At 39.9% G+C, this 144,179-nt stretch overlaps 3 protein-coding genes across 4 annotated transcripts in view; 2 read left to right on the forward strand and 1 right to left on the reverse strand.

Annotated features, from left to right (window-relative positions):
• Positions 1 to 1,196: 1,196 nt before the first annotated feature.
• Positions 1,197 to 106,826, reverse strand: ASCC1 (activating signal cointegrator 1 complex subunit 1). Its single transcript, XM_053450068.1, has 10 exons — positions 106,720 to 106,826; positions 99,444 to 99,569; positions 93,649 to 93,748; positions 93,097 to 93,194; positions 81,547 to 81,725; positions 59,125 to 59,261; positions 55,865 to 55,984; positions 53,850 to 53,974; positions 51,975 to 52,054; positions 1,197 to 1,404 (listed from the first exon to the last, which is right to left on the reverse strand). The coding sequence occupies exons 2-10, from the start codon at positions 99,556 to 99,558 to the stop codon at positions 1,288 to 1,290; spliced, it is 1,071 nt and encodes a 356-aa protein (XP_053306043.1). The 5' UTR covers positions 99,559 to 99,569; positions 106,720 to 106,826; the 3' UTR covers positions 1,197 to 1,287.
• A 338-nt stretch (positions 106,827 to 107,164) lies between these two features.
• Positions 107,165 to 116,468, forward strand: ANAPC16 (anaphase promoting complex subunit 16). Of its 2 annotated transcripts, none has more exons than XM_053450072.1 (4): positions 107,165 to 107,264; positions 108,974 to 109,129; positions 114,449 to 114,523; positions 115,830 to 116,468. In XM_053450072.1, exons 2-4 carry the CDS (start codon positions 108,988 to 108,990, stop codon positions 115,964 to 115,966), a joined length of 354 nt encoding a protein of 117 aa, XP_053306047.1. In that variant the 5' UTR covers positions 107,165 to 107,264; positions 108,974 to 108,987; the 3' UTR covers positions 115,967 to 116,468. The 2 variants fall into 2 exon arrangements, with proteins under 2 accessions (XP_053306047.1, XP_053306048.1); XM_053450073.1 differs by having other exon boundaries at positions 115,845 to 116,468.
• A 25,721-nt stretch (positions 116,469 to 142,189) lies between these two features.
• Positions 142,190 to 144,179, forward strand: part of DDIT4 (DNA damage inducible transcript 4) — a 2,086-nt gene continuing 96 nt past the window's right edge. Inside the window, exons 1-3 of the mRNA XM_053450070.1 lie at positions 142,190 to 142,299; positions 142,688 to 142,886; positions 143,133 to 144,179. The exon at positions 143,133 to 144,179 is cut by the window's right edge and continues 96 nt beyond it. Coding sequence (XP_053306045.1) covers positions 142,709 to 142,886; positions 143,133 to 143,632 — 678 coding nt within the window. The 5' untranslated portion in view covers positions 142,190 to 142,299; positions 142,688 to 142,708 and the 3' untranslated portion in view covers positions 143,633 to 144,179. The remainder of the gene's footprint in view (positions 142,300 to 142,687; positions 142,887 to 143,132) is intronic.

The following is a 144,179-nucleotide window of genomic DNA, read 5'->3' on the forward strand; positions in this document are numbered from 1 at the left end:
GCTGCCTGCACAGCTGCCGACAAAGAAATCTTTTTCTTTCTCTCTAGGTACAGAGGTAGGTGGTGCTTCAGTCGTCTTCATTTTCAGGATTTGCAGCATCCCCTCCCAACATCCATTACTTTCATCTACTAGGGAATTACTCCTCTGTGTTTCTAATCCATCAATATTACAGCTGCTGGTAGCTGTACATAGAATTGTTTAGATATGCAGAAATGTAGGCGTAAATGTATAACTTTGCTGTGCATACATTGGTCAATTGTTTTATGAGTAACCCCTATATGTGCCTTCAACCATCCAAGCAAGATACAGAGTGATTGGAAAGTGTGTGGGGAGGGAGCAGCTGCCAAATTGAAGATTTAGCAGCTGCTACTCAGTTTAACTGGTTTAGCTAAAAGTAACTATAGTGCAGCTCTCCTTTTCTTTACCAATGTACTTATACTATTTGTATCTTATCCATGTCTTTTTGACTACTACTATTCTTATCAAACTAGTGCACTTTTTGTACTGTAAACCGCGAGGAGCTAAGTGCATCTGTTAGCATGGTATATATACAAATAAACATCCATAAGCAGTTTAAGTGCAGAGGTAGACAGTAGTATATAGCAGTAATTGCCAAGCAGATCTATACATGGAATGGGCCAGGGGAAATTTGGAGATCCTGTTAATTTAGGAACTGCTGAAAAATATTCCTGCATGGAATACTCACATTGTAGAAAGCCTATAAGTATGAATATGAGGCTCGTTTTTTGTGTAAAGAGAGAGGACATGCACATCTGCACTGGTAACCAGGAAGTGTTTGAGAAAGGGAAAGTGCAAATGCATTCTTATCTGCCTGATTCTGATGCTTTATAAAGACTTAATTTGAGGGATGAAACTATGCAGTTTATGACCTGGGTACAGTACGCAGTAGTAGAAGAAAGCTCCAGCTGGCATGTTCTTACATGTGACTAAAAACTGTTATCATAATATCACACAACCCACAGGTACATAACAAACCCTTCAATAAACACCAGATCCAACTTGCAATACAAGCTTTTCAATGCATATATAAATTGAAATCCTACCTCTACAGCCCCTTTAACATCTTGTATTTGTTAACAGGGGTATCCAACAGTAACCAGCAGGTGTTACAGGTTTATACCTTACACAACCGTCAGCTAGCAAATCTATAATAAAAAAAAACTCTTAGACCATAATTGTTGTTTTTAGTATCTTGTATTTCCATGCTTTGACAATTTCATTAAAAAAAAGGAGGGTAACTTTCAGAGCTACTGAGATGCTGTGTCCTTAGGAGATGGTGACCTGGCCAGCTGAGGCGTAGTAACCAGAGGAATCCACAGAGAATCGTTGGGAAAGATGAATTGTATTCAAGTTGAGTTCTCCAAAGTAGAAGCTGTCAAAATGCTGCAAAACAAAATGTAAAAATGAACTGATCATTAAGTAGCAATGCAAAAAAAAACACATTTTTCATTAATACAATTATAAAGTTAATACTACACATGCTTAGCTACCTCAATTTTTTTCATCTGCGGCTACACTGCCTCAAAGAATATGTAGCTCCCTTCTTCCATCCCTTAAAAGTGAGCCACTTCCAAGGGATGTCAGCAGGGGAAGGATGACACATTTTGGCAACAGTAACTCATACACACTGGCACACATATTTACACATGCTCTCACATTTCCACAATATTACTCATTACTAACACACCCACGCTAACATATACCTATTTTATATAAGCGTATATGCACATACACACTCATGCTCACACACACTTACACACTCATGCTCACACACACACACACTTACACATACATGCTCACACACACACACTTACACATACATGCTCACACACACTTTCGCATACACATTCATGTTTACACACAAACACGCTGCAGTCATGCAACACAAGGTCACATACAGATTCATGCTAACACACACGTTCATGCTCACATACAATCACTTACATATACACATTTATATATACACTAGGTCACCCCTGTATTTGGGAGTCTTCAGACACACGTTCAGTGTGTGCAGTCCTGTGAATAATTCTCTATCAAGGAAGTGGCTGCCACAACACGCATAAAAAAAAAAGGAAGTTGGAGGCATCATGGCCCAAGCCGATGACTGGTATTATAAAAATTAACCATCACCGACCAGCTGTCGGCTGGCCAGCAAAAGGTACAAATTAAGGGTTTGTGTGCTGATTGGTTCAATCAACCTGTGTGTGCTCAGGTCTACCATGGTGCCAAGTGGACCTAACCTAGGGACTCCATAAAGACAACTCGGGCTTCCATGCACCCTCAGTCTTAAGGCCAGAGGATCAAGCTTTCCTTTTCTCAGAGTTACTCACTTGATCTTATTTAAAAGACTGAGACATTTTTAGGGTCAAAGAAGAAGGTGAAAAAGTGCAAATGTGTCCATTTAAGGGACCAGGCACCAGACCACCCAATATTTATTTTCTATGGTGGCACTACCCAACGGGATAATACAACAGAAGGACATTTAAATTCCAAACTGCAATTCAGCTATACGGTTCCCTATGAGAGCATCCAAAGGAACTGCCTTAGGGCCCTTTACGTTCATGCAGGTGTATCTGGAATCTGTACATAAATTATCAATATACGTCAGATGAACAAAAGCACAAAAGGCGGTGTATCCTGTATTTTTGCTTTTTCTAATACTGGTTTTAATTGTGAGCATGTAGAGAACTCTGGGAATTGCTTTCCTGTGGGAAAATTTAGATTCTTTAAATACTAATTGGCTATTTGCATGTTAATCACCATGGTGCTTCTAGCTTCCAGTCTCTGATGTTTTCGGGATGTGTTCAGATTAAAATATGAACCATTAGTATTTGCACTGTGCATATATGCATAATTAAAACAGTTCAGTCATTTGAATTTTCAAACATGCACATACAGCGCAGAGATGATGTGATCTCACAAAAATATAATTATTTCCTGAAATAACATAATACTGTATTACAAGGAAGACAAATAGAGGAAAGCATAAATCACAGTGTCAACTGCCATTAGGGTTTGAGTAAGCAAGGAAGTGAATGAAGATGAAGGTGTAGTTCACCTACAGTGCTGGAAACCCTATAGAACACACTTTTTCTTCAGATGCTGAATGCATTAAACAAACTACCTATGCACAATCTAGATGTCAAACACTGTGCATTAATGTATATAGTCAACAACAGACCTTGCCTTGGAACAAAAATCCATCCATAGTAATGGCCCTTAAGAACTAGAATGTTCCCACTAAGGCATCCTTGGCAATGCTATAGAAATACGCAGTGTTAAGCTGGTAATAGATAATAAAGCCCTGACATGTAAAACAGAACAAGGTAGCAAATATATAGGAGTGAAACGTGTCTGTGCCAGAATTAATGTTCATTGTAGCTCAAGCATTTATTTATATATGCAAATATTATTTAAATATAAAGTGTTTGTAAGCTGGTTTTCTTCCCATCATCAAATAGGCATTAAAGCCTATAATATCATAAATAAACAATGGAAATATTATGTTATGCTGATTACAGCATGCATGTTAATAATCAGGATGACACCATACACACGAGTTAAGCCAGCATGCATTGTGTAGGACATTTGAGAGCCAGGAGACAATATCTGTAGAAAAGTTGGAGAACAGTGAACATAACAGATGCACACTGCACCAAATATAATTATTAAAGACTAGTGATATACATCTCTATTGTGTGTACATTGCAACCCTAATGGGTCAGTAGGTACACTATATGACCAAAAGTATGCGGACCACCCTCCTTATTAATGAGTTTATATATTTCACACATCCATTGCTAGCAGGCGATTAAAGTCAAGCACACAGGCATGTCATATGCATAGGTAAGCACTGGTAATAAAATGTGTCTTTAAATGTGGCACTGTCATAGGATGCCACCTTTGCTACAAGTCACTTAAAGAAATGTCTGCCCTGTTAGATGTGCCCAGGGTCCACTGTAAATGCTATTATTGTGAAGGGGAGGTATCTAGGAGTAACAAAAGCTTAGCAACTAAGCGTTAGACCACACAGAGCGGAGCTGCTGAGTGCTAATGCGTCCAGTGAGTAAAAATCGCCTGTCCCCTGAGTCTGTAGCATCACTCACTACAGAGTTACAATCTGCCTCTGGAATCAACATTAGCACAAGCACTGTGCGTCATGAGCATCTTTGGGATGAATTCACAGTCAGTGACTATGTAATGTAAGAACAGATAAAACAGTAAGTAGGGGAACCACTAAGAGGCAAGATTTTAAAATAAATCCTGAAGCACACAGGCAGCCAGGGAAGATACTGACAGAGGGGAGAGGTGTTAGTAAAGCTATGAGAGTGGAAAATAAGTCTGGCATCAGCATTAATGTTGGATTGTAGAGAGGGGAGACGTGTATGAGGGAGAGTAACTAAGACAGAGTTACAATAATCGAGGCGGGAGATAATGAGGGCATGCACAAGAGCCTTAGTAGCACCTTGTGTTAGGAAGGGACTCATGTGGCAATATTTTTAAGATAAAGGCGGCGGTTTTTTGAGACAGACTGAATGTGGGGAGTGAATGATAGCTTGAGGCAATGAAGAGGTCATTGCACCACTGATATTGTGGAAAACTTATAAGGGAATGTTAGCATTGGAGGGAGGAAAGATGAGGACACAGTCTAAGGAGATCAGGGGGGTAGGCAGATCTGGGTGTCTTCAGCATACAGGTGGTATTGAAATCCAAAAGATGAGATTAGTTTGTCAAGTGAGGTAGTGTAAAGAGAGAACAGAAGGGGTCCTAGAACAGAGCCTTGGGATACCCAAGGTACCCAAGAAGGGAAGGGGAAGTGTTGTGAACAGGATAGAGCAGTGTCACGGAGGCCAAGATTGTGAAGAGTTTGAAGGAGATGAGGGTGGTCCATGGTATCAAAAGCAGCAGAAAGGCCAAGTAGAAATGGCATTGAGTAGTGGCCCTTCAATTTAGCAGTTAGTAGGCCATTATTAACTTTAGTAAGAGTGGTCTCTGTAGAAGGTTGAGAATTGAATAAAGATTAAAGAGGGTCGAGTAAGGAGTTGGAATCAAGAATAGTAGTTATAGTAGGATGCTTGAAGGAGGATGGGACAGATCCAGTAGAGATGGAGAGGTTGATGATTTGACCTTGTGTAGGGATCAAGATAGATGAGAGAGACTAGGTAAGGTTAGAAGGGATCGGATCAAGGGGACATGTGGTCGGACTAGAGGAACGAAGAAGAGCATGAAACTCATCTTCTGTGACAGGAGAGAACTGGTTAATGTGGAGAAGGAAAATGAGTTCAGTGAATAGGAGAGTGAGGAGTCAAAGGAAGGGGACAGGCAGGTGGTGTCACGGTCAGGACTACTTGCCAAGCCGTGACTGTGTGGAGGGCGTGGGCATGAAGGGGTTAATAGCACCAGGCCTCTGGATTTACTAACTAGACCCCTTAACAAGGCATAAGTTATACCAAATTAACCCCCAAATCCTGCCTGTATCCCCCCAGGTAGTCTGCCACCACTCACGATTTTGATACCGGATTCGTGAGAAATCCGAATTAGAACCTTTATCTCTCTCTATATATATATCAACCCACCCTGGGCAAACAACATATATATATATATATCCTGTAGAACTTAATAACAATATGGTAACGTGTTATCCTCTCTTAGGGTTCGTGGATATCGATACTAGAGCCCAAAGACAGACTTGGATTATGAATATTTTAATAACAAAAAGACAAAGATTACACAGTGCCAGAATTACAAAAAAACAAGACATACAAAAGAAAAATAAAACAGCAAACAGTTCTTAAAAGCAATAGGACTTAAACACAGGACCCTCACTCACGAGTTTCTCCAATAAGCAGGCCTGTGGGAACTCCTTAAGTCCAGACGGTTCTTACGATGTTGTTCCAATCAGAGTATATCATGGAGTTCTGCTTTGAGGTCTCTGCATTGTCCCTAAATCAGACTTTTGCAAGCAAACGCCCCTCTGACCACATGACCGATTATATGACACCATCCCCAAGAATTGGGTCCCTTGTTTGATGTGCCAATAAGTTATGGTGGGGTAAAGGTGATGGAAACCCCTCCACTTAAGATAGGAATGGAATTCCTATAACTAAGGATCCTTATCAGTTAGGCCATGAATCACCACAGGGGTCCTTTGGGAAGATGACACCTCTAGCCAGAACAGATACAGAGGGCATTCACAAAGAAACACATTAAATCAACCTCAGATTAACTCATTGAATGCTCAAACAAAGAAACTAACCACCTCTGCTGGGTTACCCTTCCATGCATCCACTACATTATATGAGTTAATCATGACACCTCCCCCTTTAAGATGGTGGACAGAGGAGGTCAGCACACGCTGATCTACTATGTCTGCCTAAAATCTAGTCTCTTATTGTCGAGATAAGCCATCAGCATTCCCATGTAAACTGCCTTTCTTGTGCTGCACAGTGAAATTATACTGCTGGAGTAAAAGACTCCACCTGAGCAGTTTGCTGTTGTTTCCTGCTACCCTATCTAGCCAATGCAGAGGATTATGATCCGTTATGACAGTGAAATCACGTCCATACAAATAGGGCTGTAGCTTCTGCAAGGCCCATACCACTGCCAGACATTCCTTCTCCACCACAGCATAGGCTACTTCCCTGGGTAACAGTTTTCTGCTAAGGTACAGAATGGGGTGCTCCTCACCTTTGGTATTAACCTGGCTGAGCACAGCCCCCAGCCCATAGTTAGAAGCATCCGTCTGTACCACAAACCTTCTGCTAAAGTCAGGGGCCTGAAGCACAGGGGAACTAGCTAAGGCCGCCTTGAGTTTGGTAAAAGCCTGATCGCATTGTGCAGTCCAGTCTACTTGCTTAGGAAGCTTTTTCTTGGTCAGGTCTGTGAGAGGTTTAGCTATGGTACTATAATCTGGGACAAATTTTCTATAGTACCCTGCAGTCCCCAAAAAGGATATAACCTGCTTCTTGGTCTTGGGAGTTGGCCAGGTATTGATTGCCTCTATCTTATCTGGCTCAGGGCGTATGTTTCCCCCTCCCACTCTATGCCCCAAATACTGGACTTCCCTCATCCCTATTTGACACTTCTCAGGTTTGATGGTGAGCCCCGCATTGGCAATGCGACCCAGAACCTCGTTCAAATGGACCAAGTGTTCCTCCCAGGTATTACTAAATACCGCAATGTCATCAAGGTAGGCCACTGCAAACTCCCCTTGACCTTCCAGCAACTGATTCACTAGCCTTTGGAAGGTGGCAGGTGCATTTTTCATCCCAAAGGGCATTACACAGAATTCATATAAACCAAAGGGAGTAATGAATGCGGAGCGTTCCTGGGCCTCAGGGGTCATAGGGATTTGCCAATACCCCCTGCTCAAATCCATAATGGTGAGATATTGGGCCCCTGCTAGCTGGTCTAGTAGCTCATCAATCCTAGGCATGGGGTAGGCATCAAAGGTGGTGGTTGCGTTTAACCATCTGTAATCTACACAGAAGCGAGTCGTCTTATCCTTTTTGGGTACTAGTACAACAGGGGAGGCCCAAGGACTTTTAGAGTGTTTAATTACCCCCAACCTCATCATGTCCTCTATCTCTTGTTGGATATGCACTTTCACCTCAGGGGACACTCGATATGCCATCTGCCTTAGAGGGGGTTGGGACCCTGTGTCAACATGGTGGAAAGCCAATGTGGTTTTCCCTGGCACCCCAGTAAATATAGTTTCATAGCGAGTTATCACTTGACGGAGCTGCCATTTCTGCTCCGCAGAGAGCTGGGAATTGATCTCTGCCTTCTCTATGGACCCCTGGCTCTTAGCTTCTCCCACCAGATCCACTAGGGGATCACTAGGGGATCACTATCTGATCCCTCCTCTGGTAAGCTGCACACGCTTAGGACTGAAGTCTCTGGGTCATGATATGCCTTCAACATATTGATGTGATACCTTCTTTGCCTCCGCCCTGTCTCATCTAGGGCCACTACATAAGTTGTGGGGTCCAAACGCTGTAGAATAGGATGAGGGCCTTCCCAGGCAGCCTGCAGTTTATTCTGCCTGGTTGGGGTCAAAACCATAACTCTCTGCCCCACTTCATAGACCCTCTCCCTGGCATTGCGGTCATACCACCTCTTCTGCCGAGACTGTGCTGCCTTAAGATTATTATGCACTAACCCTGTCAAGGTCTGCATCTTGTCCCTAAACTTCAGCACATACTCCACTACTGAAGTCTCTGACGTGGGGAGTTTTCCTTCCCATTCCTCTGTAACTAAATCAAGGGGACCCCTTACCCTGCGCCCATACAGCAATTCAAATGGCGAAAAGCCAGTAGATTCCTGGGGTACCTCCCGATATGCAAACAACAAATGGGGTAAGTACTTCTCCCAATCTTTGCCCTGGGAATCCACAAATGTTCTAAGCATTTGTTTCAGAGTCCCGTTAAACCGCTCACAGAGGCCATTAGTTTGAGGGTGATATGGGCTTGCTACCAGATGTTGCACATTTACCTTTTTGCACAGACTTTGCATCAAGTTGGACATAAATTGCGGACCTTGGTCTGTAAGCATTTCCTTAGGGAACCCCACCCTGCAAAATATACCTAGGAGTGCATCAGCAACTTTATCTGTTCGAATGGAGGATAAGGCAACGGCTTCAGGATAACGAGTAGCAAAATCCACTACGGCGAGGATATACTGTTTCCCTGAGCTGCTAGGTATAGCTAAGGGCCCCACCAGGTCTACTGCCACCCTTTCAAATGGCTCAGCTATGATAGGTAAGGGCACTAGAGGGGCACGGGCAACATCCCCAGCCTTCCCCACTCTCTGACACACTGGACAGGAACGACAAAAGTTTGCTACGTCGGTGCCCATGCCGGGCCAGTAAAAGTTGTGAGCCAGCCTGGATTTTGTTTTATGCACTCCAAGATGCCCTGCCAAGGGTGTTTCATGGGCCAGCTTAAGCAAATCTTTCTGGAATTGCATAGGGACTACAAGCTGTCTTTCTACTTCCCAGGGTCTTTGTGGATCTCGAGCAAGGAGTTCCCGATATAAGATCCCCTTTTCCCAGTACACCCTCTGTACATCACTTTCAGTTACAGGCCTTTCTGCACGCTGTCTCATGCTTTCCAAGGAGGGGTCAGTGCGCAGAGCAGCCAGGTAAGCCTTATTACCTCCCTCCACCCCAGATACACTTGAAATTAAAGCCTTCTCTGGAAGAACTTCCAAGGGAGTGGTATTTGACATGGCTCCCTGTAGGGGAGTTAATCCATTCTCCGCTGATGGAGGGGTTAAGTTAGGGTCATTTTCATAATTTCTTACCCCTCCACACTCCCTTGCTGCTTCCTGGGCAGCCTGTAAACGGGTCACTACACCTATGGTGGGGGTACGGCCGGCTGCAACACTTTTACCTTCTAGGGTACCAGACTGCTTGGGGGTATTATCCGATAAATCCACTCCCCCATCCCCATGGGCAGACATTTCCGGTGTTGATACATTCAGGAGATTATGTAACCCCTTTACCCCCACAAAGCCACTACATTTCCCCGTATTCCCCAAAGTTTCACACAGTACCTCCGTTTCTTCAGGATTCCTTGGTACCCCTTCTGGGTCACAGGCATTGTCCTCTGGGACATAACGACAAAGCATTCGGCCCAAATCACTACCCAACAATACATTTACAGGAATATCCTCAGAGATTCCCACCTCCCGCAAACCTTTCCCCGCACCCCAATCGAGGTACACCCGGGCCATAGGCACTGCGGGGCACACTCCACCAATTCCTTTAATAGTCATAGTTTTCCCGGGGATAATATCCTCTTTGTTCACAACTTCTGGACGTACCAAAGTGCAGGAAGCTCCAGTGTCCAGAAGTCCCATTGTCACACGGTCCCCAACTGTTACACACTGCAAGTTGTCTCCTTGTGCCTCCTTTGGTCTAGCCACAAATAAAACAGGTGCAGCTCCCCCAGCTGTACCTCCATTTCCATTTGTCCGTGGAGATGGTCTCTTAGAAGGGCAGGTGACACTCAGGTGCCCAATCTGGTTACACCGATAACACCGGCGGGTATCCCCCTGGCCCGATGTGGCTCCTGCCCTGTTGGCTAGAAAAGGTGTGGGTGATGGTCTCCCTGCTGGCTTAGGAGTTGGTGGCTGGTAGGCTGCTCCTTTCCAGGTGGATGGTCCTTGCGATGCTTGTACCCGCTTTGTTGTTGGAGTACGGTTGTTGGCATAATCGTTAGCCAGATCTGCCGCCTCTGCCGTGGTCTTAGGTTTTCTGTCCAGAATCCACTCTCGGGCCTCCGGACTTCGTGTCCTCAGGAACTGCTCCAAAATCATCAGATCCTCCAGGGCCTCATATGTAGTAACTTGTAGGCCTCCAGTCCATTGCCGGAAAATAGTTCGAAGCTGTCCCGCATATTCGGTGCAACTGTCCGATGTAGCTTGCTGCATCTCTCGAAACTTTTTTCTGTAGAATTCAGGGGTGAGGTTAAAACTTTTTAACAAGGCAGATTTTATGGCCTCATAGTCCTGATCAACTTCCATTGGTAAGGAAGCAAACACATCCAGTGCTTTCCCCTTCAGACGTGGGGTTAAATACTTTCCCCACTCTTCCTTGGGCAGCTGGTACTGCCGGCACACTTTCTCAAATCCTCTCAAAAACACATCCAAGTCAGTGTCCTTTTCCAGCATTGGAAAGTGTTCCAGGCGAGGTCGGTTAGCATATCCATCCCCGTTAACAATGCTTTGGGGAGACGGACTATATTGCTTTAACCGTAGAAGTTCCAGCTGATACCTCCGCTCAGCTTCTCGTTCAGCAGCTGCCCGCTCCGCAGCTCTCTCAGCAGCCTCCATCTCTCTCTCTTTCTCTCTTTCCGCAGCCTCCCTCTCTCTCTCCTTGTACTGCAGAATCAGGTTGAACTTTAGCTGAGGATCCACGCTCCCCAGATCCTTTAGTAACACTTGTAACTCAGAGTCCATTACACTCAAGGCGTTAACTTTATCAGGAAAACATCCTTGATCCACAGGCTCTTCCAAAATCACATTTGCTCTAATGGCCTGCTCTGCACAGAGTTTATCATGTTCCAGGAGATCCAAAATCAGCTGCTCTTTACTTTTGCCAAAAATTTGTATATTCCTTTCTTGACAAACCAGCTCCAGAGATTCTTTTGGCTGTCGTCGATATGCCTCCATAATGCAGTATGGTAGAGAAAACAAAAAAGGAGAGGAACGAACTGTTTTGCACTGTATGTCTGTAATTAGGCACTGAGTAATGTCTTTGGGAAATTACACAAAACCCATGTAATTTCTTCTAGTACTAAAATCACCAAACCGGGCAATACAAATAGCACTAAAAAACTCTAGATATCCCACCGCTGCCACCAAGTTTGTCACGGTCAGGACTACTTGCCAAGCCGTGACTGTGTGGAGGGCGTGGGCATGAAGGGGTTAATAGCACCAGGCCTCTGGATTTACTAACTAGACCCCTTAACAAGGCATAAGTTATACCAAATTAACCCCCAAATCCTGCCTGTATCCCCCCAGGTAGTCTGCCACCACTCACGATTTTGATACCGGATTCGTGAGAAATCCGAATTAGAACCTTTATCTCTCTATATATATATATCAACCCACCCCGGGCAAACAACATATATATATATATATATCCTGTAGAACTTAATAACAATATGGTAACGTGTTATCCTCTCTTAGGGTTCGTGGATATCGATACTAGAGCCCAAAGACAGACTTGGATTATGAATATTTTAATAACAAAAAGACAAAGATTACACAGTGCCAGAATTACAAAAAAACAAGACACACAAAAGAAAAATAAAACAGCAAACAGTTCTTAAAAGCAATAGGACTTAAACACAGGACCCTCACTCACGAGTTTCTCCAATAAGCAGGCCTGTGGGAACTCCTTAAGTCCAGACGGTTCTTACGATGTTGTTCCAATCAGAGTATATCATGGAGTTCTGCTTTGAGGTCTCTGCATTGTCCCTAAATCAGACTTTTGCAAGCAAACGCCCCTCTGACCACATGACCGATTATATGACACCATCCCCAAGAATTGGGTCCCTTGTTTGATGTGCCAATAAGTTATGGTGGGGTAAAGGTGATGGAAACCCCTCCACTTAAGATAGGAATGGAATTCCTATAACTAAGGATCCTTATCAGTTAGGCCATGAATCACCACAGGGGTCCTTTGGGAAGATGACACCTCTAGCCAGAACAGATACAGAGGGCATTCACAAAGAAACACATTAAATCAACCTCAGATTAACTCATTGAATGCTCAAACAAAGAAACTAACCACCTCTGCTGGGTTACCCTTCCATGCATCCACTACATTATATGAGTTAATCATGACAGGTGGGGCACAGTGAGAGCAGAATAGTAGGAGTGTAGCATACATTTGTAATGCATGAAGTCAGACTTACAATTTATTCATTTATGGGGATTAAAACATGACCATATATTTACCTGAGGATCATTAATCTCCTATATATATATATATAGTTGCCACCCCGACTCGCCGCTCCCGACTGCTGGTCTCTCAGAGGCACGGCCACACTGCCACGAGGCAGGCCGCATCCCCAACCTTGTGAGCGCGCCTCCGATGAGGAGGGGGTGTGGCTTAGTCTCTGTGAGTATGTCAGCAGGGAGGGGAGGTGGAGTCTTCTGACTTCACCTCCTATCAGGTGTACAGGAGGGAGGAGGCCCCAGGATAGGGGAGGGGTTCCTAATACCTACCCCTATAAAAACCCTCCAGACACCTCACACAGGGCTTACTCGTTAAGCTGTGTACCTGTGTGTTACCTGCTCTTACTACCTGAAGTCTACCTGTATTTTGACCCTTGCTCTGTGATTGTTTGCCGCCTGCCTTGACCCTTGGATTGTGACCCTGAAGCCGATTGTTTGCCGTCTGCCTCGACTCTTGGATTGTGACCCCGATACCGATTGTTTGCTGCCTGCCTCGACCCCTGGATTGTGACCCCGACTGCTCTTTCTGGATAGGCCCCTTGTGTTTCTGGACTTTTGTTTTGGTTCCTGCGCTACGCTCCACATCCCGGCCAAACATATATTAATTTAATGGTTTTATATATTTATGTATTTAATCATGATTTTATTGATGAATTTCTGTTTTTATAATTGTATATACAGATATGTATTTATTTATAGGGATTGAATCATGACCATATACTGTTTAAAAATTCCTATATATATTCATTTTTTTCGGATATAACTGTGATTGCGATTTTCATTAATGGATTTATATATTTACCAATATGATTTTATTGATGAATTTATGGATCTATATTTATTTATCAGGACTTAACAATAACGATATACTTATTTGAATACAATCTTAAAGACAATCAACATCATATAATTGATTCAGATATGGACAACGTTTAATTAACCCCGCTACTATGTTGGGTATCAGTGTACGGTGTTAGTGTGAGTGTGTGTGGGGGGTTCGGTTATACAGAAATAGATTTGGTGGAGTGTCCACAAACAGTGTGTTAGTATATTGTTTGGGGTCATTGTATGGTGTTAGACCGAGTATGCATATTTGCATATAGTGTTAGAGTCTATAAACCAGGGAGGCGGTGTACAGCATAACATGCAGAGGGCAGAAGTCATTACACACCTGCCATCATTTAAAGTGACTCTGATTAATCACAAATAAAGTTCAGCTATTCTAGTAACTTCTACCTGACATTTGTTTAGTTGTCCGAAAAAGAGACGCATGAAGTCCAAAAAGCTTGTGTGTCTCAATGTTGGCCCAGTAAAAGATATAATCCTCAACTAAATTTATTCTTTGTTAACAAAGGGTGGCAGCTAATTTGGCCTTCCCTTTTCATTCTGTGGCCCTGGGAGACATCATGGCCAAATTTTAGTGGTTAAATTACATTGAATAATGCTGACATTTGACACTTTGGAAATCATCCACTGATTTAAGGCTGTAATTTGCATGCATTTAAATCTATTTTAGTTTATTAGGTACATTTTTTATTTTTAATGATAGGAAAACATTTTTGCTTTTTATTGTGTCAATGCAATCTCTCAATTTGGTATGTGTTCTTTAATTTATAACTATTTTATATTAATTGATATTAATTTCGATGTGATAATCCTCTTTATAGTTGACTACAATTTGGTTTAAATGTGGCTCATACGCTTGACTGTGTACTGTCACACTCCATGTCTCCCTACCTTCTCCGCCGACCGCTTCTGTGTCCCTGTCTCCTGTCCTGCAGCTGTGCTTCTCTTTTTGCCTCTTCATGGTCTTTTTTCTTCTGCCTTCTCTCTTTGTTTGCCTCTCCCTGGTATCAGCTCCACTGACCAGGCCTTCTAGAGCATGTCCTCAATAGGGTGGATCCTCCGCACACACCCTTCCCACCAACTGGAGGAACAGGGAAGATGCTGTACATGTACTGCGTGCCGTGGCTCCGCCCTTTTGCCAATCTACTCCAAGAAGTCAGAATATTGCAGATGGATTTGCAGTGAAATAGAAGGTTCCTGTACATCTCTTTCTCTGCAAATCTGTCTGCATTATCCTGGCTAGAGTACTTCCGCAAAAGGGAAGAGCCCCTGTGCGCACCACATGGAAAGCCTCTCTCCCGTTCCTCCAATCAAAGACAAAGACAGAAGACAGAAGAAAAAGAGGCAAGAGAAGAAGCAGAGTTGCAGGAGTCATTGGAAGCGTAAGAGTGTGAGAGCATGAGTAAGTGTGAGAGTAAGTGTGAAAGTGTAAGTAAGAGTGTAAGAGAGCAAGAGTGTGGGTGAGTGTGAGCATAAGGAAGAGTGAGTGTAGGAGAGCATGAGATTATGAGAGTAAAAAAAAAAAGTCACAAAACGAAAACGTTGTTTTTGGTTAAATAAAAATGTTTACGAATCCAAATGCACAAATCTAACATGGACTAAAAAAATACTATGTGTGTTTCTAATAATTTGAAACAAAGGGAATATTCTTCTGTGAATGAACCAACACATTTCCATTACTCACTAGACCGCAGTAATTGCTATCAGTAAATAGCCTTGTTAAATATCTGGTACATATATGTGTACTTTGAAACTAATAACTATTAACCATTTCTATTTTTCCTTTTTTGTTTTGCTATATTCACTTTTCTAACTCATACACATCCTCTTTCAATGTCTCCCTACTTTCTTTGCCGATCCCTTCCGTGTCCCTATCTTTCCGGGAGCTTTGCTTCTGATCTTGCATCTTTTTGTTCTTCAGTCTTCTTTTTTCTGTCATCCTCAGAGACGATGAAATACCAGAAACCAGCAATTACAACCAACGTATAAAGACAAAAGCCTTACCACACCTGCATCTCAACAAATCCCAACTCTCAAATGACTGCACCATTCCACTCCTTTACTAGACCTATAAAAAGGTAGCTATCTTTCTAAATACTTATTTATTATTATTTCAGAGGACTCTGCCCCACCCTTGTTCTTCTTGCTGAGGTTTATATTATCGAACAGCAAATCAATCAGTATCTTGGCGTATTCCTTACTAATGATTTAGTAATATATTAGTGACATTTACCCTCAAACTTCCCACAAAGCTATCTGGCAGCCTGTCGCGATCGCGGTCCCGGTCGCGGTCCCTGGTCCGGTTGTGGTGCCTGGGTCGGTCGCGGGGTCCCGTGTGCGGCGATCCGCTCGCGGGTCACGGAGACCCGAGCTGGAGAGCTCGGGCTCCGTCTCCGGCGGGCGGATGTCCGCACGTAAGTGCGGTGGGGCCCGGGGTTCCCGATCTCCCTGCACTGGCGATCTGCAACCCGGTCGCCGGTGCAGGAAGCAGGGTGGCAGGTCTGGGGATTCGGCAGCGATCAGTATGAAAACTGCTCGCTGCCTTAGGAATCCCCAGAGAGGTTTACTTACCGGTTCGCCGGTCTCCACTGGGGGCGCAGCCAATTCTCACGGCTGGAGCCGTGAGTCAGAGGGACGTCTTAGGGCACGCCCCTGATGCTCTGTTGGGGGCGTGGCTTTAAGTGGCGCCAGATTCAAAAACCCTGCAGATCTGTTCACTGGCACCCTGTTGTGGTCTTATCTCTGACTCTGTGTTTGAGTTTATGCTGTTACTTTTGGTTGACCTTTGGCTATCCTGACTACCCTCCTGCCTGCTGATTTTGTACCTCTGCCAGAGATTCTTGTTACCGACCCCTGGCTCGCCTGACTACCCGCTTCGTGTACCGGACCCCTGGCTCGCTTGACTACCCGCTTCGTGTACCGGACCCCTGGCTCGCTTGACTACGCGCTTCGTGTACCGGACCCCTGGCTCGCTTGACTACCCGCTTCGTGTACCAGACCCCTGGCTCTCCTGACTACCCGCATTGTGTTCCCATCATCTGCTGCGTGCTGCACCTGCTGCTTCAGCTCAGTATCCACCTTTATCTGCTATCACTGCGGCTTCCTCACGGTTGGGATCATCCCGAATACCTGCTGGTTCCCTGTTCTGAAGATCTCCTGTGGTGAGTGCCTACTGGTGCTAGCATACGTGACACAGCCACTAATGCCCCCTTCCCCACAATTGTATCCAACAGCGACCCACAACCATGCAACACACTGTCAAATAGACACTCAGCCCACTGATCTATCCTGGGCTAGGCCTGGGGCGGCAAGTCTAGAGGGGCAGAAGTCCTCCTGGTACAAAACCAAGTGCAGAGATCACCCTCTTGTGTCCTGTTGCTCAATAAGCCAGTTACACTATGGAAGCTGTGTGGCTTTAATTGTACAATGGGCGCTGACAATGGATAAGAGAAGCGAAAGGGGAACTTACCTAGGTTGTGCCTAGGAAGGCCTCAAAGTTAAATACATTACTGCTCACCCCCACACAACAGATGCTCACACTCGGTGCAACACATTATCCAGAGTAGTAATCTTTAATTGCTTGTATTTCTTTCTCCCTCCTCAGTTTTTTTCTGCATGTGGAGATAAAGCAGCTACACATTGTCTCCTTTCTCTAATTTGCAGCAGTAGCATTGCTTTGTCATATTGTCAGCATCCAGTAGCCCCCTCCCTTTCTATTGAAGATGTGTGTCAGGAGTGTTGGGGTTGGAGCACAGCGCAGAGAGACACCAGATAAAATAGCAGATGCAGGATAGAGTGCAACAACAAAGGTTTCATTCACTGAGCAGTAATAAAGGGCAAAAACAGTACCGTACAGTACCGAATCAGCAAAGTCCGTTAAGCAAGCCAAGGTCAAAGTCCGTAGAATCCAAAAAACAAGTATCCAGCAAACAGGTATGGGGGTATAGTAGGGAACCTGAACAATCAAGCAATGGTGGTACAGGGCTTAGGTTTAAATAGCCCGCCATTAATGGCTGTCCATCACCGCTTTACCCTGCCCCCAGTCTGCCCACCTGTGTCATTGTACCGCAGGACACGCCTCCCTGCTGTCACTCTCCTCCTGACACCTACCCTGCGCGGCGTGTGCTACAACAGAGGCTGGGGATGCGGCCTGTAGTGCGTAGACGCGGTCCACGGACGAAGACGCAGGTGCTCGGTGGAGTCTCCACTGGGTGAAGATACTCACGGACGGCGGGGAGGAGAGACTCCCTAATTTCAAGTGTGCCAGTGCTAATCTGTCAAGGATGCGGCGCTTTTAAACTTAATTTAGTGGAGTTCCTGTAATCTGTCGGTGCAATTTATTTGTTCTTTGCAAGATATGTTAAATTTGCCGGCACTTACTCTGTACTGCAGGAAGCCCCCCTGGGATTGTGCTCTCTAGCTCATCATTATTTTATCGATGCAAGTATTTTTTGTTTATTATTTAACTTTTTTTTTTTTTTAAATGATCACATCTGGTCACAATTTATGCAAACTTTTCCAAGTCAAACGTTCTATCTGCATTTAACAATTTTCACAGGTTCACTAATGCTCCTATCAATATCAGAGCCATCTCAGTATAGGAATTGTTGATGCAGCCAAGTGCAACACTGTACAAAAAACAGTACCAATAGGCCTATGACTGAATATTCTCTTTAAGCCCCATGACAAACAATTTCCATAGTGACAAGACTGATGCACTACTTGTTATGTCACGCCATACTGGTTGTAAAGAGCTGCAGTATATGATGGTGCCATATAAATAAATACAAAAATTCTACATTGTTAATCTAGCCCTTTACTGTCTATATTCATATGGTCGCTGAATTGTTTTATATACTAAGAAGCACCCAAATTCAATCGGTGTCACAAAATCAAATCTCACTCGATATTTAGAGAATCCAGTTCTTGCAGGTTTAATAAATTTGTGACACCTCTCTCTATTCATAATTCTAATGTGAAAAAAGTCAGTTTCTTCAGGCTTGTTGGATTTCATTTATAAACAGAGTTGCTTAAGTTTTAAGAAAAGAAAAGTGTATTGTTTGAGTTCTGGGAACACAAAAAACCTTTCTGTGTCATTGATTTTGCTTTCACTTGCCATTTATGTATAATGTAGGGCCATGTTTTAGATCAAAGTGATGTTGTAATGTCTTTTTTAAAAGAAGAGAGTGTTTTGCTCTTAAAAATAGATTATGGTGGCTATAAGATGAGTTTCAGGGTTTCATACCCTAAAATATACAGTATTTTAATTGGTCAAAGAGGATCACTTTTGTTTTATGGAGGTTTGCCCAATTTGCTCAATTCTTTGAAACGCACATGAAATAGAACAGAAACATAGTCCTTCCTGGACCAAGATTCACTGGAATAAAAGATAAAACAAACCATATTTCTCACAGTAGATGGTAACAATTGTCCAGTGCCGTCATCTTGGTTAGATAATATATCTGAATATCTGATCTTCTTAATGATTAACCGTAACAGAGAAAATAACAGAATGATCTTCTCATAGGAATTACCCACTTTGGTGAGATTAATTAGGCATTTCTTGCATTGTTCAGACTGATCACTGACTACTGAAAATGATCAATACTATTGAAAGATTTCCTTGAAATAATTCGGTATAGGAATACGTTTTTTTTCTTAAGGCACTCTTCCACTTCCAAAACAATAATTGCACTCTCTAGCATGTTAAGCGAATAAACCTTACAAGAAAACCTGAAAACTCTCTTGGTCAGAACTGGGTGAAGCCCTACTTCACAGGTCAATCTGTTCTTTCCCCTGGCGGGGGAGCTGCATTTAGCCACATCGACTTCCAACCCACTCTCCACCCACTAAAGGCTTCCAGGTCTAGTCCCTCTGCTACCCTACAAGAGGGGGAGTATCTGGAAGCCCACCCTGGGAAGTTCCCAGGTATGCTTATCAGATCTGTCTTTTTATTCCGTCCTGTGAAAATTCAATTACATAATAACAATAGAGAAACTATAATGAAGCCTTTTCAGTTTCTATGGGAACAACCTATGAAAGCTTACTTCTGTGTCACTATGAAATATTTCTCCTAGTATAAAAAAGCAAAAAAAACTGCTAATTCTAGGAAAGGTGTTTGGATACTAATAAATATTAGGTGTTTATAATAAAGAATTTGGTTATATTATATTTAGCATCTTTTAGACACATGTATGGGTTTACAAATAACTAAGTACTAAGTCCTGAAACAAGAATACAATTGTTAAATATATGTTATATACTTGATGGTATAATCTAGTTATTGGATTATTTTCTCAATAGTAGAAATAAACCTTTTCATTCAGTTTATGGAGTGTTAAAATACATTAATTCTGGTTAATTTAGTTGAAATACTAACACAAAGATGTAGTTCATGCAGTTAAAAAACAGCTATTTTATATTATATAACTGACACGAACAATACAGCATTGTAATGTTAGGATTTTTCCTCAAAAAGTGTGAACATGTTTAGAGGATTCTAAAGGAAATCATATGATGAGAGCAGAATATAGCAAGGGGATTGTATTGGATTTCTATACTGTAAAAACACTGGGGGAAAAACAACAGATATTGTAACATTTTCTACACTGGAATCCATATTTCCCAAGCTGCAACCACACTATGTATATATGGAATAGGATGCCAGTGATTATTACGATAATTTGATCTATTATATCTATTAGCCTTTAGCAAACTGATTGTAGGCTTTAAGGGAACATATTACCTGCTCGCTCAATGTCTTCCTGATTATTCTCTGCCTGAAGCAGTTTCCTGGCTATAAACACTTTGTCAGTGGCTGATCAGGCTAATCATTTTTGTAGCCGATATGATAGAGTGAAAAACAATGATTTCCAACAAAAAGAAAATAGTGCAAAAGGATGCATTATTCATAGTTCACTGCTCATGCCTGGGTAAAGGGATCTGAGCTAAATGGAAAACAAAAAAATCTGGGAATCTCATTTTCAACAAATGGGAAAAGATGAATGTGATGGTTAAGAGCCATATTCCAGGCAGCCATTTTTCGTAAGGCAGTACCGTGGGATATTTTAAAGATGCTGTGGAATCTGCCGGCGCATGCTATTATTCTGGATTATTTCAGATGTTTTGCCATGTAATAAATCAGAATGACTATGGCTTTTCATATTTAAAAATGACAAGAATTTTAATAGCACAGATGCAGCTCAAAATTATTTCAGTGCTCATATTGCCTGCTACATGTATATGACAAAGGCCACTGCATCAGGTAACCACATGCATGCAGTGGGTGCTTTAATTCAATGCGAATGTTGCATTTGGCCTATCAAGTCATTTGATATTTTATATTTAATAGAGGAATACATGGAGCTCTATGTTTATCTTGTATTATGAAACATTTATTTCCCTACTATCCATCCTGATGCTCACAATGTTGACAGAGTAGCTACAAGATAAATTACCATAATCTTAGTGCACTGCCGTTTAGTACAGATGCAAGAATAAGAAACAATGTAAGAAAAAAAAAGGCAATAACAAGAAAATTAATCCTGTATTGTTAGGGAAGCAATCATTTGAAGTATACATTACTGACAATTTGCGGCGTCATTGTAATTCCCGACTTGATAAGAGACCCTGGCTCCATTGACTGGATATTGTGCATATGATTTTCTTAAACAGAACCCTGGCACTGCCAGAATATGGACTAAATAATGATTTTCTTATGACAAATAATGTGAATGTTACACCTTTAGAGAACAGATCCCTTGTAGATATGTCACACGTAATTGGTTTCAAACAAACAGAAATTAAAGTAAAACCAATGCTTAGTAAATATGATTCAACTGACTAAAAAGGGCTACCATGGATCCTGGGATATTGAACAGACATGGCATAATTTGTACATATCAAGTCTTGCATCAAGGAACCTGGATGGGCTGTCAGAGAACTGAATTAAATCAGAACATCTTCTCATCTGAGATTGTCTCAAACTCTTATTATAGAGGACAGTGTGTACAAATAAAACTAGTTGCAGTATAGCACTGCTTATCTAGAGTAACTTTTTTCTGTTCATACACTTTCTAATAAGTTCTTTCTGTCATCCCTTGGTAATTCATTCATGTTTGTTTGAGATGTCAACACCATAGCACAGAGCCAGGAAGAATTAAGCCATCACACAGTGACAGACAAAATGTCAAATTTACGGCATGGACAAAAATTGTGTCAAAATGAGCTCCTGTCAAAACATGACACATAAAACAGATCCAAGGCAGACATGAAATATCGGCCTGCTATACTGCATCTACAACAACCAAATACCGCGGAATGTGTTGCCCTAGATAGCACGTGCTCCAACAACTTCCTTGATATCAAGCATGATCGACGCTAACTAGGTGCCGTATGAGCCAGAGTGTGACTCGCAGTTGGCAGAGCCTTGCCAGTGCTCTGCAGAGAGTTGTTTAAAAACAGCTTTGCAGAAGTTATGACCTAGGTTGCAACCTGTCAGCCAATCAACTTGGTGCTTCCCATATCTAAAATAGCCAACTAACCCTTGATTGTGATCGGTCCTTTTCCCTGTAAATCTGAATTGATTTCTTAGTAGGTTTCTGAGTACCCTTAGGCTCAACCTCAAGGGAAAATAGGGGCTGTCATGGGTGAATGTCCTACTGCCAGTGCTAGGAACTGAGATTGCTGATCTATGCACACTAAAGGATAGTTTGCTGAGGAGTTTGAAGTTAACTCCTAGACTCATTATGAAAGACCAACGCAACCAAGTTTATCCCTCAGGAAGGGCTGAGCTTTAGCCGTATAAAGTATAATACAGTATGTCGTATGCATATCCTTAAGATAAAAAATAAAGACTGTGGCAGAAGAAAAAAAGCCTGCAACATGCATGTAACCTAATCTAAAGAACAGATTAAAAAACAAAGCCATTGACACCAGTCTGGAGCCATTATCTAAAATTTGGAACAGTGGTGAACCTTCCCAGGTCAGTGTAAGAAAGAGACTGTGCAAAAAGAGGATATTCCCAAAGCACTGGTCCCACCTGGACAGGCCCACTCCAGGTCAGACCAGCCCTTTGTAATTTTGGCCCAATCTGAAGGGCAAATGCCCCCATGGGCCAGCCAGCCCCTGAGCACAACAAAGGATAATACATGTTCCGTTATATGTTTATGATGGATGGCTGAATGGATTAACAAAAGCCTGCTTGTACTGTTAGTAATATGGGTGGGGTCAGATATATTTGACAAACATTTTATAAAATAACAAAACTGACATGGCCCTTAATAGGTGAATCTTAAAATGTAGAGGGTATGTTTTACTTCATGTATGCTGACTTAGCAATACTCATAGGAAAATGTTACTACAAATATTGCTACACAGCAATGTTATGTCATTTCAGAAATGACTTTGTAAAATAGAAGGAGGTTAAATAAAAGCATAACCTTAATTGAAGGTTGTGTCTGGTGAGCTATTATATCAGAAAAGTGCGGAATCAGCTATTAGCAATAATTAGGTGTAGTAACTCAACAACAATTATAAGTAGCTATACACTCTATGATTATAAGAGGGACTGACATTTGCAAATAAGCGCTCGGGAAGAAAGTGTTTATCTAAAGTACCAGAAAACACTTTTTATAAGCCAATATTACTCTGTGTAGTTGATGTTAATGCATATCAGCACACATGTGTTTTTTATTTAATAAGACTGACAACAATAGATTCCCATTGCATAGTACCCATTGTCCCCAAATGTACTGACCTCTTTTATAAATGATCCTGCATTTCATGAGTGTGGTACAACAAAATTGAATATTTTGATGTCTCTCTTCCTTTATCTATATATATCTATATATCTTAAGATCCTTTAACCTGTCCTGTAATCCATGAACCATTTTCGTAGCCCTTCTCTGAACTTTCTCCAACATATCTATATCCTTCTGGAGATACGGTCTCTAGTACTGTACACAATACTCCAAGTGAGGTCTCACCAGTGATCTGTACCACAGCATGAGCACTTCCCTCTTTTCTTGCTAATACCTCTCTCTATACAACCTCTTTTGAAAATGCACTCACATATGTTAGTCATAAACAACCGGCAATAGTATGTGTGTGTATATATATATATATATATATATATATATATATATATATATATATATATATATATATATATAATGAGACTTCAATCTCCACCATTAACGAAGTTTCCGCCAAAGAATCCAAGGTAGTGTGTCAACAAGCGAGCGACAGAACATGTGGGCAGCTCCAGGAACATGTAACTATAACTACGGAATTTTTAGATGATACGTACCCTTTAACATCTGACAATAATATGACCATGGACTGTTTTGATGATACAGTCACATTAACATTTGATCACCTTAGTATTCAGCTACAGACATTATTCACTGCAAAGTGATTGCACAGTATGTCCAACAAATGTACTATAACTTATTTATGTTACTGAGAATTATGCTGAGCACTATTGATTTTTGCGGTGAAGTAGCTGATGCACTTTAAAAGTGTTAGAGGTTTTTCTTCTTTTTTTGTACAGGCAAATAGCTACACCTAGGAAACAAGAATACACAGCGCCCTGGAAAAACACATAATTTCAAGTTTTATATTTAAATCTGCTGCACAAATTAAGATAAAGAGTTGAGGCCAATAGAAATGCCAAGGCTTTTGATTCAACTTTATTGATTGTCATGAACAGTAGCTTTTATAAAACAGCATTTTGCTATGAGTGCGTTGTATCACATCCTTCAAACCACACTGCATTCGGTTTCCTAAATTTGACATCTTACTCATGATCACTGCTGACTCCATATTAAACAATTAGTTTTCATTTAGTAATAGATTTTCATGCCCCCCAACTGTCCCGATTAAAGCTTTGCAAGGGTGAGGCGAGATCTGTACTCACCTCAGGTGCAGTTGCGGGGGGCGCACAGCCGCCCGATCAGCAGCTGCAGCCTGCAAACTTGCTGGGAGATCTCCCTAATCACTACCCGCCGGCAAATAATGCCAAGCGTGGCGATATGACGTCATTCCTGCGCTCTGCAGCAATAGCCGGCGCGTAGTGATGAGGGAGTAGTAAAGCGAGGTCGAAGTGACAGACCTTGCGCTCCCACCGCAGGATACAGGATACAAGATGGAGGCAGAAGGAAGAAGGCTGAAGGATGGTGGAAGAGGTAAGAGATGGGGAGAAAGGAGTGTAAGGGCAGTGTATGTGTATGTATATGTTTGTAAGCTTGTGTGTGTATGGGCCAGTGTGTGTAAGAGCAGTATAGGTATTTGTTAGCTGGTGTGAAAGGGCGGTGTATATGGGTGTGTTTGTAAGGGCAGTGTACATGTATATGTGTGTGTAAGGGCAGTGCATGTGTGTGTGTATGTGTATGTGTGTGTGTGTGTAAGGGAAGTAAAACTGTATATGTGTGTGTGTAAGGGCAGTGTACGTGTATATGTGTCTGTATAAGGGCAGTGTACATGTATATGTGTGTGTAAGGGCAGTGTATGTATATATGTGTGTGTAAGGGAAGTGTACGTGTATACATGTGTGTAAGGGCAGTGTACGTGTATATGTGTCTGTATAAGGGCAGTGTACATGTATATGCATGTGTAAGGGCAGTGTCTGTGTATATGTGTGTAAGGGCAGTGTACGTGTATGTGTGTGTGTAAGGGCAGTGGTTGTGTATGTGTGTGTGTGTAAGGGCAGTGTACGTGTATATGTGTGTGTCTTATAATCGAGCAAATACGGTAATTTAAAAAAATCTCTGCTGCTGTGGACTACTCTTCCAATGATGCTCAGCCAATATTATGGTGGATACCTGGTTGGTTGAGAATCTTGGGAATTTTAGTTCACAGCTAGCATCTGCAGCTTTACTGTTGCTGCACTTCTAATGATGCTCAGTCTGCATCATGGAAGTAGTATGTCTGGCTGAGCCTCATGGGAATTCAGTTCAATGTATTGGTTATTTTTATTATGCATGACTGTGCTGACAAAAATGAAGCACAGCGCGACATTGTAAAGTGCAATTGCTTTTATCGGTGAGTTCTGCGAGTGTCCCTCTTTCACATTTTAAAAATGTTGGGAGGTATGGATTTTATTGGCAAAAATAATAAAGAATTCAAATTAATGTATATAGATAAACAGATGCTGAACCCCCATTTTATAAAAATAATTTGGACTGTAATTGTACATTGACTTACATGGGTTAAATTTTTTATATTTTGTACACTCACCCTATGTTTATTCAGACTCACTGTCTAGTCTAAGTTTAAGTGTTACTTCCCAAATCCCCCCATCTCTGTTGTATATTCGCAATTGCTAAATGTGCGAGGAGATAAGTCTGTTGCCAATGTTGTCTACATAATTCCTTGCTATTATGTTATGTGTTAATCCTTTCCTATCACTGCCTTTCGTAACACAATGTAATAATACATGATTTTAAAAAAAGAAATAATTTACATAGGCTTATGGAAAACGTGAAGGTAACAGCCTTAAAAATAAAACACGGAAGTAAACAATTTTCACCGAGTACAATGTTTAAGAGAAAGTATAATGGCAGTGTTAGTAAAAATAAATAATTAAAAGAACAATAGAATAATCTTCATGTAGATATAAATATTTAACCATAAATATGAGAAGATATTCCCAAATAAAACCAATGGCATCCTGACAATATTCAAAAATGAATCATCATAACAGATTTTATACCGCCTAAGCTCATTTATTAAAACTACTCATAGCTTGCGATGTTTTTTTACTTCTGATATTTCATTTTAAATATTTTAGCTGAGATCTGTGATAAAGGAGGAATAACGCCTGACTCCAACAACAAGGAGAAACATAACAGAAGAGGAGATTCTGGTAACAGGAAGTTATGCCATAAAACTATAAAGGGACAAAATGTACCAGAATATATTGGTGTTAACTTTTTAAATATTACCATAATCCTTTACTTAGCATTTTCATTAAAGGTACTCAGCAGACTCTTCTAAACCTGAACAAAATATCCAAATAGTCTGAGCGAAAAGCCCTTACAGATCAAAAAGTACAATACTGACCCAAACGATTACAACATTGAAGCTCGATGGAGAAATGAACACGCAATTAGCCTGTGGTCTATCAACCCTGCAGAAAACAGCACACATACAAACATTTCTTAAGCAGTTTTCTGCATTGCTCCTATTTAGCTGCCAGAGTTGGTTGAGGCATGTGAAACATACGGATAGTGGAACTAATTAAAAACACAGTTCTGAACAAGAACATTTTCAATGTCAAACATCTTAGCACAGTCTACAGAAAATGATGTTCTGTGATGTACACTGCCTGTGTATTTCAATTACTTGAACTTCCCCAATCTGTAAACATTGCACCACTTAATTATTATTATATTTATACAGATTCTGTAGAGCTGTATATGGGTCGTGTTTAATTATTGTAACAGTTGTCAAAACCAGAAACTGCATACTGGTCAAAGAAGTAGGGCTAGGCATTCTAAACCAAAGTATCCAGTCATACCTTAGACACAGAAGGCGCCTGGCTTTCACTGATCATATGGAGGGGAAAAGGGACAAACCCATTTTTAAGGATTTACAAAGAATCAAAACTCTTTTTATTTGTAGTTGCACTACATTGTAAAATTTGTTAGGTCCACCTAAGTAAGGGTAGAACTAAAACACAGCAGAGGCACCACAAAGGTTGAAGCATGGCGAGTTTCCAAAGCAAGAGGTTACCACATGTAATTTATGGTTCATTTTTTTCTCAGAAATCTGACCATGCAACATGCAAGGCCAAATCAGAACTTCTTTGCAGAGCAGCAATATTTTAACGTTATCTACGTTTCAGATGAATCTTAAAAATAAAGCCCTATGAGGGGTTATGTTCAGAAATGGTTGGTTATAAAAAGACGAAAGAGTTTCTTCTAAAATGTCATATCTCTACCAAGTTCCACCATTTTCTCACAAAAGAAAGATTTTGATTGAAGCTTTTTTAAGGTTGCATAGCATCAACATCAATGAGAAAATCAATGGAAAATAGATTGTTTAAACTAGGTTGGCAGAAATCTCAAGAGCTGTTTTAAGTAGTGAGCTTTCTTCCATACTCACAGAAGAGTTCCAGTAACAGAGATGGTTTTAAACTCCAAAGTATTACACCTATTATTTAGGAAAGTATAACATTTGTAATGTTCCAGTTCAGTTCAGTACAGTGGTAGAGCCAGAGCCTGATCTTGAGAGGGGCACTCACACTAACACACCCAGACACCCAGACACACAAGCTAACACTAACCTATCCATACACACATATACCCAGATACTAACACACACGAACTAACACAAAAACCCAGATGCTTACATGAACACATCCACCTATGCTAACATACCTAGACACACACACATACTCACATATCCAGACACACAAACTCACACAACCAGACACAAAGATAACACTGATAACACACAAATATATGCTAACATACCTAGAAATGCACACAGGGTATGATACCCAGACACGCACAAACACATACTAACATACCCAGACATACACACTAGTAACAAAGAATATATAAATAAAAATATATATACATATATACATACATATACACACACAACTCACTTACTCGTGAAGCCTAAACTCGCACAAAGTGCAAGCTTTCATGTTATTACTGCAGGCAACATGACCTTACTGAAGCCCTACTGGAAAATTACAGACATAAAGAGGTATATCCAGGATTTACCCCTTTATTCCAGGAATGCCCCATTGGATCCACCCATTGCTCAGTTATGTGCCAGTACCGATAGAATAGTATCTAGCCTGGTATATGATTTTCTGACTGGAATAGTATCTCTGTATAATCCAGTCTCTACCAAACAGCCAACAGCTCCAAATAACTGATAACGAGACTTTCCAAGCATGCTTCCAGTCGTGAAGACTTTCGTCCGTTCAGATCAACACCCAGAGTGGGGCCCTCCAGGACAGACCTCTGGAAATGACTTAACTTTAGTCACCACCGAAGAACAACTCTGACGTAGATAGGCAGAGAAACCTTTTGGAAGACAGAGGACCTAGAATCGTCCCATTGCCTGGGTAGACTTCTGAAAGTTCACCAACCAGCCGAGTTGTTTGGAGAACCTAAATCAAATGGGTGATTTGAAACAGTAGTGGAGGATTGGGCTACAAGCAACCAGTCGCCCTGACAGGGGACCACGTTTACTCCCAGTCTCCTCAGGTGGGCTACAACCACAGCCAGCATCTTTGTAAATACCTGTAAAATAAGGGGCTGATAACTGAAGATGAACAAGAGGAGGCCGAGAGAACTCTTTGGCATAGTCCTGTTGAAAAAAGTTTAATACTCTGCGATCTGTAGTAATGAACATCCATGCTGGACTAAAGAGAAGAAGCCGCCCCTAAAGGAGGCTTGGCATAAGGATTTATAGAGAGCTGATTGATCCTGCCTTGCTTTATTGATAGGGACGTGGCCTCTGTGTGCATAAGGCTTGTCACTGTAGTATCTGGGCGCCTGCACATTTCCTAGTTTTTGGGAGGAGGAAAGGACCTAGACTTGAATCTGGGGGGATTCTTATGCTGAGGCAGCCATTATTTATCTCCTGAAAGCACTCCAATAAGATTTTTACAAATAATCCCTTTCCTAGTAATGAAATATCACATAGCTTTTTCTTGGGCGCAGAGTAAGCTACCATACTTCAGCAAGAGGGCCCTCCAAGCCACCACTGAAAAGCATAGGTATTGGCCATCATACGAATAGAGCCTATAGCGAAGTCCACAGGAGCAGAAATATCAGCCAGCAACTTACCAATATCCTCCTTGCAGCCATAGCTTGACTGAATGGACTACAGCCACGGGTCACAGCCTACCTCCCATTTTCCATGGAGGAAGGAAAAGGAAGAGGTCTTCAGACGAGGAAAAGTCCACCCAAGGACTTTCCCCTCTTAGCGGAAACAGCAAAAGACCAGAGGTGAGTAACTCATTTGACTCTGGGACATACCACATACCACCAGGGTATGTCCTAGAGGCAAAGGGGTTTCCTACCTCAATTTCTCTACCGAGGAGATGCAAGGAGCAAGGAAACGGGTCCTTCCATGACCTTAAAACACAAAAAAGGGACAAAAGCGATGGAACTCCTGCCTGGGGTAGGGCAGCAAAAAACACTAAAGGGGCAATTGGGAGGGGTAGGTTTATTGGTTTCCTGTCCAACCTGAAGGAGGCACTACATCTCATTTTGCATGCTGCATGGGATTTTTTTAAAGAAAATTTTCATGAAAATAATCGACGGGGATATAAAAGCTTTTTTTCCCAACTTAATACTAGATGATATTACAGATTGCTTTAACCTGTACATTTCCTTCACACAGACCTGTGTAAAAGGAACAGTCTCCTTCCTGACACATATTTCCTTTCTGTTCATTACCCAGAAATATCACACATATGGTAACAGAGCCTGGGGTTCATTTACATTCAGAGAGTTGTTAGTCATAGGGTACAAAAGCAATTTCAACTTCAAATCAGATCACATTTCAGCTGTAAATACGTGCAGTCTCAACATCTGATGTGGCACAAATCAGGGCTGCTGTAACAACGATTACTTAAGGCAAGTGATATGAAACAAGACAAAATAATGAGGTTTTACAATATAATAGTTAAGCAGTACATCTGGGCTTCTCTTAATAATTTATTGATACTACAAAAAACCAAAAGATCAGAATGTCATATCTGAATATTCACTAACCAGGGAGTTTACAGGAAAGTTACACTCTGCCTACACTACATAATATAAAGGGCCAAACAAAGCGAGCTTTGCCTAGCAAGAAAGCTAGACAAATAATACATAGCAATATCAGGGAGTTAATATTTAGCTCTCTACACTTGTGTTAGTGAACAAATGCTACTGCAGAGACGTTTACACCTCCATTCACTATTAGTATACAAAAAAATTTGACAAGTTCCTGTAAAAGCTGCAAAAAGGACAAAGAATGGCACAAAAACGTGTAACAAGAAACGTGACTTATACAACACATTAATGCACCATGCGGTGGGGGGATCTAATATTAAACTGAAACAATGGCAGTCACTCCCTGCTTGCAGATCCAGGCTGTCTGCCAGAGATAATCCCCTCAGCAAGTGATGAGATGATATACTGCTGGGGGTAGCCACATAAGTCTTTACAAAGCCAGGGCCCATAGTCAGTAGGGAGGAGGCTGGCTGTCAGGCCTCTCTAGTGGCCCAAGTGATGGAGGATTCCGTCTGAAGTGACGACTTCTACACAGTGTTACCGTCACCATCTTTGTCTGTACATTGATTAAGGGGCTTTTCAAGTCCTGAGTGGGCAGAGTTACATTGAACGTTTTGAGTAAAACTGAAGTGACGACTTCTACACAGTGTTACCATCACCATCTTTGTCTGTATATTGATTAAGGGGCTTTTCAAGTCCTGAAAGTGGCCACTTCTTTACAGAATACAGAGGATTTCTTTTTGCTCCATATCTTTTCTAAACAGAGCCTCATTTGTCTGTAGTGTTTTTATTATTTGAGTAATATAATAAGTAATATAAGTCATATATTCTTCTAGTGAAGAAGGGACAATAAGAATTCTCTGTGGATTTTGCACTTAATATCATAGTGCACTTTGTAATTATACTTAAATTATTGACATTAAGACATTTCTAATTTTAATGCTATGTTTTTGAATTGGACTTGATTGCATAAAGGTTGGACATATACTCTGTTTTGATTATTTATTGATTTAGAGATTATTCATGTATTTATATACTGTATTTATTCACTTATTTCTTTACATATATTTATTGATTCAGTTATTTATATCACTTATCACTGCACTAATATTGGTTCCTTTAATTAATATGAGCAAAGAATGCTGGGAAGAATTGTCTGTTTTACCCTTTGATCTTTGCTTCAAGAAAATACACAAGATATTTGCTCTCATGGTATCAAACAATTGCAAACACAACACAGGTTTATAAAAATAAATTATATGGCACAATTATTGGCATCTCAAGAAAAAATCAAAGGGTTAAACAAGAAAGACAAATTTTCACAGCATTCTTTTTACCAAGATTCCCTATATTAGTGGAGGGCACTGTATGTTTGTTATTATATTTAGATGGATGAATTAGTATATCTTATTGAATAATTCATTAATTTACATATTATATATTTAATCATTTCACTTATACGGTATTTAGCGCAGGACACTTTTCCTTCCCCACCAGACCTGCCACAGGTAGTTGAAAGTGGAAAAGCTCCCTAAAGATTATGTGAAAAAACCTTCAGAAGAAACACTACAATGACAGAAATGCTATGGTTTATTTGCTTAACATACTGGAGAGTAATGTTTCATTTAAGTGGGAAAAAAGCACCTGATAATTAATCTTTCCTGGGAAACCAGCCTGATTTTGGATGCTCCTTTAGCTGTATGGAACTGTAACATCATTATTCATGTCTGTAAGCCATTGGTAAAAGGTCATATTCAACTCAGAAAATATCACATCAGTGGAAAATGACTTTATGGACAACTTTTTTTTTCATTAAATTTCACTGGTTCAATAGAAACAGATCAATACTGTTAACTTGGGATAAACTATGTCCATACTAAAATGACATAACAGGGATGCTACATTAGCTTGATTTTCTCAGATCTACAGCTTTGCAAATAAAAACACTGTAAGAATATATTTTTGTAATTAATTGTTTAAGCAGATCTGTTTTTTTGGCTTGGCGATGTTAGGCAGCTGTACTCAACCTATGCACAGCTTGATTTTATGATCTTAATTGGATGGGACAAGCAGAAATACATTGAATTTGGATTCCACATAATCATTATGGAACTATTAAATATATTACTATTCATTTAAGATTCATTTGACAATCTCCAGGTTGTAGCAGACTAATGCCTCTAAAAGCAGAAAACAATCACTGGTGACTGAAATGATGCCATGTTTTAAGTAAGTGTTAGTAGGGACATTTTATCCCAGATAAAACCAGCACAATCATGTTTTACCTTGGTTACATTAGTTCTGAGTACATTTGATCCTTCCTACGAAATTTGTAATTTCCCATCTCAAAATGCATCAAAAAGCTTGTAAATATGACCACACATTTTATGCTACACATGAATCAATACCGCTAGAAACTGTTGGAAGAATGTCTTGAGATAATGGTTAACATCCAAGTTTGCTGAAGATTTTAAATCTAAAATCTAGATTCCAGAAATATTAAGCACACAGGTAAACAAGATTTTTCTTTTTATCAACGTAGTTTAAATGTGATCATTTACAACCCAAACAATTAGGTAACAACTATGCCATCCTGAGTGCCAGCTTCCTATTCTTCAGACATCTTAGTTAAAAGCATTTGAAAGCATCAAGTTGTGGATCTAAAATCCTCATTCATGTACCCCTCTTCTACTCTTAAACTTGCCCAGGTAGTCAGTGACATATTCTGGTCTAGGCAGATGGGGCTTAGAGAAGCAGGTCCGGGGGGGGGGCAGGTCGCCTTCTTGGGCGATCAGGTGCCCCAGTATCCCCCTGCTCAATGGTCCAGTTACAGGGGAGATCTTTGTACTTTATGGGGACACTTAAAAACTAAACCGATTTCACATTACACATAGAGTTTACTACTACAGTTAGATAATGCGCCTGAGGCATGTAAATTTCAGTGGTCATAGTCAGTCACTTCATCTAAACAAAACAATAAAACACAAAATTAAAATATAAGTATGGCATTTGATAAATGCAAGTTAGTATCTTAAACAAATGTACTTAGTATTGCCAAGAATTTGGAAACTGCAATTCTATATCAAATATTTATTAAGCCTAGCTTTTTTCTATTTGCAGACATTTCTCTATTTTCAGATACATTTTAGTTTTATAATGTTCATACTGCCAGATGGTGGCAACTCCAAGATGCTGAATAAAGTAAATAGGAAACGAAAACAAGTTAAATGAACAGCAATGTCACGGAAGCCTCAGTGCCCTGGGCTCCTGAAGAGTACTGGTACTGCTTAAAGGCTCTCTGCACTTTTTAAAAGCAGGAAGATGAGGGGATTGAGATAACTTCAGTAAACTAATTTCCAATATAACAAAAATCACACCAGCTTGATTGCTAAGAGAATCTAATAAAAATTATTATTGTGTAATTATGATTAGTTATGATCTGAGGACCGAAGCATGTACTCATCTTGTACTCAACTTTCGCTATAAAGAAGATGGCAACAATGGCCAATTATGTTGCAGATAAAGTGAGAAAAACATTAGAGCATAGTGCCTCGTAGAAAAGGGTCTGATAATGTCAACACTGCATTAAAGTAGCCCCTTCATGAGCACGGACACCAGGATTGGAAAAATATGGATACCCAACTTAAATTTACACTCACAGGAGGACATTGACAGATCTGCTGCAAATCCCTTTAAGATCTGTCACTCCCAGGCACCTTATGATATAGGCTACTTTCTTGTTTCATGGTAAAATACCTGGTGGGCTGTGATGGCTGCAGAGTTTTGAGTGGCACAAGATCTCTGGACTGGTCTCACCTATATGATGACTATATGACTTCCCCTTTCATATCATGTAGCTATGAAGTAAAAGAACAATCCCTTAACACGTTTCGCACTTGTGTGCTTAGTCAACAGCGTGTGTGTATATATATACTGATCACTCTCAGCAGCAAATCAGGTAATTAATTGTGCGGACGCTAGGTGGATATGAGCGGCTGCACGCTGCTAGAGTGTGAAAGAGTCACAAGTGGCCCCACATATCCAGCCAACTGTTGTGAGACAGATCTATTCAAAGCTAGCAGAAAGTGGCTGCCAATATTTTAACCCTTTGACGGTAAGTGTACAAAGTAATGCATTAACCTAATGAGTTGCTGCAAAACATACAGCTGTTCGTTCGACATGCAAAAGTCAACGCATGTCAAGAATCATATGGTAATGTTGTTATTGCATTTCTGATATAGCACGTGGGATGTGAGTTGTGTAAAATAATTCAATGTGAAATGGTCTCAATTTATTTCTGATTGATTGCACCTTAATGATGTGATATGACTGTAGCTCAGACACGAAACACTTAAACTACTTAGCTAATCTACCATATCCATATGTTGGGCATGTTCCATCTGTACAATCTTTGACATAATATATTAATTAGTTCACATATTAAGGAATAAGCATTTTGGAAAATATGTCTACCAACGTGCTGACTTTATGGCTAGAATGGAGTTGAAAATATTTTTTGTGTAAAAAAGTAAACAGAAGAATTGAGTCACCTGTCCACATTTAAGGAACATCATTTTATCAGTAGTATATAGTGTACAATGTAGGTTTTTTGTGTTTGGCTTACCTGATCTGGTTTGGAGCTAACCAGTTTCCCATTGGTTGAGAGTCGCAACCAAGTAAGTCCCTGATGAGTCATGTGATCACTGTAATTACCGTATTTGCTCGATTATAAGACGAGGTTTTTTCCAGAGCAAATGCTCTGAAAAATACCCCTCGTCTTATAATCAGGGTCGTCTTATAATCAGACCTCAAATAGGTCTGATTATGAGACTAAGATCCAGATCCCCTGCAGTGATGCAGAGGACCTGGATCCTCCTGTGTTAACCCCCCCCAACTTACCGGTGCTTCTGAGTCCCCGGTGCTTAGTCCGGGCTGCGTGTAGAGCTCTACGCGATACAATCGCGTAGAGCTCTACACGCTTCCCAGACTAAGCACTGGGGACCCAGATGCAGGGGACCTGGATCCTCCTGTGTTAACCTCCGACCCAATTTACCGGTGCATCTGAGCCCCCGGTGCTTAGTCCGGGCTGTGTGTAGAGCTCTACGCGATACAATCGCGTAGAGCTCTACACGATACAATCGCGTAGAGCTCTACACGATACAATCGCGTAGAGCTCTACACGCTGCCCGGACTAAGCACCGGGGACTCAGATGCACCGGTAAGTTGGAGGGGGGCATAACACAGGAGGATGCAGGAGACCTGCATCCTCCTCTGTTATGCCCCCCCTCCTCCAATTTACCGGTGCTTCTGAGTCCCCGGTGCTTAGTCCGGGCTGCGTGTAGAGCTCTACGCGATACAATCGCGTAGAGCTCTACACGCTTCCCGGACTAAGCACTGGGGACCCAGATGCAGGGGACCTGGATCCTCCTGTGTTAACCCCCGACCCAACTTACCGGTGCATCTGAGTCCCCGGTGCTTAGTGCGCCCTGCGTGTAGAGCTCTACACGATACAATCGCGTAGAGCTCTACACGATACAATCGCGTAGAGCTCTACACGCTGCCCGGACTAAGCACCGGGGACTCAGAAGCACCGGTAAGTTGGAGGGGGGGCATAACACAGGAGGATGCAGGGGACCTGCATCCTCCTGTGTTATGCCCCCCCCCCTCCAACTTACCGGTGCTTCTGAGTCTCTACATGCTGCCCGGACTAAGCACCGGGGGCTCAGATGCAGGGGACCTGGACCCTCCTGTGTTATGCGCCCCCCCCAACTCAGAAGCACCGGTAAGTTTGGAGGAGGGAGGGGGAAAGTTAAAGGGGGGGGAGGCATTTCTGGGGGCAGAGTGCTCTGTGAAATGCCTTTTAACCCCTTTAATGCCACTCTGCCTCCTGAAATGCCTTAAACCTCCCTATATGCCACCCTTCCCCATAATATGCCTTTTAACCCTCTAAGTGCCAGAGTGGCATATAGGGTTAAAAGGCATATCATGGGGCACAGTGGCATATAGGGTTAAAAGGCATATCATGGGGCACAGTGGCATTTAGAGGGTTAAAAGGCATATCATGGGGCACAGTGGCATATAGGGGGTATAAGGCACTTCTGGGGCAGATGTGCATAACTGGGGGGCAGGTTGTAAAATAGAAGGAAATAAAACCAAAATATTTTTCTCAAGCATAGCTTTTATTAATTTTTTTTTAAATGAATTAACATTTACTGGTAAAACTTTTTTCCTATAGGGTCGTCTTATATTCAGGCTTTTTCTTTTTTTCCTAAATTAATATTAAGATTTGGGGGGTCGTCTTATAATCGAGCAAATACGGTACTCACCTGCATTGGCTGTCTCTTTGTTCTACCTCTCACTTCCTTTATTTTCTGCAGAAGCACAGAACATTGTGCTACATAGTTGCTGCAATCACTCCACGCATTGCAACCCTGCATTTAACTCTTTGATTGCCCTCTAATCCACTTGAGCTCTCTAACTCACTCCATGAACCTCCAGCAAGCTTCTGAAATAAGACGCACTGATCCTGGTGAAGTTTGGTTACCCCGACCATGGTGGCCTCAGGAAGCCCACTCCTGCCATCACATATAACATTAAGGGTAATGTTTTGTAAGAGTTTTTTTTTTTACTGATATACTTTTTGTTTTTAAATATAATTTTGAAAACAAATTCTACCATCTGCTCTGGAACCCCACTGATCTGATAGAGATCAAAATATTTTGGGCACTAACCCTTTTTATGGGCATTATAAAAAAAAATGAAAAAAAAGAATGCAATCTTACTAGAGTAAACATCTAGTTTTAGCAACCCCCCCTTTTTCGCTGACATTATGAACAGGGTATGCTCTGAAAGCCTTTGTAGGTTTTTACATTTCAACAACAATGCCTCCCTAGAAGTGATGCCAATTATGACAGGTTGTATAAAATTAGATCCCTCATAACCTTTCAGTCCAAAAGGTTCTTAGAGATATACAACCACTGCAAAACATCTGTACCGATGAATCACTGATGGCATTTAAAGGGAGACTTAGCTTCAAGCACTATATCCCATCAAAAATGTGGTGAAGAAAAAGGTCATCTATTTGGCCCAAATTGCTGTCTTCACTGGAAAGAGATATTTTTTCTGAATTTGAAATTATTTCTCATTCTCTTTTTTGATTCCCAGATTACCCTCAGAATATACTATTGTAAAATGCCCTGAGGCTTGTTGGCAGGTATTTTCCTAGCAGGATTTCCCCCATTGCCTTCAAAAGGAATCCACAGAAGCACTGTGTGCACAAAAAATGTGTCAGGAATGATTCAAGTTACTACTACCCTTCGTGCCCCTCTCTGCCGGGATTGTGGAATGGGGTTCATGCTAATTGGTAGATTTGGGGATATTTACAATTGGCACATAACCTGCACAAAAATCCTAAACAAATATAGGGCATGTTTTGATTTGTGCCATGTAATGTCCAAATGCCATAAAAAACTATGCCTATAGAGTAATTCCATAATCAGGAGATGAAGCTGAATATGCTTTGGTGTAATTGCTTTTGGGAGAAATTTGTGGCAAAATTATTGCATGGCAAGTGTCCAATGCTACTTGTTGTCTGCTTTCCAGAAATGTATACTTTTTGTTGGGTTAACGTGAACTGGTGGGGTGCTAAACCTTCTCAAATGTGACCTAGGCACAGCAAAAAAAATGAAAATTTTAAATTTGTAATAGGCATGTTGTGATTTGTGACCTATATAGTCCAAATATCACACAAAATGCTTATAGGTTATTTTGGTAATCTGGTGTTGCACATTTTGGTTTATTTCTTCGCTCTTGTAGTTCGCTTGTGCCTGAAATCCAAAAGGAGCAAGTATTTATAAAAAAAATGTTTTTTGCAAGTTATAACGCAATAAGTACAAGTAGCATATTGCAAAACCATTTTTTCAAATCTAGGTATACTGCCCCCATGTCCTGTGGGGATACCTTTGAAGCCAGTCAGTTTAACTTACCCTCATCAAACCATATATGTTTGAAAACTACGCTTTCTACACTTGTTTAACCCCATGACGTGACAGAATCGTCAATTGTCGTTAAGCTGATGCATTTCCTTGACGTGTCTGGCACGTCAATGGTCAGCAAGAGGTTAAAGGTATTCGCTTGGGATGTGCTAAGTTATTGCTCTGTTTTGTGTATTTATTGCTCATTATTATTATTGTAGCAGCAACCCAGGTGTGCTCTACTAATTTGTATATTTTCTGTGCTGACAATATTATTTATGCTTTAGTCAAAGAATTATACAATATAGGAATTCAGAAAAGTGTCAGATCCATTTGAATATGGCATCTTACTTGGATGATTATAATTACCCATCTGACTTTGGTGTTCTCACCCTGCTTCCACTAAATTATGCATCAGATTTTGGGGAGTTTTCCCTGTTCTTTGACTCTTTGTCTTCGGTACCTGTTCCCTAGCGCAGACCAACCATCTGAGAGATGTCCAGTGGCCCGGTGGCCAGTAGGGCTGCATACTTAGAGATATTGCCACTACAATGGCAGATTGGTTCCTGCAGCTTGTACAGGCCATCTAACCAATATCCTTTGCTATCTTACCCTCTATGAGAGATGTTTATATATATTATATTATATTACATACTTATATAACAAAAAAAACTGGGTGAGCATTATTAAAAGCACACAACCACAAGCATATTTCTCTAGTATTGCATGATTCAAGCTGTTCTAATACATATATAATGAGAATATCCAAAAACAAAATGTATTCCTTAGTTAATGTGTAAAAATGCAGTTATCAGCAATCCAAATGAAATGGAAGTTGTTCATGTCACTGTGTGGGTTTGTTTTATTCATGCTACAGTTGGATAAGGGTTTTATCCACATGGATTTTGCAAACGAGGAACACATAAGTACCTGTACACACTGCCGAAGATAGCTACGGGGGCAATCCAACACTGTTTAATGCGCATTTCACTTTCCGAACTAATGCAAATGGAACGACAACTAGTATATTGATGATTTTGTTTGTTCTGTCTGCCTTCTGAATTATTGAAGTATAAATTTTCCTTTATTGCTGGCATAACCTTGAAAAAATGTGTCTCCTCTGAAATCTTTGTAAAACGTAATAATTACATTATAGTTATTTATAAAGCGCCAGCAGACTCCATAGCTGTTACAATCAGTGGGATGAATTAAAGTGACACATGATAACAGACTGGTAGAAAAGCAGAAGAGGTCCCCGCTCTTGCGAGTTTATCTAGTCGGTGGATGAGGGTGAAGTAAAACAAGAGGACGGCTAGGATGGGTATGAGTTGATCGAGTCTGGATGATCTGTTAAAGTTGTTGATTGTTCAATAATCTTTTATTATTAAACCCGCAGTTTCTTGTCAGATGTACATGACATTACTCTGACCATCCTTAACTGGTGAAAGTAGCACTTAATGTGGGAAAGTGTGTGCATCTTTCTGATGGAGAGTAATGCATATGTACATAAATGTTTATTCACTAAAGAGAGAGTTGATAAGAGAATTTGCAGTAGAGTTGTCAAGATTTCAACTCATTAATTTCACTTGAGATTATGAAGGTCCAACCCCAGTCAGCTTCTGCTACAGGAGGAGCTTGGCTGGCCCGGTATAATTCATAGTTAAATCAGTATGAGTTCTCCAAAGTCTTCTCATTCATTTAAATATACATAATACCAGATCAGCTTAGCACTTCTTCCTGGAGAAACCAGCTAGTGTTTTCCACATAATACATAGTCAAGGGAGTGAGTTGTAACCACATCTTTCCTTCCAATTATTGCAGTAATAAATAAACCCCACATGCATTTATTTATGCGCCAATAGGCAAGAAAATAAATGTGAAATCCTAGTAACTCAAGGCTTAACATTATGAGCTAATGAGGTGAATACCCTACAACCAATACAGGTCTTCAAAACAAATCATTATAACTGTGTTAACCATTAGAGCCATATTCCAATATGTTGATCAAGCTCCAACAACCCATTCAACCCCTATTTTACTTCCAGACATGGCACTCCTAAAAAGTTTCGTTACTTATGCAAAAAATATATAGATATAGAATTAATGGATATTCCTAAATGTAATTAGGGGGAAAAGGTTTATTTCCATGAAAACAAAATTAAATTATTTATTACACACATATGTTGAGCTGTTCAAGTTGCTTATCAGCCTTTGAGTCAAACCTACTGAACATGTCTTATTTGTAAATATTAACACTTGCAAAAGAGAACTGAGAAATATGCAAATGTACTGAAATGCATATTTGAATAATCCTTTGGAAATTAAAGCTTTATGTCTAGCGACCTACAATGGTAGTGGAAGTTTATATAAAACACTAAATACTTACATGGCGCCCATATACCTTTTACCTACCGTCGACTATGAATGTACACTATATGGACAAAAGTATTGGGACACCTGACCATTTCACCAACAGGGACTTTTATGATACTGCACTCTAAATACATAGACATAGTAAGTAGTTGCCCCCCCCCTTGCAACAATCACAACTTTCTCTTCTCTAGGAAGGCTTTCCAAAAGATTTTGGAGTGTTTATGTGGTAAAGTTTGTCCATTCATCCAGTAGAGCATTTGTGAGGTTAGGCACTGATATTGGATGAAAAGGCCTGGCGTTCGGTGGGGTTGAGGTTAGGGCTCTGAGAGGGCCAGCCAAGTTCTTCCACACCAAACTCATCCTGCCATGTCTTTCTGAACATTGCTTTTGGCACTGGAGCACAGTTATGCTGGAATAGAAAAGGGCCTTTCCCAAATTCCCACAAAGTTGGAAACATAGCATTGTCCAAAATGCATTGGTATGCTGAAGCATTAAGATTCTCCTTGACTGTAAGTAAACAGCCTAGCTCAACCTTTGAAAAACCGCCCAATACCATTTTCCCTCCTCCATAAAACTTTACATTTGGCACAATACAGTCAGGCAAGTAACGTTCTCCTGGTATCTGTCAAACCCAAATTCGCCAGTCAAACTGCCAAACAGAGAAGCGTGATTCGTCACTCTACAGAGCACATTTCCACTGCTCCAGAGTCCAGTGGCGGTGTGCTTTACACACTTGATCCTACGCTTGGCATTGTTCTTGGTGATATGAGGCTTGCATGCGGCTGCTCAGTAATGGAAACTCATTCCATGAAGCTTCCACCACACAGTTTTTGTGCTGATGTTAATGCCAAGGGATGCTTGGAACTCTTCAGCTATGGAATCAGCAGAATCTGAGATTTTACATGGTCTTCTGCTTCGTGGCTGAGTTGCTGCTGTTCCCAAAGGCTTCCACTTTCCAATACCACTTACAGACATCACTGCAGAATATCTGGCAGCGATGAAGTATCACGAACTGACTTTCTGTAAAGGTGGCATCCTATTACAGTAACACACTTGATATCAGAACAATCCATGTTTTTCACAAATGCTGGAAATGCAGACTGCATGGCTAGTTGCTTGATTTTATACACCCGTGGCAGCGGGTCTGATTGTGACATCTGAAGAGCCAACTAGATGATAGTACTCAATTTATAGCATGGCAGACAGACATTACAACAGCTTAAATTACCAAATTGTGCTCTAAAGGTGCGCATGGATTGGCTGCATAGTATGAGATTTTTGGAGCCCCTATGGAGAACGCTGGGATTTCACCCAATCTTCCATCGACGTAATGGCAATTAAGGCAGCAGGAAAACCTGTTGCAAGGCTTTAAAAGAAGTCCTTGTCAGTTGATTCAAAACAAATGTCAAATCCCAAGGGGGAACCCTAGACTGCAAGTGGGGACAGAATCAGATGACCTCTCTGAGGAGCCTATTTATAAGAGACTTCTCTGACAACATTTTATCGAAGAAAGCATTCTGGGCTGCAACATGAAATGTAATAGTTGTAGGGCATAGTCCTTTCGCAAACACATCAAACTAGGAAGTAGACAATGCAATAAAAGATTACACTTCTCTCAAAACATCAGGCAATATATTGACTCTAATCTTCTCATATCAAAGAGAAGTAACCTTTTACAATATGACCAACATTAGAAGCAAAAGTCTACTGAAAAGACGTACATAAAACCTCATTCGACAAAGAAATACTCCTGCAGGGAAGAAAGTTTCCCATCTGTTAACTACCGTATTTGCTCGATTATAAGACAACCCTGATTATAAGACGACCTCCCAAAATCTAAATATTAATTTAGGAAAAAAATAAAAGGCCTGAATATAAGACCACCCTATAGGAAAAAAGTAAATATTAGTAAATATTAATTAATCTAAACATTTTTTTCATATTTAATAAAAGCTATGATTGAGAAAAATATTTTTTGTTTTTATTTCCTTTTATTTGCCAACCTGCCCCCCCAGTTATGCACATCTGCCCCCAGGCTTGCCCCCAGAAAGGCCTTATACCCCCCTATTTGCCCTCTGCCCCATGATGTGCCTTTTAACCCTCTATATGCCACTCTGCCTCCAGAAATGTCTTATACCCTCCTATTATACCCTCCTATATATATAACTGCTAACAGCAATCATACTCCTATCAAGCCCAGGCAGCCAGTACATGCTGGAACCTGGGGATGATAGGAGTGTGATTACAGCCTCCCTATGCCATGCTACCACCACCCCCCCTTACACATCCATGCTATCACACACACTCATTCACAAACATTTAAATACTCATTCATTCCACTAATCACACATACTTGCTCATAAACCCTCCCCCACCCCCTTACCTGAACTGTGCGAGCAACTTCTATGGCCCCGCCCCAGAGGAAGAAGGAGGAGGCGGAGTCATATGATGACTCTGCTGGCTTCCTGTTCTCCTGCTGCTAGTACAAGAGACTTTGCTTGCGACCAAAGCACCGGTAAGCAGCCTGGCCCCAGCGGACATTTGTTTGAGGTCTGATTAGAAGACGAGAGGTATTTTTCAGAGCATTTGCCCGGAAAAAAACCTCATCTTATAATCGAGCGAATACGGTATATAACCAGCCACCGTGGCTCTCAATGGTCCCTGGGGGCCGCAGAGAGACCATTTCTGTCCATAACTGGACAACTATGTGATAAAAACTTTGGCCTACCACGGAGGGACCAAAAAGACCTACCACCAGAGGATGGTGGGGAGTGGGAGGTTTTATAGTTTTTCTGCCATTCCAGAGTCAGTAGGAAGTCTCCAAGTCTTTTCGACAGGAAAAGAAGTGGAATGAATATGTATAAATAGACAGAAGACATTTCAAATGGGCTGATGAGGGGCCAAGAGGAATCTAAGGGCCTGGATAAACTGAGTTACTAAATGAATTGCCAATAATATATTTTATTTCCTCTTTACATGCTCCTACCTCCTTGTTAAACACCAGATGCAGATAGAACTGCCACATCCATAAACATGAGCTGTGCCCCACAATAAACTGACTGTTTACACAGTAACATTTAAAGCAACAAAGAACAATTCAGAGCCATCCTAAACACACTGGTACGCTGTCTAGATCCATAGATGCAACCAGTGCTTAAAATGCAAATTAAGTAAATAAAATAAAGAGCGTTTTGGTATTTTTAAAATTATCTGGTTCCGCTTTAGAAAAAAAACAAAAACAGATTTGGCAGTAATATTAGCTATCGAACAAGCCTCCGACAGGAATGCAGTACCTTAATCACCAACTACAACACACTTCCTACTTATTACGCACACAATGGAAACTAAAGCCATTTTAACTACTGTATGGTTCATTATTATTACTATAATTGTAATGCCGTCCAATCAATGTTAATTAGCACAGGCCACAGGATAGATGAATTATTGGGCAATTCCTTAAACAATAAAAATATATGAAACTAAATATAAATCTAATCTCATTATCGATCACACAGTTTATTCCTGACATGCTCAGTGGCAGGCACGTGAAGGGCTTTATTTGAGTCCCTGGCAACTGAGTCATCTTCCATTAAGATTCTTGTGAGCGTCTGGGACCCTCTGCATTTTGTTTATTTTCATTAGCTAATTTCTTTCATGAACAGGGACTTGCAGAGCAATTTACTTTTAGTGTGCTTCTGGCTTCAATGTTGTAGCTTATTGTGTCTGTTTTCTGTAATTAAACAGAACTAATTGGTTATGAAAAAAAAATAATATGCATGAAAAATGCATGTCTGGTACGTGGAATCGTTAACTACTCCGGCTGTGTGAGAGTCACTGGGAAATGTAGACTTCCAATTCGTTCATCATCTTGGAAAATGTGCCCTGTGGGAAATGGCATCAGTAGTTCCTAATAGCAAATATAATTTTTTCTCTCTCTCTGCTACAGGCTATACATCTGATGGAGTTGGGTGATGGTGACTTAAAACAATGCCCTATTAAAACCGTCTTGACACTTCACACAACACACCATAATTTGGGCCAACTCCAAAAGCTTTTCAGAACCTCAGCAGTCTTGTCCTACCAAAAGCATGATACACAATAAGTCGGGTTTAGGCACAGATGCAGGGGAGTAACTAAAAACCACGGGTGAAAATTGCCCCGCCCCCCCCTCATCAACTGGTCTGTGCCATCATTACCCCCAAACAACCTGTGTTTTGTTTGCCCCCCTTCCCCTCCCGTGAACAAGGGGAAACAGGGGTCGCCCCAGCCCCCTAGATGCACAGGGCCCGCATTGTAGCTAGGGCCACTGGAAACCCTGTGCACAGATGTCTAACTGTGCATCCACACTTTTCAACTTCCATGGTCCCCTGTTGGGATAGTCAAGTGTATGTGATGTCACATGTCGGTCAACCTATGCTACATTGGCAGTATCACGATAGAATAAGATGTTCAGCAAAATAAGCAGCATTTAGGCATAGATGTCTCACTGTGCATCCACACTTTTCAACTTCCATGGTCCCATGTCATGTGACATCAACTGCATGTGATGTCACATGTGAGCTCATCTACGCCACATTGGCAAAAAGTTCAGAATTGTTGGAAGCAATGTGTAAATAAAATACATTTTGTTTTGCTAATAATAGAGGAACAGTAAAGCAAACCAATGGCAATAAGTTCAAAATACGGTACTACTTTATTTAACAAAACAATTTTTAAATACATTTTGCTTACAGATATGTAAAAAGATGACAGACATGAGGACATCTTTAAACAGCAGGGATTAGAGCAGACTGGCACACTAGCAGCTGAGTAGGACATATAAGCGAGGTACTAATGTATAAATGTTTTCAGTTGGTTATCAGCTTTACATATTTGTGACCCTATTGCTCATACACATTTTTTAAATTATCTTGGACGGTGTATTAAATGTTTTCCTCCTGATTTGGTTTGATTATATTCACCCCGACAAAGAGCATGGATATACCCAGGTTACCATTGTCACTTCTCAGTTGGTGTGAGAAGCTGGATCTTATGGTGCAATCAACACTGTTTGAGGCTGTATTTAAGCTGTCTTGGTGAAATAAATCACTTAAAAATGTTTGTTGTAGTGTATTGTATTATATCCTTCTCACCATGAATTAGTAGGTCCTAGGCAAGAAGACATCATGGCAGAAAAGAGAGACAATATAATATGGATTAAAAAGTCTAAAATATATCCTTCATGAGGTCAAACACTCTTAAATCAAGCAGTCTCACACAATGTCACTGACAAACTATCAAGTGCATTTCTAAACTAATTAAAAGCACCTTAGACTCATGCTGAAAATACTGTTTTCTATTCATACAAGGTAGATTTACAGCTCATGGCTTAGCGTGTCAGTATCATTATAAAAGGTAACAGCGCCCGATCCCCTAAAGACACGTTTCCAAAAGAAATGATCTAACTTGAAGTGTCACAAAATAGTAGGTACCTGCACTACAGAAGCATATCAAAGTCAGTGAAAATTGTGACATTTGAATCAATGCTCACGAGAATAGTACCACTAGACTGTGAATAATTTTGTAAGGCTTAAGGCAGAGAAAGTAAAAAAAAAAAAAAAAAAAAAAGTAAATATAGAAAAATGACGTTAAGATGATTTTCTTTTATTCATGAGAGTTAAAATTATAGGCCATTGATGGGTAACCAGTTGTTGAAAAAAAATCCCATCATCAGGGACTGGGAATTATAGGGGATGTAGACACAGGACAAAATCAAAACTAAAATCTGAAGGAGGACTAGGCAACTACAAAAATGGCTAGTTATGCATTAAAAGTGCAGATATTCAACTGGATGAGTTTTATTTCTCTGGATCTCTGATATATAATCATTCTTTTTTAAAAGAAGGGTTACTGGGATAGGAAAGGGAGCACAATGGATATAAATTCAACAAGGCAACCAGAAGGACATATGGTATTATATGGTGTGTCTGCAGCCCAAACATGGATGTAATGGGATGTTAATGGTATGACTCCCCAACGATGAAATGGGAAATAGGGAAATGCTTTCTTCCTATGTTAAAACTAATATGTTAAGACCATTTCCGTAACTATATAAAAATGTTATGTTTAGTGTAATTACCAGTTTTTACCCAACAAAATAACATTCTGGATATGGGATGATTGCATTTCCAGTTTCAACAGCCTAGATAATAAATTAATGTCAGAATAAAATAAACCACTGCTTACCCAAAACTTTTTTTTTTTAATAACTAGTATCACGAAAAAAAAGTTTTCAAAATGTATTTTATGTTTTAAAACAATTATATTTTTTACATAATATTTTAAAGTGCATTCTGTAAGGGCAAACCAGTGCTCTCTAGCATCTTGTAGAGATTATATTTAATCTTTTTTCCTGGAGCGGACCGTGCTTTGTCTGCAGATGATGCATTATAATTATTATTACAATTAAAACATGTTATTATATTTCATTGTTTAGTAAAAATGAATATCATTGTTAGACTTTAAATGCAATGCTTTCATACCATTGTGAAGTAAATCCGGTAGATATTTTGGTTGAAGCATATAATTTTAAAGGACCTCTAATTCTCAAAACCTCTTACTGTTTCCTTCAAAGGGAAACTCTCCAATATATTCAGGTGGGATGCTCCACAGCAACAAGATAGATTCATTATTGCCGTCATTATCCATGTTGGTAACCTTGACAGACAGGTCCCAAAATGCAGATCCTTGTTATCACCAAGTAGTACGGTAATACTTCTGAATGCTTGCTTTTGAGAGATTAATTGCTTCAGATTATTTTTTTATTGTCTTGCTCCATCTGCAGTTTTTTGAAGCAGTTTAATAATATTGTACAATGAGTTTTGATTAACTTCTACCTAGACAAGCTGTATTGTTTAACTGTCTTCATCCTGACGCATTATACACTCACTATGCAGTCTCATTTGAAATTCTTTTCATGCTTGATGTTTAACCCTATCATTATTAAATGAAACTTGCACATCACTGGAAAACATGTCTCATGGCTTTAGGAGGGAGAAAACTATTCCTATTTTCTTTTATTAATTCTTAAATTCATTTAGGTTATGCTGTGAAACTATGCTGTGAAGAAATATAAAAGGTGTTTTGTGAGTGTTTTAATCTGGCAGTATACTTTCTATTTTACAGAAGAAGACATTCTGATTAATATATTTTAAGGATAGTAGAAGTGATAAAAAAAATGATAAAAAAATTAAGTCCCAAATGGGTTAAGTGTAGACATCTCAAGTAAGTCTTTAGTCCACTAAATCTAGTAGCATTGTCTTGTTTAAACTAGTTATTTGTAGAAATTATGTTTTCTTCAATGCAGGAATAGTATTTTTGTAATATAATTGAACCGATGGATTGGGTATAGAATTAAGCAATATGCGAGATCATAACATTAGTTGCTATGGTGACTGAACCTTTACCACTGGAATTGCTCTTTATACATAACCCCCACTGTTTAATACATTTTGCTTTGCAGAACAACAGTACCCCAGAGATGAGTGCTAAAGCGTCAGTATAGATATAGATATATATATATATAGAGATAGATCTATAGATACACACACACTAACTTGAGAATTAAGGGAAAGACTGATTTTTGCCTTTAAAGATGTGTGAATGATTAGTTTGTCGAAACCCCTTTTTCTTAGCAACATGCTCTTTTAGCTGCAATAGTAACTAAACTGACCGGTTTGAAATAGGCTTACATCTTTAGCAACTAATTTAAATAATCCCACTCAGGCTTCAGGTTGTTGGACATTAGCCATCTGATATAAAAGAGGCAAACTCAAAATCATTATTAAGAATATGTAAAAGGGACACTACAACCATCATATGCACTTTAATGCATACGATAGCTCAGAAGTCTCTCTAAATTTAGGTTATGTCCCTTTTGCAAATGCATGGGGGGATTCTGCAGAACCCTCCCATATGCATTTGTCCATTCCCCACCCGCCCAGGTATTTTCCATGCAGGAAATGTGTTTTCCATGGAGGAGGAGATATGCAACTGTAGATTTCCAGCTTCTATCTCAGGTAAGTACCTCTATATATATACTCAAATGCCCTTGATATAGTAATCATCAGCAATTTCCAAACTATTTAAAGTCCATCATTCCAAAGTGAGAAAGATTATTCAAAAGTATAAAACATTCCAGACAGTTGCCACCCCAAGGTCAGATGGGGCAATGCTCCGACTCTACAGGCCTCATTTAGCATGTTAAATGTTCATGACAGTACAAAAGACTGAATAAGTGAATAAGTATGGGTTGTTTGGAAGGGTTGCCAGAAGAAAGCATCTTCTCTCTAAAATGAACATGGCAGCACGGATAAGGTTTGCATCTGAACAAACCACACGACTTATGGTAATACGCCCCTTGGACACACAAGAACAAAGTAGAGATGTTTGGCCATAATGCACAGCACCACAATTGGCGAAAACCAAACACAGCATATCAGCACAAACACTTCATACCAACTGTCAAACATATGTGAGGCCATTGGTCAGACAGCTAGAGCTTGAGCGAATTTGGGTCAAGCAACACGACAACGATCCCCAGCATGCCAGCATATCTACAACAGAATGGCTGAAAAAGAATCAAGGTGTTTCTATGGCCCAGTCAAAGTCCAGAGTGGAGGGACCTTAAGAGAGCTATGCAAAAAACAAATGCCTGCAAACCACAATAAACTGTAGCATTGTTGTAAAGAACGGTGGCCACAATTCCTCCACAACAATGAGAGAGTCTGATAAGTCATAAAGTAAACAATTACTTCAAGTTTTTGCTGCTAAACGTCGTTCTAAAAGCTATTGAATCATAAGGTGTACTTTTCACACGTGGCTTCTTAATTTTCGCTTTACTTTTGTTGAATAAATCATGACACGGTGTAAAAAGTCATGTGTTGTTCTTCATCTAAGGTTGTATTTACCTATTTTTAGACCTGCTAAGGAACAGATGGTTGTTGTTATGTCCTGATATGTAAAATCATAGAATTCTTTTTCACACAACTGTACATATGTATAGATTTTAGCAGTGTATCTTTCTGTGCAATTAAAACTGATACATTTTGTTTAACACAAAGCACTATTACAGGGGCGTCCAACATGCGGCCCGTCGGACCTTGAAGTGCGGCCCGTCTGACCTTGAGGTGCGGCGCCCCTGACCTTGATGTGCGGCGCGCATGAGATCCGCAGACAGGGCAACCGGGATCGCAGAATCGCAAGGGCCATGCTGCTTTTCTGTGGGTTGCTCGCACAGCAGTGTCTTTTGTACCACACAGAGGAAGCGGAACCCAGCGGAGTCATGTGCTCGCGAGCTACACAATGGGAAGCAGCAGCCCCTGCATAAGTATGCATGTGAGAGATCTGCAGTGCAGGTAAGAGGGTGGGGTTGTACACGTGATTGAGGGAATTAATCTGTGAATGAATGAGTATATGAATGAGTGTATGTGTGATAGCATGGATGTGTAAGTATGACACAGGGAGTCTGTAATTGACCCCATACTGCTGGCAGCGTCAATACACAAGGGGGCAGCTAGCCAGGTTTCAGCCTGTATTGGCTGACTTGGAATGATAGGACTGTGATTGCTAACAGCAATCACAGTCCTATCATGTCCAGGTTCCTGCATTTACTTGTTGCCTGGGCATGATAGGAGTGTGATTGCTGTTAACAATCACACTCCTATCATGCCGAATCAGCCAGTACATGCTGGAACCTTGGTATGCCTGGGCATGATAGGAGTGTGATTGCTACAAATTTGGTGTGTTAGTTTTATTAAGTGTGGTTTTTTTTTGTGTGTTTTTTTTTTTTTAAAGATGGGGGGGGTCATTTTCTGTTTCGATACAGAATTTTCATTTTGGTGCATCCCTAGAATAAATAGAACTATTCAATTTTTACGTATCCAGAGATAAAATGCCCTCCTGAATTTGTAGTCACGTCAGAGGACAGAACCTTCTAGGCCCAAAAATCAGTGAGAGACATTGTAAAGTATTTTGTGTCATTTACTTAATTTCAATCTGCATTAATCTGTTTTATTAAAGAAATGAGTGCAGCCCCCAAACATATACATTTCTGATGAAGTGGCCCGCTGCAGGAAAAACTTGGACACCCCTGCGCTATAAGTAACCAGTATATTTGTCTTGTAGATTGGGCTGACATAACATAACTACAAAGCATTTACATGATAAGTATGCAGCTGTCTTAACCCTTTCTGTACCCAAGGTTTTTTAGTACCCTATGTACCATGTTTTTTGGCATTTTTACCATATGTTAGTTTAATTTTCATTCCCATTTTCCTTGTTTGATGTAGACAATTTTTAACCCCGGGTACTTCCTAAAAAAACAGAATTCCCAAAGCATATGCTATCCTCGCTCTGTGATCTAAAAACACACCCAGTGTTACTACAGTTTTCCAGCCAAATGCCTCTGCATAGGATATGCTTAGTTCCTACCAAATATTGTTAACATATCTGATTATGAAATAAAGTATTCTGAGTCTAGCAGAGTTCTACAAAGAGAACATACCAGTGAACTTTCCTAACCAACTTGAAGCCTGCACAGTGAATATATCACTAATTCCACAGATTTTGAAAATATTGAACATTCTAAACAATGTGGCATACATATATACAACACAATCCTACATTATTCTGTATACTATGTTATGTTATTGTTCTGTATGCTATGTTATATAAAACTAACTTCAACAGTGCAGAAATGGAGGGTTTGATCTTGAAAACTCTCAGTGTAATGATTATTTTAAACATCAAATGCCATATTGACTTTTTCATTTAAAATATGACTTTTCATAAAATGTAAACTATTGATTTAATGTGCGTATGTGCTATTTGTAAATCTCAAAGTTATTCAACAGAGCAAAACTGTCCACTGTTCCAGAAAAAAAAACTACTGTAAAATGGAAAGCTAGATGAAACTGATACACTTTTTCATCTAACTCTCCTGTTTACAGTATTGCTAATGACCATTAACTTCATTACCAATAAAATTGATTCATAGAGCCATTGAGACTGTACATGTTCATATTACTTATTGCTGTATATAGTACCAACATATTCAGAACCACTGTAAAATGAGGATGTATGAGGTGCTCTTCCACCTACTAAGCTGAATTTAACGCTTTATGGTGAAATACAGCATTAGAAACAACAGTCCTAGTACTACAAAATGTCAAACCAGAGATGTTTCTTTAATAATCTAAATTTGTGTCTTGTTATTTATTTTATATATTTTTTTGAGTGCATAATTGTCATGTTGCCACCACAAAAAAATGTGATTAAGCCTTCAGAAGAAATAAAGAAGAAAAAGCACCTTTAATATTTGAGTTGGAAACTCTATGGATATGGAAAGGAACCTTGAAATTTCATGCCCCTCCCTAAACATCTCAAAAGTACTGATGTAACCTGATTGTCCTTATCTCTTACTATACTTGTTGACACTAATGAATCCTGGCAGAACAATTATTCAGCATATGTAGTCATTTGAGTTTAAATGTACTTCACTGACCTTCAATACGTTTCTGGCATCAAATGACTCCCTCTCTCTTTGGCTGGGTTTTCCAGAGGGTATGCTATTTCTCTCTTCAGCTGTAAAAATGTATAAAAAACATAAAATTAAACATATAATTGTATTTAAATCAAGAAGTTGGCTGTAATGAATGGCACTAAAATATTTTGTACAGGTAGTGACACTCTTAGAATTAAGGTATATCATACAAGGAGGAGAAAAAACACAAACAATGAAAAACAAAAGTTACACATGAATTTTAGACCAGTTAATTACCTGAGCTCCAGTGAGCTTCTCACTAAAAGGATTTTTGTTCAGAAACAATCCAACCATTAGACCATCAAACCGATAAAAACAGAGCCAACAACAAAAACAGACTTTTTATTGTTGTGATTATGTGGGTGATTATTTAACAAAGTGTTATATGTATTTCTTGTTTCAATAGCAACAATGCAGCAATTTTCCTAAACAGTGCTTTATTTTCATCTGTATCATAACATAATATGTTAGACAGAACCTTTTTTCTACCACCACAAGCGAAACATCATCTATCTTATAAAGAAAGCATAATTAACTGTATGCTTCCAAATAATTTAATACAACTGAAATGATTATTCAGGAGTTGAAATATTGAAATACTTATTAAATTTATTATTTCAGTTATTCTCTATTGGTCGCTCGTACAGACCTTTAACTCCTGGAGCAGGGAGACCAATGGTCTCCCCAGGCGCAGTTTTTCCGTCAGGAGGCAAAGGTTCGTACAAGCGACTCTATTGGTCACCGGCAGGGAGCTCCTGTGGCGTCAACCAATGAAGCAGCTGCCTTGGACCCGGAAGAGCAGTGGTCTCCCCAGGCCTAGTTTCGGCCTAAAGAGTTTCGGCTCCAGGATTCTAAAAGTCTGTATGAGCGACTCTATTGGTCGCCAGCAGGGGGCTCGTCTGACATCAACCAATGAAGAGCAGCTGCACTAGAGTTGCTTGTATGGACCTTTAAAATCCTGGTGCCAAAGCTGCTGCGTACCGGGTTACCCCGTATTAACCCCTTCTAAAAAAAAAAAAGAAGAAGAAAAAAAAAACGAACACGAAAAATGTACACAAATATTCGTCCAAACACAGTAACGGGCGAATATTAGTGGAATACGAAGATTTTTTCCCCACGAAGACATACACGACGAGTTGGCCGGCCCCCAAGTCTAAATATAACTTTTAGATTCTTATTAGAACTTTTTTTCTTCCTACAGGTTATTTTCTTTCCAGTTTAATATGCATTATCAATTGAAGGGGTAATATGGAGCACTCATCTATTCCTTTAAATCAAGATTGAAGCTGCTCTGCTCATAATCCATTTTTTAAATATATCATAAGCAAGGTGTTGTAGAGGTAGCAAATCATAACAGAAACAGACACTGATCTTTTTTTAATTAAAATACTGCAATAATATTCATGAAACATTATCATAAATATGGACACTTATATGATGAACATAATGGGGGCTTATGTAAATAAGCAATCACATAACCATAATGATCAATGGCATAGTCCAATCAGCAGAAACACTCCACTGGTTACTATGGTGATAAAAGTGCATTGGCAAATACACCAAGAGAGACTTCTTTTTTATACATAACCCTCAAAGTATTTTTTAATTCACAGGTCAACTTTAATTTGTTCATCCACCTTTTCCCACATTAGGCTAAAGTTGACCTCTGTAATTCTACTGAAAACACAGTTCTTTACCATTAAGACTTATTACTGCATAGTAATAGAGAATACAATTAAAAACTTGATCCTATGGGGACATATAAAGAAATGTAAGGAAAGAAAATAATATGGATTCATTCAGATTGTACTTTACATTGGGATCTAGAATACTTGCCTAAAGGGTCTTTCCGGAACAAAGTGTTCATTACAGTGGCATGCAGTTTTATTCTGTCCCATTCTTTCAACATTAACCCAGATCTTACAAATCTCTGCATAAGGCGGTCGGCTACGAGCTGTAATCTGAACAGGAGACAGGAAACACAATGATTCTTAATGTCTTCTCATTCTGCCACGAACATGAAAGTGCAAACAATAATCCAGATAGCTCAATTAAAGCAGTACAGCCACCACAGTGGGTGGTCACCATCATTGGGGTCCAAATCCTTCTGTTCCTCTTTTGTACTTTAATCCCCTATATTTCAGCAGCTCAGAACTTTTGGATTGTATGAGTCTATAACAGGGTACCACAGAAAAAAATATTTGTTTCATTATAGTGAATAGTACTACTAAAAACCCATCATTAGGGCCAAGATAACCCCCTGAAATTACTAGCCCTTCCACCAACGGCTCCCAAAAGAAAGACATCCTTTTTTTTGGACATCTGAAATGTTGGAAGGTCCGAGAGTGCATTTTGTGTATGTAGGACATCTAGAACAAGCAAGCACCTGTCATAAAACTTTTCTGTCACTTTAAATCAGAAGCTAACCATGCATTATATGAATTTATATGAATTTATATGAATTTATTTATTACTATTCTGTACCAAAGAGAGAAAAAAAAAAAGATGTTCCTTATCAATAAAACAGTTATTAATACCTGGATTATTAATAATATAACTAATTCCTCACTAAACAATTTTCCAATCCTGGCATTTCATTTAGTCCTGATAACATGTTTTGAAAAACAAATTCAACGGAGAAAGCGCTTGGCTCTACACACCAATGTTTACCTTGCCAACTGCAGTGCAGCTATTTAATTCAAATGACTCGGTGCTTTAAATGTGAGGCCTGAACCATAACAAAATCACAGCCTGTACCGGCATTACTTCCAGCTTTTCTAAATGACTTTAAATCATAATTGATTAGTGTTTTCATACCGTCTTACATTGAAGGCGTGTGTAATAATGATGTGCGTGACCATAAATACTAATGGAAAGTGAAAGACAGCATTTTTTCCCCCACAAAAGGGATACAGTATAAGGAAAATAAACATATCGGCATTTAGTTTACTAATGAAGGGTGTCAACCAGCAGCTGTGGGACTTCAACTCTCATTACCCATAGCCTTTCCAAGGCTTCTGGCTGACAAATGTAGCAATAGCTGGGATATGCAGATTGCCTCTGTGCTTTAGTGAATAATTCCCAGTGTGGTGCACACTGCTGCTGACGTTTGCAAAATACGTACCTTTGGTGGCATTTGTTTCATTATATTTTACAAATGTTCAATCTGCACACATTTTTCTTGGATAACACTACTTTCCTCTCATTTTGCAACAGGCACAGGCTAGTGTATGTTTCCATAATCCTGCTGGTTTTGCATCAGTAGGGTTTTTAAAATTACCATAGATTAAAGGGTCAGAGAGGAAAAAAATTGTAATTACATTATTGCAGTATTAACAGTGACAGATTAAGTGGGAATTGCATTGTATTACATTATAAACCTTAATTGAGAAATTAAAACAAACTAGTTTCAACTAGGATACGGTGCTGCTGCTGAAAATAAGAATGAAACATTACAGTGAGGAATGGAGACATAAGTGGCTTGTAATTGTGGGCTGTTATATTTATTTCTAGAAGAACAAGTCTTGATCCCAAATGCAAAATAAACAGCATCAAGCCAAATGTATTCAATTAAAGCCTTGGTAAGTACAATACGACCATTCTTTCATCGTATTGTGACCTTCTTCCTTCTAAAATGATATTGAATAATACTGATCTTTAATTAAGTATTACTTTTAGCCAATAACACTAACATTCTGCTATAGGGAGGCATATGAGGCTTTTTTTTGCTTTTATGCTCCTTTCTCTTTCCAATTTGTTCCACTAAAAAGAAATAATCATTTTATACCTCCTCCACATAAAGGAAACAGTACAAAATACATTTGAGGTAACTAGCTATTTACACAGCTTACCTTTCTGACCCGTCCATCATTTGCACTTTTGCATACAAGATGTCTACCATTGCTGGATCATCGTTCATGTACTCGATCCCCACGACTTTACCCTGCATGGGCTTCCCAGCAGCAATTTTGCTGAAACCAGATACTAGGATTAGATGGGCTACAACCAACAGTCTGAGACAGTCTGAGACACAGAGGACTGGCCACATGCTTGTGACCTTAGACGAGACCAGATAAAATCACAAGATGTAAAATGGCCTGAAAAAATGTCTGCCTGAACAGATGTCTTTAAAAAGCAGCTGACAAATCATTAGCATTCTAGATTTACAATATGTAATATCAATGAGATTGGAATTTTCGGTGACATGATTACTATACCCTTAAGCATCAGTGGTTTCATGCAATAGGTTTACAATAAAATAAAATTTGCCACAGCACAGCTTCAACAAACTAACTCACAATGTAGCAATACACAGGAACGCAGTAAACATAGGAGTATAGAAATGCATAGCTAAGGGATAAGAATCAAGATTGCATATTTTCATCTCCCCCATTCCTGGAGGATCTATGAGCTTACTACCGTATTGGCCCGTTTATAGGCCGCACTTTTTTCCTCCACTTGAAGTCTTTAAAATGGTGGGGTAGTCTATAATCAGGGTCTAGCGCAGGGATGCGCAGTTGGTGTCGCCCGACACCTGGGACATGCAGTTCCGGGCGACGGGATGTCAGGTGTTTTTTTTTCTTTTTCATTTAACTCTGGTGCGGACAAGTAGCAGGGTTAGGATCCAGATCCCTCGCAGCGAGGTAGGGCACCTGGATCCTCCTTTCTAGCACGATGCAGACAACCCAAGCTACCGTTGGCACTTCCGCTGGGGCTTCTGTAACACAGCGCCAGCGTGACATGACCTTCCGATGCCCCACCATAGAAGCCCCACCCAGAGCCGGCCTTAGGTGTTCTGGCGCCCTGTGCGGACTACTCCTCTGGCGCCCCCCCATCCCAAAAAAAGAAAGGAATAAAACTTGTAACAAAACTTGTAACAAAACCCCAATCACTATATACTACGCCAAACATTGATGTGGTGTAGGCCTACCACTTCATTGTCTGGCTTAGTAGTAGGGATGCACCGAAACGAATTCTGGACTGTAACCGAAAGTGCAGCATTTACCTGGCCAAAACCGAATATGCCCCCCCTCCCACACCATAAAAAAATCTAACACTTTTATTTAAAGTAAGTAACACACCAAAATAGGACAACACAATTAAATAACATTATATATATATATATATATATATATATATATATATATATATATATATGATTAACAGCAATCACATTCCTATCATGCCCAGGCATACCCAGATTCCAGGATGTACTCGCAGACTTGGCATGATAGGAGTATGATTGCCCTATCTACCCCTTCTCACTTCCTTTTGCCCTATCTACCCCTTCTCACTCCCTTCTCCCTATCTACCCCCTTTCCCCTGTCTCACTCCCTTCTCCCTATCTACCCCCTCCTAACTATCTACCCTTTCCCTCTTTGAAGTTCACTTACCTTTCAGGAGTCCTGCGGTGGGGGTGCAAGGCCTCTGCCTCCCACCTCTGCCACTGTATGGAACAGTATAGAGTGATGGGAGTTATGATGTACTTTTAGAGCATGAAAAAGACATTGGAAATGGTACAGCATAACACCCATCACTCTCACACACTTACCAATCCACACGCATACACCAATCCACACGTATACACCAATCCACACATATATACCAATCCACACATATACCAATCCACACGCACACCAATCCACACATATACCAATTCACACATATATACCAATCCACACATATATACTAATCCACACATATATACCAATCCACACATATATACTAATCCACAAACATACACCAATCCACACACATATATACTAATCCACACATATATATACCAATCCACTCTCACTGAATGTTTTCCTACCTTTCCTCTTGTCTCCTTACAGCTCCTCTTCCTTCTCTTCGCTCCTCTTCTTCAGTTCTTCTGTCTTCTTCCGGGTCAGAGGGCACGGACAAAAGACATTGGGAATGGTACAGCATAACACCCATCACTCTCACACACTTACCAATCCACACATATACTAATCCACACGTATACCAATCCACATGTATACCAATCCACACGTATACACTAATCCACACGTATACACCAATCCACTAATCCACACATATATACCAATCCACACACATACCAATCCACACATACTAATCCACACACATACCAATCCACACACACACCAATCCACACACACACCAATCCACACACACATCAATCCACACACACACCAATCCACACACACACTAATCCACACATATACCAATCCACACATATACACTTATCCACACATATACACTTATCCACACATATACGCAATCATGCGGTTCAAGGAGATCCTTGAACCGTCTTAAAATCACTCAAGGGAGCCGGAGGTCTGTTAAAGACCTCCGATACAGCTCCCTTGCGAGCCTGCTCCTCCAGCGGCGGACATTACTGTCCGTCTCTGGAGGGGTGCTGGGTGCCCCCCTGATGAGCGGCACCCGGTGCGGACCGCCCCCCCCGCTAGGTACGCTACACCCGGCAGCGTACCCCGCGGCGGCGGCGCCCCCTGGAGTGTGGCGCCCTGTGCGGTCGCACACCCCAAAGGCCGGCCCTGGCCCCACCAGAAGAACTGGCCAGTAGTAGCGGAGGTTGTCTGCGCGCATCACGCAGATGTTCACTGGTTGGCACAGAGGAGGATCCCCACAGCGCTGCAGGAGATCTGGATCCTCCTCCCTGGTAGCCGGTGAACATCTCTGCGATACGCACAGATAACCTCCACTGCTGCCAGAATTTCTGCCGGGGCTTCTATGACGGAGCACCAGCATGACGTGACCTTCCGGTGCTCCGTCATGGAAGCCCCAGCGGAGCTGCTGGACAGCAGACATCTACCGGCTGCCCTCACTAGACAGCAGGGAGTCTAGAGCACCGAGGAAAGCCTGAGGGATGCATTGGTAAGTCAGGGGGGGCAGAGTGGCATATCTGGGGGAAGAATGGCATATTTAGGAGTCATAGTGACAAATTGGGGGGAAAAGTGGCATATCAGGGGGGCAGAGTGACATATCTATAAGTAAGGTGGACCTTAACATGTCTATTCGAGTCAATACGGTATATATTTTTTCCACTACTAGTACATGACTGGGTACATTTGTCCCCTACTACATTCTTATAAGTGGTTCTACCTACTCCAGGAATTCCTCTTTGCAGCTGTGAAGGAGGTCACATGCCTGTTGGACTTCTTTCTCATTTAGCAGAACTAGGGTTCCAATGGTCAGATGAAGTTTGGCTGGGTTCTGAAATATGGTGCTTTCTATCCCACGATCCTGTTGTAATGTAAGAGCATTAGCATGGAATTACTGAAAGTGACAAAAAAAACCTGCATAATGTTGATGATACATGTAATGATCATTTGACATTTTTACGATAAGGCAAGATGTTGCGAAGGCTTGAACCTTGATGTTTGTGTTTAGAGCGACTGTTATGTCAAATGTATTTTCAGGCTTGCATGTTCATTAAAATAGTACTTTATGCTGCTTTATGTCAAGGAAAAAAAGTTACCACACATTTTGTGACACATTTATAAACGATAATTTATCAGTTTGTGTAAATGTATGGCTTAATGGTACTTAATCTCTGCAAATCTAAGGTTCTGGCATCCTCTGGACAGTCCCAATTTGAAGACAAACCAGAGATGGTTCGGGTCAGACAAAAGATAGAATAAGGAGGTCTTGATGGGATGTCAGGTGTTTGAAAGCTCAAAAAAAAAAAAAAGGGAACAGAAGACATTAACAGTACTGTATGTCCTTCCTGGAGGGCAGTGGGATCATCTAACATTGTAAGTCTCCTGTGGCTTAGATAGCAATATAAAATCATAAGAGCTTATTTATTAATTGATAGTATACCATACATCTGATAGGTCACAGTTGTGGTCTGCCTGTCCAGTCTGCTCCTGTTCCTCAAAGAATTCAAAGATGTGGCTATATGTGGCAAGAGCACGTCAGGGAAAGTTTTATAATGTAAGAGTGGGAAGCATTCAGGTTGCAGCCTCTTTTTCTCTTTTTTCCCTGCAAAATGAATGTAGGCTCTTCTTCAATCTCTTACCCTTCTTCACTAGAAGAAAATGGAAAAAGTAGGCGCTTCTCTGATTTTTAACTTTTAATAGCATGGACTTGTAGGTATCCCTCATTGGTTGCTGTGGAAATAGGCACTTCTCACATTGGCCTCTTTATCCCACCCAGGGCCAGGGGCCATAGGGGTACTTTTGCAGCAGTTGCAAGTGTATACATGTTTATTGGTTGGTTTGTTTTGTTATCTAATGTTTTGTTATTTTGTTTTGTTATCTAATGTATCTCATTGTTCATGTGTACAGGCTAAAAACCATGTGGATATGGGCTGACAATATATAAGAAAGTTCATCTCACGGCAAAGAGCTAAATAAGTTTGATATGCTATTGTATGGATCAATACAGATTGGAGTAGATAAAAACGTTGAACGAAGGAGATCCTGAAAAATATCCATCGTGTTTTTTTCTTATTTTCAGAAGGCTGCAGACTTGTAGTCATGTTTACTACATTGTCAAACAATAATGTACAGGATAACTGCTAAAATATTGCATCTCCAATTCATTCTTGATACTCTGCTGCCACACCCTGACATTAAACTGTGAAAACTTGGATTCCCTATGTTTGTGCCTTGATCAGATACCATTAGTATGTCATCAGCAGTTTAACTCACCTGTGGGTCATATCCTGCAAAATATGCACTGGTATCCAGCTTCATCTCAATATTCTGACAATATTCTGAATATTCTGATATTTTACAGGTACAGAAGATGCACCAATAACATGAATTTATTTGACTATTGTCACAGTTTCACCCTTCTTGCCAGGACTATGTCTGTAGTATTAGAGGTTACATCCCTTGCATTATTATTTATTGTTTTATATAGCGCCATCAAATTCCATAGCGCTGTACAATGGGTAGAGAGGACATAACAAGTAGTTGAGTAACAGAGACAAAAGGTGAGTAGGGCCCTGCTCAAACAAGCTTACAGTCTATTCTCTAGAACCCATCCTTCTGAGCGTGAGAACCTGCACTAAGTAATATGTCAGCTGATCCTGATGACCTGAATGGACCCCTGCCCTTAAATGTGTGCTCTGCCCTCCAGTATAGGCCTTTGCATTGAGGTGCACGCATCTCTGCTCTGGCTCTGTGTTTGGTTCCTGCATCCTGTTAGCATCTAACATGTTGTGGCCTGGCTTGGTTCCTGATTTGGCCTGCTGCTTGTTATCTTCTGATACCGACCCAGCTTGGTCGCCTACACCTTCTTCTGCCCTGGAGGGCTCCATACTGTGAGTCCAGTGTCCTGTCCACTGACTTTCCAAGCCTTAGGTCAATTATACGAAGTTTGTATGCCATCTGTTCCAAGGTCTGTTATCTGAAGTCCGTATCCCTTCTCTTCTAAGGTCCATTATCCGAAGTCTGTAATCAAATAACGGATCTTGGAATAGACAGGATAGGGACTTCAAATAACAGGCCTTGAAACAGACCAAAGTCCATATGCTGCTGTGGTGTATCTGCCTTTGTGTCTGTACCTTTATCACACTTGTTAACACCTTGTCTTTTGATTCTCTTATCCTGTCTGTATCTACCTATCCATTGTTATTCATTGTGGGGGTACAAAATAGAGCCACTGGTATCCCCAGCACCTTGCTTCCTCTTTGACCTCCCTTTCCCTGGCCATGACAGTTATAAGATTAAACAATCCTGCAGCATGTTACACCTGATATAGTTTGGCACTGAAGACTTGAGCCAGGTAACATTGACTGCTGCCTCTTTAAAACAGACAATAATTAAACCGTACATTGGGAGGGTAATCTGCATCCCCACAATATATAAAATGTTTACCACGGTATAGTTTTTGTTATCTCTCTATGATTGGGTTTTCCATCTACAACATTCAACGCAGATGAAAGCAGCACTGTGGTCTAGGAGTATCTTTTATCTTCTATTAATATGGAAATTGAAGTAGTATATTGATTCCATGCGACTATATGACAGCAAAATGGATTTCCAAAAAGATGCAGACAGAAGGACTTATGTAAATTAAAGCTTGTTGAGCGTTGATTTCTTACTGCATATAACCTGCAACTGAAATTGAAAATTTAAAAAGAAAACAATTTAGATAGTTAGCATATTCTTTTATTCTTCTATTTCTTCTTAAATATTTGTTTACAATAATGTTATATTTATCTTTGTGTATATCCATACCCGGGGCCGGCCTTTGGGGTGTGCGACCTGTGCGACCGCACAGGGCGCCACACTCCAGGGGGCGCCGCCGCGTGGTCCGCCGCCGCGCGGTCCGCTGCCGCCAGTAGCGTACCTAGCGGGGGGGAGCGGTCTCCACTGGGTGCCGCTCATCAGGGGGCACCCAGCACCCCTCCAGAGACTGACAGTAATGTCCGCCGCTGGAGGAGCAGGCTCGCAAGGGAGCGGTATCGGAGGTCTTTAACAGACCTCCGGCTCCCTTGAGTGATTTTAAGACGGTTCAAGGATCTCCTTGAACCGCATGATTGCGTATATGTGTGGATAAGTGTATATGTGTGGATAAGTGTATATGTGTGGATTGGTATATGTGTGGATTAGTGTGTGTGTGGATTGGTGTGTGTGTGGATTGATGTGTGTGTGGATTGGTGTGTGTGTGGATTGGTGTGTGTGTGGATTGGTGTGTGTGTGGATTAGTATGTGTGGATTGGTATGTGTGTGGATTGGTATATATGTGTGGATTAGTGGATTGGTGTATACGTGTGGATTAGTGTATACGTGTGGATTGGTATACATGTGGATTGGTATACGTGTGGATTAGTATATGTGTGGATTGGTAAGTGTGTGAGAGTGATGGGTGTTATGCTGTACCATTCCCAATGTCTTTTTCATGATCTAATTATGCTCTAAAAGTACATCATAACTCCCATCACTCTATACTGTTCCATACAGTGGCAGAGCTGGGAGGCAGAGGCCTTGCACCCCCACCGCAGGACTCCTGAAAGGTAAGTGAACTTCAAAGAGGGAAAGGGTAGATAGTTAGGAGGGGGTAGATAGGGAGAAGGGAGTGAGACAGGGGAAAGGGGGTAGATAGGGAGAAGGGTGTGAGAAGGGGTAGATAGGGCAGAAGGGAGTGAGAAGGGGTAGATAGGGCAATCATGCTCCTATCATGCCAAGTCTGCGAGTACATCCTGGAATCTGGGTATGCCCGGGCATGATAGGAACGTGATTGCTGTTAATCAATATTGTTATTTAATTGTTTTGTCCTATTTTGGTGTGTTACTTACTTTAAATAAAAGTGTTAGATTTTTTTATGGTGTGGGGGGGTCATATTCGGTTTTGGGCAGGTAAATGCTGCACTTTTGTTTTCAGTCCAGAATTCGTTTCGGTGCATCCCTACTACTAAGCCAGACAATGAAGTGGTAGGCCTACACCACATCAATGTTTGGCGTAGTATATAGTGATTGGGGTTTTGTTACAAGTTTTTATTCCTTTCTTTTTTTGGGATGGGGGGGCGCCAGAGGAGTAGTCCGCACAGGGCGCCAGAACACCTAAGGCCGGCTCTGTCCATACCAGGCTCTGTGTTAGACTGGATTGGAGAAGCATGTGCTTTCATTTACAGTTCCTTGGGTGAAATATTTGGTTTAAATGGGAATTAAATTAATGAACACCAAAGTATAATCTTAATACAGGAATCACATTAACTTTAATGGAGGCAGGACTATGATACACAAAATCAACATCTCATGGAAGAAGACATAACAGGAAATCATATTGTATTTCTGCCATATTGTATACACTTTTGAACACTTTTATAGCAAAGCATAAACACCAAGTGTCACATGGCAAATGCAATGTTAAAAATTAAAAAAGATGAATCCACCTGGGTGCATTTTCTTAGCTACTCTAGTTTCAAAATTATCATGTGCAAAATCTTTATATTTTATTTATAATAAATGTGGATATGGCCTTAAAAGAAACCCCTAACTGTCCTAAGAAAACATAATTTGTGTGTGTGTGTGTGAACTACATGAAGAAAAAAGGAAAACGGTGCCTAAACAAACACAGTAAACATGGTAAAACTGGCCTTGTCCTTTGCTGTAAAGGCTTTTTTGTAACTATGTCTCATGCGTATCTCTATGAACACAGTAAATGTTTGAGTACAGGGATCCCAGTGATTGCCTCTCACAGAGATCCTAAAAACCTTTTCCGTCTGTGGACATAATAAAAATCATCTGTTCCTTAGCGGGTCCAAAAATTAGGTAAATACAATCTCAGATGAACAACACATCATATTACACCGTGTCATGATGTAGTGAACATTTTGTTCTTATGACTTAATCTGTCTCTCACAGTTTTGGCCCACTCTTTCTTACAACGTTGCTTCAGTTAATTGAAGTTTGCAGGCATTTGTTTATGCACAGCTCTCTTAAGGTCCTGCCACAGGATACCAGTCCTGTAGAGATCTGAACTTGGACTGGCCCGTTGCTACACCTTGATTCTTTTCATTTTTAGCTATTCTGTTGTAGATTTGCTGGTGTATTTGGGATAATTGTACTGTTGCCTGACCCAATTTCGGTCAAGCTTTAGCTGTCAGACAGATTTCAGATTTACATTTGACTCTAGAATGCATTGGAATTCCCAGGTCCTGTGGCTGCAAAACAAGCCCCTCCACCACCAGGCTTGACAGTTGATATAGAGGTGTTTGGCTTTTGCCAAACATAGCCCTGTGCATTATGGCAAAACATCTCTGTATTACTCTTGTCTGTCCAAAGGACTGTTTCAGAAGTATTGTGGTTTGTTCAGATGCAACGTTGCAAACCTAAGCTGTGCTGCCGTGTTCTTTTTATAGAGAAGCAACCCTCCCAATTTCTCTGAACATTGCATGGTCTGACCTTAGGTGAGTTTGCTGGGATGTCCATTCCTTGGCAACTGTCTTGAATGTTTTCCACGTTTGAATAATCTTTCTCACTGGAAATGGTCTTATATTCCAGCGCTGCAGAATCTGCCGCTTTATAAATAAATTGAATGTAATGTAATAACCCTTCTTGGGTTGATGGGCAGGAACAATTGCTTCACTAAGATCACTGCAGATGTCTTTCCTCCTTGGCATTGTGTTAACACACACTGAATGTTCCAGCAAACTGCTAAAACTTTGGCTTTCCTAGTGGTGGTCACACTGATGATCAATTAATCGAGGGCATTTGATTAGTAGCACCTGTCTGCTACTTAGTGTCTTAATTCCTACGGAAGCAGTAAGGGTGTACTTAGTTTTACAAACATGGCTTCTCCATTTTGGCTTTATTTTCATTAAATAAATCATGACATGGTATAATAAGTCATGTGTTGTTGTTCATCTGAGGTTGTATTTACCTAATTTTTGGGCCTAAAGAACAGATGATTGTTATGTCCTCTTATGTAAAACCATAGAATTCAAAAAGGGTCTACTTTCTTTTTCACACAACTGTACCTCACCACCCAAAAGAAGCTTTCTAGAAAACGTGAAATATAATTATGCAAAATGTAACGTTCACAACAGCATTTTACTAACTTAGTTCACTCAAGAATCAAAAGTTTTTGCATCATTTTTTAACATTGAAAGCCATTTTCCCTTCCTAGCTGTGATTGCCACATAAATTATAAATCCTGTTGGTTCTCTACAGTGTTTAAGTTTTGTGGGACTTCTCTTGAGAATCAAGTTTTGGAAAGTGACTGACCATTCAGAGATTTGAAGCAAAGTGAAAAATCTCGTGCTATTGCATTAACTGAGACCTAAGGGCCAACTTGATCCTTGTTTCATGAGAAACATGTCAGGGTGCCACTTATATTTTAGTTTAGTTCCCCAAACTAACTAATGAAAGCTCAGTGGGGATCAGCAAACCTATCCTTGTTTAGTATTTCAGGAATCACCTCTACTGGGACTGGGAAACTGCAAGTTACATCATGCTTAAATGGGGAATGGATAGTTGGTCTCTTGGATTTATTCAGGAGAAAGCTGACAGGAGAGTTTGGAGACTTTATCAATTTACTATTCATTATGAAGGGCCAACATTGTCATGCTTCTTCAGCAAGAATTATTGAGTTGGTATTACATAAGGAATATTTAAAAATGTGAGGAGGCTTTGAAGAAATCTTACTGATTAACTGTTGTCACGGAAGCCTCCATGCCCTGGGAAGGGGTTCTGTTTTTTGGGGAGGTTACCTCTGGAGTACTTATTCCCCCTGGTACAGGGTGCCACGTTTCCTTAATTAGCAGAGACTGTGGAGCTCAGACACAGATTTGGGGCAAAAACATTTAGGGAGGGAGTTTTATGTGTGGTGTGTTACACTCTCCATCAGGTGAAGGCTTACAGGACAGAGACCTCCAGGGCCAGTATTTGCACCAAGATCTGATATCCAGCAGGTTTTAGCCAAAAGCAAAGGAACTGTCTGTGTTTACCATCCTCCCTACAGACTACAATAGCGACCACCTACTGGACAAGTGCACATGCTCAATCGATTTCTTCACCCATATGGTATTGCTGTAATGCCTCAATGTCTAGGCATTAAGCAAGACCAGGACTGGCGGCAGCAGGGGACCCCATGTGGCCCCTCTCCCAGACGTCAACCCCCACCATATATTGTATGGTGGTGGACTCCTGGTTTAAAAGAGTTTAGGAGGCAATCGTCTTCTGTGCTGTTTAACCCAACACAGGGCACTCTCAAGCCTAAAATTAAAAATAAATTTCTAAGTATAGACAAATCCACTTAATTAAATAACAAAAATAATAAAAAATAAATAATAATTCAACTTCATGAGTAGAGTTCCAGATTTTTTTATTCTTCAAGCCTACCAGTCTGTGAACTAAATAAAAGTCAGAAACAAAATATTCTGCAACGTGACATCTACATGAGAATAAGACCACGTGATCACTGAAACACAATTTAAGCATGCTAACATATGTCTACCAAACAAATATATTTAGGAATACCTTAATAAGAAAAACAAAACCCATAGATCTCAAAGCCTATGGAATTTAACATATTAATTCCATTTATAAAAATTATAAGTATTTTTTGTCTTCTTTCCTTTTATTCGCTCAGTATTGCAAGAAACCATGTTCATCATGTATTCCACCTATTGGTCTGGCATGAATCCATACATGGAAACATGTTTTTAGCAGAATTCACTGCAGTTTATACCAGGTCATCTTAGCCCTTCACACTGTAGAAAACTGTCAGTGTGTGCTCTTCATAATACATAGTGAAGCTAATAGGATAATGTCTTATTTTATTAATATATATAAATACATATATTGGACAAATGTAATGATGGTTTACAGTATTAATGCATAGGCTCTTGATCAGATATATATAATATCTCTTAATAACAAAGATGATGTTCTAAGTCTATTGGTGTATGTATGAAAATACTCAGGCTAATGTGCCTTTAACTGATCCATTTATGCCATTTTATCCATCTGTATATTTTCAGGTTTGTTTGTCTAGGTCATGCTCTTTCCATTTACCATTTGTAAGTAATTTGAGACTGAATCATATTCTATTTTATAGTGTTATTTGATTTCAAGTTTCTTGCTATTGTAATCAAAATGCTTGTTATTATATGGATTATTATCTGACAGTATTCTTAGGACATCTTGGGACATTATTAGTAATAATACAGATGAGAGAGATTCCTCTAAAGTTATCCGCGTATATTTTATTTTGTACAAAAGAACGTTTTCATAATAAATAATTATAATTTTATTACAACGCCACCAGAAGTTCCAACCTCTGTAAGACAACACCCATCGGTTCTCCAAATTCTGTGTATACATGTTTGCCATTTTATTTGGTACATTTTATAGTATGTCTTCATCCAGGGGTTAAATGGGAGAAGGTTTAATTGCACCTCCCCCAACACATTAATAAGGTTTTGGTAGCAGTATAAACTGCTTTGTGTGCCCACTATGTAGGAGGTGAGAGTAGGTTATCACCCTATTGAGAGTGTGCCTTGACGTGGCGGGTGAGCTTAATTATGCTTTGGCCAATTCATATAACCAAAACCTGTCAATTATATTATGTTTATATATTTGTTGCCAACTTTATTAGGGTGAGATGCGCAGACAGTATTTTGTTTTTTAAAGAATTAATGGGGCTGACCCCTTCATACTCAACTCTGATTTAAAAATATCTTACTGGTGCTTTACTTGGTGCTTTTAACACGGTACTTCACAGGTGAAATGTCTATGTGAATACAGATAATATATTTCCCTTCTGGCAAGTAAGGGTTTTCATAAAGACCAGTGAAAAACTATTTACCTGCCTCATTTGCAAAATCACTACAATATACAATAATATTTGAGATGAGCTAATAAAAGCTCATTTATAATGTTACCAGATGAACAACAACACATGACTTATAATACCATGTCATGATTTTTTGCCTTCTTTTGGATCAACAAACAAATTAACAAATATAGGAAAGGCTGAACTTGATGGACACATGTCTTTTTCAGCCTATGTAACTATGTAACTATGATTTAACAAAAATAAAGCCAAAATGGAGAAGCCATGTTTGTAAAACTAAGTACACCCTTACTGCTTCCATAGGAATTAAGGTGGCCATCATATTACACAGCACTGTACAACGGGTAAACAGGGCATAAAAGCTTGTGCATTGCAAAGCAATTTGCACTTGTCGAAAAAACAAATGTGAAGTATGTGATTTTTAAGTAAGCAAAATTAACTGACATAAGATGTATTCTTTCAGTTGACGATTGCTTAGTAAATATACAATGGATAGGCATTTTCTAAATGTTTCTAGCTTTTCTGCTAACTAATACATAGCTGTCACCACACATAAGGTAATACTAAATCAGGGCTGAAAAAAAGATTAATTGCAGTAAACTTGTGCGGAGCGTTACTTAGCAAGAGCAATTACGTCTATTGACTCATAGCCAGTCTGCAGTCGCATCCATCTTGATGGTCATGTCATTTCCTGATTGATTGTACATGGATGCATTAGAGAGACGCACATACACATAAATAAGTAAGAATGGAATTTGATGATAAGAACCCTTCAGCCCATTTGTCCCTGCTATGAAAACCTTCAACCTTCTTTGGTCCTTGGTCTTGCATTCTGGATAGCTTTATGCCATCTCATGAATGCATACACCATATTAACCTCTATCACTTCTGCTGGGAGGCTGTTTCACTTACATACCAAGACTATGACCTCTTGCCCTAACATTTCATCTTTTGAATTATGTGTTCATTCTGTACTTTCTTCAATCCCTCTATGTATTCAAAGGGACCAATTAATGTTCCTGAAACACCCACTTTAACATAGAAATCTGATGACAGATAAGAACCATATAGTCCATCCAGTCTCACCATTTTCCTGATGTAGATTGGTTGTGGGATAGGGTCATAAAAGAATGTGTAAAATCATTGCAAGTTATCTAAAGGCTGAGTCTGGCCAGTAAATAGTTTTTTTTCTTTTCCTCTTCTCAGTAAAATGGTGAGATCAACATCCTGTTCTCGTATAGTTGAAATTATCTTAACATATACAGACCTTGTTCCATTTACTTTAACTTTTAAATAGCAAATGGTTTATTATTTTTATATAGTGTATATTTATACACTGCATGTCATGTTCCCAGCGTAACAAAGTCATTTTCTATTTGTAAAACTACTCCACTGGAAAAATCTAGGAGAGGTGCAGTGTAAACCAGGTCTCCAATCAGTTGCACTCCCCATAGGTGATATGCAGCCCCTTCCTTCCCTCGCAAACCAAAATCAAGGGAGGGCCAGGTCTTTTAGGGTCTCAGTACCCAGTAGTGATGTCCGGATCATGAACGAATCGTTCATTTGATCCGGTTCTTTTTAGTGATCCGGATGAGTCGGTTCACTAGACTGAACGATTCGTTTGTAGCGGTTCAGTCTGTGAATCATCATGCAGCTGTAACCTGATCCTAGAGCTGTGAGTCATCTGCAGAGCACTCTGGGGTCAGGTTACAGCTCATTAATTCTCACAGGAACGATGACTCATAGAGTCAGAGAGTCGTTCAAAGAGTCGAATGATCCGAAGAGTCGAATGAACCGAAGAGTCGAATGAACCGAAGAGTCGAATGAACCGAAGAGTCGAATGATTCGAATCTTACAGGGATCCGGATCTTACAAGGATCCGAATCTTACAGAGATTCGAATCATTCAGAGAATATCACTGATACCATACTTTTATAAATAAATACATTAATAATGTTCACACTGCCCCCAGGATTTAGATTCCCCTGAGTTTGCCCCCCTTTACCTATAACTGCACCTACAGTTAACTTTATTAAATTAATTAAATTAACCCTCAGTCATCAGCATAAAATTAACCCTTATACCCCATCAACCATAACTGCCCCTGAAATTAACCGTAAAGATCCCATTAACCATAACGGCCCCTGAAATTAACCCTAAAGACCCCATTAACCATAACGGCCCCTGAAATTAACCCTAAATACTCCATTAACCATAACTGCCCCTAAATTAATTGCATGTACTCCAGATAAATTACCTAATAAATTGGTATGGTTGATGGGGTCTTTAGTGTTAATTTGGGGGCAGTTATGCTTAATGGGGTGTTTAAGGATAATTTAGGGGCAGTTATGCTTAATGGAGTCTTTAGTGTTAATTTAGGGGCAGTTATGCTTAATGAAGTGTTTAGGGTTAATTTGGGGGCAGTTATGCTTAATGGGTCTTTAGTGTTAATTTAGGGGCAGTTATGCTTAATGAGGTGTTTAGGGTTAATTTGGGCGCAGTTATGCTTAATGGGGTCTTTAGTGTTAATTTAGGGGCATTTATGCTTAATGAGGTGTTTAGGGTTAATTTGGGGCAGTTCTGCTTAATGGGGTGTTTAGGGTTAATTTGGGGGCAGTTATGCTTAATGGGGTCTTTAGTGTTAATTTAGGGGCAGTTATGCTTAATGGGGTCTTTAGTGTTAATTTGGGGGCAGTTATGCTTAATGGGGTCTTTAGTGTTAATTTGTGGGCAGTTTTGCTTAATGGGGTGTTTAGGGTTAATTTGGGGGCAGTTATGCTTAACGAGGTGTTTAGGGTTAATTTAGGGGCAGTTATGCTTAATGGGGTGTTTAGGGTTAATTTGGGGGCAGTTATGGTTGATGGGGTGTTAAGGGTTAATTTTAGGGCAGTCATGGTTGATGGGGTGTTTAGGGTTAATTTAATGGTGAGGGTTAATTTAATTAATTTAATAAAGTTAGCTTAAGGTGCAGTTGGAGGTAAAGGGGAATGTAAATCCTGGGGGCAGTGATTATTAATGAATTTATTTATAACAGTATGGTGACATTCTCTTAATGATTAGAATGCCAATGAAGGCAGAGAGTCGTTCAAAGATCCGGATCTTACAATGATCCGGATCTTACAATGATCCGGATCTTACAATGATCCGGATCTTACAGTGATCCGGATCACTGTAAGATTCGGATCCCTGTAAGATCCGAATCTTTGAACGACTCTCTGCCTTCATTGACATCACTGGAGGCAGGGGGGAGGATTCATAATGAAAGGGGCGGGGCCAATCGTTAGTGTGCCTGCACGGAGTTACTGGAAAACAGTAACTCCGTGCAGACACACTGAGTGATCCGAAGATCCGGATCATGAATCGGATCATTTCAGTGAACGAATCGAAATGATCCGATTCACTTTAATGATCCGAACTTCCCATCACTAGTACCCAGTTAAGTCTTCAATGAGGGGTGGTGCCAGAAAGGCACAACCCACTCCCACTCCAAAATCCTAAGCATGTCAATGACCTGGCCTCACTAAGCCATTTTCAGTCCATAAACCGCATAAAAAATAAATAAACCACCCATGCACAAAACAATAAAATGTGAAAACAGAACTTGATAAAATGGATTTGATAAAACAAGTAACAGCTTTTTTGGAGCTTAATGATAATAATGAAACTTCAGATCTAAATCTATGGTGCACCTTAAAATGTGTTCTTAGGGGTTTCCTAATAAAAAAAGGTGCCTGGATAAAAAAACAGAGAGGTAAAGAACTTGCTGATTTGTATATTGAATTGGCAAAACTTGAAAGAACAAATAAACAGTACCCATCCAGGGATTATTCAAAACAAATAGAGACTATAAAGAATTTAATAATTACCAAACTTGAAATTAAAACTGAAACTATAATGCAAAGATTGAAAGTTATTTGGCACTATGGAAACAATAGAGTAGGGAAAAATCTTACTAACAAATTGAAGGCACATAATCAATTAACGAGAATAAAAAAAATTATATATAATGGAATAACCTGTATTTCACCAACACAGATAGGTAATGCCTTTAAACAATACTATGAATCTTTGTATAATTTACCTGACCCCAAGATTGCTACTACTGATATAGCACAATTCTTAGAGACCTTGCATCTCCCAAAACTTTCAGCAGAAAAATTAGCTCAATTAAATCAACCATTTACAATTCAGGAGACTGCTACTGCAATCCTCGATTTAAAAAGAGGGAAAGCTCCGGGCCCGGATGGCTTTTCAGCCATATTTTTTCAAACTTTGAATCCAGTAATCTCCCCTGTCTTAACAAAATCTTTTAACTCAATTATTATGGGAAGAAATTTTCCAAAGGAGATGCTTGAGGCGAGCATATCGCCAATCCCGAAACCAGGAAAAGATCCCTCAATGGTCACTAATTACAGGCCAATATCTCTTATTAATGTAGATATAAAGATATACTCTAAGATATTGGCCTTTAGATTGGCCCAAGTAATTCGAGATTTGATCCATCCAGACCAAGCAGGATTTATTCCTGGTAGGGCGGGTGAGGAAAACACGCGTAAAATCTTTAATATCATGGAACACATACATAGATATAAAATTCCTTCAGTTATAGTAGCTCTTGACGCCCAAAAGGCGTTTGATAGGGTTAACTGGAAGTTCTTAGCTCAAACACTTCAAGTATTTGGTTTAACAGGTCCTTTCTATGACCTAACTATGGCTTTATATACATCTCCTGCCGCTAAGATTAAAGGCCCCTTCTTAGATTCAGACATGTTCTATATTTATAACGGTACAAGACAGGGATGCCCGTTAGCTCCCTTGTTATATGCCCTAACAATTGAACCCTTTGCTGCTTATGTCAGAAATTCCTCTGATATCCAGGGGATAAATATTGATAAATATGAATATAGCATTACTCTATATGCAGACGATGTTTTATTAACATTGTCTACACCTGCATTATCTATCCCTGCTCTTTTAAAAGGAGTAGAAAAATTTGGAAATTATTCTAATTATAAACTCAATTTATCAAAGACCCAGATGATCCCATTTTATCTTTCTGAGTCTCAAGTATCGGTAATTCATAGATACATTCAAAATAATGATCATATATATTACATTGATTATCTAGGGATTATAATTGGACCTGTATTGGAGGATATTTCTACTTTAAATCACAAGAAACTTTTTTTGGAAATAAAATCTTCTCTAGCAAATTGGGTGAAATTAGAAATCTCTTGGATGGGCCGTATTAATATCCTCAAAGCTTATATAATCCCTAAAATTCTGTATCTTTTTCGTCTAATCCCCTTTTGTGTCTCAAATGATATTATTTTTAAGTGGGAAAATTTATTTTCTCAGTTTGTCTGGGCAGCAAAAATAGTAAGACTACCCTCAAAGCTTCTTAAAAAATCTATTGAGTATGGAGGTCTAGGCTATCCGGACATAAAAGAACTCTATGAAGCCTCTCAAATAGCCTTTATGATGGCCTGGGGTACTAAAAAAGAGAAAAATACTTTGGGTTGGTATAATATAGAGAAATACAATCTTAAAAATCTCGATCCTTTTCTACTTTTTTGGTTACCTCAAACCCAATTTAAGAAAAGAAATTTCTCTAGTTTAATAATTACAGATATTCTATCTTCCTTTTATAGAATTAAAAAAAAAAATTTGGACACAAATATTTTATTTACAAAAAATTGTCCTTTAGAGGTTCTATCATTTTTTATACTCGACCTTCCTCTGGAAACTTGGAGAATCTTAGGAATTGATAAGATAGGCGACCTATATCTAGAAGGACAATTAGTTTCTTTTTCTTTCCTGACTAATAAATACACACTATCGTCAGGAGAAATCTTTAAATACATTAGACTCAAGTACTTTCTAACATCAAATCCACCACCTGATTATAACCCATGGCTGAAATTTATTACTTCTTGTACTGTTAGTGGAATATTGTCTAAGATTTTGAAATTTTTTAAAGATAATAAGCCTTTAGATAAATCTAAAGCACACAAACAATGGGAAAAAGAACTGGAAATTTCTATTCCTCTTCAATCATGGAATAAAATATGGCAATTTACCAAAAAAGCAACCCATTGTATAAATCTTCAAGAAATCTTTTATAAACTTATAAACAGATGGTATATGGTCCCGACACGTACAGTGAAATTTCAACCAAATAATGGTGATAGATGTTGGAGGTGTCAAACTGGAATAGGATCGCACAAACATATTTGGTGGGAGTGCCAAAGATTAACTCAACTTAAGATAAAAATATCTGAGTTATATTTAAAATTGTTTGGGTCTCATTTGGAACTCTCCCCGCAAAGATTTTTGTTTCACTTAGACTTTCCAGATATCGATAGAAATGATCAGATCCTATGGGTTAACATACTTTTGGCGTGTAAAATCTGTCTTGCTAGACATTGGAGAAGTCAGGATATACCTAGCTGGCAAGAAATTAAAACGCAAATAAATCTACAAAGTAATGTAGAGAAATTTTTTTTTATTAAAGAAGCGATTGCAAGAGAGAGGTATGATTTAATTTGGCAGAAATGGCTTCAGTTAACTGATTAATAACTCCCTGTGCATAAATATAATCAAAGCACTGCTTCGATGGCCTTTTATTAGATCTACTTTGGCCTCGTGAATTACAATCTTCCCCCTTTCTCCAAGGAAACACTGGGTATGAATATTTAAAATTTTTAATATTATGTAACCTAATGACATATATTAAATATTCATGTATGAATGTGTATGTACTATTTGTATGTCATCACTTCAATGTATTATATGTAATTTTCTGTTTTTTGTCTTGTTGTCAGTTTTGTAAAAACTTAATAAAGAATAATATTTAAAAAAAAAAAAAAATGTGCTAGAGAGGCATGTGAATTCGAGTGGTATAGTGCCCAGAGCCAATAGCTGGAATTCATACCTGGGAAATTCTTAGCTAAGGCTGCCCGGAGCCTGCCCTTGCAGGACGCGACCAGGACTGCCCACTAACGTCAGGGGGTGCTCCCACTGGCATTGGTGGGCAGTCCCATTGATGCCAGTGGGCATTCGCGCTGACATCATGGGAAACAACCCCATTTAAAGGGAAATGGGCGGGGAGCAGGCGTGTCAAAGCCCCACTCCTGCGACCCGGAGGAATCGGGCGTTGACACGGAGAACCGAAGAACCAGTGCTTCACCCAGAGATCTCCGGGTCAAACCCGGAGAGTTCCTAGGTATGCTGGTATTATAAAAATATATCACTCCACCATCATCCATAGGCTAGGGCATATTTAATTGAGGGAGACAAATCAAAAATGCACAGGTTTGAAGCGTCCAAGTGCATTCAGTGCACTTACCAAATAAAATCATGAGAAGTAAAATTGCAAATACACGTGACAAGTGTCCTGGTGGACCGTGCCTGGGGCCTCTAAAATTTATAAAGGGCTTTGTGAAATCTGCTTGCCCTTAAGGCAAAAGGACCAAGGTTTCCGTTTCTCACAGGTACTCAATTGATCTTAGTCAAAAGCCAGAGAAGAGCGATTTAGTGGCGTAGGCAGGTACTTACGGGGGCCTCTCTTTGCCTTTGACACAGGGAAACTTTCCTCCTCTCACCCATCTAGGCTTCAGGGGGTTTGAAATGTATATTTCCTGTACATGTTGTAGGGTTCATGAAAATCCCAGACTGAATAGTCAAAATACAGCATCGATTTTTCACTGTTAAAGTGGAGCATTGGCCAACTCCGCTCTCAGTTTGCTCCACATAAAGGGCCCATATACATGAATTGAGCAGCACCTGTGCACAAAATCCAAACAAATCTCCTCTCTGGGGCAGTACAGTGTTACAATATCTTTGTACATCAGTGTACTTTGCACAAATGCATGTAATGCTTCAATATTCAGAGTTTCATAATTATAAGTGATTTTCACGTCTTACTCAGACTATGTCCAGTACACACATTTTACAAATCCTCCACAAGAACATGAACATTTTATATATCACAGAAATTTGTACATATCTGCTATCCAATTTTTATGATCAGGTCCAACAGAGCTTAGAATGTAATTTCCAAGAAATAAGGTAGTTTGATCAAGAAGCAATCCCTTCGAGACGATGAATAAAAATTGGAAAAATTACATGGAGCTTGTTTCATAAAAGCTCATTGCGCATTATCAATGCTAATGTTTTCATGGATAAGTAATACTGATGGCACTTAACAAATGATCAGTTTGAATATAATGGAGATGTTATCCCTAGGCCTCTCTTTCTGTAGGTACATGGCACATATTCTATCAGTGCAGCAGCTGTGGAACCCTAACCTCTCAGCAGGGAGATGCTGATCACTGGTTACCTCTGCTTACACCGACACCAGACTCCATACAAGAAGGCAATTTTAAACAGAGAGAATGAATTAGCCTGCAGAAAATTAAACCCACTACAGCTGCCAAGGGCCTACTGCACAGAACAAACACAGCAAAAGGTTTTCAGTGCTCTCTTTTATTTCTACATCCCAATGTAGGAATTAAAATGGCTGGTCAGAGGCTGGGGCCTAAATATTACATAAGCATTTAGGGTGGATAATCCTTTCTTGAAAAGTGCGCGGGACACAAGCATTCCTTAATTTGAGAGTTGCATCTGGGTGGCATTTCACAACCAGATCAGCTTCTGTCATATGTATACAGAGCAGCATTATTTTTCTCATTAGGGAAACTCCATGTTTCATCACTACCTTGTAGTCGTTCCCTGGTATGAAGCATTTTACTGAAGACGTGTAAGCACTCTGCATTTCTTTTCCTCATGTACAGTCCTCCTTAAAATATGAACTAAATTTTCCATTAAAGAAATACATGGAAACCCTCAGTTTCCTCTCACATGCCACTAAACTCAGCTGAGACCTGGCACAATGAATGGGATTGGGATGTTGCCATAGCAGGATACGTTATACAGACAGGATAGAAATGGCAGAAAAAGGAGCAAGGGTTGCCTTTATGTAAGAAATAGCGTAACTGTTAATCTTGTACAAAGTAAGAAGGAAAACCTAGAGGCAGTTTGGCATATAGGGGGTTAAAAGGCATATCATGGGGCAGAGTGGCATATAGGGGGTTAAAAGGCATTTCTGGAGGTATATATATATATATATATATATATATATATAAAAAACTGCTAACAGCAATCACACTCCTATCAAGCCAAGGCAGTCAGTACATGCTGGAACCTGGGGATGATAGAAGTGTGAGTACAGCCTCCCTATGCCATGCTACCACCACCACCCACCTTACACATCCATGCTATCATACACACACACTCATTCACAAACATTTAAATACTCATTCATTCTACAATCACACATACTTGCTCAAAAACCCTCCCCCACCCCCTTACCTGAACTGCAGATCTCTCACTCGAAATCTTCTGCAGGGGCCCGGCTGTGCGAGCAACTTCTCTGGCCCCGCTCCCAGAGGAAGGAGGGGGAGGCAGAGTTATGTGACACTCTACTAGGTTCCTGTTCTCCTGCTGCTAGAAGAGAAGATGCTCGCGACCAAAGCACCGGTAAGCAGCCTGGCAACCTAATCGAGGTCTGATTACAAGACGACCTCAATTATAAGACGAGGGGTATTTTTCAGAGCATTTGCTCTGAAAAAAACCTCGTCTTATAATCGAGCAAATACGGTAATTGTGTGGATGAATTGTGTGAATGAGTGAGAGCATAAATAATGTGTGGATAAAATGTGTGAATGGGAGAGAATGAATGAATTGTGTGAATGAATTAGAGAATGAATGAATTAATGTGTGGGTAAACGGTGAGAATGAATTGTGAGAATGCATTAATGAATATGTGTAAATGATTTGTATGAATGAGTGAGAGAATGAATAATTGTTTGAATGAATTGAATGAGTGACTGTGTAAGTGTTTTGTGTGTATCATAGATATATAAGTGATTTTGGGAAAGGCAAAGATGGCACAAGTAGGGTGTTTGAGCTTTGGGGACCAAGATGGCACGGGCAGTGTGTTTATGGGACAAAGATGGCACAGGGTGGGCTGTTTGAGGACAAAGATGTCTTATGCTGGGCTGTTTGGGGACAAAGATGTCTTACGCTGGGCTGTTCGGGGACAAAGATGGCTCAGACTGGGCTGTAATTTGTGTGTGTAATCTGGGTATTGGTCAAGTTCTATGTGGACACCATGGCTGGCTTTGGGGTGTGCAACCTGTGATCTATGCCTGTAATTAAGGGTTTACCTTTAATGCTGAGTTTATATGTGATTTCCAGTTGAGCTATACCTGCAAAGCTGGATAGTGTGTTATTCTGTTGATCTATATCTGATATGCTTCCATACATTATTTATGTATACCTGGGTTTGTAAATCTTTTTTAGTTGACCTATACCTGGAGTGCTGTTTCCATGTGTTGTTTATTTGATCTATATGTTCAGTGCTGAGTTTACATGTGATCCCCAGTTGATCTATACGTGCAAAGCTGGGTTTGTGTGTTATTCTGTTGGACTATACTTGAAATGCTATAAACGCAAGTGTTGTTTACATGTGTTGTTAGTTTGATCTATACCTGAACTACAGGGAGGAAGGAAAATAGAGGTGTGGCATAGTGAATGAGGGGACAAAGGGACTCTGGGGATGATTACGGGGGAGAGGACCTTTCAAGGTCACGGTAGAGTCTGAAAGAGGGAAGACTGCACTGACTCTCATAGTCTTCCCCTAGTCTGCAGTCAGCGTGGCAAATATTTGTTTTTGGTCTGGGAGTAGGAGTGTTTGCATGCTAGGGTCATTTTTCCCCATAAGCTTTAGCTGGGTGCAAGTTTTTTTACATGCGAAACTATGAAAAACAGTACTAAATATTTAAATTTCTTGGAAATTGTTATATTATTCATACAAAATAATGTCTTCCATTTATGAATATGGTTCAAAATAAAGCCCTACATTTTCTGGAAAAAAAAAATATAATTTGTGCATTAATTGAGTAAGAGGGACATTACAGGTGAACAGAGACATGGTAAAAACATGAGAATTGCTCCTGATGTGTAAAAAAAAAGCCCTGGTCTGCGGTTAACCGGATACCGTGACACTGTTATCTTTGAAAGAGAAAACTGTAATCCAATTACTGTAAAATTACTGATGGTAAAGCTCAATAAATCAACTTGGAAGAGGTATGTTGTCTGCTTTCTTGGAGACTGAGTTACGTGCTATCTTCCCACATCTCAAGGCTATCCGTGAAGCAGCTATTTTGTAGGTATGCTCCACAAAAGCTGACCACTCTCCTAGATTGTGACAACCCTGCAGAATTAGCTATGGACGACTGCATAATGATCTCTGAGCTAAAAAAAAAAACATTTAAGAATGTGTTACGTAACAAACCTTCCAAAGTTTTTAGGCCAATTTAGAATAGAACATATTCTGACGTAGCCACGCTAATAGCATAGATTTACTGAAAACTCATGTGGTTTCATATACAGAAGACAAGTTGTTGGCACATTAGCAAAGTGGGTGTAAATTATTTAACACATGCTTAATAAACAAACTATAACACCCTGCTGTTTTGTGTAAACTACTTTGGTTTGTTTTAATGATGCCACATTCTTACCCATGAGCTGTATGTTTAGGAGGTTCTCTGCATTTCACAAGGTTTTTATAAAATACATGTTGCCATTTGAACTAAAGAAACAATTGGTTGCCTGTAAAAATGTCAGGTTTGGTGTTATTTAAGAAACTGTTGGTAAAAAATGAAACATTACCCAGTGGAGTCACGAGAATGTACATTTGACACACGCCAACAGTGTAGGGTGATAACACACTTTGGGGGCTCCAATGACTAAACAGGTGAAGTCTGATAAAACATGAACTGAAACCATACAGGTTTGAGTGCTAACTTAAGCAAAATACTGGAAATAGTAGTAAGTTAAGGTTAGTTTTTACAAAAACTTCAAAATTAACTTGAACAACACCTCTTAACAGTCTGGGGAGAGGAGTGCTTGGTGAGTCAACCATTTACAGATGGAACTAGAAGGAAACTACCGGTTGTTGTGAGATCCCTTTGAAAAAAGTTCAACATCTTTTTGTAGCACCCACCAGGGTTTTAGGTAGCGAAGGGTCGTACTAGGTTTCTGTGTAAGGAGGTCCAAGTTTGCCATTAAAATTTACTTGTGAATATTACCAGATAAAAAGAACGATCTATTCCAAGGTCAATTCAGCTCTTAGTAAATAGACTTTAAAGCTTCCAATAAGGAAAACAGATCGTTTAAGGAAAACAATCTCTTTTAATTTTGCAGCTAAGGCAATGTAACACAAGTAGCTAAAAGTTCAAGCAGGGTTATGGTGTGTGTCAAAGCAGGAGAAATGCTAAAACAAAGAGGCATAGTCGAAAACTGGAGCAGTCACCCACCAGAAGCGGTACAGCTTAACACAGTAGTTCATTTTAACATACATGGGACAGATATAAGGCAATGCAGAGCATAAGAGGACCAACAAGCAAAAGAGGTTTGCAGGTTTTGACAGCACAAAAAAATGTGTGCAGACTAGATCGGTTGAATTGTTCTTATGTACTTTGATGTTCTAAACATTAATATTAATGTTTTAAATGGAGAAAAATGCAGACAGATCTCCCCACCAACAGTTTATTTATTCAGATTATTAACTTATATTACAAACTGCATTCAACTCTTTTCACAAATGTGTAAATATCATATACAACCGATAACAAAAGGACTCATTTTTTTCTCTTTTTATTTTCTCTTTATATCAAATTACTATCCCAAGAATGAGCTGGCTTTATCCTGATTTTATGACGCATGCCTGTGCATCTGCTGCCAATGTAAATTGATGGAGATTACATTTTTGATCTGTGCTTTTTTTTTGCAAATTGCTCTGCCTTGCAATCTATTCCTATATATCCATATGCTACCTACCGCCACAAAAGCAGAATCAGAGACATATGGGTTTGTGAATAAATATCTCTTGAATCTGTTTTTGTTGGTGTATTATTCTCAATGCATTATTTTCACCAGTGTTCAGAATAATAACGTTTTAAATTCCATACACATATTCCAGCCGATACATGGCTCATTCCAGATCATTTTTGCTTTTCTGGATTAAGACATAGGAACAATTAGGAAGAATAAAGGAGAGGGTGTTCAACATAAAGGGTTATATGTTTTCACTAGCATTACCTATACTCTCAATGAGAACGCAATTATTTATAAACATATTCTTAATTTGTAATATAACTTGTGGATGGGGCACAGTTAGATGCCATATAATAAATGGGGTTCTTTACCTTGGAACATTTTGACAGGACCTCCTCTTTAAACTGTGAAAATCTCTCTTGGATATCCGGCATGTTGAGAGCAAAGGACAGGAAGTGGGTAAATGGCTGCTTCTTGCGAAAAGTCTCTGCGAGCAGCTCGATTCGAGTCCGTGCTGAAATGACACCATTGCGGTGCTGCCCAGTAATTACTGCAAGAAAAAGTAAAGGTTTTGGGTTTTTTTTTGTTTGTCATTGAAAAACAACCCGTTTAATCTTGCTTGATGTATCGTAATAAGGACATCTAGATTGAATACTTATGCAATTCTGTATTCTTGAATGAATACCTCCATTTTCTAGAAAGCAATGTATTCTCCTCCTATTAATCTATCTCCTTGCTCGTAGTGTTCTCATGTGTCCTTGAGAAACCAACGCCAAAACATTGTCTTGTCATACTAGAGTGAGGTGATAGTAGAGAAATATAAAGTTGGTCTTTATTCCCATGGTCATTGATAAGCATACCTGGGAACTTCTTGGCTCCGGCTACCTGGAGCCTTCCCTTGGGGACGCGGCCAGGACTGCACACTGCCGGCAGCAGGAAACACCCCCATTTAAAGGGGAAATGGGCGGGGAGTGGGGCGTGTCAAGACCCCGCTCCCGCGACCCAGAGGATTTGGGTCTTGACCCGGAGAACCGGAGGAGCAGCTCTCACCCGGCAATCTCGAGGTCAAACTCGGAGAGTTCCCAGGTATGTTGATAAGATGATAAAGAACTGAGGGTGCATTAGTTTCATTTGAAGAGTGTTCCTGTTTCAATTGGTGGGCGGCTTATTTTGTTCTTAGGTAGGTAGCAAGGAAAAAAATAATTTAAGTTCTTATTTTAAAACGGCTAAATTGTATACAGCCAAGCAGGCCTACACTGTCATAATCTGGCTCTGATGACTGACTGCCTCAGACATTGATCCCAAATATGACACTTCTAACATGACTTCTAGTAAAGAGGGCAGCACACCGCAGGATGATAAGCTCTGGGTGACTGTCAACATAACCTTATCCCCCCCACTTTACAGTAATAAGTAGCCAATTTGACACAAATGCAGTTTGAGGGCCAAAAAAAAAAAATTCAGCCCCTCCTTCGCCAGAGATTGGTGAACAACTGGTTGCATGATAAGTTGTCTACTTTCCAAAAATATTTACTTTTGTGGGTGTAGTTTGAGCTGTGAGCTGCTAAACATTCCTAAATGAGACATAGACCTCTCAAAATAAAATTTGAAAACGGCGAAAGTGCCGGCACCGGAAGTTGAATACCTGGTATGTGTAGATGTCCCCCGCCGGCCCCGCAAGACCCCGTGGAGTCTGCACCGGTAAGTCTGGTGGGGGGGCATCTTGGGGACAGAGTGGCAGCATATCTCGGGGGGGGGTAGAGTGGCAGCATATCTCGGGGGGGTAGAGTGGCAGCATATCTCGGGGGGGTAGAGTGGCAGCATATCTCGGGGGGGATAGAGTGGCAGCATATCTCGGGGGGGTACATCTTCGGGACAGAGTGGCAGCATATCTCGGGGGGGGGCAGAAACTTTTTTCATTAAAAAAGCAGCTTACTTTTAGGGTGCGGCCTATATTCGGGTGCGGCCTATATTCGGGTGCGGCCTATATCCGAGCCAATACGGTATATTTTTGTGATATTTTCAACAATTAAACTAGTTTGGGGACTATTTTCATAGTAAAAATATTAGAAACAAAATGTGTTTTTTTCTAATATTTCCACTATTTTAATGTAATATTCATACTAAATATTGGTATACATCTATCTGTCCGTGAAAAAACAATATACCGTATTTGCTCGATTATAAGACGAGGTTTTTTCCAGAGCAAATGCTCTGAAAAATACCCCTCGTCTTATAATCGGGGTCGTCTTCTAATCAGACCCCAAAAAAATGGCTGGGGCCATGCTGCTTACCGGTCGCGAGCAGCGTCTCTTCCGTTAGAAGCAGGAGGACAGGAAGCTTGTAGCTTCCTCACAGAACTCTATCTCCCCCTCCCTCCTCTGGGGGCGGGGCCAGAGAAGTTGCTGGTACAGCCGGTCCCCTGCAGAAGTCTTCGAGTGAGAGATCTGCAGTTCAGGTAAGGGGGTGGGGGAGGGTTTTTGGGTAAGTATGTGTGATTAATGTGTGAAGTATGTGTGATTAATGGAATGAATGAGTATTTAAATGTTTGTGAATGTGTGTTTGTGTGTGATAGCATGGATGTGTAAGGGGGGTGGGGGTTGTAGCATGGCATAGGGAGGCTGTAATCCCACTACTATCATCCCCAGGTTCCAGCATGTACTGGCTGCCTTGGCTTGATAGGAGTGTGATTGCTGTTAGCAGCAATCACACTCCTATCAAGCCAAGGCAGCCAGTACATGCTGGGTTAAAAGGCATATCATGGGGCTGAGTGGCATATAGGGGGTTAAAATGCATTTCTGGACCTCCAGAAATGCATTTTAACCCCCTATATGCCACTCAGCCCCATGATATGCATATATACCTCCAGAAATGCATTTTAACCCCCTATATGCCACTCAGCCCCATGATATGCCTTTTAACCCCCTATATGCCAGAGTGGAATATAGGGGTATAAGGCATATCATGGGGCAGAGTGGCAAATAGGGGGGGTATAAAGCATTTCTGGGGGCAGAGTGGCATAACTGGGGGGGGGCAGGTTGGCAAATAAAAGGAAATTTAAAAAACAGTAATTTTACTCACCGTAAATTCTCTTTTCCCAAGTATAGTGGCAGTACCGTTGGGTTTGCTCTCTTCCCCGGGACAAACACTAAAAAAGATAGAAGGGGTTAAGCTCCACCCCCCCCCTTACCCTATAACTGCACATACCGGCGACCAGCAGTCAGTTAATAACAAGAGGACCAAAGGATGGAAAAACATTATCTTATAACGAAATTAGGGAGGGAAACCTGTACTGCCACTATACTTGGGAAAAGAGAATTTACGGTGAGTAAAATTACTGTTTTTCCCGGCGTATAGTGGCAGTACCGTTGGGATATAGCAAGATCCCCCCCCAAAAAGGGAGGGAGTTAGATCTGAACAGCGTGCAGGACTTGACGTCCAAACTCAGCTGCCGAAGCAGAGGAAATGTCCAGTCTGCAATGTTTAATGAAAGTGTTCCATGAGGATCACGCTGCTGCTTCACAAATCTTCTCCGGAGAGACTGAAGACCTGGAGGCCCAAGAGACAGAAGGATCGTGTGGAGTGAGCCTTAATCGGAGGAGGAATAGTCGCACCACAGGAGTCATATGCCAGCCGGATGGCATGGAAGCCATCTGGCCAGGGTAGATTTAGATACAGCTTGACCTGAAGATCTTACATGGAACTAAAGGAACAGATGGGCAGATGAGCGAAATGGAAGCGGTACGCCCCAAGTATATGGTAAGAGCTCTCTTAACATCTAGACAGTGCCAGTCACTTTCTTCTGGTGTCATCGGGTTTGGAGAAAACGTTGGCAGGACTACAGGTTGGCTAATAGTAGCTTGAGATAAGACTTTAGGCAGGAATGACGGCCTAGGATACATAAGTACGTCGTCCTGATGAAAGATGAGAAAAAACCTTTTGAGGCTGAGAGAGCCTGGAGTTCCTCAATCCGTCGTACCGATGTGACAGCTACTAAAAATGCTGTCTTCAGGGAGAGGAATATAAGTGAAACCTTTTGGAGAAGCTCAAACGGAGTCGAGCATAGAGCCTTGAGTAGAACGGTAAGATCTCACGGTGGAAAAAGCGATGTAACAGGAGGTCTCTAATCGTGATGGCCTTAAAAACAAAAAATCTCCGAATGAAATGATCCGACGCCAGATTGAGTAGCAGAAAATGACGAACAGCAGACATCTGCCCTTTTAAATGATGCAACCTTGAGGCCCGCTTTAAATCCCACATGTAAAACACGCAGAATGACCGGAATGGGTGGAGGAGAAGACTGCAGGCCTTGAGACTGACACCATTCAAGAAATTTCCTCCAGGTTCTTAGATAAAATCTTGATGTAGAGAGATTTACTGACCCCAAGAGGAGAGTAGTCATAACTGGGTCTATACCTTGATATTTCATGATCAGCCTTGCAGCAACCAAGCCGTCAATCTGAACATTTGAAGGATGTGGAGTGGAATTCCCTTTGTCTCCAAAACGTCTGCGGACAACGGAAGGTCCCCATATGTTACCGAAAGCTGGCAAAGGTGGGAAAACCAGCTCCGGTTTGGCCAGAACGGGATAACTGCCAGTACTCTTTTCTTGTCCATCTTGACTTTGAGCAAGACTCGAGGAATCATAGACACCGGAGGAAAGATGTATGCCAGGTTGAATCGCCACTTGATCTCCAGACCATCCCAAAAAAAAGGAGGGAAAACCATTCTGTATAGAGAGGCAAAAAGAGGGACTTTCCGATTCAGTCTTGTCGCCATGAGATCCACTTCCGGCAGGTCTACTATTGCCACCAACCCTTGAAAAATAGGCGGATGAAGGGACCAATCTGCTTGAGAACATCTGTTTCTGCCAGTACATTGTTCTGACTTCTGATGTGGACCGCCGAGATAGCTTCTAGATTTTCATGTGCCCATAGCATGATTTTTGTGCATAAACTTTGGAGACTGGTTACTCTCATACCTCCTTGTCTGTTAATATAGGCTAGCGTTGTGGCGTTGTCGGATTGAATCTTCACTGGGATGCTCAATATCCACGGTTTGAAGAGTACTTAAGCCTTGAAGACGGCATTTAGTTCCCTGAAGTTTGTCGATTGACTCGCTTCCTGCACTGACCACTTCCCTTGTGCTGTGTGAAATTGGAAATGAGCTCCCCAACCAGTCTGGGATGCGTCCATGGTAACTATCAGCCACTGCTTAGGCTGGAAGGACAGTCCGCTTGTCAAATTTCGTTTGACCTTCCACCACACTAGTCGTTGAAGTACAACCTGAGATATCAGAATGTACTTGTCTAGATCCTCGTCGGTCCCGGACCAGTGTGACAGAACGTGCCATAGCAGAGGCCTCATTCTTGCCTGTGCCCAGGCTATCGCCGGCATGGTGGAAGTCATAACTCCCAAGCTGCTCATTACCCTTCTGATAGAGCAGAGAGGATACGCTTGTAGCTCGGCGACACTTAGCCGAATGCGTATGGCCTTGACTATTGGAAGATAGAGGCGTAGAGATCTTGAGTTTACCTGAAACCCCAGAAACTTGATCTCTGTGGTCGGGTTAAGCGTGAATTGGCTACATTCAGAAGCCAGCCGTGTTCATTGAGAAGAGTGATCATCACTTGAAGAGCTGTTAAAAGTTGTGCAGCGGATGAAGCTTTTATCAGCCAGTCGTCCAGATATGGAACCACAGCTATTCCCCTCAATCTCAGTTCTGCCGCCAACGGAGTGAGAATCTTGGTGAAGACTCTTGGAGCAATTGATAGGCCGAAGGGTAGCGCCTTGAACCGAAAATGATGGAAACCTTTGCTTGTCTTCACTGCAAATCTCAGAAATCTCCTTGACTCTACTGCTATTGGAACCTGCAGGTAAGCGTCCTGTAGGTCTATGGAAGCCCCATAATCTTCTCTCTGAATCATTTGAGTAACCGAAGAGATGGTTTCCACACGGAAGTGTTGATATGGAATATATTTGTTGATGGACTTCAGATCCGGTACAGGATGAAGAGTGCCCCGGCTATGGGACCAGGAACCTGTATCTTTGAAACGTTTTCTATAACTCCCTGCTCGAGGAGTGTAGATGCTGCTATAATAAACGCTGCATACTTGTTCAACGCTGGGTAAGAGGATACTAGGAAACAATTGCATGGAGACCTGCAAAATTTTATGGTGTAGCCTTCTGATATAATCTGACGGATCCATGGCTGGTAGTCTGAAGGCGACCTCCCACTTTGACAGAACCGTCTTGCCCTATCTTGTCTAGCTGTTAAGGGAAAAATCTGGAATCTTTATGTTTCTGAAAGAAAGATCTATCCTACGGAGAGGATCACGCTGCCGTGGAATATCTCTGCCTATAATAGGGATACCTGCGGTTCCATGTAGGCTAGACATCAAGAATTCATTACAAAGCTTCAAATTCTCCAAAAGTTGTGAAAAAGATCCTTATCTGCATCCTCCAGAATGTGGCTTTCAATTTCTGGAGCCATAAGCCTTGAGCTCTCGCTACTGCTGCTCCAGCTGATGTTGCTTTGCTTTGATGACCTTGGAAGATTCTGCTATTAGCGGTCTCTGCTCCTATGTCCATGGTATCTTTTAGGCCGGAAACCTCTCCGATCGGCAACGTAGTTTTCTTAAGACAACTGAGCAATCTGGACATCACCCTTAGGAAGCTCTCCCCACATGATGTCATCTTAAAGCTTGAAAATATGTTTAAAAGTGTCTAGAAACAAGCACACATCACTTGAATGTTTCCCCTCACGCTGTGCAAATTCCATTAGGTGAGGCAAAATTGGAAAACCCTTTTTCTTAGCTTCTGGATTCAACCATATCTGGTTTACTCCTGTAACAAATTTCCCCAGTTTTTGCGAAGGAAAACCGGATTCCGACTCTGAACCTTCAGAACTGGACACATCCATAGATGAACGCGAACATTCCCCAGACGACAACTCTGATGTGGATGAACTTCGATTGTCGTGCACCCTTGGTTTGGCAGCCTCCTTAAATGCTTGAAATGTTTGAGAAATTATCCTGGAACCAGGATAGAAAGGACAGCATATCCTTCTGTTTCTCTTTTGCCCGGATATCTGCTAAACACTGCCGGCACATCTCCTCCTGTAGCCGTTTGGGAGAGTAGGTACATTCAAGGCAAGCCAACTGTTTAGACATGCATGAAGCCTTTCAGGGAGGAGCCGAAGGCACTTTATCCTTCTCTGGAGATGAAGGTTAACATATTTTTTGGCGTATCAAAAAGATCACCAAAAACCGTGTGGGGGGTTCAGACAACACGGAAACCTGTCCTGACACACACTCTTGTGGTCAGACAGGTTTGCACAGCATAAAATAGGCAGCCAATTTTGAATTTGGCACCAAAATCGGATGATCCGAGCCACGCATGCGCTGTAGCACGGCCGGATCATCAGTGGAACGCATAGCCACCCGGGCGTGCGTTCCACCGTACTGCGCATGCTCCTCCCCTGCTTGAAACAAATCACCGCTACAGATTCACTCTGTAACGCGGTGCTGCAAAGATCAGCCGAGCTCCCACCCGGGGAGCGAACGGACTTGCAGGAACCCCCTTTCACCGGACACAACCCGTGTGCCGGCCGATCTGGATCCAAGCTGCTGAGGCAGAAGAATGGAGCAGAATCCCCAGTGCTCGTCCCTGCGGGACAAAAAAGAACTGACTGCTGGTCGCCGGTATGTGCAGTTATAGGGTAAGGGGGGGGTGGAGCTTAACCCCTTCTATCTTTTTTAGTGTTTGTCCCGGGGAAGAGAGCAAACCCAACGGTACTGCCACTATACGCCGGGAAAAATATATTTACATGAATTAATATTTACTGGTAAAACTTTTTTTCCTATAGGGTCGTCTTATATTCAGGCTTTTTGTTTTTTTCCTAAATTAATATTTTGATTTTGGGGGGTCGTCTTATAATCGGGGTCGTCTTATAATCGAGCAAATACGGTATAATTTGTGCGGGTGCATGAAAAATTAAAAAGGACAACCATGGTTAAGCAAAAGTCTTAGGTTTTTGGGCACAAAAAAATGCTCAGTAAAGAAGGGGTAAGGCTCGAAGGAGGAGATCAAATATTTATTTGTGCGCTATGTATAATTATGGATAACACTGTGTCAACAAATATTGTTAAATGCGGACTACAGTTTTCAGAATAATTGGATGAGCAGCTCAGGAATTGCTTTGTTCCAGAAATGCAAAGAAGTGTTAGCAAACTGTCCCTGCTTATTGTTTTAACAATTCACTGACTTGTCAGCTACACAGAACAAATTATAGCATCTTCTGTCACTAAAGGGGTTACTTGGAGGAATATTTCCGTAGAACAGTTAATGTGAAACCTACAATGAAATTTAATTGATGCCTAATTAAGCTGAGAAGTTATGACAGCAGGAAGATGACGGTAATTATGCATTTGGTGCTGACTTCATAAAATGTTTCTTTGAAATATGAAAATATATATATATATTTTTTTAATTGTGATTAGAATTTCACATCTCTTCTACAGTCTATATAAAAACCAATTGAAAACCAAAGGGAAAAACTAAAGCCGTTTTAACTGGACTGATCTTCTATGAACTACAATGGGTACAATAATAAAATCCCATGAATGATTTATCCAAAACAATGTGACTTATTTGACTGGTGGGAGAATATCTCAACTAGATTGGTTTTTGCTCTATAATTAAATATGCATATTTTGCATCCCAAAATATCTTTTTAACTGAAATATTTTTAAAATAAAAACATGGTCTAATAGAAAGGAATAGAACCCAATGACAATCAACTCAAGATGATTTTCTTAATAAAAAATGAATTTATGTGTTAACTTAGGGGCTAACCGTCCATTTTTACAACAGGAAACATTGGGTAAACAAGATGGGGCAAATGGTTTTTATCTGTTGTCAAATTCTAGGTTTCTATTTTCTTTAAAATGGTCATACCTAAAGAACGGTTAAAGGGGCATTAGCTAGTTACCCAAGCCACCCATAGCTAGTTACCCAAGCCACCCATAGAGGCGCTGTCAGTTGTGGGGAGGATAATCACCATTACGGGATCAAGCTACATGACATGATACCGCTTTGAGAATGGGAATGACATCTGAAAAGATGGCAGGTACAGGGGCGCTGGCTAGGGATATTTAGGATGTTGATAAGAGCCCCCGAGCAGGGCTTCCTTCATGTTAACAATGCAATTGATCTAGCAATTTAATACAGTGGTCATTGTAGGACTGTGACTGGGCACAGATCTAAAAAGGACTGAATATGGCTAAATAAGACTCCATACCTGCATTTCAATGTTGACACTTTGACCTGTCAGGCAGATTCAAGAATTGCCAAGCCTACTAAGATATAATACTGTTTGTATGGCGTTATTTTATTATTATAATTATCTTGTATTCATATCTTGCCAACAATTTAAGCAGCGCTTCTTCCAATACATATATTCAAGGGGTATGACAAAACTAGAATTCACAGACTAAGACAAATACTTACATTAGGTAAATAGGGCCCTCCTTACAAGTGTACACTGTATGTATGGTTTATTATTAATACTTCCATATTTTATATGAGGGGCAAATTACTCACTCCTTGGGAATTAAATCCCTGAAAAATAAAAAATAAAAAAAGCATAGCAAATATATTCTTACATTAAAACTTAATGTTTACTTAAATTAACCGATAAGAATGTGGATGACTGATCCCTGTTTGCTGCTATTTGCTTAGTTACTGTAATGGTTATAATACAGACCAAGTTCTTACAACAAGCGATACCAGCTTCTAAGTGCTGGAACTCTCCGCATCCAAGGCCTGAGCTAAAAGATGAAAAAACTGTCTAGACCCCAATCCTGGGTGTCAGCAGTAATAGATCAGGGGGCTAAAAAAGCATAATCCAGGTGCGCGTTTCACTAATTCACGTTATTTTCGTCAGCTAGTTAATTAAGTAGGCTTTCACTGACTAGCTGAAATAATATAAATGTATTTTAAGGAGACATGGGCAAATGGGTCAAAAAGGATTCAAACAAATTTCTCGGTTTATTTTTGACAACAAATTCCATTTCCTGTCTGTAAGTCTCAGACAAAAATCGGCGGGGAAGGGGGGGAGGGCATTTTATTTTTGGGAACAAAATCTATTGTCTGAAATCCACATTTACTCTCACACTCTCATTTTTGTTCACTCTCTCTCATGTTCTCTGAGTATCTCCCTACCTTCTCTGCCGACCACTTTCACTTCTCTGACTCACAGCTCTGCTTCCATCTCTCCCATCTGCTTGTTCCTGTTTTCCCTCTCTTCTAAATTCTCTCCTTTCTTCATCTGCACCTCCGTGGACATAACCTCCCGGCGAACAAAAAGGCGGAGCTTCCGGTGACGACTTCTCCCTGATTCTCCAATTGGGGGAGAGGAGATCACCAGAAGCTCTGCCATTTTGGTGGAAGTTCACACAAGGTTATCTTTGGGCAAAATGGCAGAGCTTCTGGTCACGTCCTATACCCCATGCCTCCAATTGGGGAAGAGGACGTCACAGGGAGCTCCAGTATTTTGGCAGAGGTTCCCAGGAAAGTTATGTCTGCAGACGAAGAAAGAAGAGAGGAGTAAGAAGATGCAAGACACAGAAGCGGAGCTGCGAGACACCGAAGCGGAGGCGGAAATAGTCTGTAAAGACGGTACGGAGAGTGGGGGTGAAAAAATGTTGCTTTGTTTTTGTCCGTTTCGTGGAGGTCAGGCCTCGTTTTCAGAGATCTGTACGCATTGCAATTCATATGAATCTGAAACAGTATTTTGTAATGACAAACTTTCAAGTCTGATGAAAAAAATGTTTCCGCTTCAAATACTGTGTACACTGTGTTCAAATAATGTAGCGTAGCACTAAAGAGAACAGGTTTGTTTCATATTGTTTTAAGGGATGTTGTTTATCTGCAGATGTGGAGGGTTATCTGGCAGCCATATGATAGTTTGGTTATATTCCAAACTAAAAAAACAAGTCTCGTTAATATGGCTTATTCTTTATGAAGATGATAATGAAGCCCTGCCTCTGCTAATGAAGTCTCTTTCCCATAGACTTTGCCTTAACCATGGGTCCCTATGGGCAATTAAGATTAATGTATTCAATGCAGTATAATAAAGACTTCAGCTTTTCTAGAAAGATAAAACTTAACAGACAATTCTGCCCACCTAGTCCTGTGGTAAAAGCTTTAAACATTTTTCAGTCCTTAATGTCTTATAATGATGATATTATTATGACTTTCCTTTATATGTTTAAACTAGTAGATTGGGCAAAGATAATAGACATATGCACACAGAAAAAGCCACTATACAGCTGTTACAAACATTTTTTTGTTGTTTAATTGATGCTAGTATTAAAAAAGAAGAAGAATATTTGGAGATTTACCCTTTACTTATAGCCCATCATCAATGGCTAAACTCCATTATATATCATATAGTACAAAAGTAACTTGCAATATTGTGAGATAAATAACTTAAATTTTGATTGTATAAATCAAGGTCAATGTGTCCAGTAACACAAGAAACCAAGAGTAAAAATAATATGTATTTAGAAATGATATCCATCGGTCACCAATAATTCCATTGAAGCATTTAGTAGAGGGCGCCACCTTGTGCCAACAAAGAAAACCAGCTGGTTGCAGGAATGATGTTCACTAAGGAGTCTGTCTAATTTGTTTTGCAAAGAAAAAAGCCACAGGCTCACATTAAAATTATAAATTGAAGGTTATTATTAGTATTAAACCATACAAAAACATATAACTCTCATCCTGCCCCAAGGGCACCTAAGAACTGAAATGTAAGACAAATGTGTCCTGCACGAGGGAACCCCAGACATAATACACCAAGCAGTCTGATTCTGCACCAAGGGCAGTCCAGAACTTAAACATATTTGTGCTACTCACCAATTTCTCCTTCCATCCCAGGCCGAGGAATGCTGATAGCGGTACGTGTGTCTGATTCCAGGTTCCTTTTGGTCTCCCCTTTTTTCCCTATGATGTACCTAGAGAAGTATACACAAAAAGAGAGGTTGGAATGCAGCACTCAGCAGTGAAATGGTGCACGAGCCAGGGTACCACCAAGTCCCTCAATAAATCCAAAATAAAGAAGCAGAGGCTCAGCACTTCAAATGATAAGGTGAGTTTATTTCACACAGTACCTAGAGAAGTAGTCACAGGTGCTATTACTAAACCTTTAATCAAAAGAGGGGTATTTACTAAACCAGCTTTTAGCAAATCAGCATAGTAAACCATTTACTATACTAATGAATGAGTCAGCTTAGTGAGCCTCTCCTGCAAAATAAGGTGAGATGGTCCTGCCAATGCATAATACAGTAAAACATGTAGAAAATCAAAAACAAATCTGAGTTTACAATGCAAGCCTAAGAGGAAAGACATCTTTTTGCTCTGGTGCAATGAACCCCCAAGGCAGGAAAGAAAAACTAAAAAATTACTTACTTGAATAGTGGACTGGGAAGCTCTAATCTACACTGGAATCCTTTCTCGGTCTCTTCCACGGTGATGTCATCGCAAGGCTCATCTAAACACTGCATTGGCTCTGCAGAATAAAAAGTAATGAGGTCGACAGAAAAGTTGACATACAGTGGACATTATCTCAAACAAAAGTTAAATACAAGGTCTACATTGGAGAGCAACCATTATAATTGCATTTGTTACAGTTTCAAAATTCTTTGCATTATGTAATGTGTTTGACATCATACTAAAAACTTTTAAAAAAATGTACCGTGAAGGAAAATTTTTTTTAGCCCCCCTGGTGATTTTGTATGTTTGTCCACTGACAAAGGCATGATCAGTCTATAATTTTAATGGTAGGTTTATTTGAACACTGAGAGACAGAATAACAATAAAACAATCCAGAATAACTTTCAAATAAGTTATAAATTGATTTGCATTTTACTCAGTGAAATAAGTATTTGTGTCTTTTACACAGGCAACGAGCTGAAGTTAGGGACGCCCTCTTAAAGGGAGTGCTGCTAATCCCATCTTGTCACCTGTATAAAATACACCTGTCCACAGAAGCAATCAATCAATTCCAAACTCTCCATCATGGCCAAGACCAAAGAGTTGTCCAAAGATGTCAGGGGCAAGATTGTAGACCTACACAAGACTGGAATGGAACCCCCTCCTACACCATCCACCACCACTCTCTCCACTCATCCCAAACTAACTGCCTTTTCCCCTACAACTGAATGAGCTACTAGCCATCCCATCACACCTTACAAAATCTCTATGTCCATCCCTTGTTCCATCACTTACCCACCTATTTAACTTTTCTCTATCATCTGGAACTGTACCAACAGCATTCAAGTAGAGCTGCAACAACTAATCGATAAAATCGATAATAATCGATAATGAAATTCGTTGCCAACGAATTTCATTATCGATTAGTTGAATCGATTATTATCTATTATAAAATGAGGGTTTTTTCAGAGCAAACGCTCTGAAAATACCCCTCATTATCTAATCCGTTTGAGTGATTCACAGCAGCAGCTCCCACTTACCAGTCCCTCCCTGTAATCACTGTGACAACTGGCCCCGCCCCTTCCTTCTCCCAGAAGGCCAGAACCACATGGCTGTGACACTCATCTAACTGTAAGTATAAACTTAATATTTGGGCTACTGAAAGTTAGGGGAGGTGGGGGTTAATTCAGGGGCAGTTATGGTTAATGGGGTGTTTAGGGTTAATTTAGGGGCAGTTATGGTTAATGGGGTGTTTAGGGGCAGCTATGGTTAATGGGGTGTTTAGGGGCAGCTATGGTTACTAGGGTGTTTAGGGTTAATTTAGGGGCAGCTATGGTTAATTGGGTGTTTAGGGTTAATTTAGGAGCAGCTGTGGTTAATGGGGTGTTTGGGGTTAATTTGAGGCAGTTGTGGTTAATGGTGTGTTAAGGGTTAATTTAGGGGCTGTTGTGGTTGACAGGGTCTTTAGGGTTAATTTAGGGGATGCTGTGGTTAATGGGGTGTTTAGGGTTAATTTAGGGGCAGTTATTGTTAATGGGGTGTTTAGGGTTAATTTACGGTAGTTGTTTTGATGGGGTATTTAGAGTTAATTTAGGGGTAGTTATGGTTAATGGGGTGTTTAGGGTTAATTTAATGATGAGGACTGAGGGTTAATTTGATTAATTTAGTAAAGTTAACAAGGCGGCGCAGTAAGAGGTAAAGGGGGGGGCAGACTAAGGGGAATCTAAATCCTAGGGGCAGTGAAGATTAACCCAGTACTTATTTTAAGTATGGTGTCAGCGTGCTGTGAACGGGTCTGTGACTCTATGAGGGCACTATGAGATATCTGTTGGGGTATAAGGCATATCTGGGGAGGATGGAGTGACATATCTGGGGGTATAAGGCATATCCGGTATATAAGGCATATGTGGGGAGGGCAGCGTGGCATGTCTGGGAGGCAGTGTGGCATGTCTGGGGAGGATGGAGTGGTGTATCAGGGTGTATAAGGCATATCAGGCACAGTGGCATATGTGGGGGTAGAGTGGAGTGGCATATGTGGGAGGCAGCGTGGAGTGGTATATGTGGGGGTAGAGTGGAGTGGCATATGTGGGAGTCAGGGTGGAGTGGCATATGTGGGAGGCAGCGTGGAGTGGTATATGTGGGAGGCAGCGTGGAGTGGTATATGTGGGAGGCAGCGTGGAGTGGTATATGTGGGAGGCAGCGTGGAGTGGCATAAGTGGGAGGCAGCGTGGAACGGTATATGTGGGAGGCAGCGTGGAGTGGTATATGTGGGAGGCAGCATGGAGTGGTATATGTGGGAGGCAGCGTGGAGTGGTATATGTGGGAGGCAGCGTGGAGTGGTATATGTGGGAGGCAGCGTGGAGTGGTATATGTGGGAGGCAGCGTGGAGTGGTATATGTGGGAGGCAGCATGGCATATGTGGGAGGCAGCGTGGAGTGGCATATGTGGGAGGCAGTGTGGCAAGCCTGGGCTCAAATGTGCATAAATTGGGGGGCCTGGTTGGGAAATAAAGACAAGAAATGCATTTTATCAAAGTTTTTTTTATTCTGCTGTTTGTCTTTAACATCATTTGTTTATTAAATTATTTTAAATAAATGAAAAATTTACATTCATTTTTTTTATCCGATTAATCGATTAATCGACAAAATAATCGGCCAACTAATCGATTATGAAAATAATCGTTAGTTGCAGCCCAACATTCAAGCATGCGGTAATCACACCCATTCTAAAAAATCCTTCCTCAGATGCCATCTGTCTGACTAACAACTTAGTTGCTTGAACGGATTGTGTACAATCGCCTTACTAACTTCCTCTCCTCTAATTCCCTCCTTGACCCTCTACAGTCTGGTTTCAAACCCCTTCACTATACTGAAACAGCTCTAACAAAAGTCTCCAATGACTTGCTCTCTGCCAAAGCAAAAGTTCACTTCTCCATTCTAATACTATTGGATCTCTCTTTATACTTCATCTCTTGGCAAACTAATCAACTAATTCGGCCTCCAGTATCATCTATATGCAGATGATACCAAAACCTACCTGTCTTCTCCTGATCTTTCTCGAACTCTTATGTCCCGTATTACCAATTGCTTGTGTGCTATTTCTTCATAGATGTCACAACACTACCTGAAACTTAATCTTTCTAAAACTGAACTCATTATCTTTCCTCCTTCCATCTCCACTCGATCCTTACGCTCTTCCCATGGGCTAAGGCGAGGTCTCCTCTTCCTTTTCCCGTCTACAAGATTTTACTTGGGCTGCCCCATATTTCTGGCATCTACTTCCACCGAACCTTAAGCATTCACCCTCCCTCCCAACATTCAAGAAGCATCTCAAAACTGATTTCTTCAGAGAAGCATACGATCTTAGCTGTTAGAACTTTCTTGTCACTGATACAACCACCACACTACCTCTCACCCTTTCTCTGTGCCTTATGTATGTCACCCCATTCTCTCAAGCTGTAAGTTTGTGAGCAGGGCTCTCTCCACCTAATATATCGGTTTGTCTCAGTCAGTCAATTCTCGTCTTGTCATACCCCTTGAATATATGTATTGTATTAAGCGCTGCGTACATTTTTGGCACTATATAATTAAAAGATAATAATAATAATAATTGTACCGCCACTGGAGTCTGGAGCAGTGGAAATGTGTTTTCTGGAGTGATCAATCAGGCTTCACCATGTGAAAGTCTGATGGACGAATCTTGGTTTGGTGGATTCCAGGAAAATGCTATCTAATGGAATGTATGAATGTTCTCCTGTGCATAAAGCAAGGTCCATAAACATGTGGTGATGAATTTGGTGTGGAATAACTTAACTGGCCCACACAAAGTCCTGACCTAAACCTCATAGAACACCTTTGGGAACAGAGAATGCAAGCCAGGCCTTCTCGTTCAATATCACAAATGCTCTACTGGATGAATGAGGAAAAATCCCACAGAAACACTACAAAGTCGTGTCATAAGCCTTCCCAGTAGAGAGAAAGCTGTTATCGCTGCAAAGGGAGGACCAACTACATATTAACCTATATTTATGTATTTAGAATGCAACGTCATAAAAGTCCCTGTTTGTATAAAGTCACCAGAATCAGGAATCTGCACTCACTCCCCACAGGAACTCAGGTGCTTAGCTGTGCCGGGAAGGGCCAACTCCCCAGTAAATCAAAATAGAAAAAGGCTCCAGGCACTCAAGGGTTCCATCAGACAGATTTATTTGAAGGAAACGGACAACAACGTTTCGACCTCACAATGAGGTCTGTATCAACTTGATACAGACCTCATTGTGAGGTCGAAACGTTGTTGTCCGTTTCCTTCAAATAAATCTGTCTGATGGAACCCTTGAGTGCCTGGAGCCTTTTCCTGTTTGTATAAAGGCCAGGTGTCTCAAAACTTCTGTCCATATAGTGTATTATATTATTATAGTGTAATTATACATTTAGTCAGTGGTGGGATTCAATTTTTTTAGTAACCACTTCCGAGATTTCGTACTAAAAAATAAAAACCTCACACACACACTGACTCAGACAGTCTCTCTCACACACACACAGACTCAGGTAGTCTCTCTCTCACACACACACACACACACACACACACACACACAGACTCAGGCAGTCTCTCTCTCTCACAAACACACACACAGACTCAGGCAGTCTCTCTCACACACACACAGACTCAGGCAGTCTCACACACACTCAGGCAGTCTCTCACACATGCACACAGACTCAGGCATTCTCTCTCTCTCTCACACACACACAGACTCAGGCATTCTCTCTCACACACACAGACTCAGGCAGTCTCTCTCTCACTCACACACACACAGACTCAGGCAGTCTCTCTCACATGCACACAGACCCATTAATTAACTCTGTCCCCAGTTTCCCATAGGCGTCTTTGTCACTAAATAGCTTCCCATAGTCCCATGCTTAGTGACAAAGATGCCTATGGGAAACTGGGGACAGAGTTTGCCTTTGCCCCCAGTCTCCCATAGCCATCTTTGTCCCAGCCTCCCACTGCCAAGCATGCCCCCAGTTACTTCAACTTACCTGACCGTTGGATTCCCGTTGTCAAACATCTGTGCGATGCAGACAACCCCGCTGCTGCTGCCGGCGGCTCCGCCCACCCTCCTCACTGAACGGGGCTGGCACCGCCCACAAAGGTCATTGAGCAGCGCTGGTGCCGCCCACGAAAGTTATTGAGCGGCGCCGGCTGACTCACTTCTATTTCGAATCGACAGGGGTGGCATTTTAAGAAGCCGTCCCCGTTGATCCGAAATAGAATTGAGTCAGCCGGCCAGCGCGACTCAGTGACCTTCGTGGGTGGTGACAGCCCCATTCAGTGAGGAGAGTTGATGGAGCCGCCGGCAGCAGCGGGGTTATAGGCTGCACAACCACTTTAAGTGGGGGGAAAGTGCGGCCTATAATAGGGTAATTAAGAAACGGTTCGCGCAAACCGATGCGAACCGGCTGAATCCCACCACTGCATTTAGTGTACTAAACTGTAAAAGGAGATCTGACGTGACAGATCTCTTTTAGTGAGTAACAGTCCACAAGTCAAATATGTGTAATCTGCTGGTGAAATTACCTTCATATCAGAAATATCATTCTTTACAATGAAATCCTAGATCGAACTTCTTTTGTGATGATAGTGTGACCATTATAAAGACATTTAAGAAGGCACTATAAACGTGTCATCATTGAGTAAGGCACAAATAGTGTAATGTCAAAGTGGAGGTAGTTTGCCTCTATTATCCAGTGTCACCAATATACGATTGTTATTACCTCGATAGAAATCATCCTCCTCCTCCTCTTCATTTCGGTAATCGGTCTCACGGACCATGTTCTTCCTGTATATTCGTCCTCCGATGTTAATAAGAGTGGGGCGCAAAACGTCCATTTTTTAGAAGTCTGGAACACAAGATATATTATGTAACAAACATGTTTCCTACCACATTACAGCAGCTATGTGAAACTTATCCCTCTTTGGCTTCATGTTGAAAATAACAGTATTTCACTGCCTGTCATATGCAGTGTAAAATAGAGATTCACTTGAAGACTATATATATATATATATATATATATATATATATATATATATATATATATATATATATATATATATATATATATATATAACAAAAAAGAATTGTTTTCACTACACATAACCAAATGTTGCCATGTTTATATTTGAACTGTGGGATAGTCCTTGTCCTTTTCTCAAGTAATCATATTAAGAAAGAGTGTCATTGACATCATAATGAAATGAAAATAGGTTATGTGTTCAGCCCTTTAAGAAGTTGTAGTCAAGGCAGCCCTTGCGTACCAATAGCTTGTAGTGTATGAAATGTTTGCATTCCCAACATTCCTATTATTTCTATTAACAAATCAATTAAATTAGCGTGGTAGAGGCTATAGGTTATATTGACTGCATTACCTACAATAGCAGTGAATCTTATGAAAGTCCTAAAAGGGGACATCACCTACCCCACTAACAGGCTCCTATTGGGCTAATAGCTAGCATACCCCTGTACTTATTTATTCACATTATGTTTAACCTTCCAAATGGCCACAGACACACATGACAGGCTGAATCACTCTTTACACAGGGATATTATGAAAACAGGTACCATTGGACAACTGAGCAACCCAATTGTTCTTAAAAACACATATTAGCAAACCTTAAGACAATGTCAAATGAATTCACCAAAAAAAGTAGGTTTTTCCTTTCCGAGAAAGCCTTCTTGGAATTCCCATTCATGTATCCCAGTTTCCTTGTATACCCAGATGTGCACACAAGTAGTTTTGTATACTCAGCTGCAAGTGAAAGAACCCTAAGCAACTAGGAACCCTAAGCAACGATAATACTCAAGATCTGTTTGCAAGCTCCAGAATAGCACAATTAAAGGCTCAAGGTTGTGTGCTAAACATAAAAGGTTTATTTTGATGAATTCTGTTAAAATTCACTAATGACAGGAAGCCATTTGTACCCATCTATGTTGTTTAGTCATATCAGCCCAAGAGAAAATTGTCTTTAGTCAACTTTATTGATAACTTTTGCTGGACCCACATTAAAAAAAGATGTGAAGTCACATAAGCAGTCAAAAAACAAAAGTATCTTCTCCAGCTATTTCTTTATAATCTGTAACGGTGTTTCAGGATGATTATGATACAATGCTGGGTAGTTGATTGTTTTAACTTTGTTTTGTAAAGATCAATAACTATTAAAGGTGCTGTTCCACCCAAAGCATTGTTTAGTGTTTCTGATTTTCTGTATGATTATATATGTTTGGCACTAGAGGTTATCACATGAACCAAAACAAATTTAGTTATTAGATAAAAGGGAACCTAAGGTAAAAAAACAGCACATATATTGATACTTATTTGGAAACCAACTTTCCTGTGTGAAAACATAATTGTTCTCTTTGGCCAAATTTGGGGTACTTTGACGTAGTGATGGGCTAAACAATACATGGCCATATAATGTAACAAAAACACCAATTTTCTGCTTTAAAATACCGTATTTGCTCAAATATAAGACAAATGCGAGGTATTCTTATAATTCGACCTCAAATAGAGGTCTGACTATGAGACTAAGATCCAGATCCCAGCAGCGCTGCAGGGGACCTGGTTCTTCCTCTCAGGCAGCTGGTGGGCTTCTATTACCTTCCGGCGCTCTGTCACAGAAGCCCGGGCGGAGGGGCCAGGTAGCAGCAGAGGTTGTCTACGCACATAGAAACATAGAAAGTGATGGCAGATAAGAACCAGTAGGCCCATCCAATCTGCCCAACCTCTGAGTACTTTCCTTTAGTACCTGCCCTTATCCTATATCTGGCTTGGCCTTATGCCTACCCCATGCTTGCTTAAATGCCTTTACTGTATTAACATCTACCACTTCTGCTGGAAGGCTATTCCATACATCCACTACCCTTTCCGTAAAGTAATAAACTATCTTCCTTTACCTTGTTGATTCCTTTTAAGTATTTAAATGTTTCTATCATATCCCCACTGTCACGTCTTTCTTCCAGGCTATGTAGGTTAAGATCCTTTAACCTGTCCTGGTAAGGTTTATCTTGTAATCCGTAAACCCTTTTAGTAGCCCTTCTCTGAACTTTTTCCAACATATCTATGTCCTTCTGGAGATACGGTCTCCCATACTGTACACAATACTCCAAGTGAGGTGTCACCAGTGTACAATCTGTACAATGGCATGAGCACTTCCCTCTTTCTACCGCTAATACCTCTTGCTATACAGCCCAGCATTCTGCTCTCATTACCTGCTGTTCTACTGCATTCTCTGCCTACCTTTAAATCCTCAGAAATAATTACCCCTAAATCCCTTTCCTCACACGTTGAGGTTAGGACAAATATTCTATACTCTGCCCTTGGGTTTTCAGGCGAATATTGTCCGACCCTTATTTCTTTCTACCCTTTCATGTACCGTATTGGCTCGAATATAGGCCGCACTTTTTTCCCCCACTTTAAGTCTTTAAAGTGGGGGTGCGGCCTATATTCGGGGTCTAGCGCCCGACGCCTGGGACATGCAGTCCCGGGCGCCGGGCAGGCAGCGGGGTTAGGATACAGATCCCCCGCAGCGGTGCAGGGGACCTGCATCCTACTCCCCGATACGCTCAGACAGCCTCCCCTGCCAGCACTTCCCACGGGGGGGGGTGCCGGCACAGGAGGTTGTCTAAGCGCATCGTGCGGACCGTCCGCACGATGCGTTTTACCTCTGCCCACCCCCGACTTACCGGAGCAGACTCCCGGGTGTCTTGCGTATGCAACTTCCGGTACCGGCACCGGAAGTTGCATACGCGTATTGCGTAGATGTCCCCCGCCAGCCCCGCAAGACAACCGGGAGTCTGCTCCGGTAAGTCGAGGAGGGGGGGGCAGAGGAGGACAGTGGCAGCATATCTCGGGGGGGGGTTGGGGGGGCGGAGGACAGTGGTAACATATCGGGGGGGGAGGAGGAGGACAGTGGTAGCATATATCGGGGGGGGGAGGACAGTGGTAGCATATCGGGGGGGGAGGAGGAGGACAGTGGTAGAATATCTCGGGGAGGGAGGACAGTGGCAGCATATCTCGGGGGGGGCAGAGTGGCAGCATGTTTTTTTTGGTGCTTTTTTAAGGAAAAAAACTTTTTCTTTAAAAAAGCACCAAACTTTTAGGGTGCGGCCTATATACGGGGCGGCCTATATCCGAGCCAATACGGTATATTTCTTTTGAGTGTTTTGGTATTCCTGTTTCATTTTGCAGGCTAATTTTGGGTTGGTGCAATGTTTATGATTTACCATTTCAGTTATGATGTTTTTTTCTTAAGTTACTGGTCACTGTATTACCTTATTTCCCTTTATTTTCAGCTTGAACCCCTTTGGAGTTTTTTTTACGTCGAAGTTCGCCTGCTTCTACAGTTGTTTCGTCTTTGGAGAGTTCCATTTCATATGAATGCTGGAAATTTCAGTTCTAGCTCAGAGTTTGTCAACAAGTTTGTAATTACGTCAAAGACAGAGGATTTGTTTGTTTGGTTTTGGGCTTATATATGGTTTGGTGGGGGCGGCGTGTGGACAGTCTATGGGCATCCCTGACATGTTATATATATTTTCTCTATATTTTACTTTGGTGCCGTTTCAAGGAAAGAAACAGAAATGCAAAATATTTATTTAATAAAATCATGACTTTTCGACATGAAATAGTAAAATCATGCAATTTTGGAATGGGTCCGAGCCTCTTAAATCGGGTAGGGATAGTTTACTGCTGACCCCTAACTAAACCAGGATATACATTGCACTACAAAAGTTTGCGGTCACTTATAAATTTGTTTTGGAAAGAAATGCAAATTTTGTCCCTTAAAATAACATAAAATAGCTGAAAACAACTGATTTGTTATGGAATATCTTCATAGTCATACAAGAGGCCCTTTATCAGCAACCATCACTCCTGTGTTCCAATGGCACGTTGTGTTCACTAATCCAAGTTTATGTTTAACCCCTTACCGACAAACCCATACATGGCCGTGCAACGTGATAACGACAATGCCCGTACATGTAAGGGCTCCCGTTAAATAGCTGCATCACAGCGATTGCGGCATTTTCGCTGCGATTGGCGGCTTTGCAGCATCCACGGAAGCCTCAAAAGAAAAATGGCCACCGCCGCACCAATCATCAAAGAAGGCGCCCGGCTAAAACAGCTTAGGAAGAGATCGGAATCGCTTCCTAAGCATAAACTGTGTTGCTGACATGCCTCGATATCAAGGCATGTCGGTAACACTACCCCCCTACCCCGATAGTCTTGTGATTGCTCCGAAGAGCAACCACATGTGCCATCCTGTAAATGACGTTGCCGTCATTCACAGGATGGCATTAACAATAGAAAATGAGTTCACACAGGGTCTATCTTGAGAAGACCCTCTTGAGAACTATTGAGCTCCTCCTGCAGGTTGAATGCAGGTACTACATCCAACCATGCAAGGTCAATGGAGCCCAGCTCACTAATCAGTGATTAGTTAAAAAATTATTGTTCAAAAATGTTTAAAATTAAAAAAAATATGGTAACATGTAAAAATCCCCATTGTCACCAAAAAAAAAAAAGTTTTTAATAAGCAAATCCTACAATTCTTTATCTTCACAAAAATTCCAGCATGGAAAGAATTAAAATATTGGCATGATAAATGCCCATAGGGTGTCTAGTTGTATGAAATGTATGATTTGATGGGGTAAATTGAATTGGCTGGGTTCAAAGATGTCCCAAATATGGGACATGGGGGCAGTAGGATCAGATGTCTAAATGGCAAAACAATACACACCTCACAAAGGCGGCCTTTTACCTCCCAAATAACCCAACAAACCCATGCATGGGGGGTATCACTGCGCTCAGGAGATGCTATTGAACACAGATTGGGGTGTTGTTTGACACGGACATATACCAGGAGCAATAGATTTACACCTGAAGTACAACGTGTGTGAAAAAAATACAAATAAATGTACTACCATAAAGTTTCACAAAGGCTGGTGGTAAAATCAGTGCATGGAAAGGGTTAGAAATACCAGCATTTCGAATACCTTGGGGTGTCTAGTTTTTAAAAATATATGACTTGAGGGGGTAAACTGCATTGGCCAGCTTCAAAGATACCTGAAATGGCACATGGGGGAAGAATTACCAGATTTGGAAAAAAATGGTTTTGAAATAGCAAAACGCTACCTGTACTTATTTAACAAAAAATACCCATATTTTATAATTTTTTTATAGTACCGTATTTGCTCGATTATAAGACAACCCTGATTATAAGACGACCCCCCAAATCTGAATATTAATTTAGGAAAAAAAGAAAAAGCCTGAATATAAGACAACCCTATAGGAAAAAAGTTTTACCAGTAAATGTTAATTCATGTAAACAATTTTTTTTAATAAAAGCTATGATTGAGAAAAATATTTTGGTTTTATTTCCTTCTATTTTCCAACCTGCCCCCCCCAGTTATGCACATCTGTCCCAGAAATGCCTTATACCCCCTATATGCCACTGTGCCCCATGATATGCCCTTTAACCTTCTAAATGCCACTGTGCCCCATGATATGCCTTTTAACCCTATATGCCACTGTGCCCCATGATATGCCTTTTGACCCCCTATGTGCCATTCTGCCTCCAGAAATGCCTTATACCCCTATATGCCACTCTGGCATTAAGGGGATTAAAAGGCATATTATGGGGCAGAGTGGCATATAGGGAGGTTTAAGGCGTTTCAAGAGGCAGAGTGGCGTATACAGAGTTAAAAAGGCATTTTTGGAGGCAGAGTGGCATTAAGGGGGTTAAAAGGCATTTCATAGAACACCGGTGCGGGGAACTCTGATCTCTGACAGCCGGGGAAGGTCTGCGCGATGGACGCAGACAACCACACCTCCTTCCGGCTGCAGCGTAAGACATCTACACACCAGGGACTCAGAAGCACCGGTAAGTGGGGCGGGCGGGGTGACAGGAGGATCCAGGTCCCCTGCAGCTGTGGGGGATCTGGATCTTAGTCGTCTCATAGTCAGACCTATTTGAGGTCTGATTATAAGACGACCCCGATTATAAGACGAGGGGTATTTTTCAGAGCATTTGCTCTGAAAAAAACCTTGTCTTATAATCGAGCAAATACGGTAAATTAGATGATATGATAAAATTAATGGTATCTACAGAAAGCCCTGTTTGTCCTGAAAAAAACAATATATAATATGTGTGGGAGCATGAAACGAGAAAGAAGAAAATCACAGCTAAACAGCAACAGTGAAAAATGTTAAAAGAGCCATTGTCCCACAATATACTACGAGTAATAACCCATATTGTCCTTAAGGGGTTAAAAGACTAACTGATCATTAGAAACCCTTTTGCAAGCAGTGCTATGGAATATGATTACGCTATATAAAACAATAATAAAGTTAAACAGCATCAAAGTAGCATCAAACTTTTGCACTTCAATTGGAGTGCTTTCACGCCAATCAGTTACAGGAAAGCACTCCAACTGAAATAAGTTTGAGCTTTTTCCAAACACATGTGCACAGGGTTCTTAAGTTTCTCCCTGCCGCAGCGCTCACGCACATGCATGGATGGATGGAGATCTTCAGCCAAACACATCTCCGGCACATTAAATAGCTGGGGGTGGTAAAAGAGTGAAATGCATATGGGGGGGGATCTGCACAATCTGTACATTTGCAAGGGAGACACCTCAAACATTTAAAGTGCATAAGACATAAAGCATTAAATAAAACAACCATGCAGATGGAGTTTTTTTTTCTTCTGGTCATGATACTCACTAAATAAAATAAATAAATAAAAAGTATGGCAATTAAAAAAGGTAAAATGTTTCCATAAGAGGATATAGCCTTCTCATCTATCCTTTTGCCTCAATTTAAGTATGTCATATCCTGTTCAATATGTAACGCGCTTTGAAACCGATGCTACTTTATAGATAAATGACAATAACAAACACGGACGTGTCAAAAAAAACGACGTTATAGGCACAAACTATGGTGGTTTGCACGTCGCTTACTATACATTACTAAATACTCAAAAAAATCTCATTCTTACCAACTAGTCACACTGATATAACGTGACGTTCAAAACCCGGGTATATTCCTCTAGCGTTCAGAGCGAAAAACCGAACCCATAATCGGATGCTATGGCAGCCATCTTTGTTTCGGGCTGGCCAAACATTAACAGGCAGTGTTTGCAATTGTGGTTACAATACCCAGTATCCAGAAAAAAAATAACTTATTTTGCGTCAGATTTGGAAATGTAACATGTATTTGTCTACATAAAATAATGCTTTTATAATGTCTACCCAATTCAATTATGGGCAACGAGAGGCTGCATCTAATGATGTTCCACGCAAAAGAGGCACATATGCAAGCCTCATTTATATGTGTCAAGAACCATTTTAATTAATAGAATCGTATACATCTTTTAAAAAAACAACAGAATAAATATTAGCTGTCAGCGAGTAAAACGTGGACCACTGAAGAGGCAAGACAGTTACTGCTGTTGCTGTATCAACTCGAGTGTTTGTGACTCGCCTGTTGTCGCAGACTCAGTACCCGGAAGCTGTTGTAGGAGTCGAGCTGTAAGGATAAGAGGTGAGTAGATTGTAAAAGTAGGCCACGTGGGATGCAAATTAACCGTTTAATGTTTGTTACACTGACCAGTTCGCCTCCTATGCTGTGTTAGGGTAATAGGAAAGTATGTTATTCAGTGTGCCATGCGTTGTATATTCAAAGGTATTTTTATGATGTCATTCTAATGCCAAGGTAAACAGTCGTGTATAACGCTCAGTAAGGCCGGTCACTTTAACTCTATAACTGTCAGAGGCTACATAAGTAGTCGTACAAACACACATTGCATTTGTTATAAAACATTTTGACGCGTATCCTCTTGCGTGATGCACGCTTTTTTTTACAAAAATTTAAATTAATGAAACTGGATTGAGTGTGAAAGTGATCACAGCGGTTTCTATCCTTATTTTATGTGGAGGTGCAACCAAACATAAAGCTGGGTTGCAGATATATCATTGCTGCCCCTCCACATGGGTCCCAGATGAAAGACATCATCTGATCATCCTGTGTAAATATCATTCTTATTGCACTTGATATTAAGTATAACATAAATCAGCACACATGTCCATGTTTCTGTTTTATTTGTTTCTGTTTTCACCCCAGAAATGCCTTATACCCCCTATATGACACTCTACCTCCTTGATATTCCTTATACCCTCCTATATGCCACTGTGCCCCGTGCTATGTCTTTTAACCCCCTATATGCCACTCTGCCTCCAGAAATACCTTGTACCCCTATATGCTAGAGTGGCATATAGGGGTATAAGGTATTTCTGGAGGCAGAGTGGCATATAGGGGTTAAAAGGCATATCACAGGTGGGAGTGCTGGCAGCAGCGGAGGTTACCAGACAGAAGGATCCAGGTTCCCTGCAGAGCTGCGGGGGATCTGGATCTTAGTCTCATAGTCAGACCTCTATTTGAGCATTTGCTCTGAAAAAAACCTTGTCTTATAATCGAGCAAATACAGTAAATCTCCACAACTAAATTCACCGGCTTTCCCTATAGATAGTGGCTAAAGCTCAATTGTTTCACATTTATGGGTGTAGATGACATCAAAGGGTTTTAGGAATGCTTTGGCAGCGGTATTAAGAAGTAAAAGCCTGTCATTTATTGTTTTCCTTATAGCCAGACAGACTCCTCCGCAGATAAGCATAAATCCAGTCGCTATCGCATTATACTGATATCTTGTTGTAAGGTTTGTCATTTTTTTTAAAACACAATCAGTTGCAAATCTTTATATTATGTGTTAATAAAGTCAGTTTTGGGAAGGTAGCTGTAGACATGATGCGTTAATACAGGAAATGTAACTCGGCTAACACACCAGTTCTAGCCTGCATTGTCCGCTTACTCTTTGTTATTGTGGCCCTTTATAATGCTTAATGAAGTTGTTGTGTCAAAATGGTGACTCCCCTGCAGCAACCTCTCAATAGTCATTAAACCCCTGCGAATGAAGAAATTGGGATTTTTGTTGTTGTTGTAGTAACACTAGTAAATTGGGTGGGTTTGGTTGAGCTAGAAAGGCTGATCTGATGCAGACATATGGGAAGATTCCTTGAGTTTCATCCCTTTAACTAAGCGTTATGTATGGTACGTTCACTGGTGTTAGACTGTCATAATATATAGTTATTTCATGGATTTGAAATATGCAATTCTGCATATTTAGTGAAACAAATATGTTGCCATAATTACTCATTATGTTGGGTGTATTTGCATAATCATTTTTTGTCTCTAAGGTTGCTGTTCTGCAATGGCGGCCTCATCATCTTCCTCTTCAGCTGGCGGAGTGAGTGGAAGCTCTGTCACTGGATCTGGCTTCAGTGTTTCTGATCTGGCTCCTCCACGGAAAGCTCTTTTCACTTGTCCCAAGGCAGCTGGGGAGATGCTGGAGGGTAAGGACTGCTGGTAGTTAAAGAAAAAAAACACAACTTATGGAAACAGAAACATATTATAACATATTCTAATATGTTTTGTTATGTAATTATGGGGCTACACTCACTGGCCACTTTATTAGGTACACATTGCTAGTACCAGGTTGGACCCCCTTTTGCCTTCAGAACTGCCTTCATTCTTCATGGCATACTTTCTACAAGGTGCTGGAAACATTCCCCAGAGATTTTGGTCCATATGGACATGATGGCATCACGCAGTTGCTGCAGATTTGTCGGCTGCACATCAATGATGCAAATCTCCCATTTCACCACATCCCAAAGGTGTTCTGTATGATTGAGATCTGGTGACTGGATTACAGTGAACTCATGATCATGTTCAGGAAACCAGTTTGAGATTATTTGAGCTTTGTAACATGGTGCATTATTCTGCTGAAAGTAGCCATCAGAAGACACTGATCATAAAGGGATGGACATGGTCTGAAACAATACTTAGGTGGGCTGTCGCCTTTAAATGATGCTCAATTGGTACTAAGGGGCTCGATTGGTAGTAAGGGGCCCAAAGTGTGCCAGGAAAATGTCCCCCACACCATTACACCACCACCAGCCTGAACTGTTGATACAAGGCAGGATAGATCCATGCTTTCATGTTGTTTATGCCAAAAGTCTGACCCTGCCACCTGAATGTTGCAGCTGGAATCGAGACTCATCAGACCAGGCAACGTTCTTCCATTGTCCAATTTTGGTGAGCCAGTGCAAATTGTAGCCTCAGTTTCCTGTCTTAGCTGACAGGAGTGGCAACTGGTGTGGTTTTCTGCTTCAAGGTTCTACGTGTTGTGCGTTCAGAGATGGTATTCTGCATACTGTTGCCTTTCTGTCATCAAACCAGTTTGCCCGTTCTCCTCTGACATCAACAAGGCATTTTCATCCACACAACTGCCGTTCACTGGATGTTTTATCTTTTTGCGCTGTTCTCTGTAAACCCTAGCGATGGTTGTGCGTAAAAATCCCAGTAGATCAGCAGTTTCTGAAATACTCAGACCAGCCTGTCTGGCACCAACAACCATGCAACGTGCGACGTCACTTAAATCCCCTTTCTTAGCCATTCTGATGTTTGGTTTGAACTTCAGCAAGTTGTCTTGACCACGTCTACATCCCTAAATCCATTGAGTTGCTGCCAAGTGATTGGCTGATTAGCTATTTGTATTAGCAAGCAATTGAATATATATCTCAATACACCCTATATCTCAATACACCCTATATCTCAATACACCCTATATCTCAATACACCCTATGAATTAGAAATGGTATAAGAAAGCCCCTACAAAACATGCTTCTACAACTCTTCCTGTATGAAAGGTGGTTCCATTTTTCTCAGTATCTGTGGTTTTAGGGTTTTAGTATTTGAGAAACTGCTGGATTTATAAATGAATCTTATGTAATACATAACAAACAGGAGTTACTTTAGATAATAATTTTAAACAGTAGGTCTACTTCTGTACAACTAGAGGGCAGTAATAACATTGCCCCATCTATGTCAGCTCTTCGTTACCAGGTATAGTGCGATACATTTTTTTTTCTTTGTTGGTCTTCGGGAATCAGCATCTAAATCATGTCCCCCATTAATTTTGCTTACTCCTGTAGGGTTTTAACATTTTTGTATCACTAAATTAACAAAAAGAGAAATTCCACCAGCCCCTACCAACCTAAAACAGTGGAAGCACAATTTCATTTTATTAGTTACAAGTTAAATTAAAGAGAGATTGTGGTTAAAACTATTTATTTTTCGAGGATCAGGGTACTAATAAAGAAGGAGTTGCCAGCTAGATTTCTGAAATGAATATCATCAATATCTAAGCCTAGCTAGGTCCTTCGATTGCTGGTTCCACGTTGATTCATCTCCTATAGTCTCCCCATTTATAGTAGAATCACAGTTGCACCAACTACATACTACAGGCTTTTTTACATACTTCAAGTCCAGAATGAAAAACTGCCCCATTCATAATCCTAAAAGGGAAGCCCCATAGGAAAACGAATATTTTTCTTTGAGTGAATAATATTGTGTTTTTTTCGTATAGTTCCAACATCTGTTGATATGCGATATTTGGGGCAGTACCCTATGTGAGGTGATTGCTTTATGGTATTATTCTCCAAAGACCCTTTAATCAGATGGCCCTTCTTAGTGATTACAACATTCCTGTGTAACTCGCCTAATTTTTTTTCTTTAAAGGAGGCCTTCCACCTATTGATCTCCGTAGTATTGGGCTGGGTAGGTTTTTTTATTTAAAGATGAAGAGCAGGAAAACCTACATGATGATTTGCATATGCATGCCTTAATTCCTGTTTCCTGGTGTGATTTACGGGTAGTACATTCAGTATTTGCTACAGAGCCCCAGAAGCATTTTACCAGTTTTGTGACAATACATAGATAACATGTGTTGCATTTGTGAATATTTATGGAACTGTTTTGTGACAAATATTTCACACTTATTCCTTACAGCTATAGGACAAAAACAAAATGATGTTTTTTGATCCATTTAAACACTTTAGAAAGACCTATTTTGTTTAATCCACTCTGTTCCTTATAGTTATTTGGTCATTAATGTGACGTGGCTTTAATCTAATTCCCCCTCATACCATCTCTTCTACATGGAATGAAGTTATTTGGCCAGAAATATGCAGATGCTCCTCAAACATTTTGGGAATTCAGACCATTGTGTCATTTCCAGCAAGGATATGGCAAATGTTAGTTATAGTATTTCTGAAAACATCATTATATAGAACTTTGGCAATGACCAAAATTAAAGTATTAACGTTATTTTTTGTAAGGGAAAGAATTGCATTATTTTAAATGATCTTGTTTGAATTGAAGCCTATGAATATCCTGTTGGCGCCCCCCCCCCCGTCTGTCTCCTATCTGTCTGGTCCCCTGTTCCATTACAATAGAACAATCACAAGCCAGCTTATTTGATTTCACACTTTGCTTCTTGAAAGGGAAAACTTAGTTATATAACACGTTCGAGTAATTAGCATTTACATTGTACGTACAAAGCTGTGAGAGGAATCTCCCAGGTTTGCGATAAGCAACTTCCCTTGGTTTTTATTTTAAAGTCTGTCTCCTATATTCTTAAAACACTACAACAACCCCTCTATTCAAGTAAAGGAAATTACCTTTGGCTTTTCCCTTCCTTTTTGATTTCTTTCATTTACTGAGAATCCTGTACTTAATCATCTCATTTAGGTAGTGTCTGGCTTGTGTGCTACAGGCTTGGGAAGCTATAGCTGACCATTTATTTGGGGTTTTTTCTCTCATTCTAGTTGTTTCCATCTCCCTTGAATTTGTCTGACTGAACAGTGTATTTCTGACTTTAACCTCAGTTGGATTATAGGCTGATAAACTCAGAGGCAGAGACTTCACCCAAGCCCCAAACTACCATTATCGATGAGCTACAGCCATATCCACAGGCGTTCTGCTGCTACATTTTAAGTGGAACCTAGTGCACTTATTATATTGGAGCACCTTTCATCACTTAATTGATGCCATCTTAGTATTTGTACCCTGTTTGTCTTTTTAGTTAATTTTGATAATATTAGCTCACCCCTTTCCATCTAGTTGTCTTTTTCTTGTATAAGAATTCCAAATTTTAAATACCTGTCTGGGAAATGAGGAAGTAAGAGTGTGCTCAGACACATGCTGTCTGCTATTGTATTCTGTATACTTAACCTGCCACATTATTATTATTATTATTATTATCTATGCAGTTTACGCAGCGCTTCTTACGTATGTTCAAGGGGTATGACGAGTAGAATTGAAAGACTAAGACAAGCCGATACATTGGGTGGAGGGATCCCTGCTTACAATCTTGAGGGAATGGGGTGAGGACAAACATAAGGAACAGAGAAAGGATGAGAGGTAGTGTGGTGATTGTATCAGTGACAAGGAAGTTCTAGCAGCTAGGATGGTATGCTTCTCTGAAGGAGTATTTTTTTGAATGTTGCTGAAGGTTCGGTAGAAGTAGGTTCCAGAGATATGGGGCACCACGAGTGAAATCTTGTAGATGGGGGAAAAAGAAGAGGTGACAAATGAGGAGGAGAGCCTTAGCCCATGGGAAGAACTTTAAGAAATGTATGGAGAGCAGTGTTATGGAGGGCCTTAGATGTTAGTACAAGGATTTTAAATTTGATTCTAAAGATAATGGGGAGCCAGTGGAGGATTTCACAGAGTGGGGAAGATAAGCAGCATTTAGGACATACTGCAGGAGAGAGTGGGAGAGTCAAATGCCAACCAAAAGAGTGTTGCTGTAGTCAAGACGGGAAATAAGTGAATGAACCGGAGTAACTGGGAATAATCCACAGTAATGAATTAGTAAATCCAATGTGTTCTAGCAGATAAAGGATGAGGGAACAGTAAATATTGGTGAACCCTATCCACCTATCACTAAATACACTATCGAGTGATAGTAAAGCAAACTTTGCACACTGGATAATCTTTTAAAGTGAATAAGCACACGGATAATGAGCAAAGAATGGTTGTAATATTTATTGCCCAACCCCTTGGAATATGCAGAAATCCTAAAAGAAAAGTTAGATTTCTAAAACATCTAACAATTGCAGTGTAACCGTGTGAATACCAATGTACTAGCAAGATCCAGACGGTAAAAGTTTACATGTCCTTTAGTTAGCCAATAAAGGAAGTGTGTTTACCAACCTTTTTTCTTTCTTTCTAAAACTAACATGGTGCAACTTTCTATACTTTATCTAAAAAAATACCTTATTTGCTCCATTATAAGACAACCCTGATTATAAGATGACCCCTCCAAAAAATGTGAATATTAATTTAGAAAAAAAAAGGCCTGACTACCCTAGTTTTATTAGTAAATATTCACATGTAAACTATTTTTCATGTTTAATAAAAACTATGCTTGAGAAAAATGCATTTTTTGTTTTTATTTGCCAACCTGACCCCCAGTTATGCACATCTACTCTGCCCTGCAGGGGCTCTGGATCTTAGTCTTATAGTCAGACCTCCTATTTGAGAGATTATAAAATGACCTTGAATATAAGACATGGGGTATTTTTCAGAGCATTTGCTCTGGGGGAAAAAACCTTGTCTTATAATCGAGCAAATACGGTACATTCAGCAGTGCTTCTTTTTGTGTTTTTCTATTTTAGATTATCTGTTATAAATTTTTAGTCTATACTTAGAAATTGTCTGGTTAAAGAAAGTTGTAACTAATGTCCTTACACCTCCCCACACACACTAGTCACAGAATAGTTGAATATTGTTATTTTCTCCCCCTAACTAGTCTCCTCTGTTTACAGATGGTTCAGAGAGATTCCTATGTGAGTCTGTGTTCAGCTATCAAGTTGCATCCACTCTGAAGCAGGTTAAGCATGGTAAGAAGATTATAGGCTACTATAGTTCCATTTTTTTGTGTTCTCAGCCCTGATATCGTAGCCCAATCTATAATCTTACTACCTTCTGGTAAGTAATGGAATGGCTTAGTTTCAGTCACTGAGACCTAGACAGTCTGACTAATTTCCGTGGAGGAAACTGTTTTATTACAGAAGTAGGACTTCTTGACAGCCATCTCAGTATAGAAATTAATAATTTTAATAATGTATAAAAAATAACACAACAGCTTCCAAAAACTAGTTGGTATTGACAGTTGGAGGAATTTTATCACTAGTTTTCATCCATTAGGCGCTTTTGGTCCAGGGTTCATCTTGTTTTCTCAGCGGCGTTAAGCAGACTTTGACTTAACTACAAAGCCACTGGATTTTATTTATAACTTTTGATTGCACATGCCATTAACTTTTATTTAAAACAGAGTAGCCCCCGATATTGAAATTTTTTTACAGAAGTAAATATGAATTTCCACAATCTTCTTTATCTATGAAGAGTGCACTATTAAATGGTGTCACTTAGAAATTCAACTCACGTTTACCATCCATGACTAATACACTTTTCTTAAAAAGCTGATTTCTAGTGTCCATAAATATGTTTCTCGACATATAGTCATCAAGAACCCCCAGCGGTAACACTCAGACATTAAACATAAGCATGCTCACCTGAGGAAGCCATACACAATAAACATGCGTGTTTGGGGGTTATTTGAGCTCCGGTATTGAGAATCTCAGATATCTGTTGTAAGGTCTAAAAAAGTGAGTTGCTTTAGAGTACATACAGAGCCACCAGCCTCTACCATAATGTAGATATTAAAGTATACTTTATTTTGCTCTGTGACACAAATACTTGGCCTATAATAATGAGGGATTTATGCACATATTTGTTGAGGCCCAAAAAACATATTTAACTTTACTGTTCTGTAGGTACTTTTTCTATTCTTATTCTTTTATGTAGTTCTTATTCTTTTTGCCCCAGATGTCCAATTGCTTTGAAATGCAATGCAAAAGTGCTGTTTTTAGAATATATTACCTATTAAATAATAGGCTATTTGTTTATACCAAAGGATATCACTAAAGGTCCTAAAAACCATTAAGTGAAAAAGGGAAACCATTGTTGTGTTGTATGCAGATTTGTAGCTGATGTTTGGAATGTTTTCATAGTTAAGATGTATTTATGAACAGATGTCTTGTATACAAGGATCTAGTTTGTTCTTTGGTATGGTAAACTAAACCATTGGAGGGACCTTAGGATTCTGGGATGGAACATGCTATAATTACAGTAACATTTTTGTAGGTTTAATCTTTTCAGATCAACAAGTGACTCGAATGGAAAAGTTGGCTGGTTTAGTAGAGGAACTGGAAGCAGACGAATGGAGATACACACCTATTGAACAGCTTCTTGGCTTCACCCCTTCTTCGGGAGGAAAGTGACTATCCATATGCAATGCCTACTGGATCTAGGGGAACATCTGTGTGAGATTGGCACAACACAGGAACCTTACAGGGCTTGTCAATACAAAGTGGCTTGTTCTTAGAAGATGTCATTGAGCGAACCTTCTAAACAGACATGGCAGAGATGGAATATAGAAAAGGTTCCAAGGAATTCAAATGAAAACTACACTTTACATTTGCAGCTATGTTACTCTTCATCCATCCCTGTAATCCCTGATGTGTATTCTTACACCCATAGCCTCAACGCGCACAATTCATGGATTTACCTAAATGGCCAATGTTTACAGCCTCATCCAGTTGTCCAGAATTCTCTACAGTGGTTGAAAGAAGGTGCATCTTTGTAAGCTGTTGTGCAAGATTTGAACTGCATTAAAATACACTGTATTGTTACATTTTGCACACTGTAGATTGTTGGATGTCTGTGTAATGCTTGTTTTTTGTTTTAGTGCAATAAAGATATGTCATCTGATAAACATCAAAACCTTTATTTGATATGAACTGTAGTTCCTATAAAATAATAGTGCATATTTTTAAAGGCAGCCGTTTACCGTAGTTAATCCAGTTTTTTCAGGATTGTCCAATTTTAACAGGAATTATTAAAGCCGATATGTTACTGCTAAAAAATAAAAAGCCAAAAGTGCCATATGGAGCAGCAATTCCAAACAATGATTTATTTTTTGTTTATGACCTGGTTTGTACAATACAAAGTTCAAGGCTTAGGGCATGTCTTTCAAATTAAAAAAAAATCCACATATGGCAATGCAAATACATCAACCTCTCTAAGTATAAGCTCAATAAATCCTGCCATATTTTTGTTTCGATAATGGTTTTGTTTTTTAATTGCAAACATCCTGCCTTGTACAGTACAAAACATGAGTTATGTGTCTATAGTAGGACAGGGTAAACTAATATGATGCGTCTTACGCATTATTATAGAATACCAATGCTAAACACTAGCTTTCTAGTTCTGTAAATGAAGCAGTTTAATGAAGGTGACTGGGAAATGTATACCGCTTCTACCTTACACGTTTTCCCTTTCTGTATTCTTTTAGTGGGAGGCCATTTGCAAAGAACATTTGATTTTTGGGCCTAGAGATTCATTTTTGAAACGGTGCCTAATTTTGGCACTGAATGTGTTGCCTATGGCTGTTTTTAATGGTTCAAGGACCAAGGTTAAAACAATATAACACTTCTATTTTGGCCACAAACACTTTGGCTATTTTTAGCTGTTTTAAGGAACTCTCATACTCCGAAATAGATCTTCTCTCCACGCGGTTGGTTATTTTAGAAAATAATCTGGCAGCAGAAGGACTGATGCAAAAGGTTACGGAGACATCTGTTTGTAGGAGGCGATTGTGGCATTGGTTCAGTACTTGTGTAGAATGTGTGGTTGGTATGCGAACATACTGCCTGTTCGCTCATTACTTCTATAGCCCCACCAGACACTGTTTATCACTGAGCCTTAATGAAGATGATGAATCAAGCAAGGTCTTTGTCATGAAGTTCCAGTGCCGCTAAATAACAAAATGTATACATGCCTCCCCGTGCTACATCCAAAGATATGCATAACATGGCAAGCATGCGCAATCAAGGGAGCTTATCATTAGTTTTAAACTTGCCCATCAGCGTATGCATACTCTACACAGAATATCCATGTCTTATGTTCCTAAAAGCTTTATGTTTATCCTATACATGTTTAAATATAACTTATGTGCTTTCATAATGATCAGCATGTTAAGAATGTCATGATTTTGTATCATGCCATACAGTTTTCCCCCTAATATACAGACAAATGGACCAGTTGGGTTGCATATGCCTTAATAAAACTGTGTTTATTAAGTATTTTGTTCCCAGTGTTTCCTGGGTCTACATATATACAGTATGTTGTATATGCACAGCTGTGATTTTTTTTCTTACTTTGTGTGACTAAATACCAAGATCTCAGACATGTTATTCTGAACAGCTCGCTTGAGCAGGGCCCTCCTCACCTGTTGTCTCTGTAAGTCAATATGTTATGTTACATACTACTTATGTCCTGTCTACCCATTGTACAGCACTACGGAATTTGATGGCGCTATATAAAACCCCAAGTTTAGTGAGTACTATCTAATTTTGTATGTGCTATATTGCTTACCAAGTAGCTGAATCAATAGGGCTGCACTGATTTTTAACCCAAATGAGACGCTCAGGCAATTTAAAGCCTTTTCTAGACACCATTAATGAGGCACCCATGTGCTGTGCTTATTTGTATCTTCCAACAAGACAGGTATGGAAAGTAGGGATAAGGATGCAAAAAAAAGTTTGTCTCCTTTTGTCCATTCTTATTTTATAACAATGTTTTGATTTTATTATAGTTATCTGCTACAGATCATATCTTTCTTATTTTTTTGCTTTGTATGTTTGAACACACTCCACGTTTGGTGAGAAATGATTAGCTCTGTTACAGTGGCACTTACTCACTGGGTGACGCTGCCAGCTGATGGCGTCATACCACCCCCTCTCTTTGGCATGGGTCCTGCAGTTGTCTCCCACGTAAGAATAACACATGATGCTGCTTACCGTGTATACATCTTTGGTTAGCATTCTGTTTAAACTGAAGCTATACTGCATGCTTTATGCAAACCTCCAAACATCTTAAAAAGCCAGGGGGACATTTTTGTTTAGAGATGTGACTACTATGCAAGGCTTTTTGTGTCAGCTGTGACATAATGATAGCTATTCACATACATCTGTAAGACAAAAGAATAGTTATCATGTGCCGTAAAGATTTACAGTTGAGATGTCGTTGTCATAGGTTCAATATTGTACATCACATCTGAAATACGTTAATGGGGTCATAATACTATTTTTAAAATGCTAAATAAATGATATCGCAAATTATTGTTAGTGTGGCGGGGGGGGGTCAAAATGGTAAGAAGTATAATATGCCATAGAAAGCTAGCAATCTTAGCTCTCCATGTTCATTCATTAGAAGACTGGTGCGTCAAAAACTACCATAGATCTGAAGAAGTGCCTTGCTGTAATTAAGCCCTTCATTAACACACTGTGAATTATTTAATGTTCCTACCTAGCCTAGAAAACATGAGATTGTACTTCACCATGCAAAGCTTCAAAACATGTAAGCTTGGATTATATACTATTTTCAGAAGAAAAAGACATCTGAGGAATGATTTACGTGGAAACACTGCACAGTAATAGATGAATGTTGTGGACTTCATACGATAGGCATAAACAAACACTTATGGTCCTGATTTGTGTGACTTTACACAATTTATTGCTCTCTGCCCTTGCTTGTAAGTTGTAGAACTTACAGGTTTATGTTTTTAAATGGCCGGTCATATTTATCCTATAAAGGTTGATAAGAAATTGCTGCTCCTCAGTACCATACAGAAAAACACGGGAACATATACGGCTATCATGTGTTTGGACACAAATTGTAAAGTTTTAAGAGTCCAACAATTAGCAGTTAGAGAACGATTCCTCCAAACAAGTCAAGGATGCCCTGTTGTCATTACTATTTCTTACATAATCAAGTTTAGGTTACCTTAAACATTTCAGAGCATCGCAAAGGATTAAAAGATAACGTGCCATTGTTGAACAGGGATAGATATATATATATATATATATATATATACATAAACAAACATATATATTGTTCTTTCAAGCTTTCACCACTAGATGACAGCACTAAGTCCCACAGATTATAGAAAAGCATAGAACCTATAAGTCTTGATGATAGAAAGCAAAATACAACATGGCTGGCTAAATCAGATGTTTCGGTTAACATCCAAAATCTTTAAACCGGTGCAGTCCCAGGTACAATTGTCCTAGGGTGACCACATTTCCTAACTGCCATTTAGGGACACTGACAAGTGCATTGCATCAAAGTTATGCTTGGGACTGGCGAAAAAACGTATTTGCCAGTATATTTTCTATATTTACTGTATTTCATTGGCTACATAAAAATATCATACTTCTCTACATGTTAGACATTACTTTTTTATTGTTTCTCAATGAGCAGAAACTTTTACAACATGTATGAATTACTAATCATATATATAATAAACTACAAAAAAAGTACACATTTCTTAATGTATAAGTAATCAATATATTGGTGTAAATATATTCTTGAAAATAAAATAACGATACAGTAAATTATAAATATACGCTCTCTCTTCCCAGTGCCAACCATGTCCCAAAAAAACACCTTCCCAATGCTATTCTTGTCCCCTAACAGATTTCAATTGCCAAGCTTGCCCCCAAAAAGCAGCTTTCCACTGCCAACATTGTCCCAAAAAAACAGCTTCCTGGTACCAACCTTGTCTCAAAAAAACAGCTTACCATTGCCAACCTTGTCCAAAAATAAAAAGCTGCCCAGTGCCAACCTTGTCCCACAAAACAGCTCCTCAGTGCCAACCTTGTCTTCACCCGTTTGCCGGCTTACCTGGCTGATCCTCGCCCGGCCCCTCCACGCAACCCGTCACGTAAACTTTACGTACATCTGAAAACTAATTGAGCCCACCCGTCCTATTCCCCTTGAATATATGTATTATAAGAAGTACTGCATAAATTGCTGTTGCTATACAAGTAAAAGATAAAAACAGTCATTGGAGGACATTCTGTCAGAGGAACACTGTTTCAGCAGAAAAAAAATTGTAATTTTAAGTAAAATCCGATTTTTTCACAATACACAATTACTTTAACACTCTCATTTACTATTAATCATCATTTCTGTCTGAACTCCCATTTTACTAAAAATACAGAATTCAATAACATTTAATATCATGTGACAGATAGTATGTATCAACTGGCAACCACAGAGAGATGCACTGATAAATATATTGCTAAAATAAGAGAGAATATAAAAGTCATGCCAGACTGCCTTTATTAACACCGCAGACTGTAAGCTCTTCAGAGCAGTAGCCTCCATAAAAAATAATAATAATAATAATAATAAAAAAATAAAAAATAAAAAAATATATATATATATAAAAGAGGTAAAATGAAATAAACACACTGTACTATTGGTGAGTACATATTGTATATAATATAATATTTTATTTCACTATACAGCCCACAGTGTCTTTAAGACATTCACGCGCACGTTCCAACTCTCTGGCTGTATCTGGAAAGATCTGGTCGGCTCTTTTCTTTATGACTGCATTGTTCTCAAGTTTTCTAGAACACTATGTACTCACTAGAGTTCAGGGCTAAGAATCTCATTGACTGTCTGTGAGATCCTCCCTCAGAAAAAAAATACCCTCCCCCACCTCAACAGCCTCTGTTTTTGAGCACTGGGAATTGTAGGAATTATAGTGAACCATTACAATGTAATTCTGTGGTTCAAAGTAACATAAATAATGACATCACAACAAGAAGAAAAAATGTTGTATTAACATTTTAATAAGATGATAAGTGTATAATTATATTCTTACAAGATGAATTCCTGGAAAAAAAAAAGAATGAAGTAATTATTAGATGGGAGACAGTAAGGTTATGCATATAAGACAATTTTGAAGCGACAGTAAAAATGATGCAGTCACCATCGCAACAAATGGAATGTTTCTGCTAATTGTTCCAATTTTTTTGTTTTGTACCAGAATTGCTTTTTATGTAAACATGTCCCCTCTCACCGTGTTTATTTCTTAATAGTAGTAATTATATTATTATATTATATGAATCACATTATAGGAAAGAATCTGATGAGATATTGCAGTCTTTGCAGTCTTTGGTGTGCCTAATGAAGACAATAAATGATGAATGTGCCTGTTTTTAATAAAATGTAAGCTGTTTTTATAATGTTGATTATAATGATTAATCAAAGAAACGATAGAATATCTGAAGAAATTAAAAAAGGCTTGCTAAGCACGGTAGATGTTGCATGACATAGTTGGTTTGTTAGTGGCTGACCATGATGGGAGTTGTAGTCCACAGAAGCTGGTGTGCCTGAGATAGCTAATGTTGTCTGAGCATGTTTTATGTTGTAGTTTAGGGCTAGCTTAATTATAGTTTGTAGTATTATTATTATTATTATCTGCACAATGAAGTTATAGACAAAAAAAACATATTTAAATGTAGACATAAAGTGTGGGTTCTAGTCGCCAGATTTTACAATCCAAGAGTATTGTCATGGGAAGATTAATTCAAAGACTTGCATGTGGATGTGCTATACATGTATGTATTTTTTCATAGATTTTGTTACTTGAGTACAGTATTGAACTAAACAATTACAAACACTTTTGCGAAAGTACCAAACAATCAAAAAAACATTCTATAGCAATTTGATGATATATAAAATAATTGTTGAGTTCATTGTCCCTGTAAGGATCACAACATGCAGATCTTGTGTATCCCTAAGTAATGTTCCTTTATATAGTTTATACATATCCTCCATCACCAGCAGTCAGCGCTAGCGAAGCTTTGTCTATATCATGCACAACAATCGGATGGTTTGTCTATAGCAGAGGTTAATATGAGCTTCTTAACACACTTTTGCTAAAAACAATGTCCTCAGGGCTCTGTTGACAACTTGGTCATTCTAAGAACTTAACATTAAAATTCTTCCACCCAGTCTGATGTTCTGAAAATTCTTTGTATTCAGCGTATCGCCAGCAGATGAAATTGCCAAATCACCAAAGGGTGAGTGGAAAAACATTGTCCGGAAAGCATGGACACTGTACACATCAAGCGCTCTCAGTCTTCTAATGTATCAACTGGTTAATTTTTACTGCAATACCTTGTTCCTGGATTTATTCAGGTTGCCTCGAATCATCTTCATGCCTGGAAACTTACAGGATCCTGCTATGGGGCACTGATACACCTAACAAGTCCGGCCCTGCTTACGGTATCCTTTATTCAGATGTATAACATATCATATAATGAAGAGGCCTCCAAAGAAGCAGGCCCACTGATTCAGTACTAGCATCACGTCCCTCAGCACCACTGAATGGAGTATTCTGTCAGATTTTTTCCGTATTTAGATTTGACCACCCTGAGGATTTTGTAAACATTACCTGTTTTTACCGAGACTCTTCTTACGTGTGATACGTGATCGTTACTCTTTTGTTTTCAGTATGGTCAGGACTACTCAAGTGTTGACCTTTTTGTTTCTGTGATTGTCCAGTGATTGTTTTCAAAACATGAGAAAATGGGGTCAAAATGCTGTTCTGATACATACAAATATTTTCATGATCTATTTCTTCAATGCAAAAAATGAGATGTGCTTTGAACTGAATTTTTTTAATTTCATTTTTAGAAAAAATAGATATTTGTGCAAATATGTGCCAAGAATCCTGCAGACGGGATAAAATAAATATTCCGTTTTCAACAGGGTTTTCCCCAGAATGCAGTGGTGTTGTTTTAGATGTATACCTGGTTGAAGTACGTGCTTGAAAATATATCTCCTTTTAGTTAATGGTTTTGCTAAGCACCACTTGGTCGCCACCATTAATGAGTAAGTGTTTGTTTTTACTAGATTTAAAACACCTCAGTGTCTTCAAAAAACCATACACGTTAAAGCAATGGTTAGCACATCCTAGCTGCTGCTGGCTTCATGAGGATAATGGGAATTGTGGTCGAGCAACTTCTGGAATATTACAGTCCAACTGAAGTTTTGACTGAACATGGTCTGTTTTACATTCAACACATGGTGAATGACCAGTGTCCATGGGTGGTTCAGTCAAATGATAATCACAATGCATGTTGTTGGGTTCTACATTTGGAGGAATGGTAACCTTTCCTTGATACGTCGATCACTAGAAAGTCTAAGACAAGCAAGTACATAATGTTTGTGTTTAGTACTACTTCAGAACACTCTGTTCTTAGATGACAGAGCTCGAGTACGTACGTCAACCACCGCCTACTATGACACTCCTACAGCTGCCCTCCTGTTCACAGCTTACTGAAGTAAACAGCAGCCCAGCACGAACTGCATGTCCCTCTGTAAAGCTCTGGCTCCAGTACTGAAAATATTTCTACGGATAACAGCTGCTTGCTCTTTTTAGGATAGTCATTTTACTTAAATTCCTGAAATAACCAACAATAATAATAATTATGTTATTCCACGCAGGGAAAATAGTGTGAAGTTTGGGTGAAATATTTGAAACAACATGTTTTAGTAAACCTGTATGAATGTTTTTAGGGTTTTTTTCTGGCATATTAGAGGGTGTAATGCTTAGCGGGCAGCGTGATTGGATGGGTAAAAAAAGTACTAGCTTACTTCTAAGTTGTGCACTTTCTGTGTGTAAAATTGGCAGGGACGTTCTGTTTGAGGATAATATCACAGTATTTTACAGCTCTAAAAAACACACACCGTGTATAGAAGTAGCAGAAACGATGTCTATAAAGAGTATAAATAAAATATATTAATAATCTTATAAAACCACTACAGGTTATATATAATTGTATAATAAGTGTATACTCTGTTAGCAGAATGTTAGATGCAAATTCACAGCCAGTACGCAGCATATTCTGCAAAAGAGCAACGCTTTTAAAATAAGGACAAAAACAACATTCTTAGAAAGTATTAGATGTCTCAGATCCTGCACTATTTTACTAATCTGGACCCTATCAGGCTATAATGACTCAGTTGTTAGAACATTCTGTTGCTTGTCATTTTGCAGCAATAGGGTTAAATCTGTCTTAAAGCATTTTTCCTGTCTAGCTCTCCCCTTGTCTGCTACGAGCTGCTATCTGGGATGGCTCTAAGGTCTTATATTACTCTGTACGCATATAACGTCCCTTAAGGCAAGAACAGATGTTATTTGCGCAGCTCAGCGCAAGGAAGGTTCCAGCAAGTGCTTACGCATAGGTATTGTTCCACCTATTCAGTAAAAGACAGAGATTGTGGCATTATAAAATAACAGAAAAGTAAGATGCCATCAGTGGCATGACCCTTGTAATCTGTCAAGCCTCCATACAGTATCTCACAAAAGTGAATACACCCCACACATATTTTATTATATCTTTTCATGTGACAACACTGAAGAAATGACTCTCTGCTACAATATAAAGCAGTGAGTGTACAGCCTGTATAACAGTGTAAATTTGCTGTTCCCTTAAAAATAACTCAACACACAGCCATTAATGTCTCAACCTTGGCAATAAAATTATAAGGAGTACACCCCTAAGTGGAAATGTTCAAATTGGGCCCAAAGTGTCTCTTCCACTCCTCCATGACGACATCACGGAGCTGGTGGATGTTAGAGACCTTGCGCTCCCCCACCTTCCGTTTGAGGATGCCCCACAGATGCTCAATAGGGTTTAGGTCTGGAGCCATGCTTGGCCAGTCCATCACCTTTACCCTCAGCTTCTTTAGCAAGGCAGTGGTTGTCACGGGGGGGGGGGTGTTTGGGGTCGTTATCATGTTGGAATACTGCCCTGCTGCCCAGTCTCAAAAGGGAGCGGATCATGCTCCGCTTCAGTATGTCACAGTACATGTTGGCATTCATGGTTCTCTCAATGACCTGTAGCTCCCCAGTGCCCGCAGCACTCATGCAGGCCCATACCATGACACTCCCACCATCATGCTTGACTGTAGGCAAGACACACTTGTCTTTGTACTCCTCACCTGGTTGCCGCCACACACACTTGACACCATCTAAACCAAACAGGTTTATCTTGGGCTCATCGGATCACTGGACATGATTCCAGTAATCCATGTCCTTAGTCTGCTTGTCTTCAGCAAACTGTTTGCGGGCTTTCTTGTGCATCATCTTTAGAAGAGGCTTCCTTCTGGGATGGCAACGATGCAGACCAATTTGGTGCAGTGTGCGGCGTATGGTCTGAGCACTGACAGACTGACCCCCCCACCCCTTCAACCTCTGCAGCAATGCTGGCAGCACTCAGGTGACAAGAATACCTTTACCTCCTAGCAACTAGGACTGTGAGGGCATCAGTGTTAAGGTACACCCCAACCCCCATAATGATATCTTATAATGATAGCTTATATTGTAAGCATCTGAGCAGGGCCCTCTCTACCGAATGTATTGGTTTGTCAATTCTGTCAGTTACATGGGGTGCTATTGGGTATATCTGGAACCACTGGAATAAATAATGCAAAGTGTCCCTTATGGCATGGGTGAACAAGACCAAGACTCGCCTAATACAAATAATTATGCGGTGGATATATGGTGGCCCTCCTTCCTGGTTGGGTTGAACATAATTTGTAAGTGGGTCACAGTTTTTTATAGGTAAAATACTACAGCATATCTACGAAGACAAGCTAAGCTAATACCACTGTTTCAAAGTCTTGGCAAACTGTATGAGTTTAGATTAATGAAACAATGAAAATAAGGTAGGCTTATGGCTTATGACTGAAATAGACCAATACTAGCCTAGTACAAACTAACGGGCAGTGGATATGTGGTTGCTCTTCTCCAGGTTATATTGGCATGCTCATGGGAGTGGGTTGGAGGTTTTTATTGGTAAAATGCCATAGGCTATCTACACGGACAAGCTAATACTATTGTTCAAATATGACCTTTAGTGACCTAAAATTACAAAAAGAACAAAAAAATGTGGCGAATACAGTGGGGTATATGTCATATCTTGGCACTCATCATGAATAACTGATGCACAGTACAAGAGAGCAACTAAAATAGAATTTTGTGAAAACAGACCTCGAACTCTTTTCATTTTGGACCAGATAGACGGAGATCAATGATCTCACCAACTGGTTCTGCTCAGGTTGACAGTTTAGTCCACCTCTGTAGGACACCTGCAGGATGACAGACGCCACAAATTGCCAACCTCTGTATCGAAAATATACAAACATTCCAACCCCTCACCGTCAGTTCTGATTGCAAATAACTTTTAAAAATTACAATTTAGGTAAAAGTACCCATATTAGTCTAATAATGTACATGCAAAGTAACAAAATGTTCCAGAATCTTATAATACTTTTTTTGGGGAGTAACAGTATTTCATAATGGCTTTTGTAAGCTTTTGGGAATCTTTCCTTTATCAAGTCAAAAGCAACGTAAAACACACAGATTAAGTCCCGCAAGTATATGTCCTGATACCAACTACTTACACTCTACTTCATATAATGTTTAAATTCATTTGAGCAGTGCCCTCCTTATGTGTTGTTTCTGTAAGTCAAATTGTTATTTTGTATACTACTTGTTATGTCCTGGTTACCCATTGTAGAGCACTGCAGAATATGATGGCGCTATCTAAAACAATACATAATAATAATGCATCTAAAATCAATGTTTGAAGCACTCAGACAGAAGGGGATATCAACATCGCTGGTCAGAAATGCTTTTGACTTGATGAATGGAAGACGCTCGAAAGCTTGTCATTACAAAATACTGTTAGAAGAAGATTCTGCAACATTTTGTTACTTTGCATCAAACATAACAATAAAACAGCTACACTTCCAAGAGTAACATTAAAATTGTCTAGAAAACCATGCTATTTGTACTAGCACTAGAAGAGACAGATTTATTGCAAAAACAGTATGGCAATATATATGCCACCTACTAAAACACATTCCCGATACATTTCAGCTAGATGCCTTCTAATTATAGTACAATATTGTTATAGTCTCTCTGAAGAACCACAAGCAACCTTTCTCTAAAAAGTTACAGCTTAACATTTTACAGCTATAAACCATTTCCATGACTTTTATATTTTAAACATATGCAGATATCACAAAGGTATTTTTTAGTGTCACATAGTTGAATGATACATAATATAAGAAAGAAAACACAATAACATTTTTGAATACAAGATACATGTGGGCTGTGTCTTCTAAATAGTATGTATAGCATTTAGGTCATAGTTATTGTATTGCCTACGTCCCTGCAGTAAACATGCCAAGTAGTATATCCCCTGAAAAGGGAATTTCGCCAGTGCCATAGTCTGCCACTCGGAGACTCTAGTGATATTATCATCACATGAAAGACAAACCGAGGCTTAGGGAGAGAACAGATAGTCCAGGCCAACATCTGGTTTCTGTATTTTTTCACTTCACTGCACCTGGATCATATATAACTCTGTCAGCAGGCACTGTATAATCTCCTCTCTTCTATCCTGCACCAAACCCAAACAATTTCATTGGCGCAATAGGGTGTATTCATTGAACCACCAACTGGGAAGAACAGGGGCAAAATTAGTATTATGTGATGCAAGAGCTACTAAAAAAAATACTTGATAACTATGTTTTACATTGTTGTATCAGTTTTCTATTGCTAATAATCATGTTGTGTTTGTTTTTACACTTTACTGATGAAAGCAAACATGTAAGGCATAATCAGTAAGGATAGAGGTGTATGAATGAGCAACTAGATATAAATGCCATCACTGTAAAGCATGAGAACCTGGTAATTACAGTAAGACTCTGTTCCTCTCTACATTCCCAACACCCTCAACCTCAAAGCCCCACAATCATTAGTTCTGATTGCATAGGAAATGGTGGTGCAACTTTCAAAGGTGATTTTATAAACATAACCAATTGATTTGCCAATATGATGATAATAATCATTCTGTACCAGTATGTCTTAGATGTAATAATGTTGTTTACAGTTTTGTTTTTTGTTTTTTATTGTTTCTTTTTGCTTGTTTTTGCTTTTTTGTGCTAGTGCTACCGAATCTGAATCATTAAATAAAATGTAATGATAACAACACTATGGAAACTTTGCTTCCCCTAAATTGTGTTTCTCACCCCAAAGTATCCCTTTCCTTGCACAGCATTTTGAGGGGGTAGAGTCGCTATATGATATGTCCTATTGTTCAGCAAAGATGCTGCTCAGCATGAAAAAGAGGACCCACTCATCAAGTTTGGTCCTGGGCCAGGCTTAGCTGTGTCAGACCTTGTGCTGTTAGTCACATAAATGTATTGCTGTTGGCAGCCCTTGTCTTTGTTACAGTTTGGTTCTGCACACAGACGTAATATAATACTGTATCTCTGAGACATTACTATTAACGTGTGAAACTGCAAAGATTTATGTTAGTCGCGCCATTCCTCATATTGAACTATTAAGACATGTGACTTTCCATAAACAGATCAATATATTGGAAGACGGGACTGATCATCCAACTTACACTTCAAGGAAATTCTGCTGTTTCCTATAGAAAAAAAGTTATTCAGAATACTAAAAGATAATTTACAAATGATGTATTAACAATGGTGTGCCATAAAAATGCTCATTACATGCATTACCAGTGATGAGAAAACAATGAGTGAAACAAATGTGTCAAGGCATAAATTATAGTTTATTACGCATCTTTCTGCTGAACTCAGAGAGTTTATCCTGTTTGTCAGATTTTGCACCCATCTGTAACATATCAATGGCGTCCTTTGCCCCTTGCATTCCTAGTTCATTTAGATGTGAATGATACAGAGAGAACTGAATGTACAAGATATCCACCCCATCCTCAAACAATGATTTTATAACAAAAAATAATGAAAATAATAATTGTGAACTTTTATAGCACAAAGAAACTGTGGAAAACCACATGCTCCCAATGCATCCTCCCCTAGCAGCTGGGTTCAGGATTTAACCCAGTAGTAACCTATCTATGCCATAGGCTAGTGTGCCAAGCTTGGATATACAAAGTAACTTAAAAAATATATTTCATGTGCCAGGTTTTTCAGATTTATTTTTACCAAATCTACCATCCAATAAATAACGAGGATGCTTGATTATTTTCTGACTCTATATTTCAATATTTTATAAAGTCAATATAAACATGCAGGCAGGGCCGGCCCTATAATGGGGCAGACTGGGGCAATTGCCCCAGGCGGCACTTTAGAAGGGGCGGCACTTTGCCGCCCCAAGCGCTTTTTTTTGTTGTTTTTTTTTGAAGCGGAGGAGAGAGAGAGGGGCACCGAGTGGTTTTCGCTTACCCGCTCGGCGCCCCTCTCTCCTCTGCGGCGAGTCTCCCTGTTCGGTCCCGGTGCCGGCTTGTAATGCAGAGCGCCGGAAGTGACGTCAATTTCCGGCGCTCAGCATTACAAGCCGGCACCGTGGCAGAGCAGGGAGACTCGCCGCAGGACTGTTTTAAGGTAAGTACCGGGGGGGCGGGGGTAGTTAATGGCGTCGGCGAAGTTTAAAATGCCGCCCCCCCCCGGCGTCGGCGGGGGGGGTGGCGTCGTTTTAAACTTCGCCCCAGGCGGCGTTAAGTCTTCGGTCGGCCCTGCATGCAGGGCATGTATGAATTATATTTAAATAGAGTTTTTTTATTTAAAAAAAATGACAGTTCTCATGTATTTGTTTTGCAGGAACCCTTTACAAAATTATTATTTATATTTACCAAATAATCAAAGTTGCTAATCAGTTAGCTGCCGATGGTTTCTTGAGCTACATGGCAGGCTCTTTCGGTATTGGCTGGATTAATTCCATGGACAATTGACCATTCTTGCCTCAAGGCATATGTTATGTTGGCATGGAGTTCATTACTTCTCAGTCTGTCTACCATTAAAATCCTGTTTCCCCTCCCCCACATCCACTGTAAATAGGAGAAAATCTGCCGAGATGTACAACTCTGGGGGAAATTCCATATGAGAACATTGTTCTTAGTTGTAGACAAAATGTGTATAATAATTTGGGGCATGATAACTTTAATATGCTACTGGAGGACAAATGACCTTTTATTTGAATTTGACAAATGAATAACAAATGTAAATATCAAAATTAGATATAAAATTGTAAATTACAGCAACTATTGCATTTTGCTTTGTTAATAGAAGACTAACTTTTATTTATTTTGCCCATGGAAAGAGAGAAATGTATAAATATGTAATATTTCTAATCGCATGTATAAATAGTAAAATAGTATAAATTTAAATTATAAATTAAATGTTACAACCACTGTATTTTTATTGTATTTCTATTATTATTATTGAAAACATATTTTTTTAATTTGCAAAACAGGTATTTTATTGGTTATACAAATATAAAATTCAATTCAAATTGGTAAATAATTCAACAAGTTTAAATATTACAGGACAATTAATAGAATAGGACTAAAGGTACTAAGTATTTAGATTTGTTTTGTTTCTAAAAGATCGCTAAGGGCAAAAATATAGTTAGTAACAGAAATTGGCTAGGTATTCATTTAAAAACGATATCCTACATAAATGTTTTCACATATAGTTACAATATGTTTTCCCAAAAAGAATAGCATATAGAAAAACAAATATTTAGATTTATAATTTGGGAACAATAAAACGTGGCTCTAATATTTGTATTTTTTTTTTTATTTTCTATGGTGCAAAGTTTAATATTCCATCCATTCTTCTGCAAGTTTAAATGATGCAATATAGAAATCAGTGCAAAAACTTTTAAATCCACTATAATTCCAATACTTATTTACAATATGCATGTTTATCTGTATAGCACAATGTACACAGCTCTAATCCTTAAATCTATTAAACTTTTACAAGAATAGATGAAATAACAGCACATCGGTGGCTCATTGTTCTCTATCTAATCTTGTTTTTTTTACTCTTTGTCAATTTGACCAGAGGGGCGGTAGGAACCAGATCTAGCAGGGAATAACCAGTCTTTCTACCCTAAGAGTGAAGTAAACAACCCTGGCTGTCACTCAAACCTAATTGTGTTTCCAAGTCGCAATGCTTCATCTGTGTTTAATCTATAAAACTATTATATTTAGATTCTACATATTAGGTTTTTGAAGTTATCATTATGAGTTCATTTCTGTAAAATTTTCTTTATATATCTTTTAAGTGTTTTTTCTCTAATCATTACGGTAGTGTGTGTTCAACTAAATACATTTCTATTTTTAGAAAACTTCCTTTTATAAGGTCTAAAAAAGATATAAATGTTGAATTCAATTTACTCCAGAAATCATCCAGTATTACAGAATTCTGTGCACAGCACATGCTCAGGTTTCTTTATGCGAACGCATCTGGTGTAGGTCTGCCTAGTGATACTGGATAAATGCAAAACGTGAAGCTCAAATACAAACGGATCAATCCCTGTTCCCCAATTCAAAGCCCTGGACAAGACTATCACTCCTGGCAACACAAAGGGATACATTTAGATGGAGGTTAAAAGTCACAAGATTGAAAATTCAAATGTTATTCCATAGAGCCCTGTTTTTCATTTTGATTAAAAGATTGACAATTATCATCATCATTGTTAGTGGTATTTTTTAAATTTGGATATTTTTATAATTGCTAACATATTCTGCATGGGTTTTATAGGATAATGATGTTACAAATAGGTTAGCAAACAGTAAATATACTGCAATAATCACAATTCCCCAACAGGCAAGGATAGCCAAGTTTTGGCTCCGCCTTAACAAGACCCTGGGCCCAGATAGGCTAGGAGCTGAGTATTTGGGATACCTTTCAACACACCTGAGTGATATCTATAACTGGCTGCTTCAAGGGGAACCACCCTATAGATTTTAATGCCTCTCGTATAATATTGATGCCCAAACCATCCAAGGACTCTATCTAGATTTTCTCATAAGTAAAAAAGTATTTTAATTATGTACAGGGTGTCCAAATCCGCAAGGTTGGGTTCAAAGTATCAGCTTTTACAAAACCCAAGCAATCTATACCAGAGGTCAGTGGTGTAACTACAAGGGTTACTCTAGAGGGCCCGGGGCGACTCCTGCAACTGCTTGTTCCTGTCCGGTGTGGTCCAGGTTGGAAGGGCCTTTTCTAAATTATTTTTTTAACCAGCACGGGGAGGCAAGAACCTTTTCGGGCCTTGTTACATCACATGACCCCGTGGTGTGTGGACAGCCAGACAGCAAGCTGTATGAGCAGCGAGAGGTAAGTGTGGCGGGCGGGATGGGGGATGTATGTATATATGTTTGTATTTATGTGAGCAGGAATGTGTATAGGTGTGTGTGAGCATGGATGTGTAATTGTGTGTATGAGCGTGGCTGTATAATTGTTTGCGAGAGCATGGATGTGTAATTGTGCGTGTAAACATGGTTGTGTAGTTGTCTGTATGAGCAGGTGATGTGTAATTGTGTGAGTAGGTATGTGTAATTGTGTGTGTGAGCATGGATGTGTAGGTGTTTGTGTGTTAGAGTGTATGTTGGAAGGGAGGGCAAGGAGCAAAGAAGGCACAGACAAGTTGCTTGGGGGCAATAATGGCACAGATCAGCTGTTTGGGGCAAAGATGGCACTGATAAGCTGCTTGGGGCAAAGGCACTCACAAACTGTTTGGGGGAAAGGTGGCTCTCACAAGCTGTTTAGAGCAAAGGTGGTACTGTGGGACATGTTGCTTGGTGAAGTTGCGGGGCCACGGGCTATATTTGCACCAGGGCCCTTTGTTTTCTAGTTACATCCTTGCCTGGCCATCTATCTGAAGGATCATGGTTGGATGAGTTTGGTGTGGAAGAACTTGACTGGACCACACAGAGCACTGAGCTCAACTGCATCGAACACCTTTGGGATAAACAGGAACTGAGATATCGAGGCATGTCAGCAACACCACTTATGCTTAGGAAGTGATTCCGATCACTTCCTAAGCTGTTTTAGCCTCCCGCAGCAGCGATCTTTGATGATCGGTGTGGCAGCGGCCATTTTTCTTGTGGGGATGGCTTTCCTGTTTAACAGCAGCCCGTACATGTATGGTCTTTGTCGTTATTACATTGCACTGCAAGCCCATACATGTACAGGCTTTGTCGTTAAGGGGTTAAGAGTCACTATTAGTTTTTAGCATCAGCCGAAATGTTTCCGAGTTTTCAAATTCCATAATTGTTTGGGGAATTTAAATATGGCGAGTCACTTCTTCTCATTTTCGGCAATTTTACATATAATAATGCAACTTCTGGTACTTTCTTTAGTTGTATCTTGGTCATTTCATTAATAAACTTAAAAGCCTTAGACCATAATGGTCTAATAGTCTCACAACTCCACCACACATGTAGGTGTGAGCCCACTGCCTTGTTATATCTCCAACATATAGAAGAGGTGTCAGAGTACATTTAAGATAGGCACCAGGTAGGCACCAGGTAGGCACCAGGTACCATCTGTTAGATTGCGTAATTGTAAATTAATAGATTTAAATTAAGTACAGACTTGGTCAGATCGTAAAAGGCATTACACTATTCATCTCCATCTATTTATATTAATTGTTTAATTTGAGGATATTCACTCTGTATTTTCTGATCTTTTAAAAAAATCTAAATAACCCTATTTCTCCTTGACTCCATTTAAATGGTCCCAGTCTGATGACTCCTTTACACATATTTTGATTTTAGGAAAGTCAGCTTTTCTTAAATTTAAAACTTTAGTTTTTCTCTGGTGTGACCCAGTCACTGTTTGTATATTAGACCACACAGACTGGTGATCACTAGATCTAAAACATTCACCTACAGTAATATCCGATACCAAATCTCCATTTGTGAACACTACATCTAATATGGCCTCCTTATGAGTTGTCTCCTCAACTACTTGTTTTCTTAAGATAATCCCAGTAGGGCATTTATAATAGCTGCACTTTGGGCAGAACAGCTACTTTGGCTTTCCAGGTAAATGTAGTTGTTTTTTTATGCCATGTACCCAGGGCCAATTGTATAGCCCTGATACTGACAAGCAGACCCCACAAGCTATGAAATGATGTCATGGTAGGATATAGAATATGTAGGACAGGTTAAGGTAATGCGAAATGAAATCTGAAAATGGAAAAAGGAGAAAGACATTTATTATTGGTAACCCATCCCTAACAACAGAAATTCTTACATAGTGTACCAAGCTATCTATTTTCTAGGTCTAGCTCCTGTGGCAATTCTAAGGTGACTGGAACCCAGAGTCTAGCCCAATGCTTCAGGGAGAAATCCTTCATTGTATGTATGTGCGAGTTACTTCTGTTCTGTTAAGGGGGATAATGTAATCATACTTTTCATCTTTATGATATTAACAACTTACCAACACATTAGGTGAATATATTACTTTTCATCTTTAGAAAATCTGCTTCATTAGATCAGTCAGAAATAATTGCCGTGGACATTGCTTCCTGTTACCAATAAAAAGGACTAAAATTATCTTTGTAGAATTAACTAATATTTGTGGCCGCAAGACGTATATTGATGTGTTTCTGCTCCACAAAGTTACAATAACAAAAGTAGAAATCTAGGAATCATTATTGGTCTGATTTTCTCATCCCCTTATTGTTTTCGGCTCCTTCCCTTGCAGACATCGCTTGCTCTCGCTGAAAACAATAGTGAGAAATATATCACCTCGAGGGAAATTCAGAATAGAAGGAAACTGCCGGGGTTTGAAAACACAGACTGAACAAGTGCATAAACTCTAGCCATCTTTTTTATAATTTGCATAGTTTCTTCAATTTACACCTTTTAATTAAAATGTTTGCATATTAATAGAATACATTTTTTGGTTTTACTATAACTGTATCATAAACGACAGCACTGCTGATGCAGAATGAATCAAGCCCTAACAAGACTTTGTAATCTAGGACAGTCTTGTCCAGTCGAAGGCCTTATGCCATTCAGAAGCACAATCTAAGCTCGTCAGAGAGTGTAAAAACAGTAATGTAAAACAGACTTGGGTCACATTAAAAATAAAACACATTTAGAGCCACATTGTGCCTTTAGGACTCCAACTAGACATCAATATTCATTTTTTTATATCATGGCCCTAAAAATACAATGCCTGCTTTTAAGGCATCAGGTCACAATCTAATATAACAAGCTTGATGTAGCAAATATAAATCATGTTGTTTATTCTTTTCATGCCACCTTTTGCTACCCCTCCCATCCACCTCTGAGTCACAAACTAGTAGTTCTATAGCCTGTTAATTATTGCTGCCTATCTTCACCTGTACTGGTGACCACAATTTCTTTCATTGCATGCCCTCCTGATTTAGTACTTAAAATCTTACATCTAGAAAATACCCTTCACCTAGTATCACAGCATGACGAACGGTACGCTAACTCACATCCAAGCACCCCAGGAAGCCTGGGGCCAACCCTCAGTAATAGGTGGCTACTTAGCAAAAAACACTTATTGAGGGCATGAGTGGGATCAAAATATGTTTGATATGAGTGGTGGAAAAACTTGATATAATAGTCATGCTTTTGGAATCTTCCTTATTTATTTTACCTAAAATCCCACATACAATTTATCCTCTATATGCCGATAGCCTCCTGGAAAGAACCCATCTGTTCTAACCATTTTTTAAGATCTCCAGGTCACAGACTCCTTGTGACATTCACAACAATCAAAATATCTTCATTCTGCCAATCCCTGACATTCTGTCTCATTCCCTTAAGATTCCTAATGTCTGTAAACGTGCCAAAGCAGATCCCCTTCTCTTTCAGTAACAGTGTTTCATATGTTATTGTTACTTTTAGTACGTTATCATTTTAACGATATTGTTTTATTGTTTTAGTCTGTCCCGTGTAATAGTGCTGCAAAATTTTCTGGAGCTCTATAAATGAAATGTAAGAATAACAATATTATTTCTGCAAATTGCAGCATTCAGAGCTTGTTTTACAATGCTGACATCACAATGACCCGATAATGTGTTATGCCTATTGTCTGATACCATACAGCTTGCACAAGAGTCAGATCAACAGCCTAATTGTGAATACCAATCAAAAGATCTTTGTGTTCAGGGCATTATTATCTGTATAGCATTTGTCTATGTGATTATCCGCTATGTTAATTATGTTACTTTTAAACATATAGCTTAATGCCGCACCCAATTTGAGTCACATTGGCAATGTCACTGATTAAATTATTTTCCACCAAGACCGATTCTATGTTTATTTCATTAACTCATTGGGTCATTGAGGCTTAACCATTTAAAGGTTTTTGTTTCTCATTCATATATTGTTTCTCATTCATATATTACCGTGTTCCAATCTATACCCATGCCATTTAATATGTTGCCCTTCTCTCTGCTATCACTAGATATTACTGCAACTTGTTTTGAAAAACCTGTTTTGAATGATAAAGAGAAAAATAAAAACACCGTTCCTAACCCTTAATTCTTAATGATTGATTTAAAAAAGTTATTAAAACTGTAGTAAAGGAAAAAAATCAGCCTTTGGCATGTATGACTTGAGACACTACTAGGCATGAAGAAACACAATAAAAATACATTATGTGAATAAGCCAAAAAGCACTTCATGAGAAAATGAAACAGATATTTACTTTGTTCACTATAATCTATTTTCTTCTTTAAAATATATCTGCCTTAATATAGGTGAGTATGAAAAATACCCACAGGTTATAATATACACTCTCCACCCAATCACAAGCTTCACTGTTTTATTGCTGTGAGCTGTGTCTCTCATTGGTTTATTTTCCCAATAAATTGTGGCACGACTTAAATTTATTTTATTTCTGCATGTATCAACAGAAAAAAAACAATGTTTCTCTTTATAGATTCAGCAATGGTCCAAAAGTGATGTATTACAGTGGATATAAAAAATCTACACACCCCTGTTAAAATGCCAGGTTCTTGTGTTGTTTAAGAATGAGTCAAAGATAAATCATGTCAGAACTTTTTCCACCTTTAATGTGACCTATAACGTGAACAATTCAATTGCAGAACAAGCTGAAATCTTTGAGGGGGAAAACAAATTAAAAAAAACTCACAACCGGGGCCTGTGGCTGTGTTCAGAATTAACCAATCACATTCAAACTCAAGTTAAATAGAAGTCATTACACACCGGCCATCAGTTAAAGTGACTCTGATTAATCACAAATAAAGTTCAGCTGTTCTAGTAGGATTTACCTGACATTTGCTTAGTTGCATCTCAGAGCAAAAGCCATGGTCTGCAGAGAGCTTCCAAAGCATCAGAGAGATCTCATTGTTGAAAGATATCAGTCAGGAGAACGGTACAAAATAATTTCCAGAGCATTAGATATACCATGGAACACAGTGAAGACGGTCATCATCAAGTGGAGAAAATATGGCACAGCAGAGACATTACCAAGAACTGGACGTCCCTCCAAAATTGATGAAAAGACAAGAAGAAAACTGATCAGGGAGGCTTACAAGATATATCATGTCAGAACTTTTTCCACCTTCAATGTGACATTAAAGGTAAAAAGAGTTCTGACATGATTTATCTTTGTCTCATTCTGTAAAATCACAAGAACCTGGCATTTTAACAGGGGTGTGTGGACTTTTTATATCCACTTTAATTCACAACCACAGCAGTAGAGCAGGCAAGACATAATAATTTGTGATGAAAAAATTATTTTATTGTTTGTTGGGGGTTTTTTTGTTTTGCAAAATACAACTTTTTTCAGTCAGATGGAAAGATGAAAAGTTGTGACACATGGAAAGGTATACAAAAGCTGATGACTATTGTGATAACATTTACAGAGATAAAGTTTAGATTTTCATATATTTTTTTAAATGTTTTCTTAAGTTCCTAATCGGTCAGGAGTTCTAATGAAATACTAAATTTATATATAAAATGTGTTAGACCTCAGTTATCCTGTGGTTCGTATGACCGAAGTTCCAACATACCAATATGATTTACCTTATGTTTAACTTTGACAACTCATCTGAGACTAAAACAGCAGTGTAGGGCATGCACAGACATGTGGGGCAACTGAGGATAAAGTAGGGAAGCAATCGTCATCAGAATAAATTACATATGCTAAATTATTTTAGTGGTCTCTACAGTCATCTTCCAAACTGACTTTTGTGTTTTTTGGGGAGCCAGTTTCTGAGGGACCAAGTTTTCCAGTACTCCCGTGGGGAAAAGTCTTTGTCAGGGTCATCTTCATAGCTTGTGTGTTCCAGGTCAAGCTTTCCCCCATAGATCCCCCAATCATACCTGAGTCTGAACACAAGTACAAGGGGGGGTCGGCATAGCTGCTGACTTCTCCACTAATGCTTCCTCTGCACCATTGGGTGATATGCAGGCCTCAACAAAATGTTAGTGGAGCTTTCTGTGCCAGCTGTTGCCTAGGTCACTACCCCTAGTCTATTGTGGCTGTAGGGGGGCCCAAAGGACATCTGTTGTGAGTCCCTCAGTAAGGCCCTGGCTCAGGTTAAAGACAGCCATGATTTTTATGCTCTGATAAAAATAATTTTATTACTCCAACTAGCCATGACCTCAGCCGAATGAAATTAAATGAAACCTGCAAAAAGTCCACTCTCAATGTAGTACAGAATTACTTTTCTTTGGTTTCCATACTTTATCCTCAGTCCTTCCACAGAACTGGACATGTCTATACATGCCCTATACGTTGCCTTTCAACTCAACTTAGAGTGTGAAAGAGGTAATAAAAGAAGTAAACCATAATTAAGATTAATAAAAAGCTCATTCACTCTAAACAATGAATCTGAGGACTGAAAATCCTGTGGCTCTGGGCATATGAGCTACAAATCAGACCCGGCAAGGGTGTGACTTCCACTCTGTAAAATCTTTATTGCTTCTAAGACAGTGGTAGTCTCTAGAACCTAAGAATTAAGTTGATTTACTTACTTTAAACAAGTTTGTTTAAGTGTAGTTAGGCTTAATGTTCAGTTATGTTTCTTGGCCAGGATTTAAAAGCACGCACTAATTATGTATAAATCCGATATAACATTCTTCACCAGATGTAGCTGTCAGACTGGCACACAAGCCTTTGGAAAAAGGGTGCAGCGATGAAATACAATTTTTTATGTACAGTTAATACACATAATTAAATAGACATAGTTGTTGAGGACTCTACCTGCTATTGCTTGCATCAAATTTTTCTGCCATTTGGAAAGTTTGGCTGCATAATTTGTTTAGCTCAGGGAAATAAATGTTTCCGTCCCATCTAGTTTCCTTCATGTCTATAAATATATGTTGCAATAAGGGTGTAAGTGTGCGTTTGTGTGCAAGCATGAGTGTGTATGTGCAAATGTGAGAGTGGGTGTAAAAGTGTGTTCCGGTGCATATGTGAGTTGGGGGGGTGGTAAGAGGCTTATGGGGCCACTTTGCTTTACCTGCCCTGGGCCAGAAGGTGCCCACCGTCCCCAGGTCTTTCATTGCATACATGCATTGCAAATGTGGAACTGGCTTTTTGCATCCACTTTTGTCACATATACGCAGGTAGTCATTTGACATGTCAGAAATGTAAATTCTGTTATTTCTAATGTCTGTACTTTCTATTGTGTACACTATAGAACGTTTACTTAAGTAGTTATTATGATAACTAATTACTCAGGACATTTCCTAATTTCTTACCCTAGACAAACAAGTCTACCTAGGTGAACAAAGATAACACTCTGAGAGGGGATTACCTGCCTTAACAATATAATACTTAATTAATCTGAAATGCTACCTAGAAAGTACATCACTACATTTGGATTTTGTTTACCAAAACTGACCTGAGCTTTAGGCATCCTTAATGTAACACATTTACTGCCACAGAGGGGCAATGACCTCCACCCACTATATGGAGGGCATTGGTCATCAGCAAGTTAAATTTCACTTTAACATTAACAAGAAAAAAAAAAAAGCATTAGCTAATTTGGATAAAACATGTTTAAAAGGATTATGAGATTTAGAAATATTGCATTTTGTATTTTAAAATTGAAAAGCATTAAAGGTTTACTAAAATGGCATTATTTTTTTAGTCTGTTCAGTCTGATGCAATGTAAAGTTGTATTTGCAGGAGGATGTGATGTGATACGGCAATGCAGTCCTGATGCAAGAGGCACTGTGATTGCAATCCGCGGGTTGGCGTCGGCGCTAGGACCGCGGGAGGGCGGTGCTGGGATACGTGCAGGGCAGTCTGTACTCTCCATTCCCATGGAGCGATAATGTGTTCTGCAGCAGGGACACTGCTCAGGGGGGAGCACACTCACGTCCCGTCACATCCATGTGTCTATGTGTGATCATCTAAAACATACGCCTGTGGAAAGGCACAATGGTATATACAGTGCATTGAAATCCGTACTTTATTGCATAGTGTTACTATTACTATTAATTATTTCATTATCACTTTATATATGAAACGTCTCGCACGTCCGTCCCCTTCTGATAGAGTACACTTTACAGTATGACTTAAAAGAAACAAAAAGTCTATATGTGTGAAACAAAACAAGCAGCATCCCTAATGCCATTATATTCCGAGTGCTCCTGAGTATAGATTGACTCACAACCAGGAAAATGTATATAAAAAGCCACTTTATGTATGTGTGTGGTGTATATGTATGTATGTATCTAGATAGATAGATAGACACACAGATATATATATATCAGAAGTAAGTATAAGAATCAAGCTCCTAGTCAACAAACTAAGGTTTTTTAGTAAAAAAAATATTGTGTATTCTCCAGGGAATATTATCATATCAGATTGTAAGATTTTGAGTAATACAAAATAATCATAATAATAATTTTGTAGCAAAAACTTGCTAAAGAACGTGATATTATAAATCACTATTTTCCCCCAAAGTAAACAGCCAGTAAGTTGTGGAGAAACTGCTGTGGTTTGTGGGAAGCAGCCAAGGGTAACAGTAAGAATAAGCAGCAGGGCACACAACATCTAACTTGCAACTAAAGGAACTGGAAAAGCCATCATTAATATGCACAAATTTAAAAAGAAAATGATTTAAGCAAGCAGTATTGTTACACCAACTCCAAATAAATCAGGTCAATATTTATGTTTGTTTCCATTTGTTGGATAAATTTGGGTACATCGATACAATGATGTCTCTTAATTGAACATGTTACACAAATGATGGATACAATCTGACTGTTTAAATTCTGAGATGTCTCTAGACAGACATTTAAAAAAAAAAATACAATTAATCGAGATTAGCTTGAAAGAAAACAAGAAAAAACAATAAAAACATGTTGCTCGACTTTAGCCTTGGGGCTTCTCTGTGGGGGTGGAGGGGTTAATGGATGGGGTCTTTGGTATTTAAAAAACATGGTACAAAGCAATGCTAAAGGGCGTCTGCAGTGAAATGAGCAGAGTGAAGAAATTAGATCTCGGATTCCTTTGTTTGAAGCCCCCTCCCCTGCCCCCGGAGCTCCAGCAATAAACACTATCCCTTTAATGCAGCCACTATCTCCGGGCTGCTAGCCACAGCTGGGAGGAGGGGTGCCAGGACTACTGTAACCGGGCAGGAAAGAACGTTGCGAACGTGCGCACACTTCTGATTGGCTGGTACTGACAGTGGGCGCGGACTCGTGTTATTGTCATGTCGAGCCTCCACTCCGTAGGCGTGGCTCCGCTAGCTACTATAAAGCGCGCTGAGCTGGGGCTGAAGACACCAGTGCCTGAATTGGTACGTGGGTGCTGCGGGGAGCAATCCCAGAAACACAAAAATAGCACACAAACAAGCACTTAATACGAAACTTAGATTTCCGCCTGAATCTTGGATTTAACGCTGGACTTTTTGACGTGCACTGTAAGTATTTATTCCTTGCTTGCGGTTTTTCCCTTGCTTCTATTGTTAATGGTATACTAGTGTAACATATAATGAGATAACGCGTTGGGAATAATCGTATGTATATAAATCTAAACACACGATGTTAAACTTAAAATGATTATTGATATGTAGATTAAGATGAGAAACTCAATCAGCGCAGTATCTCTTTAAACAATGGAAAGGGGGGCGGCGAGTGAAACTTGTTTACAACCCGTTGTCCTCCACTTGAAAGCAATAGACCGCCCCCCCCTGCAGTTGTCTATAGCAGTATGTCGCTGTCTGTACGGCGATCGCTTTGCTTTTTTATGGGCTGCATGTTGATGTCATACCGCAGTAGGTAACACTTTGCTTGTTCTGTTTCTTGCAGTAAACGATAAAGGCTCGAAGGATGCCTGCTCCGTGTTATTCCTTTTCTGCCATGTCTCTGCCGCCACCTATTCTAGAAGAACCCCCAGCTCCACCAGACTTCTGGGATGTAGAGTGTGCTGATCTTTCCCAAAGATGTTCCAGTCTTCCCAACTCGGACTGCGAATCACTCACCAGTAGCAACTCCTTTTCAGAATGTGGTAAGTTTGGTTCTCTCTGGAGTCACTGACTCATGATTTTATCAGTAAATACTTTACATCAGGCTGGTAACATTTAATTGATGTCTCATTTTAATTACATTGCATAATGGAGGGGGGTGTTAAATGGTTAACTGGCATATTCAGCTGTGCTCAATCCAGTTTCTATAGTGCTAGGAAACCCTTTAGTAAAACTTAAGTCTCTGAAATGACAAATTTTTAATGGTCTTTATCTCTTCCATTTTGCAGATTTCGATGGCGTGGATAATGACTGCACAGATAACATTTCATTGTCCGACCCTGATCTTCTGAGTGATCCTGAAGGGGAACAGCTGTGCCCTAGTCTTCTGAAGCTAATAAAGCGCTGTCTGTCCAAAGCTAGAATCAGCTCCTTAAGGTGCGCAAGACTTCTTCCTCCTGATGACCTTCTTGATAATTTGGGACATGAGCTCCTGCACCTGGCGTACAGTGAGCCCTGTGGACTTAGGGGTGCACTTATTGATTTGTGTGTAGAACATGGCAAGACATGCCACAGCGTGGCACAGATCACAGCGGATCAAGCAGTAATACCTACTTTCCAGTTGACTGTATTGTTGCGTCTGGATTCCAGACTGTGGCCTAGAATTCAAGGTCTGTTCAGCACTAAACCAGTCCCTGGTTCCGGACAGTCTCTAAAACTCAGTCCAGGATTCAAGGTTCTTAAAAAGAAACTGTACAGTTCCGAAGAATTAATTATTGAAGAATGCTAATTTGAATGAATTAAGTTGACTCTGTAACTTGGTACTTTTGAAGGGTAGCAGGGGTTTATTTTATAAAAAGAGTGGGACTTTTTTAATACAAGTTGACTTTTATGGATTTTTTTTCTTGTGTGACTACTGGTCTCTTGCTGGAGTCTCTTGATGTGCTTCAAGTCAACTCTAGCTCTTAAAATTGGTCTTTAAAAGCCATGTGGATCGACAAAGCCACATGGCGCTTAAAGGTTGATGGGGAAACACATTTTTTGTTTTATTTAAGGGATTCGGTATCACTCAGATTTTCTGCAACGTGTACCATTGCAGGAAATATGCACAAACTATTGCCATGTAGTATTAAAAGTGCACTAGTAATGGGTTTTGTAATGTCTGTTTGCAGCTGGTCTGCACTATAAGGTGTTTGCCTCTCTACCTCTTATAGAGGGCAAAAAATTGTAAGTTTGCCTTGTTTTGGGAACATTTGATATTACTACTGATGCTATGGCAGCTATTTGTTTGTTTTTATTGTGGCACTCGGCCATTTATTCTAGAAAGCACTACCATT

Source organism: Spea bombifrons, chromosome 11, assembly GCF_027358695.1.
Source record: "Spea bombifrons isolate aSpeBom1 chromosome 11, aSpeBom1.2.pri, whole genome shotgun sequence".
NCBI classification, from domain to species: Eukaryota; Metazoa; Chordata; class Amphibia; order Anura; family Pelobatidae; genus Spea; species Spea bombifrons.

Coding starts and splice junctions, on each gene's coding strand:
- ASCC1 (XM_053450068.1), bottom strand. CDS start 99,558: ATGGACGTTTTGCGCCCCACTCTTATTAACATCGGAGGACGAATATAC. Junction 93,195..93,648: donor CTTCCCAGTCCACTATTCAA/GTAAGTAATTTT, acceptor ATACTTCTCTAG/GTACATCATAGGGAAAAAAG. Junction 1,405..51,974: donor ATGCCAGAAACGTATTGAAG/GTCAGTGAAGTA, acceptor TTTGTTTTGCAG/CATTTTGACAGCTTCTACTT.
- ANAPC16 (XM_053450072.1), top strand. CDS start 108,988: ATGGCGGCCTCATCATCTTCCTCTTCAGCTGGCGGAGTGAGTGGAAGC. Junction 109,130..114,448: donor AGCTGGGGAGATGCTGGAGG/GTAAGGACTGCT, acceptor CTCTGTTTACAG/ATGGTTCAGAGAGATTCCTA. Junction 114,524..115,829: donor TCTGAAGCAGGTTAAGCATG/GTAAGAAGATTA, acceptor ACATTTTTGTAG/GTTTAATCTTTTCAGATCAA.